This window comes from Numida meleagris, chromosome 5 (assembly GCF_002078875.1).
Source record: "Numida meleagris isolate 19003 breed g44 Domestic line chromosome 5, NumMel1.0, whole genome shotgun sequence".
Lineage (NCBI taxonomy): Eukaryota > Metazoa > Chordata > Aves > Galliformes > Numididae > Numida > Numida meleagris.
The window spans coordinates 8,289,403-8,433,581 of NC_034413.1; the positions used below are offsets into that span (position 1 = coordinate 8,289,403).

The 144,179-nt window shown below is 42.3% G+C and overlaps 1 protein-coding gene and 4 long non-coding RNA genes across 21 annotated transcripts in view; 1 reads left to right on the forward strand and 4 right to left on the reverse strand.

Moving 5' to 3' along the window:
* LOC110400338 lies at positions 18,978–30,297 on the reverse strand. Its single transcript, XR_002439760.1, has 5 exons — positions 29,693–30,297; positions 28,901–28,964; positions 26,372–26,515; positions 25,285–25,460; positions 18,978–19,649 (listed from the first exon to the last, which is right to left on the reverse strand). It is a non-coding gene; the product is annotated as an uncharacterized LOC110400338 (long non-coding RNA).
* Positions 33,029–86,893, reverse strand: LOC110399933. 15 transcript variants are annotated; one of them, XR_002439473.1, is made up of 11 exons: positions 86,727–86,893; positions 85,972–86,023; positions 83,851–84,001; positions 77,588–80,556; positions 71,876–76,346; positions 67,362–67,511; positions 58,166–58,737; positions 53,659–53,934; positions 50,849–50,991; positions 47,786–47,921; positions 33,563–44,654 (listed from the first exon to the last, which is right to left on the reverse strand). It is a non-coding gene; the product is annotated as an uncharacterized LOC110399933 (long non-coding RNA). The 15 variants fall into 15 exon arrangements; XR_002439469.1 differs by lacking the exon at positions 33,563–44,654 and having other exon boundaries at positions 44,669–47,921; XR_002439470.1 differs by lacking the exons at positions 33,563–44,654; positions 47,786–47,921; positions 50,849–50,991 and adding an exon at positions 33,029–33,555.
* LOC110400399 lies at positions 87,542–89,958 on the reverse strand. Of its 2 annotated transcripts, none has more exons than XR_002439795.1 (3): positions 89,738–89,958; positions 89,422–89,515; positions 87,542–88,441 (listed from the first exon to the last, which is right to left on the reverse strand). It is a non-coding gene; the product is annotated as an uncharacterized LOC110400399 (long non-coding RNA). The 2 variants fall into 2 exon arrangements; XR_002439796.1 differs by lacking the exon at positions 89,738–89,958 and adding an exon at positions 89,608–89,695.
* On the forward strand, positions 102,846–111,224 carry LOC110400458. The gene is made up of 3 exons (XR_002439861.1): positions 102,846–102,888; positions 103,841–103,956; positions 110,770–111,224. It is a non-coding gene; the product is annotated as an uncharacterized LOC110400458 (long non-coding RNA).
* TCF7L2 (transcription factor 7 like 2) overlaps positions 111,680–144,179 on the reverse strand; it is a 110,449-nt gene continuing 77,949 nt past the window's right edge. Inside the window, exons 2-11 of one of the 2 annotated variants that reach the window (XM_021398097.1) lie at positions 139,032–139,164; positions 136,778–136,880; positions 133,934–134,020; positions 127,975–128,100; positions 126,962–127,121; positions 126,071–126,178; positions 121,383–121,431; positions 120,787–120,837; positions 119,502–119,574; positions 111,680–114,020 (exon numbers count right to left, since the gene is read on the reverse strand). In XM_021398097.1, coding sequence (XP_021253772.1) covers positions 113,597–114,020; positions 119,502–119,574; positions 120,787–120,837; positions 121,383–121,431; positions 126,071–126,178; positions 126,962–127,121; positions 127,975–128,100; positions 133,934–134,020; positions 136,778–136,880; positions 139,032–139,164 — 1,314 coding nt within the window. In that variant the 3' untranslated portion in view covers positions 111,680–113,596. Of the gene's footprint in view, positions 114,021–119,501; positions 119,575–120,786; positions 120,838–121,382; positions 121,432–126,070; positions 126,179–126,961; positions 127,122–127,974; positions 128,116–133,933; positions 134,021–136,777; positions 136,881–139,031; positions 139,165–144,179 lie in introns of both variants that reach the window. The other variant, XM_021398098.1, reaches the window with a different exon arrangement.

Sequence of the window (144,179 nt, forward strand, 5' to 3'; positions counted from 1 at the left end):
TGATCTGGAGCTCGGATATGGACTTTTTGTGGTTCTTGTGGTCCTACAAAGCATCTGTGAAGGATCGAGTGTCTCAGGGAACTCACTGCCCTCATCTTCTATTGGAAGTAATTGCAAGTGGGATGCATGCCCTAAGATGTGATGTTAGTGAAAGCTGAGCAGAGTCCCAGATTGCAAAATCAGGCCAGAATGATGAAAACATTTGTATATGTGCTACTCTTATTTTCTTTGGCACGCTCTAAATAACCTCTGACCTTTTCTTTCCCCATGTAAAGCTGCTCTTTGTTTGAATGGAAACAGAATGCGAAAACGATGACAATGGGATTTTTGAAACAAACACAATAGCAAAAACCAAAAGCAAATGAACTTTCACAGAAACTTAGTACCCTATCAAACTCTTGTATGTGGATGAAAAGATCAAGTTCCAGGATTTTAAGAGGATTTTATACGAAGAAAGGTGATGGACTGAGAAGTGTTCCTGTGCTTGTATGGGGTGAAAAGGAGCCACAGTGATCCACGATGGCAACACAGACACATGGATGCTCAGGCAGCAGTGAAGCACCTTGAGGCTGAGCCACCTGGGAAGTGCTGTCACTGCCACCATGGAGCTATCATGAAGCCTGGTGCTACATGCTTTCGCACAAGGAAAAATGGATGTCAGAAATAGCTGACAAACCCCATCACATTCATGTGCTTCCTGCAATTCCATGTGTAATCCTTAATTTTCTTCAGAATCAGCTTCTGTCTCACCTATAGTGGAAGAAAACTATTGCAGAGCTCTTTTCAGTGACTCAGTTTCCCTTGGATTTGAAGGGTCTCTAGTATAAAAGCACTACAGAAACTCACAGAAAGTGCATCAAGTTGGTTCAAGGCAAGATGCAACAGCATAAGATATTGGCATTGCCAAAACTGCCCTTCCCTGCCCCTGCTTGCTTCTTTTGTGGGTTGGGATAGATGTGCTGCCCTATCTCCCCCTGCAGCTTATCTCCCCCACTGGGGAAAGCTGAATACCCTTTGGGAGGGGTCTTTTTTCCCCTGCTGTTGTTGGGTTTAGGGATGCCAGTGGCAAAGGGATGCAGGCCAGAGGAGCTGCAGCATGAAGACAACAAAGCAGCTTCCTGGGAGCACTCCAGAGCATCACCTGCCAAGCACACATCAAGGAAGACAGAAACAGCATTCATTCCAACTCAATCAGAACAGATGGCTCTAGGAGAAGTTATATGCTCACAACTGGCTTGAGTTGCAGGACACCATCCTGTTGGGAGCAAGAAGCTGATAGCATTTAAAGCACAGAACAGCACCCTCTCCAATGCTGGGCACTACCTTGTTTTTGTATGTGTAATAAATGTATATAAACCTTTACTTTCACATTCCTCTTAGAAATATTCCTTTTCCCCATGCAGTTTTTCTTTTTTTTTAAAGATAACCTGAATCAACTGGATCATTCCAGCTCCCATCTCTCACTTGAATGTAATGTATGTTCAGCCAGACTCATTAAAATATTAGCAGCTTCCTTGCTTTGTGCTGCAGCTTCTTGCAGGCAAGGCATGGGACACATTAGAGCCCTTGTCAGCTGATGGCTGGTGGGTTTCCACAGTTGGTGAATATAATCAGAGTGCATTGATGTGTCTGAATCATCATAAATTTGAACAGCTTTGGTGCTGTTTCAAATACCTTATGTCCTAGTAGAGTCTACCTATAGTTAATATCCCCACATCAAGGGGTCAGAATCACCTCATCTCAGTTATTCTGATGTTTTTCTTTTCCTTGGGCTGGGCTGCTGGCTGAGTCTCACTTCTCTTGTATTTGACTCATATAAAAGACTTTACTTTCTTGCTTCCAGGACCTGTTAGGAAAAAAAATATCAAGGCATGATTTTCCACAGATCAATGTGGACTACTGCCAAACCTCTATCCCCAAATACATTCATTGTTGCTCTCAAAAAAGATATTGTACAGAAAGGATACAGCGCCTTTTAAATCTATTTTTTGAAAACTGAACTACCGTGTGCAGCACATTTACTAAGAACTCTTAATTGTGTTAGTGGAGAGAGCTCACATACTCATATTCATGTCAACACCACCTCTCACTTCCTGATTTAAAAGCCATTGTGTTTCAGAATGAGGAGTCTAATTCTATATCTGCATATTCCAAAATCATCATGTAGTCAAAATCTACCCCAAGTTCTGGATGCTCTGAGAAATGTCGTAAGTACAGTCCATTTTATAAAGGTTCAGCAGGGTTCAGGACCAAAACAAAAAATAGTCAGTCGCTTGGACCCCAATTACTTCTCATGAACTACAGATAGTCAGGATCAAAAGCATTAGCTGCAGAGGAGGCCTTTTCAAATTAGAGGTGACTACCTTACTCAGAATGAGCAGTCTGCAGGTCAGCAACAAATGTTGCTCCAAAATTAACAATTATTAAGTTAAGGAATGTATACATCATCTTGGAGGAAGGAAAAAAGCAAAGCTTTACTGTAAATATTTTAGCTCCTGTCAGGAAAGGGAGGCAGTTATCTGATGCAGACTGAGTCCTTTCTGAGATTTAAAAAGGCAAAGTGGCTTGAGAAGAGCTGAAATTCGTTCTTCATCAGAAAGTTCCCTTCACTTCATGTGGGATGAAAGAATCTGTATTTAAATTAGCTGTGCTAAGGGCTCCCAGTGTTTTGGGAACCTGACTCTGTTTTTGGCATTCTGACCTTTAGGTACCAAGGCTACAGGTCTTTAATACAGATGCAGAAGCATGGGCTGAGTTTCCAGCAGAAAGGGCTGTTGGGAAGATGGATACCTGCAGGATACCATAGGCAATTCATCCTTACCATTCTCCTAATTGTGGTAAGACAGGAAGTTGTGGCAAGAAACTCAGAGCCACACAGAGTCCCATATCTCTGTTGTTGTAGTAATGAGTGTTTACTCTCTACCTGAACTGCCTCCTTTTTAGGATGAAAGTTAGGAGTGCCTTAATGGTGTACATCTTTCCAGGAAGTGAAGCTTTCACCACATTATTAAAAGCGTAGGATGAATCTATCTGAGCAAAATATAACATCCTAAGTGAGACTTTGGTCACTGCCTCTTCAATTTTGCAGAAAGTGGCACAAACATCTTAAATATTTCAGAACTGGATGTTGTGGTTTTTTTCCTAACATTTTCAAAGTCCTATGTATTAACCTACATCTGCTCCCATTAATGGGAAAGGTAACAAAAGAGAAGTCAACTGTAAGCAGTTCTGAAACTCCCAGGTGAAACAATAAGATTTTGGTTTTGTATGTCAATCAAAGGATGCCTCCAGCACAAATTCTTCCCCCTTTAAGCAAAGACAGTCACGCAGTGTTGAAGCAAGGGGAATACACCACCCCTGAATTAATGCACTCGCTTGCTGAAGCCCATTGGCAGTGTTTCACCTGACTCCTGGGCTCAGCTATGCTGCTGAGAACAGCAACTCAGTGTGATGAGATTTCAACCAAGATGCGTAAGTAGGACTGAGAACAGGCAACGACCATATATATTCACAACATACTATTATGCTTCAAATAGAAATAGCCTGGTTAGGCAAGTACAGCTCCTGAACAGTCCCTTCAATAACAAGCATTCTTTAAGATGAGACATCTCTTGGCCCAAACCATATTTCTACTGGGATCACCCTTATAAAATCCAGACTTCTCAAGAATCAGGCATGTTTATATATGAAGTTATGCGGACAGCATTTCCAGGTTGTTATTCCAGGTCACAAAGTTACCTGTTCTACTAATTCACCCCAACTTTCCCCTCTAAAATTCCACAGTTCTAGCAATGTGAGTGCACTTAAGTACACAGTGCATCCTATGCGCATTATTAGGGGATAGTTTTCTGGAGTTTTACACCGACGCCTTCTAGCAAAGAAAGAGACAGCAGAGGAACCATGTAAAACAATATAACCAAGACAATCCTGGTATTCTGGGGGCATGCCACACAACTGCTGTTCCAGCATGAGCTCAAAATGCCGCTTCTCTTGAAAAAGGCAGAGCTGACACTGCGAGGTTCAGAGATACCCTGCTCAAAACGCCAACATGATATAATGAACAGTTCTCCTTGGAAAAGGGAAGGTATAGAACATCAGCATTTAAGCATCTATCAATACAGAGAGAGGTAGGGATTATCCTAAATGGCACCGTACTGACCCATTTAAGATCTGTTCAGTAAGTTCCTCAGACTTGTATAGGAAAATACTTAAAGGAGAACTTTGAGGATGGCTGAATCCCCCTACTGATGGGGAGGGAGGAGGTCAGCAGCTGTTAGAGGTGTGCCACTAAACAGCAATTTGAAGATAGAGAATTCTCAGCTCCTCACCAGCCCAAGAGCTCCATTTTGTAATACAAAGCCCACCTCAGGGCAAAGTAATTGAGACCACTTCAGTATTTTCGTGAAAGTTCAACCTAACGCAGGACTTGTGCTGAGAGAAGTCTGTCACACCACAGGCAGAAAGAAACAAAAAAATCAGAGAAATATCTGGGCTCACAGGTTTTGCTGCTCCATGGAAGAAGAGTAAGCCACAAGTTTTCCTTTGATACAGTCCTGTTTCTGGCCAGGGAAGCAGCATAACTGCAGCTGGCAAAGGGCACTCTGACACATAGCACTCCAGGGCTTGTCTTTCAAGGCTCATTGCTGGCTGCTGTCTTATTTAAGAGGAGCTGAGAGATGACTCTTCCCAAAGAACTTCAAACCTCCCTGCAGAGGGCCTGTCTCTCTTTATATACAAGAGCCACACCCACCACCAGTAGCCCAGCTGTGCCTAATTATCTCAATTTTATCGTTAATGACATCTAGAGAGGAAAGAGTAGTGAGGACTTTGATGGAAGGTTCCTAATATCTGGACTTTGGTCTCTCCACTTGCACTACTGCTTCAAAGCTCATCATTGTACAGAGGGGGTAGAAGGAAGAGTGCTTCTATGGAAAATGTTGGACTATTTGGAGTGATGGAGGTTCCAGAAAGAAGTCACCAATGCAGAAATTTCTCCTAATCACATCTCCAACTCAGAGACTCTCATGGTCAGCTGAACCAGGCTCTGAGCACCTGATCTAGCTGTAGGTGCCCCTGTTCACTGCAGGGGAGTTGGACTGGATGGCTTCTTAAGGTCCCTTCCAATTCAAACAATTCTATGAATAATAAGGTCCTGCAGTTCTTCCCAGTTTCAGGTACTAGGGGGTCTTTTTCCACCCCTGCTATCGCTGCAGTGAAGGGACACCCAGCAGATGTTGTAAACCCACGTATAATTTTAGAACACCTCATACTATTTTATGCATCTGCAGCTACTCATGTGCTTAAGTGTCATGCTATAAATGCTTAGAAAAGTTCATGGAAGAAGTGATCAGTTGAATCCCATCTGAGTTACCTCTTGGTCTCTCTGTTTCCTTTGTTACGCTTCTTGCATTTGTATACAGACAACTCAGAAACTTTCCTAGGTGACCTTTGAATGTCTGCCTTTCTTTCTTTGTTCCATTTCCTGAGTTTTTCACTTAATGTTCTCTCTGCACTTTTTTCTTCTCTGTGGATCTTGCATTATCTGTATCATCACTTAAGATTTTTTCTCTGTTGTCCAAGTATTTACTTCAGCAACCTCTTCCTCTCTTGTGGTCTCTGCCCCTTCTAAACAGAAAACGTGGCCTTGTCCTTCTGCCCATTTCTTTAAACACTTTATTTTCTCTGTGGAGCTGCTTCTGGTGCTACATTGGTTTTCTTTCTGTTCAAATTAATTCCATCCTACCTCTCGCTGACATGTTCCAAAGTAAGCCCTCAATGTCCCATAAAAGCAAAAACCTCCTACGTTAGGTCCCAATCCAAAGCTGATGAAGTCAATGGAAAGACTCCATCAGCTTCCAAAGATTTGGTCTGATTTACGCAACTTTCTGATGCTTCCTTTTGTGCATGCGCACAGTTGCTATTTATAAAGCGTGGATCTCACATTGCAAAATATTTGAGACTCAGTTCTTACAACCTTCGAGAAATATGAAAAGGAAAAATGGAGGGGGGGGATTATTTTAGGATCAAAAATAAAACCTGAGCTAAAAATAGGATAGGATTATTAACAAATAATTTCACTTTTTTGGTAAGTGTCCGTGTCCCGGAGGATAATCTGGCTTCCTGATGGAAGCTTCTGCCCTTGGGTACTTTCTCTTCCCAGTGTAATGACATCACTCATTTATTTTTTCCTAACAAATTTAGAAGTGTCTCTGGTGACGTTCAAAAGAGTACGCTTTCTGCAGGTGCTCAGCACTTCTTCAAGCTCCTAATGTGTGCTGAGCATCTTAGTCCCAAACTAAAAGTGCTAAATCACTAATTGCCATTTTGTTCCCTAGTTCAAGATTAGTGGTGGTATTACAAAAGTGAAAAATAGAATAGAATGTTCCCAAAACAGCTCTAGAAACATTTCAGAAGTTCTGAAACACTTCAGCCTGGGGTGATGAAGTCACTTGACGCCTCATTGCAGCCCAGCAGTTCTGGTTCACCCTTGCAGTGACTTTGCTTCTGGGCCAGCATTTTGCCCTCTGCAGAAAGCAGAAGTCCCACAATGATGAAGCACAGCCGTCTGCGAGCCTGAAGCTCTTCTGAAATAGCAACAGGAGGCTTTTTCCTGCTAACTACCTGGTAGAGGCAGTGATTTTTATCATAATAATAGAGAAACATAGTTAATATCAAAAAAGAAAAAGAATGTGGCACCTGAGCTACTGTGGAAATTTTACTTGCAAAGCGTAAGTCTGGAGAGTCAAAAGAAATGCCATCTTCTTGCAGTGTGGCCTTTCTGTCACCATCTTCTCCATTGACTACTTTGTCAGTGACACCTCTATTATTATATGATAAGAACTGAATCCTCAAACTTTAATGAAGGCCCTGGCATAAATTCCAATTTGGAGAGAAAGGATGTTTCAGCATGCACTATCATAACCTCCTGAAGAACTCAGGTTGAGATTCTTCAAGAATGGGTGCAGTACACCTAACTGAACTTTCTTCGTTTTGTCCTCCGAAAGCGTAGAACTAAATAACAAAAATGCTTTTTGTGTTTCTTAACAAAGACCAAATTCCATCTTTTATAAGAGTCTGAGCCTTTCACAACACATTTCTGTGTCTGATTCCAGCTAGAGTGGAATCAAATATATGTGTTCATGTTGATTTTAAGGTTTGATTAGCAGGGTACTTCGGCCTGGGTTTAATTTTATGTCTTTGAACAGTCACTGAACTCAGCCAGGAAACTCATGGTCACAATCTCATGTGTATTCATGAGTGTTTTTAAAGGCAAAGGAAAGAGCAACCATCTCAAACAGTTTTGAAAGAGTGGCTCAAGTACAGCAGGCAGTATCACTGTTACAATAAATAACATAAGAACTTCTCCACTGGTAGAAGCACAGAAAGTCCCTCTGAAAACCATTGTATCAGATGTGCAGATCACCTGTCCTATCACGACATTGCTAGCAGAAGTTGGACAAAAAATCCAAAAATAACATAACTCCTCCAAAATCTGTTGAAGTTTCGTCTTTTAAAGTTTCATTAGGAAGAGAAATGTAAACTTTCAAAAAGACACGTTTTGTCATGTTTTTTTTTCCTTATCCAGACATTGCCATAACTTTTTAAAAGAGAATTCTTTTCTGGGTGCACAATTGAAACAAGTACAAATAGGAGATTAGGGGGAAACTGTAACCATTATCATGACAGTAGATAGATCCATACTGCCTGCTAGTCATCAAAAAAAGCAAAGTGGCAAAAATCAGAATCCCGGTTGTTTGAAATATTCTGACTAAAATTCAACATTATTTTTGTTGCATTAAATTTCAAATTTTCTGGGGAAAAAAAAGGAAATAATTTTAAAATATTTTAAAACTGATTAAAATTTATTTTTTCAGAAAGCGTCCTCTTTTTGTCAAGAAAATTGTAAATTATTCTCTGACATCTTATGCCAGTATTTGTGTTCTCTCTCATTTTTCTAGTTGGAATTAGGAACAAAACCAAACAAAATGGAACAAATGTTAAAATCTGTAATCTTTCTGACAGCATCTGACAGCTTGAAAGGGAAATGTGATAACCCTCCCGCAACTGAAGACCTCTTTTTGGTACAGGAGCACAAAATTGAACTTGATGACCGTGGTTCAACATCATCCCTGGTAGTACAGAATTCACACTCAGGGATCAACTGACAAAATATGCCAACAATCAAACTGATAACAGAGAGAGGAAGGAGCTTGGAAAAGGAATTGGAAGAAAGGGGAATATTTTGTTGTGTGTTGTCTCCTTCTCTCTGTCTGTCATCCCTTCAGGTTCAGCTACATGGGCCATATTGTGCGAACTCTTCTTTGATATCAGCAGGGACATCCACTTATAAACTGATGTAACGATATAGCTCCAGGTATTTAAATTAACTAGATTTTAAGTACTCTATAGTTTTATTCATAATTAGATGAAGTGAATGCAACTTGATCCCAGGAGTGATTTGTAATATTCCTTATTGTCCACTTAGAGCTTGGGGCCTGATCCACTGTCTGTTGATATCTGTGTGTATCTTTCCTCTGACGTTTTTCAAATCAGGGCCCTTGGCACACTCAAACATGACTCTCATTTATTTTTCTTTCTGTTTATTGATGTCTGTGCACAGATGTCTGATCTCTCCACTATCTCAAAATATTTGGGTTTTACATCAGTGAATGTCCTTATTTTGGGGGTAATTTCAATTAATTTTTAACTGCTTTTTTTCTCTGTAGTTATATTTTGCCTTTTCTTTCCTGGTTAATTGTCAGTTTTTGTTCAATATTTACAAGTTTTACATTGAGTGGGATTTCTTATGCTAATCTGCTTCATTTAATATGCTCACTAGAGATGGCTGAAAAAAGTTGGAAGTTTTTTAGAAAAAAAAATTCTGTAGCATTCCAACTCTTTTCAGGCAACTTTTTCATTCAAGGGATCCATTTTAACCCTTTCCCTGCCCAGCAGATCCCAGGTCCAGTCTTAGACTGTCTCCTAAATGTACACATGTCATTGCAGTATTAAACACATCATGGTTGCTGTTGACTGTGTCCGGCAGCATCCTTGGCAGAACGGTGAATGCTGTGGTTCCAGGTTTCCTATGGGTCAAAAAGTCAGCATGGGAGATGGGCATGGGGACCCATCTTCAAACTTTGTCATTCCTTGAGTTAAATCTTGCCTGGACAAGATGGGAAGGCAGAGTATGAGTTAGCACCAATCTCGTCACCCCATGTTGGATTTCTCCACAGTTTTCTCTGCTGCTATGATCCTCGCCTTAGCGTGGAGAACCGAACTGGTGGGGCTGGGAGACTAAGAGCTGTCTGGCTGGGGGTGAAGGCCCTTCAGAGCAGATGAAAGGTGTCAGGATTAGAGCATTTACAAGCTTCAAATTATGTGAACATTTTGAATAAGCAGCAATGAGTTGATAAGAAGGGAGAGAAAAACAAAAAGTAGGAGTGGAAATGGCACCCTGGGCATTGCCAGGACTGCTCCCAGCGGGAACACTGCGCTCAGCCCAGGCCCTTTTCAGCATCCCAAGCAAAGGACTGCAGCTTCTCTGGGGAGACCATTCCAGGTTCACTGTTGTCTTGTGGCCGAAACCAGAAGCTCCTGAGATCACACTTCTGCTCAGACACCTCCATCACGGATCCCTCAGGCTCGCGACCAAGGACTCCTCTCCTCAGGGTGCAGGGGGGGAGGCTGCCTCCTCACTTGCCCACTCCATCCATATTCCAGACGTTTAATCTTCCTCCCCAACCAGCCCCAGCAGACCCTTCATTGCGCTCCCAGCTGTCCCTGACTCCTCCAATTTGCCGACGGTAATGAGGTGCCCAGCGCCAAGCACAGTGCTCAGGTCCAGCCCAGCTCCACGCAGGGGATGCTGCCTCATTGACACATCCCCCTCTCTTCTTTTCCCTTTTTTTTTTTTTTTTTTTTTTTTTTACCTTCAGTGATCATCATTCAAAATTAAAATAACACGGAAAGGCAAAGCAACCAAAATCAAAATCTAATGCATAATTAGATACAGCATGAGACAACAAACACGTCTTTGCTATCTGCCTCTGTATTGTAAACAATGATTACTTTACATGTTCAATGTGCCATGAAAGAAGAAAGAGCCTCTTGTGATGTTTTGTGAGAGCTTTGACTACATTTGCCCACTTTTCAAACAACAAAAAAATAAACTCACACTAACAAGGTGTATGTTTTCAGTCCTAAAATATGGGGTCACTCTCTGTTAAGGGGTCCATTCAATGATGAAATGAGATCAAAATGGTTAAGGCCACTGAAAGAAAGCAAGAAGGATTTGTCTGAAGTTCTGGTATACTGGCTATTATTTCAACCAAATAAGGATGCCTGGCTTTATTCTTCATGCTCCCTTGCCCCTTTTGAAAAACTGAAAAGAGAAAGGAAATGGCTAAGTTGTATCATCTATTACGTTGATGAGTGCTTATGACTCTCGATTCAGAGTTAATCATTAATCCAGTTTTTTGTGGTGATTGTTTTATCTATGAAGTTTCAACATGAAATTTGTGCAGCACGTTGGCATGGAAAAGATAAAGTCAAATACAAAGCCAAATAAAGTGATTAGAGTGGGTGGGTGTGTATGTGGATCTATGTATCTTGCCAGTGTTATTTTAATATGCACATGAATATTTGTATATCTATGTCAAAGCAGCTGACCCTTAAATTGGAAGTGCTTTCTTGCTCACAACCAGATTGCTTTGATCTATTATTTTTAATGTATTTATTCATTTATTCTTGGCCAGACTCTGATATTCTTACTTATTCTGAGCAGTGCTCTCAAACTGGGCAAAATATCGTTCTCTTAATCTCTCGTGTATTTAAAAAAAAATTTTTTTTGCTCATTTTGACAAATAATGAAAAGCCTGAAAACTTCTATAAAGAAAAAAAAAATTATATCACTTCGGGGCTGTGAAAACCTGTTTATGTTTTGATCATTCCAAGACGTTTCATTTTAGTACTCAGATTGTTATTTTTGTATGCTAATTAACATACATTTCAAACAATCTTGTTTTGAACTGAAAAACTGGATTTTTTTTGTTTTGAAACTTATGTTCCAACAATTAAAAAACCCTATTTAATTAAAAATGCAAAAACAGAAACATTTTCCGTAGAAAGCCTTGATGGCAAGAAATCAGCACTTTTTGACAAAAGAGTTGTTTAATTTTTTTTAGAGCAAGCCATGACTATCTCTAGCAATAAAAATGTTGTGTGGAGGAGTGTGATCTTTAACTATTCCTGATGTAGCATAGCTGAATCCAGTACAATTTCATATACCGTGACTCACCCACTAAAACACAATCAGATTTTATGCGAGGCAAAAATACGATTAAATGTTGGAGCATTACAGCCTGACCCTTGGAGAGCAATAAAAGATACACTTGAAGAATCTGCTTTATAGAGATGTGTGTGTGCATGCACGTGTGCCTGTGTGCATCTATCTCTCCATCCATCCATCCATCCATCCATCCATCCATCCATCCATCCATCCATCCATCCGTCTGTCCATCCATCCACTCACACACTGTCATTGCTATGGCACAAAGAGCTCAGCTTCCATTTGGAGGGCTCTGCTCACCACATTCATTTAAGGGCAGGATGATCTGCTGTTGACTCGTTTGCACTCCATCTGTGCACACAGCTATTTATTTATTAATTAATCCTCCTAACGTCACACCTCTTATTTCTAGATTGGTTGTCCTCATTTTCCATTATTTAGCACCAGTTCCACTAAACCATCACTTCTTGTTTCACTGACTCAGATCCTGAATCAAACGTTTATTTCTTGAGGGTTTTCCAGCAAGTATACTTCATCTGTGCACTAAACTCTCGTGGTTAGATTTAGGTCTTGAATGATTATTATTCAGAAACAGCAAACTATTCAGCTTGAAACAAGAGCATGACTTTTTTTTTTTTTTTTTTTAGGTTTATTAAAATTGTATTAAGGGGTTTGTTTTTTTTCTAAACCCAGTACTTAGAATGGCTGGGATTGTAATGTGTTTATATAAACTGTATTTCTGCAACCATTGACCAGGGTAATAAATAATTTATTCAGTGTTTCTTTAAATACTGTTTTGTTTGGTTCAAACCCAAGGTTAGACATATATATTTTAAAGCATCACCCCTCTCAGCCTTTTAGATATATACAGAAAATATATTAAAAAGGTTATTATGGTAAAGTCAGATGAAAAAATCTTGACTTTTCATCTCCGCTAGCTCATACATTGGGGTCAATTCAGTGGCTGTGAAATTAATGTCCTGAGGTTATGCGGTAAGAAATTAATACTGGTCAGCATTACACTTATTTTGAGCCTCTCTTTCCCAAAAGCGGAAGAAACGAACTCAAATAAACATGGCAACAGGCTGGCAGAAGTACACCCACTGTGAATACAACAGCTGGGGAAGTGGCTGTGATGCTCCTGGTGTGCGGCTGTGCTGCACTGTGGTGTGTCTTGCACACTCACACTCTCCAGCCCTGCCCTGACTCCGCAGCACACCTCCCTCCAGGGCTGCACCCCTTCAGCTGCCTCTGCCCCATCTGAATAGTACAGCCCATTAAGGGGAGTTGATGGATCAAGGCAAAATGCCCAGCAGCTATAATTTTCCCATCCCACCCCAGGCAATTTTTTTTTTCTGTTTGAATGAAGCAGGGAAAAATAAGAAAATAAAATAATAAAGAAAAAGATTTTGACAACGAACCCCAAAGATGACTCAGGTGACACACAGAAGCTGCCTCATCCATTAGATCAAACCACGCAGGCACCACAGGCTCCACGACTTTCCTAGCTCTGAATTTCCCAGCACATCCCATCGCATTTCAGTCCCCCATTTCTCAACATCCCCTTGCACAAGGCCTGAGTGCAACAGCAGAGAGGAGGAAGAAATAAAATAACACATGCCTTGCTTTGATTTGCACCTGCCCTGTGTGCCCTTGTCTGGCTTGTCCCCAGCCACAGGGTGGTCCTGGCTGGGAGTACACTGCCTCCACCACCAGCCCTGCAGCACAGAGCAGTGCTGTCCCCGGCCTCACATGTCACAGATAATTGCTCTCATTGCTCGTCATATTGAAGCTGTCAGGGCTCTCTTACACTGATAATTTGTGTGAGGTGATCATCCTTTGGTAAATCACCAGGCCATGACCCCCGACCCTCAGCCCGGTGGCTCTGCAAATCTCATGGCAGGGACAGCAGAACAGCTGTGAGCTGCTCGAGTGCTTGTGTCCATCGGCTGCCACTGGAGAAGCCGGTCCCTCTGTCCTCCGCTTCTTGAAATGAGCTTTGCTGCGAGTGCAGCACCATCTGTCAGTCTGTCTTAATTTCTTCACATCTATTTGGGTTCATACGCATGTGTGCACATGAGCAGTATTTTTTTTTAATTTTAATTTGGACTGTAGTCACTCGGCACAAACCTTATCCTCTCCCATATGTTTTAAATAAAGGATCCTGGCATGGGAGATAAAAGGAACACTATTCAAAGTCCTCCTCCAGCACCACTGAGTTGCACTCACCCAGCTATCTGCAATGGTAAAACTTCCAAGGCAGCTTTATGAGCTTCTTTTATAAAACTTTATTGACTCACACATTCTCAAATGGTGTCTCTGACTCTTTATTTTCATTTAGGTACAATGTGTATGTTCAAGATGCCTTTGGTCTTTTGTTTCCCTATTTTTTTTTAGTGTATAGGATTCCTGGCCAATGCCTTCAAGTACTGCTTGTGCAAAGGGAAGGCAACACAGGCATCTTTTATTACCCATGGTCTTCAATAACTCAGCAGCTAAACAAGCCGGAGGAGAAGAAGAGAGACCTATGAACTTGAGCAAGAAGGGTACTGCACAAATCAGCTGGAGGGAAGTCAGGAACTAAGTGGGTTCAACTTGGAAGCTGCAAAGTTGTCAAAAGTCGTATGCCCTGCAGAAAAGACTCGTCCGGCACAGACAGAATTCTGTGGCAACAGGGAGTTCAGACACAGCTGGTCTAAAAACTACCACTTCTTACAGGAAAAAGCAAGGAGAGTTTCCTTTTTTAGCAGGCAGCACCAGCATTGTCTTTGACTGATTCTCCTCACGGATATACACCCAGAGCTAACTCCATCGCTTTCATGGTAGGAAGAGGATGGATAGTGTGAATTTGTAATTCTGATTGCAAAGGTAACAGCTGGCTCTCCTTGCTTTGACTGCCAGGTGTTCATTGGATGCCACATGTTCATTTCTGCACCTTTTGTAAATATGCTGAACAAATGGAAGTGCTCATATTCCTCTCTCCTGCATTTGAATTTAAATGCAGTGATGTGGAAACTAAATAATATAAGTTGAGCTGCGTGGGGAGCAAGTGGAAAGCACAGCTGATTACTCACTCAAATAAAGGAATTACGAGGTTTCCACTGCCCTTGACACTTTTCACAGAACTTTGCTTTTCTCACGCGAGTTTCCTCCTCTGCCTGAGGGCATGCAGAGTCCTGGCACAAGAGATGTCATCACCTTGGCTCAGCGACCCTCTACCAGAACCAGAGTTGGCAGTGTCTAGCTTCACGTCTTCTTCTGCCAGTTCTGGAGCTGCTGTAGGCATTGAAGCCACTTGGGCATTTTCAGGTGGGAAACCATCCCTCATTTTCCTTTGTTGTATCACCCACTCTTTCCTTGCACTCTGTCTCTGCAGATTTGGACACACACACACACAGAATCATAGAATCATTTAGGTTGGAAAAGACAACTAAGATCACCCAGTCCAACCATCAACCCATCACCACCATACCACTAAACCATGTCCCTAAGTGCCACATCTTGACATTTCTTGACACCTCCAGGGACAGTGACTCCACCATCTCCCTGGACAGCCTGTGCCAATGCCTCACCACTGTTTCTGAGAAGAAATTTTTCCTAATATGCAATCTGAACCTCCCCTGCTGCAACTTAAAGCTGTTTCTCCCATTGATGCTTCACAACTGTGTGGCACTATTAACTGTTACCAGTCTACTTGGCAGAGAGAAAACAGTAAGGGGCAGACACACACCAAACATGTTGCTGTGTTGCCCTCCACCCAAAATACCTAGATCTGCAACTGCCTTTCCACTGCTTGTGAGACTGGACAGAACTCATGTCTTCAGGGTGGGGATGGGGCCTGGGGTGGTCACTTGCAGCTGTTGCATCCCAACATGTGCTCATCTGCTGCCTGAACAGCAGCCAACGGCCATAGCATGTCTACCTGAATCCAACCCTTTATACAAAGGCTGTTTGTAAAGAGATTACAACCTAAACATGGGCCCCAGTGGCAGCAAAATTTGTCTCTTCCACCCTGGTTATGTGGAAAGTATTTCAGAGAGCAGAATGCACTGGGTTGATGAAATGCACACTGATTGTGTAACACTGAAATGATGGCAAAAGGAAACATCTGACCTGCAGTCAGCTGTGCAAAGATTATCCAATGTGCAAAACAGCAGCTGAATACCATTGTTGCTCAACTTGATAAAAAACAAACACAGGTAAGAGAAAGGCAGAGGAATCCTGCATGCTAACTGGCACAGCTGCTGGAGAAGCATACTGAGCACAGACCTCCTTGCTTGGGCAGAACTGGAGCGTAATTGGTCCTACTGCACTGGAACAGATGCTCAGAAAACTATTCCCAGAATAACTATGTGTGTGTATGTGTATAGCTATGCACTTGTGTACAAAGAAGTGCTTCTAATCTAAAGATCTTTCTTTTGTCTCCTGAAAACTTGAAGTTTTTGACCAAAAATACTAAGGCCAGAAACATTTATATTAAAAAAACTGCTTATTTAAAAAAAAAAAAAAACTGAAGTAATGAAACCATTGCATATTTGAGTTTTGTCTTTAGCACATCTTAATTAATGAGAAGTTTAGATCCAAACTTAAAAAATGTTTTTTTTTTTTTTTGAGAACTGATTGGCAAAGGGATTTTTTGCCACCATTATCCCAATTTATTACCAATACTTTCTCACTGTTAGTTGTTGCCAGTGCAAAGTGGTTGAGCAGTTGTACCAAATGAGAAAACATAACAATTATTTGATAGTAGAAAAGAACTGAGTTATCAATAAAACAAAACTGATTTCACCCTGCGAACTGAAGAAATGGTGTTCCTGTCAAGCCAAGTATTAAAACCACAATACAATTAGATTCAAGAAGAAGAAATGCAAGATCTGAAAGAAAAATATTCCAGTGCTAGTAATATTTAATAGAAAGAAGAAGCCAAGAGAGATAAAAGAAGTTTAGGAGTGATAATAGGCAGAAAACTAAGAGTAGTTGCCACAGAACATACTGCTGAATAAAAAATTGGCAAATAGATGTTAGGAACATAAATGCAAAGAAATCTTATCACTGGGAGAAAGTTCTTATCCATGACTAGAGTGACTGCAATCAAATTACACATTCATTTTGGGGTGTCAAGTCAGCAGGGAGAGACTGAAGACTGAGTGGAAATCAAATGAAAAGCAACAACAGCAGCAACTTCAGCTTTCCATAGCCATGGAAACTCATTTTATAAATGAAATGTAAGGGATTATCATTAGTGTTTCACTTGGCTAGAAAGGAGATGGAAGGATACCGAAGGAAAATCTCTTCTCTCACTACCTCCCCCGATGTTCGCATTAATTTGAGCAGAGCATGCGCGGGGTGGGCAGGAGGGACTGGAATTACAAGAACAGACTCTTGTGGAGTCATAGGAGATGAGAAAAGGGAAATTTTAAGCAGATATCAGTCTGACCTGTTTGGAACTTGACTGGATCGGATGCAGGGAATCTGCTCTAGGCCACATGCGGGACTCTCAGGAAGTCAGGAGAGACATTTGTAGCACACAGAATGAACTGGAATTGTTCAAATGAAACCTCTTGCTTGTTTTATTCAGAAAGAGAACTTTTTTCCTTTTTGATCCTTTTCCCCCCCTTCTTTAGCAGCTTCTACACTTTTCTATATTCTTGGCACATTCTCTTTTTTCCAGCTGGTAGTTGTATCTGGCTGTAGTTTGAGGACTTTGGGCTTCTGCCTGGCTTTGGGGAGCCCACAGGCCCAGCTGGAGCAGTGGCTTCTGGGGTAGGTGGAATGCTGAGTTTTTGCAACTGAAGCGTTCACTTCCTTGCTTCCCTGTAGAAATGCCCAGAACCAAGAAGGAGAAGGTCTAGTCTGCTATGAAACCAATCACAGAATCATTTAGGTTGGAAACGATGACTAAGATCATCTAGTCCAACCATCAACCCATCACCACCATACCACTAAACCATGTCCCTAAGTGCCATGTCTTGACGGTTCTTGAACACCTCCCAGGACAGTGACTCCACCACCTCCCTGGGCAGCCTGTGCCAATACCTCACCGCTCTTTCTGAGAAGAAACTTTTCCTAATACCCAATCTGAACGTCCCCTGCTGCAACTTAAAGCCATTCCCTCCAGTCCTATCGCTAGTTATCCAGGAGCAGAGGCCAACCCCCATCTCACTACAGTCTCCTTTCAAGGAGCTGGAGAGAGCAATAACGTCTCCCTTGAGCTTTCTCTTCTCCAGACTGAATAATCTTAGTTCCCTAGCCATTCATCATAAGGCTTGTTCTCCAGACCCTTCACCAGCTTAGCTGCCCTTCCCTGGATGTGTTACAGGGCCTCAGTGTCTTTCTTGTAGAGAGGGGTCCAAAACCGAACATGGTACTTCTTGTCTCCACTGTGGCTTCAAGAATGTTCTGATAATGCAACTGATAATAACCTTCCCTTTGCAGTAAAATATTTCTGTTGTTGCACCAGGTAACCTGAAGCAGTACGTTTGTCACTTGACAGGTCCTTGAAAGCACAAGAAAAAAAAAATGCATTACCCTGACTAAAATGTCATTATCCCTGTTTTAATAGCACTCTTTCTGCAGCAATGATGAATTTCTATCTCTGCTTGATGCTGCCCTTAATAGGCAGCTTGCACAGGTGACAATTCTTCTTTAGCCTTACAAGCTGTATCCTCTGTCCGAGCATTATGTCTTTCTAGTACTTCTCGTGGCTAAGTCAGTTTGCTGGTGGCTGGTCCCAAGGCAGGTGAAGCTGTTCACTGTGTATCCAGCATAGCAAGTGAAAAGTGATTCTCAAAGAAGTGGAGGGAGGTGGCCTTCAGGTGCTTCAGCCACAGTCTCCAGCACCTGCTCAATGAAGCAATACATAAAAATCAGTCACTTTTTTGAAATAATGACAAATATTTTCTGCCAGTCACTGTTTGCAACTCGGAAAGGTAGAACACAGTTATAGTTACACAGCCTGCTGGGTTTATGGAATAAAGCAGCTTTCCCTGTAGATTTTTCCATATTAAAAAAAAAAAAAAAGTAAGAACTTATCTACAATGATAGTGGGGACCACCATAGGTGCCAGCATCAATCCTATGTGTCCCATTGTGTAATTGCTGGTTGGGAGACACCAAGGCTCACCCTTGCATCTCCAGTCCCTCCTTCCTCAGTCTACAACAGCAGTGATTGTCACCACTCAGTCAATCCCTGCCTCCCAGTGCAGCCCACCATCACCCAACCTCACCTGGCCATGACCTCACCATGACCTTCCTATGCCAAATCTCTCTTCCGGTGAGAGTAACCCCAATTTTGCTGCCCTCAGGCCCAGGTCACATCATCAGTCAGAGGCAATGCTCAGTGGCTTTTGCAAAGATACAGTTAATCATCCAGCCTGTTTGCGTAATCAAATATATGTGATTTTGAAGCAATTTGGATAGAACGAGGGAAATATTCTTTTTATTAGCTCCTGCTAGCCTGGAGGAAAATAAACATACTTTTTTTAAGACAAATTATTTTGAAAAGTTGGAAATCCAATTACAAGTGGAATGGCGCCAAGTGGTACTCCAGTATGTGTGAACTACGAATCCTAGTGCTGATTTTGTACTACATGACAGGGAAAACTGAGAACTTTGAAGAAATGTAGTCTTTGTTCTTGAGTTATACAATTAATTAAGCACAAGACACGTTTTAAAATGTTTATCCTTTATTAGCGATTCCCCAGAGAGGCTTGCTATAACATTGCTTCATGGTTTCTATCGACTGGGTTGCAAATCCCCAATTAAGTGTCTACTTTCTGTCTTCTCCCTTCCTTGGCTCCCTTACCGCCATTAGAAAAATAAGTGTTTTCCACAGTTTTTGATCTTTTTTGTGGTTGAATTTTTTTTTTTTGGTTGTTTGTTTAAGTTGTTATACACTGTTCTTTGCACTTCACAGCGACTTCCTGGACATCAGCCTGGGTCGGGGCAAGCAAGCGGGGAGCTCCAGGACTGCGCAGTGAAGATCAGTGGAGGGTCACCTCAGTTTTCGTCCAAAAACAACATGGATTTCATCTCACTTACTTCCTTTCTTCACCCCTCTTTTTAACAAAAGCAGCAGCTCTGCCTGACAGCTGATGAAATGAAACCTGCTACATCCCAAATGAGCCATTTCCCACCCCACCCCCATGAAGTCTCTCCCTTTATTGAACAGCTGACCTGGGAGGGTTTCTGATGTTCACCAGGTGGTCAGGGTAAACCAATTAGCAGAGGTAGAAGGAAGGACAGGTTTTATGCGTCTACAGGTCAGGACTTGGATTTGAGACCGAGGTTCAGTTCTCAGCTCCATGGCAGACAGCTTCACTCACCTTGGTTAGGGTATTTATAGTCTCTTCACTTGACATCTGTAAAGGAAGAGAACTTTCACTCCTGCTTCCTCTCATTGGAGCAGAGATCATCTCTTGCTGCGCTCACAGTCCCTAGCACTATAAACTGGCCCAATTTGGTTTGAGAGCTGTAAATGCTATGCTTTCACAGATGCTTATTCACAATTAAGGGAGTCAGATGCCCAAACACTCTGATGTGTCAGTGATCAGATCCTAATGCCTGGAAAATCTCTTCTGCTCTGATTGTTGTATGTTCCCCTTCCAACACCTCAGCACAACAAGGTGGCTGCATGGCCTTGTGGGAAACAAAATTAGTTCTCACTGATATTCCTAATTCTGATAATTCTGACCTTGAGCAGGATGTTTAACTTCGTCATTTTCCTGAACTTATCCCTCTGTTGGAGGGAAATAAGAAGTCAATATCGATTTTTCTTATTGTAATGATAGTAGGAAAAGTGAACCAAGACCAAGAAGCACCAAGTCCCAAATCTTCAGAAAAAAAAAAAAAAAGCAAGCAACCAACAGAATATCTGATGCTGTATGTATGTGATAGTCTGAATATATTAGTCTCAGTATCATTGTCAGTCTGAAATAATTCAAGAAATACAACCTGACAATAGAATTAGAGGCTAAGAAAGGAGAAAAGCCTCCACTTCGAAAGAGTTGAGGAATGTTTGTCTTGGATCTGCAGCCCCTCTGATGTTTTGCTAGCAGATTTAATTTGATTAGCAAATACAACTCTAGACCCTAATATTATTAACCTCTAGCTATTTTCAAGGAAACACAGTCTTTTCTCAACACTTTCTGTGAGTTTTGCACAAATGATGTCACCTTTTTGAATCATTAGTTTCCTCACCTGTAAAACGGGATGAACCAAAGCATTAGAAAGAAAAATCTTAACGCACCAAATGGCACTTTGTGCCTAAGTCCAGTCAGAGATCCATCCTGCATTTGTAAGGAACCTCTCATGAAGTATTTATACTAATGATAAGGAAAGTCAAACAATGGGAAAGGTGGTCCTTCTTGCTATGGGGACTATTCCTGGGAAGCAATGTAACTCAAAAGCTTTACAGACTGAATTAGGTGTAATCCTTACGGGATCACTAGCAGCTCATAAATAACTTTTAATGAGATTTCCAGCAAGTAAAATCGCACATGGGAGGGGAAAACCAGAGAGAGAGAGAGGGAAAGAGAGGGGAAAAAAATGCAAGAGAGAATCTCAATAAAAAATTAAAATGTTCACGCTATCCCCCTGTTGTTTCATACGTGTACACAAAAAGAAAGCAGGGATTGCTTCAGTAGGGCATTATTAGTGCCCAAAATGTTTAATTAACTGATAACAAAAGGGAAAGATTTGCTAAAGGTCACTGCAAATACAGTGACACTGGCCACTAATCTATGGAAATGTATAGAGCTAAATCTAAAGCATGTTCCAGAGTTAAGCAGGGAAATAAATCAAGGTTTGCAAATGTCATTTAAGTTTTCACCTGTCCCAAGATTCAAAATTATTGGCTTCACAATGAAAAGCATATGTTGCGCCCTTTGCCTAGGGAATAGTAATGAAGTGAGGCAGACACTCTCCAGTTCTACACTACCATCTCTCCCCTCTTTATTTCCCATCGAGTAAAAATAATTACTGTATACTTGAGGGAGCATTTCTCTCAGTCTGCCGATAACTGCTGCCATGTTGGCTCTTCATGAGCTGCTCTTCTTCCTTGTGGGACTATGATTTGATTTATGAGAAAATAGTTGGCAAATTGCGATGTCCATCTTGATGGATGACATCATTTGGGCCATTTTGCTGATCATGTATGACTAACTTTTTTTTTTTAGTGCTGTTGCAATTGATCAAGTGCTACAGCACAGCTGAGTTAAGGAAAGGCACGGGGGCAGGGGGGAGAGGGGAGGAAGGAGGTGACAATTGCCTGTGCTGTGTAGGAACTGGAACGGCATTCACTGAGCAGAATCCCCTCTTTTTGGTCCAGCTGTAATCTAATTGAAGAGGAATATAAATTTTATAGACTGAAAATAATGCAATGCGTATACAACAACAGGATTAAATGTAAATGCCCCAGCCCTCCACATTAAAATTAAAAAAGAAAAAAGAAAAAAGAAAAAAAAGGATAAACCCTGAGTATCGTGTTTTATGCAGAACCCTCTATGTCTAATCCCTTTGGCACTTGAGTTATATTACCACTCATTACAGTTAACTGCTACTGTATATTATGTAGAAAGGGAGGTAGATGTATGTCCTCTAGGCCAAATTTGACGTCTATGGAGCTACGTGATTTACAGATGCCTGCTTCAAATTAAGAGAGATCTTGATCATGCTAGGCCCTTGCTTTTTAAACTGAGGCCTCTGCAACTCTTGGATTATTAATTGGTCTCTGAAAGATGACCAGGAAACCAAACCCACCCCCAAGAGCTGATCTGCCAGCAGCCCCAGCACCCCAGAAAGACCTGCAGGTGGGTCAGGAAGGGCTCTGGGCATCCAGGCATCTCTGCGGTGAACCTCACAGAACCAGGCTGGCACGTGGAGGCACACATCCAGGCTTGGCCACCCACAAACTGGGTGGGAAACAGAAAGAGAGGCTTGCAGCACATTCAGAAAGGACAGGATTTCTTTAATGCCTCTCCCAAGTTTCTCAGTGAACTTTGATTAGTTTTTCAGTTATTCCAACTGCATGCATGTGTGTGAAATCAATCTATCAATCTAGAGGAAGCTATCGAGATGGTGAAGCCAGGCTTACAGGGGTAAGAGCCTCTGCAGGATAGCAAAAGAAGCTGCAGTGTCCCCATCCTTGGGAGTTTTCAGGTCACTGCTGGAAAAACCACTTGATCTGCTCCAGCCTCACAGCTGACCCTGTTTTTCAGCAGGATGTTGGACAGGAGACCTGAAGCTGTTTCCAACTTGGGTTTCCCTATGACCTTATGTGGCTGCTTTATAGTGAAGGACTGCTTGAAGACTGCACATCTAGCAAAACAGGGTCCAGTCCTGCAGTTCCTTCAAACCAAACTCCATTTGATTCCACCTAACTGTACCTCAGAGAGGAATGTGCTTCAATATCTGGGACATCTTGGTAGCAAGGTGCTGACACCTGGTTTAGAATCACATGACAGAGCGGTTTGGTACCTCAAAGATCGTCTAGTTCCAACCCTCCTGCAGTGGGCAGGGCTGCTGACTGCTAGATCAAGCACTAAATCAGGTCAGGTTTGGCCATACATGTTTCAAACCTCATGCAGTCAAACATTTAAGCACACTGCAGCATCAGTACTTGAGCCAGCACCCAAAGTCTCTGCTGGGCTCATGGGTGTGCCATCCTCAAAGAGGTCCTTGCCTACACCAAGGAAGGATAAGACTTCATGGCTTGGTTTCTTAAGGACCAATTTACCAGCAGAGGCAATACATGGAGCAGCTCTGCTGTCATCTCCTCTCCATGCAGCTCTGAGCTGTCCACGTGTACCTGAAGGAAACATTGCACCTCCATTATAGCTACTTGAAGCCAAGTACAGTCCACAAAATGTTCATCATTCAGACAAGGAGGCTGTTCCTTCATAATCAGGGGGTAGCAATAGTGCTAATAATCACCATTAGGAAGGAAAGCATTTGGTAGACTTTCAAGAAGTTGATCTGCAAAATCACCTCTCAGAGCATGATGTTCATAAGCTGGATTGTATTAACATTGCCTCCACGCAGAACATGTATTTTTCTTTTAAATCAACCTTGCCAAATGCTGCCTTGCATTTAGAAGCACTCTCTTGTCTATCCTGAAGGTATATTTGTAGATTGGATTTGCCAGTATTGTACCTTCCAAGGGAATTTTCTTAAAATGATGAACAAGCTATGAAAATCTATAGTCCTAGATTTTCACTCTTCCAGAGGCTACTCTGGATTTTTGGTGACTCAAGGGCAAACATTTACCTGCAAACTTCAACAGACAGTTGATAAAACTGTCTTCATCATGTTTAGGTGTCCTTTTGAGGATGTACCTATACAACATATCCATTATTCAGTATTTCCAACAGATTGGGCTTGCCAAAACGAGCTGGAAAAAATTCTGTATTATAACTGGGGAATAAAAAAAAATATGTTCAAGAGAACTAAAAATGAGTATTTTTCTATGTCTCAATATTTTTGTTCTCAATATATCAATAGCTTTTTGGTTTTCTTGTAATGATTTTTTTGTTTGTTTCTCTTTTTGCTAGATTTCCTAATTCGTTTGTAGACATACTTGGTAGTGGTTGTTTCTTTTTTCCTGTCTTTTTTATTTTTTATTTTTTTTTAATGGGGGGTTACTTTCTTTTTTTAACCTGGTTTTCATATTTTGTTGCAAAGAGGTAATATGTAAAAATTTACAAGGTTTACATCTTCTTTACATTTCCTAAATGCATGCATCTGCTTTTCTCATTAGCTAACTGCTGCTCACTGATGGACTCCCTGCGTTTTTAATTCATGGTAAAACACTTTCCACACGTTTCAGTATTTCACTGTTTTGTTTAATGGTCACAGCCTTTTACCCAGGCAGATTTTTATCTGTTGCTGCACTTCTTCAGCCAACTTTATCATGTTGAAATTATAATTTTCAAAGGAATTTCCTTTCTCCCCCTTCGCTCTCCTAGCTGCAATCTGAAGTGCATAACTTTATTGCTGCCTGAATCCTGCCAAAAGCACACTTTTATGGTACCAGTTATCCAGCATGTCCTGTAGAAGTATGGGACACTGAAAGAACAGAGTGTTTCATATAAACTGCTTTCCCATTAACCATAACAATAATCATCTTGAACTATAGTATTTCATCTGAAGACCTCGGTCCCTCAAAAAGCCTCCAAGTTGGTAAATTAAAGCTGAGAGGCTCTTGGCTTGGTACAAATGAGCAGATTGGCTGAGACTAGTCCTATGTCACCCTGACACATTTATGAAAAAATGCAGGAAGAGGGATTGGAAGAGATGTGCCTTCATTCTCTCATTGCTCCAAAGCTGGAAGATTCTAAGCATTTCCCAGTATAACCTGCCAGCCCCACTGCACTGGCCTTGGGCACAGATTCCAGAGAGGGTTTATGGCCCAGACACTGAAATAACGTGGTTCAGAAAAAGGACAAGAGGAATCATTAGCAAGTGTTATAGCTGAATTGGCCCTGGAGCTTTGGTCCAGATGACGCCACCAACCTGTGACTACAAAGGGACCAGTTTGGGGATGGGAAACACTGAAACCACCACTCTTTCATGATACTGCATCTCCACCATTTCTTGTGAAAACGAAACACTGAGGACATCTTGACTAACTGCCACTGAGCACCTTGCTGCTCACAGCCCAAGAGAATGATGGAAGGCACTGGGTCAACATGATAGGATACAGACATCCTTCTCAGTGAGGAGGAAGCTCTCTTGACACAAAGAATTCATCTTGAAAAAATAAATGCCATTGAGGGAAACAGACCTTCTCCTCTCTATCCCATGGTTATTCTGGTGACCATCAGCCACCCCTGCTAGCAGGGCACAGCCTCCAAGAAGAGGCTCTGGCTGAAGTGCCTCCGTGGTGCAGGCACACATTGTCCTGTTCTCAGCCCTGAGAACATCCATCCAGCCCCACCACCCTGTGCCCCACAGAGAGCTGTGAGGAGCCCTCTGTCATGGAGGCTGACACCCTCTTACCTGCTCTTTCCCAGGGGTTGCTTTCTCCCCTGAAAGCCCGACCTGCAAGTCAGGCTGCCTGGACGGGAGCCAGACGTCTGGCGAGTCCAAGAGCAGAGTCTTTGCCCCAGGGTGAATTTAAACTTCTGTGGATTTTTCTTCCTTAAACATGAGGTAGGAATTCTCCATGTAAATACCTCAGGAAAAAAAAAATACGATTCAACAATGCCTACACAGAAAAGGGAATCCCTGGGGCCCTGCATTCCTGAGCCACCCGCCTTCTCCCAGCCTCTGACACATGAAGGACAGCAGGATTTTCCAAAACGCCTGAGCAAATAGCTTGGTTTTCAGAAGTACTTTGCCCCTAGGCTGTCCTCATTCAACCAGTGTAGGATTTTTGTTCATTTATATCATCAGTAATTTGTTTCCAGGCTCTGCATCCTTCTCTCAAATGTCATGTTAACTTCTCAGGCCCACTGATTGTGCTGCAGCACAGCAGCAAAAGGGCACAGGTAGCCAGTTTTAGAATCACAGAATCACTAAGGTTGGAAAAAGGCACTAAGATCATCCAGTCCAACCATCAACCAGTCACCACCGTGCCTACTAACTATCAAAAGCATTCCCACAAGCATAGAGGTGGTTCTAGCCATGCTAAGCACAGTCATGGTAGCACTTATGTTTCTCCTTGCTGGTGCAATTTGCTACCCTGTGTCTTTATCACAGCCTGTGAGCCTGTTTCCTGCACCATTAAAACACTTTCTGAGAGCCAGTGGTTTCAAAGAGCACTCAGGGCACAGGAGGTCCTTGGCCTGGGCAGGGTTTTGCCTCTGAGAGGGATCCTCTTATGCTTATGGCCCCTGGATACCAACCCGATGACTGCATTTCAGTCCTACTCTCACTTTTCTCCAACAGATCCCCAAGCCCTATTCAAAGCAAAGTATAAACACGAGCAGAGCAAACTCATCCCCACAGGACACGCAAGTGAACGAGGGCAGGAAATCAATACAGAGAAATCATTTCTCTGCCCATATGTGGAGCAGAGAGGAGGGCACTCAGCCCACCCTCCTGCCTCTGTGCACTTTTTGTTCCTTCCAGAGATAGACCTCACCACTGCCTGCCGGCACCAGGCTCCTGGGATGAGAGATCACAGCACTGCACTTCGGAGGCACTGGAGCTGGCATCTGATTTTCCATAGAGAAAATTCAAAGTGGAGGGAGAGAGATAAAATGATCCTGTGGTCCTCGTGTGCTCTCTAAACAAAATAAATAACCATTACAATACATCACAATGCACCTGGCTAAAAAAGAAGCTTCCTTAATTATGTATAGGATTTTGCCTCCCAAAAGATATGTTATGTAAAAAAAGAAGAGATAAAAAAAAAAATCTACCATTCGTTAGGATGCTCAATGCATCCAGATGTAAGAACAATCCTTCTCCAAGCCATCATTACCTGTGTCTATGCATTTTTATTGGATGCTCAGCTCATTGTGGAAGCCCTTTCCTTGGATTCTTAGCCTCTGTACCTTTCCCTCCCAGAGTACAGTTTTTAGGGGGGGGAAGAAATCCAAGCGCTATACAGGAACTGCCTGTTTTCCCTGGAATTTTTTATGTGGGATCAATCTGTGATTCCAAGAAGAGTAGAACAACTCAAGTCAAATAACTCTCGCACTGAGTATATCGTTGAGGGCATGGACCAAGAAGGACAGGCATCCAGTGAAGTAAATGATAGCCCGGAGAGCAGAGCTTTGTTAGAACAACTTGGGACGGCCCCCAGGGACAGATCTTAAGTCAGAGTAACCCAGGATTTCCTCTTTGAATAAAGGTACATCAGCATAAATGAGAGCAGATCCAAGTACTACAAAACCAGTGTGTTTTCCATACCAGTAGGAGAAGCGACAGCAAAAGCAATGAGGAACCTTCAAGTTTCTCCTGGTTTTGCTGAATTTTTCATGAACGTCAGCAAGGCCCTCAGCAGGCGTCCTGGTTGAAGTGGCAGCACTGAGGGCACACATGGATCCATCACAGCAGCAAGGGGCAGCCACACGCTGTCACCCAGCCCCTGGGACCCCAAACAGCAGCACCAGGAGCCCCTGCCAGCCCCACAGGTGGGACAACCCAAAACGCTCCACAAAGGCAGCGCTTCACGTCAAACTGTAACTTTTTAGGAATATGGATCAGATCACGTGTAAAGAACTGGATCCAACTTTATTGGCCGGCGGCTTTATAATCCATTAGGATAAATCCTCTTGGTGCAAAGGCAAATTGCATTTTTCCTGGCTGGATTTGCTAGAGGATCCAGAAAAATTATTCCTTCTCCTGCCAGAGATACTTAGGAAAAACATAACAAAAGGAGAACCCACCTGAAAAATCACAATCCATTGTACTTTGTTTCAAAAATGTTAGTTATTTTCCACAGCGTTTGCCTCTCATTTGATCAAGCACTCGAATGACTCTGTGCTTGAAGCAAAGATGATCTTTGCAGAACCAGGGAACAGTTTCTCATCCCTTAAAATGAAGGGGGAGCGAATCAAAATAAAAATGGTTTTGATTATAAAACGAAGGCTTACAGTGAGCAAGCTGAATGTGGTTTTTGGCATTGCTGTTTGAGTGAGTAAGAATTGGAACCAATCCTGCAAGATGAGTAGGTCTGAAGATAATGCAGACTATAAAAAAGAAAAATTCTGTCTCTACTCCAAATTCCATATAATATTTGACTTATTTGCACCTCTGAATAGCCCTGAGTTTAAAGTTCTCCTTAATTGTCTCTGTACTTTTTTTTTTTCTTAAATAGAGTAATTTGCAGTGTCAATGTCCGCAAGACATTCTTATTCAGAGCATAGAAAGGCATCTAAACAAAGGGATTTTTAGCCTGAAACAATGCACGGGGTGGGTATGTGTGCAGTGATAGTGCAGTACCTAATACACAGAGTGCAGAATATTTTATGTTATTGTGTAGGGAAAACACATCTTATCTACAGCAATTTTTAAGTTTTAAAACAGTTGAAAACCTCAGAAAGATTAAACTGTGTTTTATTTGAAAAAGTGGGAACAGAATAGAAAAACACTGTAGTCCATTAGATGGCATAAGTGTAACAATGGAAATCCAGAGAAATAAATTTGAAAAGAATCTTTTGTCTGGTGGATTTACTATTGCCCATAGCTTGTGGTTTCGGAAGAGAAACGGGAAGGAAGAGGAGGAGGAGAGAATGAAAGAAACAATGATAATTTTCCAACATTTTTGAATGAAAACCTGAAGGAAAACTAAAGAGCCCAGCTACAAACAACATTCATCACTGTGAATATTTGGTTATTACTCATACATACATATTTTCAGAAAGCCACGCACTGATTTGAGCCAAAGCCCCCAGTCCAACTACAGAGGTGTTTAAAGGTCAGGCCTGGACTCATATTGCAGCAAATGAACCTTATCTTTGCTCCGTGTCAAACAAAAGCCACTTGAGGCTGAACAACCCTGAACTTTAAGCTGCTTGAAACCTTTTGCCAAGCATGAACATGGTAAAGTTTAGCCATTTTTAACAATATCATCATTTGAAGAGCATACTGCATTAACCCTTCTACTCGCTTGGTCTTTAAACGGGCAAAGAAAGAAAAATACACTTACTTAACTGTTTTATACCTGAAAGAATGGGATATCACAGACTGTTGGCCATAGGTCTTGCTGTCTTGTGAATAAAAATAATCTGAATTAAACAAAAAGTCACCCATTAGGATTATGTAAAAAAGCACTACATTTCCTTACGAGTCAAGTTACCAAGATACGTTTTTGCAAAAGAAAAAAAAAGGTCAGTTACCACTATTAAACTTGTATATTGTTTTATACTAAGCCCTTCCAATGGCCTCTCTGAGGGACTGTTTAGTTTGTATTACACTCTAATAAACTCCAGGTGTGGAGGACAAACTGAATAATAAGAACCCGATGGACCAGACTAGTTAAAAATAATGTGGTACATTCCTAGTTCTCTGCATTTAATTTATTGTTAATCATTGTTATTACTTACATTTATTGGGTAGTTTTTCTAGATTTATTAGGCACTACATTTAACAGTGTTATCGCTTGTAACTGACTATCAGTGGAATAGAAAACATATTTTCTTAAAGAGTCTTACCCTAATTAGTAAGTTGTTTCCCTATTGAAATAAAACAGACCCTAGGAGTCAAGTTAAGACTGGCTTTTTTTTTTTTTCCTTTAAGTCAGAATAAAAGTTCAGCTAGAAGACCTGTTTTTTTCAAGACCACCTGTCAGAGCAAACAAGCAGAAGTATCTCTGTTCCCCACCCAGGGCTGTTACTTGGCTGAAAACCTTCTAGTCAAAAGCAAAGCTGAGCTAAGCAATGGGGTCTTTCCCTGACCAGTGTTGGTGAGAGCCTTTAAAGAGATGAACAATAGCCAATGTGAGCTGCTTACTCACCAAGTAGTGTACTACACAGCCAAACCAGTGGAGCGCATCCCACAACCGGGGGGGAATCAAAGGAAGATGGTGCTTCAGGGAGTAGACAGCCTCAAATGAAGAAAAGCGTGCTCCTAGAAAGCCCTGTTAGGGCTTCACATCACCTCCAAGCCCTCATCACCCAACAAGCATCACCTGAGTTCCTCAGCTCTGCATTCAGCCACTGAGGCTGGAGGCAAAGAGTTTGGTATAGGCACTGGGTTGTGGCAGCCGTGCGTGGTCAATCACCCATGCTACAATCAGGAACAGGCTGGGGCAGAGGGATGTACTGATGGGTGGCATTCAGGGTTACCTTCATGTCCATCAGGACAATCAGCAGACGCACAACACCAAAGTTCTTGAGATCCGGGCTGGGAGTGAGAGTGAGGAGGTTGTCTGGGTTTTTTGGGGGCATCCACACAGCTGCTCCTGCAAGGCATGAGCTCAGCTGCCGGCCTCTGGTGGGTGCAGTGTCAGAGGCTGAATCCTCCCCTGGCAGTTTCTTTTCCTGCGGAACCAAATATAAATCACTGGTGGAGGAAATGCTGCTCACAGGGAGAGAGAGGAAGCGAGAGCCAACGGATGATTTGCTGCTCTGCTCATCCTAAATCCCTGGTATTTAACTCACAGGAAAGCAGCAGGAAATCTTGGTATTTTGAAGCAGAAGGGGGAGAACAATAGTAAGTTAGCTGAATCCTGATGACAGCTCCTCTGTACTGCCAAATTGGGGAAAGCAAGGATTGTCAGAGCAGCTCCTCCACCAAAAGCACTTCAGTTATTGCTTGCTGGGGACGTGAGATCTAAGGCTGCTCCCAGGCTGGCGGGAGCTGATGGCTTTGGGCACTTACAGAGCCATGAGGGGAAGGGGGCTGCTGGTCGGGCCTGGGTCTGCTCTGCCAGAGAGCTCCTAAATGCTACTTTCTAGATCTGAAATGTCTGCTGCTGGCTGGAAATCCCCTCTGAGTATCTCAGAGATTGTTCCAGTCCTCCAGCTTCTCATAGTTCAGCAGCAGGTACAAACCACTCAGAGGATTATTTTAAAGGCGTATCTGTTATTGGGTGTGTTACATGTACAAAAATATATGTTGCTTTTCCCAGTGGTGGTGTCTTCTACTCCAACATCATCATGTGTGTATGTTCTGGTGTGTACCTTGCACGCCAAGCTTTCTCTGGTTATAAATCAGGCCAAGAATCCTTTGCTATGACCATTGCTTTGTGTTGACCCTGCTCAGCACAGGCCACCAGCTTTCTTTTTATGTTTTGGTCAGTTAGATCCACATGTTGGCATCAGGTCCACAAACACATTCATGCTGTGGGTACACTTACAGCAGGGAAGGAAGCCAAAGAATTGCACTGCTCTGTGTGAGCCAGTAAAATGATATCTCAGGCAGTGTCAGACAGAGTGCAGGGTAGTTCATAAATAATAATAATAACATTTCACACTCGTATAGTTTTACGCCTCCATTAAGGCCCACCAGCCAGACGTTTCTCTGGAAAAGCCCTCTCTTCCTCCTTCCCATTGCTTCCTCCTGTTTTGCAACACATGGTTAATTTGGGGAAGAATATCTGTATTTCAATCCAGCAGAGGCAGCAGCTCTTTGCTCCCCTCGCAGAGGGGAGGTGATGCCCTGGGGAGGGCAAGGAGGCAGCAATGGGACACCCGCAGTGGTAAAGCTACAATCTCCTACAAGTCAGGGTGAGTGGGAAGGGAGCACAAAAGTTTGTGTTCCTGTAGGGCAGGAGCTGCTCGAGTGGCAGAGGGTGTGGGGAAGTTAGATTGCTTCACATGGGCTTCTCATTGGCTTGTGGTACCAACACGAGGGGCTGCACAGAGGGGGGCCTATTGGGAGCTTGCCCCCGATCGGGCAGTTAGTGGGGTTGCACATGTGGACGTGCTGTTTCCAGCAGTGGTGTAATTGAGGGTTGTCTTTCCATCATTTCATGTGAAAATGATTCCCAGATGTCGGAGGATAACTTCCTGAGTGTACCAAAATGTACTCACCAAAACAGAAGAAGAAAAAAGAATGCATGTGATTCCAACCAGTCAACAAGCAATCCTCCACCCCTTCAGTGATCCTCTAAATTGCCCCTTCAGGTTCTGATGATGCTCCTGAGCTAAATACCTGGGAGGATGCAGCTAGACAAATCCTAAATGCTCTTTATTTCTTACTCAGTCTCAGAGAGGAACAAAGACATGAGAATTCAGCCTAGCATGAATAACTTTATCCATTCCTGATATTTCCCATCATCTACAAAAGCCGTCTCTTCTGCTGGTTGTTATTTTGTATAATTTTCTGAACAATACCCTTTAGCAATGAGACCTCCCTTTTTTAAATGCATTTCCAGAGGGACTTGAGTCCAGATCACACACACATAAGGCAAGCTTCCAGCATTCTTATTACTCCACTGGAAGAAATAACCAGAGCCAGCATCTCTGAACCATTTCCCAAACTGTTCTGTTCTTCTGACTTCAGTGTCAGCGACGCACTGTTTCTAATCCATTACAGGAATTTATCACAGTACGTGTCAATTTGTTTCTCTTCTTTCCTCTTCTCACTTCAAAATGATATCAGGAAAGAAACTTTACAGCAGGGCTGCACCAATCCAAGTTTTAGCGACAGTGCACTTCGCTTAACTGGATCCTAACTGTGCACATTAAGTTTTAGGGGCATATATTAAACAGATCAGGCTTTACTGTAGTCTCAAATTTCCTTTGTTTCCTTTTTGGTGGTGATCTTTATTGCAAACAGTTTGCAATACTAGCAAACAAGCATTCAGGTTCTTTTCTTTGGGTTGTTGGTTTTGAAGCAGCTTATCCTAAATAATGCACTGTAATGAGGAACTTCCTGTTGTAAAAGGGGTGCACAATGCCATGGTCCCATTTGACAGTGGTCCTAATGTGATACGAAACAGAGAATTCTATTGGTGAAGAAATCTAAAAGTTATAACTGTGTGGTTGTCACATCAAATCCGTCTCTTCCTCCTCTCTCTACTTGCTAGAGTATGGGCTGAGAAAGGAACTCTGAATGCTCAAGGTATTTTCTCTGCCCATATAGGCAGTAGTTAAAAATCACAATAATGAAAGAAAGCACTGGGGAAAACGACGTCATTTCAAGTTTCTAAAGGGCCCGATCCTACATCACTTATTTTTATGAGTCATTGTGTGAACTGAAGCTGAAAGGATAAATCAAATGTGTGAGGATTAGTGCATGAGTAAAGATTTCAGGATCGGGACCCTAACTCTCAGCCTCATAAATTTTCTACTGGAGAGGATTCAATGTTATTCATTCAGCTTTTAAAGAGGGAATGGGGAGGCAGTTTTGTCCTTTTTCTTTTTAATTAGATTTCATTTATTTAGATTGTTATGGAGATGGTCAACCACAATAGGGAAAAGAGAAACACAGAGTACGACAATTCCTAGAAGCCTGTGACAATCAGCATGGGATCATGTTAAGTGCTGGACACATCATTGTCATGACATGATCTTTGATTTCCTCAGAGACTAAATAAAAACGGACATGACTGAAGTTTATGAAGGGAGACATCTCAGCTCAAATGGGAACATTAAGACATCCACAAATCAACAGGCAAAAAAGGACCAAAGAATGAAGGGGATTCAGATTCAAATGCATTCCCCAGAGTAATTACTGGTGAAACTGGGGGGTCGCGAGTGGAACTGGGGGGAGCTATTGAATGGGATGAAAACCATGAGCATTAGAAAAAGAAAAGGGAAAGGGGGGAGGCTATGGGTAAACAGGATGGAGGGAGAGAGCGTGAGTGGCAGATGTCACTGGTTTCATTCCATCGCCTTAACTTGCTGTTTGAAAAAACTCCTCATGTGTGACCTGAAAAGAGAGAGAAACAAAATGAAAACAGGCATCAACAAAGCACTCGCTGTATGATTTCAAAAAAATGTAAATTAATGACTGGCAGTAAGAATCTCCAAAGGAAACAACATCCCAGTTTAAGCATCGCCATCAACAAAAGCTCAACAGCATATGGTAATGTTAACTTTAATATGAAAAGATAATAACAATCTTTAAAAAGTGACTTGAGAAAAAACCTTGCTAGGTGCTCATCCTTTTCAACTCACCTAAAAAGAAAAGATGTTGGAAGGTTTTGTGTTGTTCTTTTTTTTCCTGTTTTTTTTTTTTTTCTCTTCACCTAAACTGTTCTCATTGTGTAGTTAAATGAGGTTGAGATTGGAACAAATTTTAAATGAAAGTGCCTAGGATCTCCGGCTAACAAGGCAGAAAACCAGATTTGTAACGGATAATTACATCTAAACTTATTTAAACGTAGGCCTATTGATTCACGTAAATTCTTTAGAGTAGATTCAAGGCAACATTTCCTCCCCTTCCCCTCTTCTAAAACTGTTGCGGTATGGTTGAAAAATTAGCATCCTCTCATGGCCTGTGAGAGCCTCACTTTGGGCACTGCTGCCTACCCTCTTGCGTAGCACCCTTCCTCAAAGCCTGGACCCCAGTTCAGAGCCAGCTATCTGACACATTTTGGACTGCATCTGTGATAAGTGCGCAAAGACCTTGCGTGCTGAGATGCTCTTTGCTCATGCCATTGCTCTGTAGATTCATGCAAATTTCTGCCTTTCCCGACACAATTATTACCTTTTGTCTGTGAAAATCTCTCCCCTGCCCTGTACTGTAATCAAACAGAAGGAAATGGCTTTATTCAGGTCACCCTTCTAAGGCCTGGGGATGTTGTTTACTCACATGAAAGTCTTAACTTTAGTTTGAACTTCTTGTATAAAAAATAGCTATTGATACAATTGTAGCATAAAGCTTTGACTACTACTTCTGACCCTAAATAAATATCAACTTCTTAATGCGCCTACGATGGGCCAAAGTGACTGGTTCTAGAAAGCTGGATATTTAAGCGACCAGCACCTCCACGCAAATGGGCATTATGCCGCTGTTTTGACCCATGATCCCACAGTAAGGGCTTCGAGATATCATTTTGCAATAAAGAGGTATTTCATGGTCAATTGGCTTTATCCAAAAATAATAGGAAAAAAAGCTTGCAGGGAGAAAACCAACCTAGTTTGGCACAAAATACTAGCACTACTGGATCTGAGTAGAGAAGAGTTTAAAAGACTCTTGTGCGCTTAGCCGTACGCTGAAAGAATGACACACAAACAACAGCCACCACATGAATGCATCCATTATATCCTTTATTGAAGATCACAACAATAGTAGCACTTCATTGAAGAAAAGATGATTCCTCTATTATAGACAGGCCCCTTAGATCGCCTAGCTCAGCATACAACTGCAAGATGTACAGTTCTCTCTGCATTTTCATGTCATTGCCAAAACACACAAAGTAGATTCTCAAATGCCTGGGGCTAAATTACAGTCCCTACGAACCGCGCTGGAAGTTTGAGAGCCCAGAAAAAGTTCTGAAGGTTTTCTCTCTCTTCAAGAGAGAAGGCAAAGCTCGTGGGTACAGTATTTGTCATGTGAAACAAGGAGCTGGAAAGCAAGGCTATTTTATATCATTTGGGGTTGTTTTATTAATGGTGCTGAAAAATTGTTCACTTCATTTCACTTTTTGTCTCCTTTTGAACATAGTGGGATGAAGGTAGAGTGTTTTTAACACATCCAAGATAAGAAAAGAATAGGCCCTTTTGTCTCTAGAGCTGTATGCCATCACTATTAAAAATCTTTCATCTCATCTCAGACAACAAGCAGAGAGCACGACAAAAAATAGGAGAGTCAGCAGTAAAAAATGCCTGGCAGGGGTGGAGGCTGACAGGTAGATACAGCCACCTCTATGTCACAAGTTTCATACTAGAAGAGATGGTCATAGCAAAATTTGCACCCCTTGAATGGTTCTCATGTTTTATATGTGACAAATGTCAGAAGCCTGCTTGCACAAAAGCTGCCCTTGAGCACATGAAGAGAGTGGTGCTGCAGGATGAGTATGTCCCTGGAGGCATGCAAGGCTAGGTTGGGTGGGATCCTAGGCAGCCTGATCTGGTGGTTGGCAACCCTGCCCCTGGCAGTGGGTTGGAACTAGATGATCTTTAAGGTCCGCTCCAACCTTAGCCAGTCTATGTTTCTGTGAGTCATGTCAGCAGACAGAGGTGTCTTGTATTACCGTAGTTTCCTTGGTGTGCTATAGAAATGGAGCTCCTGGGACTCAGCACGAACTCATTGGCACCATCAGGGTAAAGAAGAGCCAAGGAGTGACATGAGCCAAGGAAGGCATCACAACAGGTGCTGTGGCCAGTGACTGCACAGGAATGCCCTGGGGCCACCACACCAGCAAAACACCTTGACCATGCGGTCACTGAATACCCACTTAGGCCATGTTGTGTGCCCTGACACCTGACATGTGCCGTCCATCACCATTTGCCAGTGGGCGTGAGATGGCACCGAGAGCATCGGGCTGAGCACAACCTGACATTTCAGCATCTCTGAAGGGAGGGCTCTGTGCAACGTGCTGGGAAGAGCTCCTTTCCAAGCCAAGGAAAGGTGCTGATGAATCAATGTTAGGTTCAGCAAATCAAATTAGGTCAAATTTGAAATGAATGTTTAATGCATTTCCCTTTGCCTTTCCTGAAATAAATGCTTGGATTTTTCATTTGGAAGGAACTTCTAATTCAGAAACTGAATTCAAGTTCCCTTTTAAGAGGGTTAAAAACAACAACAGGAGCAGAAAAATAACTGAAATGTATATATATTTCAACCTGAAATGAAATCCTCTTCTAGTTTGACGTATCTGATTCATTCTGAGGCAACAAGAAGGAGAGAACTCAGGTTAGCCTGAAATGTTGTTCAACTCAGCCAACGATTCAAAAAAGAGGAGAGAGTGCCCCCAGCCCTGTGTGCACAGCTCCTCTTAAAGCCCTTCTCAGTGTGCCACCTGGTGTCACCAGCTCCATTTCTCTTCAAAGATTTGTCACATGTTCAGTGATCAGAAGCCCAGGGGCACAACCTTTAGGTTCAGGGAGGTCCATTTGCCAAGGTGGACTGTGCTGGTATTGTATAAACTTAGAAAAACCTGCAGGATATAATATGGACGTTCTACTGGGATTTATAAAGATCAGTTTATAGACATTCTGCCCACAACAGTAAAAATATAGACCAGCAAAGTATCATTTTTTGCAAAAGAAGGTAGAACGGAGGAGGTAAATGGTAAGGAGAAAGGCTTGTAAAGCTTTGGAGGTCCCTTCAGCAACTGCAGTTCATCTGTCAACCTCTTCTGTTTGTTGCTTTTTTAAAAATAACCTTGTTCCTCTCAAATTTTCCTGAGATGACAACGCTAAATTCTGCACAGTTATTGGAAAATACACCATGGCCTTAAAAATATATCTGATCAAGAGCAGCAAGGTTTCTGCTTCTTTCCTACACACACTTCAGTCAAAGATTGCTATCAGCTGCATGTTTGCATGCTTCTTAAATTGGGAGTGATGTACAAAAAATCTGCTTGGAAGATGACTGGCCCCTTAAGAACACAGTGGTCCATTCAGTTCAATTGGGTGAGATTCCTTTGGGGTCCTCCCACTGACAGCCCTGGTTTTAAAGCTCGATGAACAGAGCTGGTACAAAATAGATTTTTTCAGGTCACTGAACATTTTGAACATTCATTCTATTTCTTCCTGTTGGGCATATAGAAAAATGATGCTTTTAATTGACCGATTAGTCAAAAAGTATCATCTTGCACCGAATAAAGCTGCTTGAATTTGGGAAAATGGAAAATAAAAACTGATCAGGTGATTTAAGTTCTGAATTACAAATTAAAATTATTTTCAGATTAAGGAAATTAAAACCAGAAAGTTTAGCAGGACTTTTTAAGATCTCAGCATCATCCAAAAAAGCATTTATTTATTTATTTTCCTCATGAAAAATGTAGGCCAAAAGCTGAACAGAATTTTGGGGAACAATGTGAACAATAAGAAGACCAAAGTCCTAAAAACTACTTTTTTGTCTGAAGGATTGGTTGCTATTCCAGACTGTGTGTAGTCATGAAATCAGTTTGAAGAAAGTATTCACGATGTTGCCAAATAACCAGTGGAGACTCAATGTGTGTGTCTTCTGTGGCAAGTTAATCGGCATGTTCATTGTTCAGTTTTTAAACCAACTGTTAAGGCCTTGCATCATTAAAAGCTAGCATTTATATACAAGCTGCTCTAAAATCATGTGAAATCAAAGTCAGATCAGCAAAACCCGAATGACTTAACTGTTTCAATTCCAACAATCAAACTAGTTTCTAAGAAACATGGCAAAATACTAGGAAGGTTCTTTCTGAATGCAAATGATTTTAATATCTTGCAGCTGAAATCATTGAACAGTGGCTCCTGGATTGCCAGCTCCAAGCCCAAACCTCATCCTAATTCAAGCTCGGAAATGAATCTTGAGATGAGCTCATTTCTAACCACAAGCCAAATGTGGAGTGGGGTCTCTTCGTGTTAGTCCTACTTATGCAGTGCTCAGCCATAAATTTTGGTTGACAGCCGTCCCTACAAAATGCCAGGCTGGGTTGAGAGCCCAACATCTGGCAGTGCCAGCTGGGTCCTGTCTGCAAGTGTGGACCTTGAAAAACCTCAGGTTTGATGCATTTCTAAAATCCGCATCAAGGACCATGAGATGTTCTCCACTTGCTCTGTGCTGGCAGCCAGTGTGATGTGTGGGAGATTCTCAATTACTTTTGGCATCTTCTGCATAAGAAATGTCCCTGAAGGTGTTCAAGAAAAGGGTAGATATCACTGAGCGACATGGTCTGGAGCAGTCACAGGCCCCAGGGTTAATGGTTGGGCTAGATTATCTTTGTGGTCTTCCCAACTTTAAGGATTCTATAAGAGACAATAGAGCTGCCTGAGGACATGGTGTCCCACCGATGAGGGCGTGTCTTCTGGGCTCTGTGACATCATAGAATCATAGAATGCCTTGGGTTGGAAGGGACACCGAGGATCATCAAGTTCCAACCCCCTACCACAGTCAGGGCCACAAACCTCCTGATCTGGTACTAGACCAGGATGCCCAAGGCCCCATCCAATCTGGCCTTGAACACCTCCAAGGACAGAGCACTCAGAGCCTCTCCGGGCAGCCTGTTCCAGCACATGACCACTCTCTCTGTAAAGAACTTCCCCCGACATCCAAAATTCCCCAATATCCATTTGGAGATGACTCTCCAAAATGTAAAATCTCAAAAGCTTCTGGAAAAAGAACATACCACATCATTTTTACTTAACAGAACAGCCCGAAGGGGAAAAAAAAAAAAGAAAGAAAAGGGTAAGGCTTTATGACTCAGTGCTGCATCTAGGAAAAAAGTATTAACCCCCCTTGCCGCCCCAGCTCCCCTGCAGCGCATGGTTTCTGAGTCACTGTGACCCTCCCAATTATTGCAGGACTATCCCCTTCAGGAAGCATCAGTCAGAGCTCTGGCACTGTTCAGTCCCTCTCTTATATTACCTGATACTTTGTTGGATGAAACCGTATTATTTCTCTCTGCCTCTTCCCACAAGTTGGCTACTGTTGGTGCAACTTCTGCAGCTCTGCCATCTGGAACAGACTTCCCACCCTGCTGATTTTGGCCTCTGTGTTGTTTCAAATCTGAGATGAAACAAGATTCTCCTCCCTTTTCTATGACTCTTCATTTCTCTCTGTCCTTGCTATTATGCACTATTTATCCTAGTAACTGCTCAACAGTGGTCACTTGTTAGGATGAGCTGAAGTAAGAACTGCAAAATGTTTCCAGCCACAAGACAAACAGCCTCCCTTATTTTTTGGCTAAAAATATTATTGCATGATCGCTCCTGAAATATGATTAACATTAGTTTGAATTCTTGAGGAAGCTTAATCAAAGTCGCTTTCAACCATTTTTAATTATGTATGCATGAAGAAATATACACATTTCTGCTGTAGAAAAAATATTGTCGCACGTCCTCATCTTGCTGCGTGCTCACACACACACACACACATCAGATGGCTCAGATGTTGCTAAAGCTGGAAAATGGTATATCAAAGTAGCTGAGAGGAACTCTTTATGGACTAATTGGACATATGGATCAGTGAGGGAAATAACTGGGCCTTTCCTAAAGGAGCGAGGATTATTTTGTTTCTTAGCATTTTCTCATATTTTATCCTGAGAAATGAAACATGCCCAACGTGCAAGCAAAGCTAAGTTTGCATGAATGAGAAAGCAAAACCCAAGTATCTGGGGAAAGGTTTAAACCCTCATTCTTCCAGGCACAATGGAGGTTTCAGCAGTGGAGCCAGCGAGGCGTTTCCCGAAAGGTCTACTGCAGGCAGAGCCGTTAATAACATCCTCAGAAGTATGGGGCAACAGCCTCTGTTTGAGACACCTTCTATCCTACTGTTTTCTTCTGCTCTTGCCATTCTCCTCTGGCCACTGAACAAAGACAGGTCTTTGTTCCATCACAGCAACGTCTCTCGGACTTGAAGGAATGGTCAATTAGTCTTTGTGATGCCCATCAACAACATTCTCCCTTAGCCACATTGACCTGGCAATGTTCTTCTTGCTCTCCCCATTTAATTAGAATGTCAGGAAAACACATTTAAAATTGAGTCATCAGTGGCACTCATTGCCACATGGTATCATCAAGGCCAAATATTTAATAGGATTATAAATCCAGATTTGTACTTGTTTGTAGGGACACCAGCCAGCGACACTGGGTGGGATTGAGAAAAGGCAGGAGACACAAAAGCCCCAGTGGCTGTGGAGCATCAGTGGCTGTTGTGTTAGGGCTTAGGAGCCTTAATTGTGGATGAAAACTCCTTTGTAAAAGGAGCTGTGTGAACACAGAACAAGACAGCAGCAGTGACATGAGATGGCGAGATGACGAGTGCTAATGCACTCCTGGGAGCAGCAGGGCTGTGAGGTGGCACGGAGCAGCATAAAGAGGTGGGCATGGGGAGGCTGAGCTGGAAAGAGCCTTGTGTTTGAAAATGAGAAGCCTGAAGGCAAGATTTGGTACTTCAGGGCTCCTCTTGGCCTGGAAAGCAGGAGACCTGATTGAGTAATTGAGCTGGGAACCACAGGGTACCACAGGAATGAACCACTGCACCCTGATGGCTTTGCTGATTTTTTTGCCTTCCATTTGCTGCTCCTCTGCGTTCCCCACTCGTTTGACTGTGGTCGATTTGTGGGGTTTGTTTTTCTTTACTTCATTCCACCTTTTCTCTTTCCTTTTATGTCCTAAATTGTAATTCAGCTGTTTTGATTTAAATTATGTTTATGTACAGTTACTCACAGCTCTGACTGTTGCCTCCTCCCTCCTGTGACTGTCTCTGATGCTCGCACATTCGCTTTGGCTCCTTTACAGCAGATGCCTGGAGCAGTAAATGAAAGCAGCTCTTTTATCAGTGAGCCCTTTCACCTCCAATTTTTTTATTTCTTACTAAGGCTCCAACCAGTCCTAGCTTTCTCTTCAAACGTAGTACACACAACTCAAAACAACAACAACAACCGCCACCAGAAACTGAGCTAAACTGCAAAATTATCGACTCTTCCAAACCTTCCCTCTTCCCCCTCCCTTGTTTTCCAGCAGAGTGGTGTTACATGTAGAGGGTGTTACATGGACCCCACTGTGGCACTCTGAGCACCACATGTGGCCAATCTAATTTAGCCCATGGCGAAACAAATCCCCAGTCGTGGAATAAACCTGCTCGTGCTATTAATGAACGCTGCGAGAAAATGTTTAACGTGACTTTGTGAAGCTGAAGTTAGGAAAAGGCTCATAATTTCTTGCAGGGCATATTGTGGTCAGCCATCCACCAAAATGTGAACATTCAAATATGTATATAATAATTCACCATTTGAGAAGATGAGGGGAAGGGGTATTTTCTTTTACAGGAGATTGCAAACATCAACATTCAAGATCTGGAGACTCCTTGACGATTTTCCAAGAAAAGTGGACAGAAGCAGTTCAGTTCTGAAATGAAAGCCTCTCTGCTTCTCAAGGAGTTTGTGGTTTTTTCACAAAATGAGATGTTTTTTGTAATATTGAAAAGAGAAGCATCCCCCCCCCCATAAAGCCAATCCACAAGACTGCCCTTCTACAAACAAACTCCATATACCAGTGTCTGAAAGGCAGATGAAGAATGCCTTCAGTATTAAACATATCGCTAATTCACAGAATAATATTTTTTATCTGAATATTGTGCCGTATTGCCAAGGCACAAACAAACAAACAAGAATAAACTAGAACACTCACACGAGCAGTAAAATTTCCAGCAGAAACATGTTTAAAAGAAAAAAATATATCAATTTTTGCATCAAATGATACTAAAAATCAATGGGGTATTTGATTCAGGAACTGAACTAACAAATGCTTACTCGTATGAGTTTCTTTTCTTGTTCTTTCTAATCACTGAAGGGAAAAATCCCTTCTAAGCCTGTAAGCAGCCTCACTATAGTTCTTCTTTGTCCTCTGAAGACATTTGTTTCACCTTGCATAGAGATAGTTATATCCCATTTTTGGACTGGTGGAGGTACAAGACTAGATCGAGAGGCTTAAACTTGCAACAGCAAGAAAAAAAAGCACTGCAGCATGGCATGCTTGGAATGCTATCAAGACATAAGTAATAAAGGAAAGATATTTTCAAGGGAGCATAATAATAAATACAGCCAGTTAGCATGGATGAATTTCAAAGAAGGAAGAAAGGAAGCATCATGTAAAGAACTGCAAAACAATGGATCTGAAAGATAGGCAAGCAAGAAGAAAACAGCAGTCCCGTCCCAAACATTAGAAGGCTTCTGCCTGTCATTATGGAAGATTATGTTGGTATTCAATTACATAATGGGTATATATATATAATTCATCCAATTGTAAACAGATTCTTTAAAAATCCATTTTATCCCACAAATATGAACATAATATTAAGCAAAGAACTACTTAAGCGGTTCTTCCTCATGTCTCTGCCTGTGCAGCTTATGATTTTAATTCACCTCACTAGATGGTTTCCTGCATCCCTCCCCATCTGCAGGTAAGACCTGCACCAGAGAAGGGACATGACTTGTCCTTCTTCTATGAAGGCTTTGCTTATGAGAAGAGCCTGCCTTCTGGGGCTAAACATCAATTTTTTGTGGATGATTCCTCCAGTATCTGAATTGCACCTCACAAACCAAGGAACACATGACTTACAGCCCTTCCCAGCTGATCCTTCCAACTGTGAAGCTGAGTCAAGATAAATTCAACTGATGAAGCCTGAGGGTAGTTAAGACACAAGGCTGGGATTGGTGAATGTGTGTATTCTGCTTCCTGCAGACTTCCTAAGAGACTTAGGTAGCTTCTAGAACATCTAATTCAGCCATCTGCGCCATAGCCCATGTTTTATCCTGTCTTGTTAGGTCAGTGCTGCTGGAAGCCTTTGGAAAATGACTCCTTTTCCTCTGCGTGGTTCTGTTCAGTCTGGGATTCAGGCTTGCAGGGAAGCTGGTTTCTGGTACTCTGGTCTGTGAGCCAGGGAGGGCATGGAGTGATGGGGTGGGCACTGATAGACTACAGAATTACAGATAAATTAAATGACCCTTGTCTACTCACAGTAAGGGGAGCTGGTTCCTTGCCAAGCCTGCATGCCTAAAGCACACCCCCTATTGACATGGGCCCATGTCTTTGTGCGTCAGGAAGAAAAGCAAATGAGGTTGATTGCTGTGGTAGTAGTTAAGAATTAAAATGGCCTGAAAACAGGTGGGGTTCAGGGGTTAGGTTCGCTGGGGAGGCATGGTGGCTTTGAAGTACAGAGGGACTGCAGGTCCTGGTAGAAAATACGCTAAAGAGGAGGAGACCTGAGGGAGTCTATCATAAAAGCAGAGGAAAAGTAAGGGAATAATGTAGATACCAAGGGTAAAAAAAGAGGCTGCAGTGAGCATATTCATTTCCAGGCACGTAATAATCTATTGGGAGTTTAAGAGTTAAAATATAAGTGCAGATGATGGCTTGGAACCTCATCCTGCCATAGCAAAATTCACACCAGGTGGTGGGTTGCCAAATGCCACAACCTGTGTGCAGAGAACTGAAGGGTTAACGTGAAAATGAGAATGGGTAATTTTAAAGGCCTGGAGATTGCTGCCTTGAATGCTTTTCCTCAGGCCCAACTGCAGCGAGTGGTACAGGTTGGGAGCAATTAAAGGAAATGAAATCTGTCTTGAGTGCTCACTCATAGGACTGGAAAAAGAAAAAAAAAAAAAAAGAAGAAAGGAACAGTTGCCAGGTGGAAATTTGTTTTAACTACATGTCAAGCAAAGTACCGAGAAGCAGGGGGATGCTTTAAAGTGGTTGCTCATAACAAGAGGGTCCTCCTGGTAAGCTTTGCAAATACCCAAGCATGCACACAAAAAATAATAGGAGGAACCACCAGAGAAACCAGATGGAAAGTCCTCTGAAAACTGGAAGGGACCAAGAGAAAAGGCATTGACCCAGTCAAGCTGGTTCAGCTCTTCAAATAAGGGATAGCTGATGGCTGAATGAGGGGGGGAACTCTGCACTATCAAGATACAAATTTGTCAAAAAGGCTTCATTATTAATTTCATTTACTTTAAAATATTGCTGATATCAAACATGTACATAGCTGGCAACAGCCCATCCACTCATTAATTACACATTAACTACAGTATTTCAGTTAATCGTATTGCAGAAGCCATAGAACAAGATAAATTGTATTTATTGTATCTTTGTTATTTTATGTCACACATCATTCATTCAGAGTCTTAAATAACCACTTGACCTTCCACTTAGCAAAGTAGAAAAAGACCAAAATTTTTCCTCCACTCTGAGAAACAGGTGATTTGCCAAGGAAATCTATGCCATAGAGAAGAATTGATTTCACCCCCCCTGGATCACAAGACAGTGCTGCCATTTCCAAGCCACTCTTCTCTGTGATCATATAAGCTGTGGAAAGGTGGGGCAAAATGCAATAGCTATCTCCTCCACAGATGGATGTTTCCATTTGGTTTCAATGCTCTGAAATAAAGAAAGCATACAGGATTGTGAGGAAAGATCAATTAACAACAGAAGAAAAGATGAGATGCATTCTTTGTCCTGTTTTTTAAGTCACGACTGGCAGACAGTATAGGACAAAGAGGATCCTTTTGAAAAGGATTGATCTCGCTCCTGTGTTTCTAAATGGTAATGGTCTCTAACTATATGTCAACTCTTTCCAACTTCATTCATCAAACAGAACCTCTAGAGAGACCGTGTTGATCCCCATGGCTATAAAATTCCCTCAGTGCTGTAATGATCTGAAGGTACAAAAATTCCATGGAAATAAATCCCAATTAAATACCCATTAACAACGATGGAAAGATCACTGGGGCTATTAGAGGCAGCCCTAAGACACAGTAACCACACACAAAAATTGTCCGGCTTCTTATTTATCTGCTTTAATCACTGCAGTGCAAAGAAAAACCTTCCAATAACTAGAGCTAATTTATTGCAATTGAACACAGTAACATTTTTTACAAGGTTTTAGGACTTACTACTTGTATCATTGCAGCAACTATTAGTCTTAGCCCAGATCATTCCTTTTTCCTAGCTGTAATAAGAGAAGCTTCTGTTCCCCCTTTTCTGTAGAGCAAGAAACATGGGAAATAAGGATATAACCCCAATTTTACCAAAGCAACATGAAGTTGTGAAGAAACTTGCCTCATTTTTGCTTGGAAAGATGTGGTAAATCTAGAACTGAGCACGCTTCTCTTGAACTGCAAGAGAACCCCCTTCAACAGTAGGACATCTTAACTCATCGCTGTTAATAGGCTTGATTCCCGAGTGTGGTACACTGGCTGATTTCTGTCATGTTCCAGAGGTTTAATACAGAACTGGGTAAACAGATTAAAGTGCCTACTCACATGTTGCCAGTCAAACTCAACTTTGTTCTTTGAGCATTCAGAGAATTCTGATTCCAAATCCAGCTATATGTCATGACCACATTGAATATATGACAAGGAGATAGTCCTCAGACTTAGTGGCATTCAAGCAGCACTGAAGATGCTGACCACAGGATCATGCTCACATGGGTTTGTCCTATTTATTTGATGGTTTTTTTTCATTCCAACACAACTTCCTCCTAGAGATCTTGTACCTTAAGCCCTTCTGCCATACTTAAGTAGAATGAGTCTTCACCCCTCTGTGACAATTTACACCAAGCAAAAATCTAGTCCTGCAACTTGTTCAAAACCTCACTGCAATTACAGCCGCAAACTCATAAAACTCCTCAGCCTGAATATTCCTGATATTGAAATAGACTGTGCCATCCTAACAGCACCATCACCTAACAAACTATGTGATCTGTTTGATACACTCTAGTCCAGGTTTTGATCTCAACACAGCATACAGAGAACACTGTTGAAAGTGACATGTGATATCTTACTGAATTCAGGCTCAGGGAAATTGCCAGTACTTATCTTGCTTGACCAGAGTGCAACCTACAAAGCAGTAATCATGAAATCTTATTACTGTACAAAGATTAGAATTATACACTGGTATCTGTGGTTCACACTACTTGATTGGTTTAGGCCTTGCTTGACTGGGAGATACCCATTTCTTGCAGGAGGAAACTATTCCTCAGCTCTGTCTTCCTTCTGCCAAGCATCTACTTGCTTCAGTAGGGCATGCACTACACAGAGCTTCAATAAATGTTGTCTTGGCAAGCAAAAGCACAATTTATTCGGTTTTCTTCAAATCTGAGAAGCTGCCTAAACTCTCTTCTTATCCAAGTAAAAAAAAAAAACAAAAAACAAACAAACAAAAAAAACACAACAAGAACACAGCTTTTAGAAGAAATCACTGTTAAAAATGAGAGAAACCACTGAATTTCCATCCATTTCCTTAAACCATTTACTTCCACTGCTAATAACTGACTAATAAATTAAAGCTCCCTGTATACACTGTATCCCTGCAAATACACTGGCCCATGTACTTTTCAGTTCACACTAGTACACCAGTATTTTTCTGCCACCCATTTCCTTTCCTCTTGTGGGTTACTGGTGCTCTTATTGTCCAATTGCTGTTACCTTTGCTAGCTGGATTCTAGATTTTCCTTTCTTTTTTTCTGGCACCTGTTTTTAAGCTTGCACACAGCTCCAGAACACGCTGTCCATCAACTGACTTCAACAGACTTCTTTACACAATGCATGATGTTGTACTCCCTGGTGGAGAATTCTGCCCTAACCTTCACATCTGGTGGGCTTCATGGGTCAGTTTTGAATGCAATAAATCATTATGTTTCCCACTCAGCCACTACCAGCATATTTCTGCTGACCATCGTATGTCCTACTTTTGGCTAAATAGGAAAACCTTATACTTCATTCATAATTGTAATAGGCCTGTAGAAACTACAGCAGTCAGCTCCAAGAAACAAGGTCTTAAGTGTGCCACATATTTTTAGTGTCTTTTAATACATTTTGTCAGTAAGGACAAGCTAATATTACCTGACCAATTTATTTCTTCACAGATACCTCAGCATCATCATGGGGCAAAGGTTCTTTCTCAAGAACCAGTTTAGAAAATCAGCTTTGGTCAAACTCTGATTATCAAGCAAGATCAAACTCTGGAGCTGATCACAAACCCATGACCTCTAATTTCTACTGAGAATATTCAACGTCTTGCACAGACCTGACTTTTTGTCTGGATTTAAGAATCTAGAGAGAAAACTTCTAGATGGAATCTATGAGAACTGAGATACAACAGTGCTAGTACAGCTAGTATAGCCAATAGCTAAGTTTTGCTGAACTTTTCGTACACTTCCTGATCTTGGTAGTTTTTAATTTCCAAGCTATAGCTGCTTGGGGTGGATTATATTCAACAAGTGTTCACCTCTTGCTGATAGTTCTTGTGCAAAGGTTGGACCTAAACAGTCAACAGGCTTAGGAGGATGTACATCGTTTTTGCCACTGTAGTAGATACACTGCTGGATACTTTTCCTCCAGAAAGCTATATTGGGTCCTCCTTGGGACTATATACATTCAAGTGTCGTTATGGACTCATAACCCCATAACACCCTTTGCCAGTGTTGGGCAGGCTTAGGGTATCTTGCTGCAGATGGAAACCCATCCAAATTTGACTGCCTTGTGGGTCTTTGAAAAGTTACAGCTTACACACATTTGTGTGGAGACTCATTAGATGCTGGAGTTTGACTCTCAACGGTCCTGTATGATGAGGTTATACAGATAAAGTCCTAAAGAAGAAAGTACCATCTCTTCTCCTGGGCTCTGTGGCCACATTTTCACTGCCCTAGGAAAAAGTGAGAGTTGCCGTTAATGTGGAATACTGGAAAATGAAAGAGTTAGAGGGCTCAGCTGGAGCAGGGGAAGAGGTTGGTAGGATTGCTCTCATAAGGCTGGATGGGAAGGGCAGGTACAGCAAAGCAGGTAGAAATTCAAAGCAGCACAGAAAAACATGAAAAGAGTATGACTGGGTGTTTGCGAGGATTTAAGTAATGGGAGTCCTTAGACTACAGTCTGCACTGCCAGAAAGTAGCAATAAAAACACACAGGCAAAGCAGCTTAGTTAATTTCATATTAAATACAGGAGAGGTCCTTGGGTCAAATCCTCTGTTGTGCACTTATTCACCCTGTCCAGTGTCTGAAGAGACATGGGACTGTGGGAATGTACTCCAGCACATTGAGCCAAGAAGCACTTTAACCAGCTCCAGTCTATGCTGATTTAATAGGGAAAGCAAAGGGAACACGCCACATGTGACATCCCTACTGCACCTGCTCCATTCAAGCACCTAATCCTACAGATTTTTTCTCCGGAGGCACTCTCAGAGCACTGAGCCCACCTCATTGCCAGTTCCCACCATAATCTGCACCCACAATAAGCAATGAGAGACCCTGGCCCTAGACTGGACACATACTTATGTTCCACTTCACTCTGCAGCACGTATTTTTTCCATGCAGGTGAGTGGTTCAGCCCCATGCATGTAGCTGAGATTCACTGTTCATGGAGCAAAAGGAAAACAGTAAAGAGAACAGGACTTCAGCCTACAGTTTTGGGCATTCAATGAGCCATGGGAGCCCTTGCTTTGATCCCAGGACTGTTTATGGTCTTTGCACAAAACAGTCACTGAACAAATTTCCTCAGTACTTTGGTATCATTCAATGAATAGCAAGTTATACAGTATGTCATTGCAACACATAAATCCATTATTGCTAAGAGGCATGAGGTGAAATTATAGATATTCCTTGACTCCCATCCTATTACTAGTATGAGACAAAATGATACATGTGCTGATAAAAGGATTTAAAATGATGGTCTGTGTGTCAGAAGTGCAGTACAGTCAGAATTATTTTTAAAAGATTATATTAAAGTATAAATTAAAAGGCTATCGGAAAAGAAAAGTAGATGACTTCCAATAGGGTATAACATCTATCAAGGTTTAACATATACTGTGTAGTTATCCTTAATGGGCTCAAACTTTCTCATAGATTATTCACATATTCTGTGGGAAGTCTGGCTGGATCCTCTTTCTAACCCCTGTAAACCACGGCTGATAATATCTTTCCATTATATTCCTAAGGTGCAGCTATTTCATTTTTACCCAAGGGATCCCAGAGCTATTGTGTAGTCCCTAGAAAGCTTTAAAACAATTTGTCAGTGTAGCGATTCTTTTTTCCTCCCCATTGCAAAGAATCTTACATTTTCTTAATTTGATCACATGAAATGTTTGGGCTTGACTACTGAAAGAAATCATAATCTTTTAAAGGAAAAAAAAGGAAATGTCTTGAGAGGTTACATGTTGTCTCTGCAATGGTTGGACAAACAGTGCACGAACAATCCTTTGCTTGATTAGATACTAATTCCCTGTGGTTTATCTTAAAGGTACATAGTTCTGTCTTTCAGCAAGTTCAGTCTTAAAAGTAATGCTTATGCCTGGAAAAGCCAATAGAAGAAAAGTAACAATGATAATAGAAAGAAAATATTCAGTCTTCCTAGAGAGGATTTTGCCTCATAAGTGCTTTTAATTTTACTTTTTTTTTTTTTTTTTTGCCTACTGGGATTTCCACAAATCACAGAAATAGAAAGAGCATCTGCTGGGAGGACAGAATTCCAAATGATTGCTAACCACCTAAAAATTGCCTGCAAATACATATTTGGCTTTGTTATGCCTAATAATGACTCATTGCTGAATTATGTCTCTACTGGATATGAGGACAAATTAACAAAGTAAATGGAAGAGCTCTAGACTGAAATGCCTGTTATCTTAGGACTGATCATTTGGTTCATTTAAATCATTTCCTCCTCACCCTGACTTCCCAGAAAAACTCCTTGCTTCATCACAGGAAACTTATTTCTTCATTCACATGCTATTATTGCTGAAGCTGATGGAGATATTTTTAAAATGGTGTTATCTGGACCACGCTTGGCCCTTCAAGCCCAGCCTGGGATGACAGAAAGGAGGTGTATCAGCACGATGGGAGCAGATCAAAGAGCTCATAAGCCCACAATTCCCCACATGGCTGCCTCTAACTTGGACAGTGCTGCTTTGGGGGGAATGCAGCCAAAGCTATGAAGTGCTCCTTCTGATGCTTTTTTAACCCTGAATCTTATCTGCTTTCTAGAACTTACCTCAACTGGCAAAAATCTCCCACCACTGTTAATGCCATCACAGCTTCCCCAGTGATGGAAGCCATGGGCCTGAGCCACAAATTCTCTCCCTCCATCTAGCTCTACAGTTATCTGTGGCACAGGTAGTTCAAGGTCCCAGTCACAGCCAAGGCTTTCCCTTGCTGGGCGCAGCTTTTGCAACCTGTGGTGTGAAGCCAGCAAAGATGGTGCTGACAGTCAGGTCCACGGTCTGGGAAGTTTCTGTCCCGCATGGCAGATTTGTAGGGCTGACGTGTTTTACCCTCGCCACATCTGGATCCCAGAGGGCCTGGCTGGGAGCACTTCAGTTATAAGGTTTGCAGCACCAACAGGCTCCAGTGCAGCCAGTGGCTTAGAAAGTGCCTGACTGCGACGGCTTTGACTCAAAAAGCTGAGTCCTGGCATGCTGATGGAGCTTGGCATTGCATCCTCTAATTAGCTGATCTAATTCCCTTTAAATTCTACTGGAGAAGAGATTATACTTGCACTTTAATTTTACAGTTTCTCAGTAAATCTAAAGACACAGAAAAGCTTTACAATCATCTTCAACTTTAGAATCTAATATAGCTTACTATTCATCACTGAGAATCCAGCTGGAAGAAGTCTTACTAAGTAGGTTGAGCTAGAAATCTTCAATGCAACAGGTACTAGTTGTAAACAAGGCTATTTTTACTTTTAACCATGTTCTGGTAACAATTTCTCCAAGCTTTTGTCTCTGTAAAAAAATAAATAAATAAGAATAGGGGAAAATGAAATAGACAAAATTTAAACCCTAGATTTCTTACTTAAAGAGTGGTAAACTGGGCAATGAACTTCTTTAAATAATCCTTCAATGCAAAGAAAAAAAACTCTATTATCCTTCTCTCGTATCTGCAAAGAATTTATTTCAACTGAAAGACAATTAAAAATGTGGTTGAAAGCAAGAACACCTTCAGTGAAGAGCAGAGACTAAAACAGCTTTTAATACAATGCAGTCAAAAGCTTAACTCATGACCCTTTTTGGTTTTTACCCAAGTTTAAGAAAATTCAAAATCTGAGTCTTATCTTTGTAACACGAGACAACAGAAACATCCCCATCTAACATTTCTGGCTTTCAAAAATGAGACCCCATCAAAGAGGTCTTAGTGTTGCATTGGATGTATTAGTGGGATAGTGCTGGCTCAGAACAAGGAGACATCTTTGGTTAATAAAATGCACAATTGTGCTGTGGGCCGTCATTGGACTTGTCCACCACTTAACTCTCATCTAAGCCCTCAGGCTTAAGAGAAACCTGTTTGCCTTGTGCTGACTTTCTGCTCAGGGGTGAATTTCATTCTATGTGAGATCTGTCTGTGCAATATAACCCAAGAAGTAAAGAAGAATGAGAAATTTCTTCCTTCATTCCCAGAACGCGTCCCCGATTTCCTCTTAAAATGTCTCTGATAATTGCTTTCAAATGCTGGCGTGTATGTGCTCTTTGGAGGAGGCACTGATTCAAAGAAAATGTACAGATCTCCAGGGCTGATTCTGGTTTTCAGAGGATGGAGTTCCCTAAAACAAAGCTTTAAAAAAAATATTAAGTTGTTATTTCTCTAATGAACACATCTGAAGAACGGGACCAATCTTTTTTTCTCAGTCTGACAGAATGATGCTTCCATCCTGAGGAACATTTGCATGTAATTACATATCCCATGCAACTTTTCCTGATCAAGTGATACAGCATGCAAGTCAAGTGCCAACATACAGTAGAACAGACTGCATCCCTATTGCCAAGATTAGCTTTAACTGCTCTTCGAGTTTCTTGGAGAAAATGCACTCTCAAGTCAGCTGACGGCTCCATATTATTGCTCCACTAAGAAGTGTTGCAAGGGCTAAGCACTCTAAGCTCCAGCTATTGCGATAATTTATTCCTTTTGTTGATGGAAGGATGCAGAAGTCCTCATCTTCTCATCATAACTGACTTAACAAAGATCTCTGGCAACAAATTGATTTTTTTCAACCTGCCAAGTTCCTGCAGCACATTTTAAATGAAGCAATCTTTAATTTATTCCTAACAGATAATCCCAATAAAACACTCAAACAGCAGCTTCTGCTGGCATTCTGAATGCAGCTGTTTCATAAAATAGCAGCAGCAGTTCCATTTTGTGGAGAGCTACATTTCCCTTTGTCTCATTACACAATAGACTATAACCATGGCTAACTGAACCGCAGAACTTTGTATTTCGTTTGGATTGTGGTACTCAAGCCCCCAATGAAGTCACAGCAGACCAAAGCTTAAGAGATACTAAAGAAAGAGATCCAGTCTGGCGTTGTCACCGGTTACTTCATCAGCCTTAAATCTGCTTGTAAGGGAAACTGCTGTACACAGAGGCAAAGCCAATCCCAGAGAAATTCAGTGCTTTCATCTCTCATTTCCATAGGACATCCTTCAGCAGATCTCATCTGAAAATACACTATAAGCTAAGATGTGTGGATCTGTTCCTTTAGCACAGTGTTTCTGGAAAGAAATCTGCTTTTAGCTGCAGAAATGACATTTGAAACGTCATCAAACCACACACACAACATCAGTGAATATTCTCAGTGTCTGCACTGGTTTATGACCTCGCTCACTCACATAACAAGGAAGATCAGATTTTCCTGCTGTTCAAGTGTCCTTATGCTGCCAGCAATTTTGCCAGCTTCACCCCTTTTGCTCTCCATAGAGACTTTCACAATTTTAAAGTACATTTTTGTTTTCTTCTGTCATAAGGTTTTTTGTTCACTGTTGGCCAACGTTCATAGTAATTCTTTCTAGAGAAAGAGGTTTACAAGCATAAAAATTACTTTTGAATTTTGTAAGGCAACACAATCTCTAGCTCCCCACCATCATTTATCATTGGAGTATGAAAGTGTTTAATGGTATCTACTAACTCTACATCATCTGTCTACTTTAAGAGCTGCTAATGCTTTGTCATGGGTTTTATACGAGCCAGCCATGCACGCCACATCTATATAAAACACATATCTTTAGTTCAAACTTTCAATTTAAAAGAAACATACATTGTTCTGCCATCTTTCAGAAAACTACTACTAATTGCTCTAAGTATGCAATGCTTCTTTTCCGACTTAATCTCTCCTATCCCATAGAAAAGCCATGTGAGGGGACATTTACACACAGTGATTGGTATCTCTTACCAGCAGCCTCTGAGCTCACAGGATGAAGGCAAATGTGAATCAAATTCCTATCTAGAGCCGTTGTACAACCAAGACATAAGATGCACAGTCCTTTTAAGATGGTCAAATATGAGTTTCTCTGGTCATGGCAAGACATGAAAGTGTTAAAGACAACATAAGGAAGACAGGTCTGCAAGATCTGAGTGTGAGCTGAAGAGGAAACCACTGAGATGGTTGTCATCAGGCTGACCTGTTGTGTCTCCAGGTTTCTTTGTGGTTCTCCATCTGTCTCCGTCCATCTGTTGCCCCCTGCCTTTTACTTTGATTGTGAGCTCTTGGGGCTTTGGGAGCTTCTGGTGGTTTGGGACTTTTGGAGCCTGTTCTGCACTTGGAACAAGTCCACATTTCCTAGTCATGAACAAGAGCCCCTCATGGGATGAAATGGATGGACCAGAATTTCTGTCCTTTGGGAAATCCCGATGTTGTGATCATTTTCTCTTCTGGAACCAAAAGCATGTATTTCTCACTGAAAATAAATTATATAAAAATTATAATAATGAGCACCATTAAAATCTTGTATCTGAAAAATACCAAGCATAGGGCTGTTAAATAGCATACGGTTAAGAAATGTTTGTATGACCTAAGAGTCTAAATAAAATGAATTGAATTGCCAATGACATAGCAAACCTTTTTATCTTTGAAGGTAAGAAAGACTGTGTCTTACTGTAACAAAACATTTCAACATTACTAAAATAAAATTATAGTGTCACAATTATTTGTTTCAACTTCTTATCTTTGAAAATATCATCAGAGTTGACACATTCCTGTAAAATATTTCATACTGATGAAACCACACTTGTTGGATAGGAAACTGTTCTTTCATAAAAGCTCCACCTCAGAGAGTTTAGCTTTGGCATGGTGCTAGGATTCTGCATGATGAAATCTTGAGAGGAGTCTTGCAGTTGTGGTGGTCCTGAGTAGAAGCACATCTTCATATCAGTGAAAAACAAAATTCTCCCTGCATTAACAGCAGGGAAATTCGTATCAAAAGATCGAGTAATATCAACTCCATTGTGCTCAGACACTTATTCACTCTTTTTTTTTTCCTTTAAGTGCATGAGGATGTTTGAATAAAAGCATTATTATCAAGACAATATCTTATAAGTTATGTGGCTGTGACCATTACACTGACAGCTCATGCAACCCACCACTGAGAGAGCTTAAGCATTCCTTCTCCTACAGGATAATTTTTCATGAGGGAGAGATGTTTACAGTCTTATCCATGCCTGCTTCCCTAACTCAGGCTCAATATTCATAGTGATCAGAGAGGAATGCATTGTGAAAACACCAAATCCACTATTTTTGTAAATGCATAGAAAACCAACAACATCCAAGAGAGAACAAAATGATAGGTCTGGGCTCTGTGAAGTGCTTGACATTCATCATCCTCAGAGAGGCTTCACAAAAAGACTCTGTCATTCTCCTGTCTCTCCAGCAACTCAATCTTTGCTTAATGAGTAAGTAATAAATCAGTAAGTTTTCTTATCTTTCCATATTAGAAGAGAAAGAGAGAAGCAGCAAAACCAAACTGATTCTGATCCAAGGATTTTTTCCATCTCCAATAAAAGCCTCACATTCTTTGGAGTTACTTAGAAATAAGTTTAAGTTTAGAGTCTAACATCATAAATAACAGCCCAGTTTGAAGCTGGCAAGAAGATGAACAGCATCTATTAAATGTGGCTCACCTCCATGAGGCTGAACTAGGCCATGAAAATATAACTGACCTGATTCCACAAGAAGACCATGAAAGACAATGTGGTGAGAACACACGCTTTGCCTCTCAGAACAAAGCTCTCTGGCCATTGCTGCTGGAGCACAGTGTTGGACCAGGCGTGCCTCCTTTAGGAAGCCTGCTTAGATTTTGAAATGCCAAAAGAAAAGGAGACTCCAGCTGGGTGACTCAGCACAGCTCCCTTCAGGGCTCTGGCTCCAGGTATGGATGGCTATAGAGGAATGTAGACACATTCAGGAAAACATTCCTTTCCCACCTTACTCCTCTGTGAGGTCTTGAGAAAATTACAACAATGCTAGGCCAGGCTGCAGTCTGAGTTAAAGACAACACTGTTAAATCTCTCGCATTTATGTGTAAAATGTGCCTGTAATACTTTGTGAGGCCCTCTGATATCTTACTATAAAGGTGCTAGGGAAATAACTACAGCTATTCACTGAGATCTAGATACCAGAGCCAATATCTGACTTTTGTCCGTCTTCAGCTCTCAAGCAGGTAAAATTTGCCACTTTTGGCAGAGTATCACTGTCAGCTTTGGTTCAGCTGATCTTAATCTCCTGGAAAGTAGAAACCCACAGAAAAGAAAATGATACATGTATGTATAAGTGTGTGTGTGCATGTGTGAATGTGAGTGCCCCCCAAGCTGCTTCCCTACTGAATTTCAATACCTCCACTTTAGCCCACATGCCTTCTCCATGGCTTTAGCCACACGAGCAGCTCACCATGAGAAATGCTAAGGTGCAAATTTGCAGCGCGTCAGCTGCTCTGCAGGAACCGTCTGAGCTCACGAGCCACAATAAATGCATGGCAGCTCAGCTCCTGCTCTTTGACAGTTAAGCTACTTCATATTTAATGCAAGGGCTTACCACAGCTACCTCATGGGGCCAAGCGTGAGCACGAGTTACTGCAGCCTAGCTGATGTGCTGTAAATTTGCACCATATATCACGACCGGCTTTAGAAATAGGCGGCTGCTGGGCAGGAGAATGAGGAGGGCAGCAAGTATGGCACTAGGCTTCCTGCTCACATCCTTGGGCCTGAAAGATCTGATGGCAAAGCTGCTGCTCTGCTGAGAACATGGCAGGGTCCTGAGCAGCCAGACCTCGGGCTGTGCTGGATGCCTGCAGGGTGTGTGATTAAGCCTGGTGTACCGCATAGACTGTCTCCTTTGCCAAACCCTAAGGTGCAGCAGCATTGGCTGCATGTCCTAACAGGGATTCAGCCAGCCCAGGGCCCATATGTGCCTGCCCAAGAGGTCTCCATGCCCTGTAGGTGCACTGCTGAGCTCTGTATTGGGGGCACTGGTGTCTCTGCACTTTTTGGTGCGTATTCTCTGCGATGTGAAGGCTAGGCATTGGGTTTCATAGAATCATAGAATTAGCTAGGTTGGAAAAGACCTACAAGATCATCCAGTCCAACCATCCACCTACCACCAATAACCCCACTAAACCATGTCTCTCAACGCTATATCTAAATGTTTCTTGAACACCTCCAGGGACGGTGATTCAACCACCTTCCTGGGCAGCCCATTCCAGCGCCTGACCATTTTTTCAGAAAAGTAGTATTTCCTAATGTCCAGCCTAAATCTCCCCTGGCGCAACTTGAGGCCATTCCCCCTCATCCTGTCACAAGTTACAAGAGAGAAGAGGCTGACCTCCAGCTCACTACAACCTCCCTTCAGGTAGTTATAGAGAGCGATAAGGTCTCCCCTGAGCCTCTTCTTCTCCAGACTGAACAATCCCAGCTTCCTCAGCCGCTCCTCATAAGGCCTGTGCTCCACACCCCTCATCAGCTTCGTCGCCCTCCTCTGAACACGCTCCAGGGCCTCAATGTCTTTCTTGCAGTGAGGGGCCCAAAACTGGACACAGTACTCGAAGTGGGGCCTCGCCAGGGCTGAGTACAGAGGAATAATGACTTCCCTACTCCTACTGGCAACACTGTTCCTGATCCAAGCCAGGATGCCATTGGCCTTCTTGGCCATCTGCGCACACTTGCTGGCTCATGCTCAGCCGAGCATTGACCAATACCCCCAGGTCCGTTTCCTCCACACAACCTTCCAGCCACTCTGCCCCAAGCCTGTAGCATTGCCTGGGGTTGTTGCGGCCAAAGTGCAGAACCCGGCACTTGGTCTCGTTGAACCTCATCCCATTGGCTTCAGCCCAGAGATCCAGCCTGTCCAGATCTCTCTGTAGGGCCTCTCTACCCCCAGGCAGATCGACACTTCCTGCCAGCTTGGTGTCGTCTGCAAACTTACTGAGGGTGCTCTCAATGCCCTCATCCAGGTCATCAGTAAAGATATTGAAGAGGACAGGCCCGAGCACTGACCCCTGGGGAACACCACTCGTGACCGGTTGCCAGGTGGATTTAACTCCATTCACCACCACTCTCTGGGCCCGGCCCTCCAGCTAGCTCCTTACCCAGCAAAGAGTGTACCTGTCCAAGCCACGGGCTGCCAGTTTCTCCAGGAGAATACTGTGGGAGACAGTGTCAAAGGCTTTGCTGAAGTCTAGGTAGACCACATCAACAGCCTTTCTCTCATCCACCAGGCGGGTCACTCGATCATAGAAGGAGATCAGGTTGGTCAAGCAGGACCTGCCCTTCACAAACCTATGCTGGCTGGGCTTGCAGATCAGAAGCCACTAGAAGCCACTAAGGCCAAACTGAGTTCAGATTCTATAGAATCACAGAATCATTAAGGTTGGAAAAGACCAGTAAGGTCATCTAGTCCAACTGTCAACTCATTCCCACCATGCCCACTAACCATGTCCCACAGTACCACATCCAACCTTTTCTTGAAAGCCTTCAGGAATAGTGACTCCACCACCTCCCTGGGCAGGCTGTTTCAATGCCATACCACTCTTTCTGTGAAGAAATTTTTTCTAATATCCAACCTGAAACTCCCCTGGTGCAACTTAAAGCCATTACCTCTTGTCCTGTCTCTGTTACCTGGGAAGAGAGACCACCACCCACCTCACTACCATCTCCTTTCAGGGAGTTGTAGAGAGTCATAAGGTCTCCTTTGAGCCTCCTCTTCTCCAGACCAAACAATCCCAGTCCCCCTCAGCAGCTCCCCGGAAGACTTGTGCTCTAGACACCAGCTCCATTGCCCTTCTTGGACATGCTCCAGGGACTCAATGTCTAAACTTGGCAGTGGTGGGATTTGAAGGGGTTGTGGGGCCTAAAATATAGAAAGAAAGAAAGAAAATATCCCTCCCAGTGCTATCCTTCTGCTCTCTCTGCAGTACTGTGAATTCTTCCCCTCCTCATGTGTCCCAACAATCCTCACCTGTGCCCAACTCTATCCCCCCAGGTCCTTGTTACCTCCTCTCATTGTCTGGGAGCTCTGTGGGGACAGCAGTGCCTGAGGATGCTGGCTGCATGGTATGTTCTTGTTTGCAGAGTTAAAAAGCCTCAGATCACCTCTACTTGTGGTGCTTCACAGTGACTTGTTTCTGGGGGCACATGCCAGCCTGGAGACCCACCTCAGTAGGGGAACGCTCATGGTACATGAGGATGCCCATCCTCAGAGGTACTCCCAGTATCTGCAAGATATAAGATAAATGTAAAGAATTTGGACAGCCCTGAGGACTAGGAATCCCAAATCCTGAGTCTGTTATTCTTGGCCTTTCACAATGACATAAAAAAGGCAGATTTTTAGGAGAGTGATTGCTAAACTGAGATTGACTTGTTGGAGGTGCTGATTTAGGTTCCAACTCAGATGGATTTCAAGCACAAAAATTCCCTGACAGTGAAAAAGCCTTTTCAGGTGTCTCAAGCCAGGCATCCCAAATCAGTGACCACCTTTGAAAATAAAAAGGTAGGTTTGGGAGCCCGTTCCCACTAAGTCTTGTTTATGCGAGTGCACAGCTACAATGGACTGCTTGTCCATGTAATGGCCAGATTCTGAGCAAGGATTTGTGGCTGCAGCCTCCTAATCACTGCCAGTGGAATCCTGGCCCTACTGAAATCAAGGGAATTTTCCCTTTGACTTCAGCTGGGACCTGGATTTCACCTCCTGTGTCCCCACCTACTAAATGTGACTCTTTTTCACAGAAGTGTTTCTCTGCCTTATGCCTTTTTCACAGGAGTCCTGGGAGGCTGCAGTCGTTAGCAGCTACAAAGCATAATTTCATTTCTGAAGGTGGAAGCCTCTGTTGAAATGCAAAAAGTTGTTAATAAAGCTTTTTTAATCACATTGTTTCTTGAGCATTTTGCAAACAAGCAAACAAAATGCCTGAAGCTCCCCGCAATAAAATAACTTCACCTTTAGCACTTGAACTTGGAAGTACCAGATGTCGACCTGGGAGTGCAAAGTCTGCATTTCATGAGCTGCAAAAACTCCCCAGGGGAGATCTAGGGACCGCCAAAACTTCTTTTGGGGATTCTCTTTTGTGCTGAAACTGGGGAACTCTCAGCGGGCTGACCCAGCTGCTGGAAATTCTTCCACAGACACTGATGTGCAGAGCTGTTCCAAAACAAATATCTCCGAGTCCCACACTTCATCCATCTGTTTCGCATTTCAAGGAGTTAGTGTTCCACACACAAGTGTGTTAAGAGACCAAGAGAGCAAGCTGGACCAACAAAGGCTCATTAAAGAAGGGGAAAAAAAAAAAAAAAAAGAAAAGGAAGACAGAAAGAAAGTTATTTTCCAAATATTGCATACAGAGTCAGTGGGTAGGGTTAGCATGGAGCTACAAAGGCCAGTGAGAAACCAAAGGATCTCCCCCTTAAAACTCTTCTGAAATATAAAACGTTCCATTCCAGTTCAGAACAATACAGAGAACTCAAGCAGAAGCACATTAACTTCATGGGACAGAGCAAGTCAGATTTGTCCCTGATGTAAAATCACGGACTTGGGAGCACTTGCACCAGGAATGAAGGAGGATGCAGATTCCTATCACTGGAGCTGACTTCTGGTACATTTGAAGTCATAAAAGATACCTGGTGCTGACTAATTAAACTTAAAAGAAAAGCCAGGGTCATTTCTGCAGTTCCCTAGGCCTGATCCAAGCCCTTCAGACTGCTGGAAACATAAGGGAACTGCTCTGCAGCTTTTGTTTTCAGTAATTGTCCTTCACACAGAGCACTGTGGGGACTGCTGAATGCATTTCATACATTTTTTGGCAGCGGTGTTCCATGTTGTGTTAAGGGTTCATTAATCTGCTTGCCACTAGGCCCCTGTGAAAAGAGGAAATTGTTTCACACTTGCTGAAAGACAGAGAAAAGAGTTTAGAGAGGAAGGAGAAACATATTAAATGGGAAACACCAGAGATGGAGAGGCAGGTTTGGCGTAGTGCTTTGTCGCTTCTCAAATTGTACGAAGGCTAACGTGAACCTGGGGAATGTGACAGACTTTTCTTCAGGGAAACTGTGCTACTGTGTCATTAATTAGCCCAAGACCCGAGATATGGCTGCAGCTCATCTCTGTTTAGATTGTGTAACTGAAACAATCAAGGCCCATTTCCAGGGCAAGATGACAAAGGAAAGGAAAAGGGCGGAAGAAAGATAATTGTAAAAGGAGCGAGGAAAGAATAATCTGACATCATGAATTACAGAAATGATCATTTCAGGTGAGAAAGCCTGGTGGACTGGGGAGCAGTGATTTTCCCAAGGAAGACGGGGTGGCACTGGCACGTGCTGTGCTGCAAAGCCACGTCCAGCCACCCAATTAACTCAGTCCGGACTCTCTGCGTAGTACCCAAGGCATTCCTGCAGCTGAGATTCAGAATTAAAACGCCCTCAAGGCCTGGAGATACATTTCAGCTCCCTTCTAAGCCTTTATCTAAGCTCCTTGGCACACAAAGTGTGGCTGAAGAGAGTACAGGTCTCTTGTGCTTCACACTGCTGTGTGAATGACTGGAAGAAAACACCAGGGGACACATTCTCCAGCCGGACCCAGACGTCGTGGCTGCATGTTGCTAGCAGTTAGTCCTCAGCAAAAGCCAGGGCAAGAGCTGTTCTCACCATGTTCCACAGCAAACAGCTCTCTTTGTGAACAATCCTGTGGGACGTTCTGCTCCAATCCCACCGATATGGATGCCTTTTGTGTAGCTGTTCATATCCATAAGGGCTGCAGAATCCAGGGCCAATACTGTGCTGAAGGAGTGAAGACTAGACATGCAGTAAGGATGACATCCTGTATTCTCACGAAAAGTGAACAAACTGCTGTGGTTTCCGTTTACAGGCCTATCAAGCATCCCTCTAAAGCAGAGTGGAAATTGTGATAAATGGTTTTAGCATTCCCTCACATTAAAGTGTGCTAACCAGCCTGGGCTTTTTTTTTTTTTTTTCCCAGTAATTATGAACTGAAAATCATAATTGGAGAATCACAGAATTGCTGGGAACCTCAAGAGATCATCAAGTCCAACCCCAATAATTTAGGTTGGGTATAATCTGTTTTACCTGAACAATAACAATCCAAAACTATAGCTGCTGGATAAATTCTCATTGTGAACAAATTGTAATCAAATACTTCTTCCATTTCTCTTCATGAACTTTAACAGAAGTAAACTGTTTGCACTGGCCAGATGCAGCAAGATATGCAGCCTGATGTTTTACCAGTTCTAATATTTTTGGCTGCTTCTGAATGTAGTCACCTCCTACAGAGGTCCTGACAGCAAAAGAGCCACTTCGACTCTACCCATAGTTCAGCTGCTCAGAAACAAGGTCACACATTGTTGGCTAAGAAATACTGGCACTTAACGTTTCACCTTGTACTTCTGTTACATGGCAGTTTGGTACGCTCACAGGAAGGACATTTTCCTTGAAATTGTGATAAATGTTTCTGCTTAATTCCCTTTTTTCTTTTTTTCCCTTTTTTTTTTCTGCAGCGCCCTGCCTCCTTGCCAGTGTTCAATTTCTGCACAAAGGTAGAGGAACATAAGGTGGGCAGATGTACTTGCATACTGACATTACACGTAGCATTTGGCAAGGCACAGCTCACCCTTGCTCATCCCAGGAGTGGGCCCTTTTTTCCTCCATTGGTGTTTCATGGAAATTTGCAATAGGCCAAATGAACAGGAATAACCCATGACATTATGCCTCCCACCACTGAGTCACTGCTGGTAGGACCGGGACAGAGTCGTGTGCTCCCATACCACAGAGGGGCCTGTAGTTTCTCAGATACTTGATTGACTGTTAAATGAATGGCAAGCACTTCGTTCTCTTAGCATGTCATGATTAATTCATCTCCTCCTAATACCCTGCTGTACATGTTGTAGTGGGCTTCATTCATGAACTGAAAAAGACCTGAGTAATGTTCCTCTACTCACAATTTTGTTTCGCCATAGAAGGTCACAAAATATACCATGGCTGCAGGTGGTCTTCTGTAAACAAAGCAAGCTGGACAGAGTTCAAGGCTCAGCAATATAATATTGTCAAGTGATCATTTTGTTGAAATAGTTGGATGCCTATAAAACATCTGCAAATGCTAAATTTAAAATACAAATAAAGCCCAAAGTTGGAAACTCCTCAGACTTCTGGTGAAAACATTGTTTTGTAAAACACAGCTCCTCTTGTCCCCCTGTAAATCTAATGCTGAATGTGGACAAACAGCTTAGCCCTTGAGACTGCCAAGAAAATGGGCTTTGCATGGGTGCAGAGCTCTTTTATTCCTGCAGGATCATCACCCAACTTCACGGAGCAAAAGTGATGGGAGAGCAATAAAAAGCAGCTTGGGAAGTGGGGAGAGAAGGCTCAGGGTGATATTCTTGCAGATTGTGAAACCTAAATTAAACAGAAGAATGAAATCATCATTCTGTTACTTATTTAGCACTTGGCTGAGATGGTAGACCATGTCCTGAGAAAAGTCCATAAATGGTATCACCCCAGGAGCAGAACGGTGAAGGCATAAGGCATGGGGATGCTCATTTGGGATGGAGTTCCCTGCTGACTGTTGGCTGGCCCACAAAGGGACCGCCACTGACTGCTGGAGCAGGGTGAGATGAAAATACCACCTTGGTCTGCCCCAACTGCCATTCCTGCTTCTTTAGCCGTGCATTGCAGAGTAAGGCATGGAGCCAGAGCTCTGCTCACCATCTACCTGCTCCAGACAAGCTGAGGGATTGCAGAGGTACAGCTTCTCCTGAAGGAGCACATGGATGCACAGCAGGAACGAAGGGAAGGAAAAGTCGGGAGTTGGAGATATTAGGGGGATACAAGAGCTTCCTTTGGAAAAAGGCTTAAAAACTGGGGTTGCCACCTCAATTTACTCCAGAGGTAAGGAGTAATGTTAGTAAAGCCTCCCTGTAGGGAGCTAGCAGGAGCCCCAGGGTTCTGCTTAGCACTTAACAAATCTGAACGAGGATAGAGAAAAAGAAGGGAATGGAGAAAAGAAAGAAGCAATCATTTAATACATTTCTTTTCTGAGTTTGTTTTCCAGACCTACCAGTTTTTCACTTAACACTCTTATTCGCATTTGCTAAGGAAGTTCTACTTGGGGGTAGCGGACAAAGTCACTTTGCCTCTCTCAGCGTATCTGTAGCACCGAGCAGAGAGAGAGGAATCTGCTGTCGAGAGACCGTGCATTGAAACAGCAGGTGGTGTTGCAGGTTAGGAGTGAGATACAAAGCAGAGTTTTGCTCAGCTCTTGACTGCACAATGTCTGGCTCTAACCAGAGCTATTAGTCTCTGAGGCCCCGTCCAAGCTACAGCTTGAGCTGCACTCACAGCTGTGCTGTGCTCAGAACCATCAGCAGAGGTTTCCTGGCACAGTTTTGCTATCCAGCTTTGCAGCCTGGGATTTTGCTAACAATTGTGTGAGTTGAAACCATGCTCTTGAATGTCCCTCTGGGTAGTATGTCACATAATTGGTTAATATGTTTATAATATCGCTTAAAGTCATAGCAGGCGTGGACACAAATGGCTTTGAAAAGCAGCTTCAAATGCAATTATAAGGCTTATTGGCTTTTAAAAGAAAGAGAAAAAAAAACATTCTCTGCCACCAGCACTGGTGGGAGCAATCCTGTAGATGGGGCAAGAAAAGCCTGTGGCATTCTTGCTGCAGCACCAGGTTGTTGTTTCAGGCAATGTGTATCTAACATTCTCTCTACTGGGCAGCCCTGAGCAAGGTTTAGGTGATGCTGTGTTTCAAGTCCCTCAGCTGCTGGAAGCAGGCTCTGCCCGGCAGCTCTCACAAGGGTCAGCCGTGGGCTGCAGGAAAGGGAAAAGTCCAAAGGCTGCACCGAAACAGCCACAGTTCTGCTGCCTGCATTGGCAGTGGCTAAACCTGAAAATGCGTCCAGCTGTCCCTGCCCCATAGGGACAGTGGGGCCATTGCTCATGAGTGCCACTGCTCCAAGGGGCTGCACCTCCCACAGCCATATGCCTGGGGAAATGAAGCATTTCAGATGCTGTTTCTGTGCTAGCATGGGCATCTCCTTAAGTTTCATTTGGGTATCCCCAGTGCTCCCCACAGGCAGAGGCATGGCTGAGGCAGCACTACTACAGCGAGCACATCACCATGAGAGTATTGGGGCATCCTTATCACATTCGGTATAACAATCCTATGACAGTATCATTAATGGATAAATAATGCACCAAATTCTCCATCCTCACTTATCATATAAATGACCGACGCTTACTTGAATTTTCTAGAAGTGTAAATGTCCCTCAAGTATTAAGTAAATATTGCTCTGCAGCAGCTTACAGACACTGCTGCCCTGCAGATGCATACAATTCACTTCTTGTGTGAGAAAAACATACACATTAATGATATATTCAAACTGTAACAAAGCAGTTAATTCATTTGCTAATACATCTTTTCTGCTTTAGAGCCTATCAAGTAATGAACATTTAATGACCCATTCATTTTCCTAAGAACTGCTGCATGGCACGGTAGAATCAATACAAAAGATGACCATTTTCACGCATCAGATAATCTTATCTACAAGGTTAAGATAATATTATGTTAATGTTTCCTGCATTATCTTACATGCTTTAGGCTCCTTTGAGAGGGATTCATTTGGTTTTAGCAGCTTTTGCAAGCCTTTTTGCCTCCTGGATGATTTCCGTTTCATTTCAGCTTTACAATTATTCTCTGCACTTGGTCAGATCCAGTCAGTACTGGAAAAACACACAACTGGAAAAGCAACAACAACAACGAAAATACAGCACAGGCAAATGTTATATTTGACCTGCTTTAACCTCTAATCTGCTCTGCACAACAGAACCAGAAAAGACAGGAAAGGCCAAGCTGCAGCTCAAGTATGGCTCTTGAACTGGCTTCTGAGTGCTTACTATGAGTAATAATTGAAAACAAATTAAAAACAAACAAAAATAAATAAAAACCCTTCAGACTAATACCCCTCTTTGCCTTCAGTTCATTCAAAGTCTAGTCCAGCAGTCGTGGAGGGAATGCTGCTCATGTGTGGCTGCTCTCACATGAAGGACCAGGTTGCCCTGGCACTGTCCTTCCTCAGAACATTCAAATTCTTGTTCAGGTGAGAGGTATGGGCTGCACCAGTGCCAACAAGGTGCACCTTGGGGCATCTCTCAGTGTGCTCTTCTGCATGACCACGTTCAAAGACAGCCACAGATGCCCCATCCATGGAGGTGCTGAAGGCCAGGCTGGATGGGGCCTTGGGCAGCTTGATCTGCTAGGGGGCAACCAGGCCAAGGCAGAGGGTTGAAGCTTGATGATCTTTAAGGTCCCTTCCAACCTGAGCCATTCTATAATTCTAGGACTGTCCAGCCTATATGCTGGGTCAGGCAGGCATTGGCAACACACCAACACATCCATCTGCAATATTTTCCATGCCAGCAGTGACGCACATGTCTGGGTTCCTACACATTTTGCCCCACATTGCAGTTTTGAGGTGTATGCAGAGCCCTCATGTGCATTCCTGGTAGCTACATCGTATACACATTTAGGAGTCTCTGAATAATCGTTTGCCTCTGTAAATACAGCCAAAAGTCTCATTGTGGTCTGTTGGGTCAACAAGCAACTTTCTTTAAAAGTCCCTAAGCACAGATTTTATCGGTGCACCTCAACAGATCCAACAAAACATCCTGCTAACACACCAGATACATAACAGGCATTAACATGTCTCTGAGCAACCTTAAGGCCTCGTTTACACCAGCACTTTTCTCCAGCTTTCCTCTTATCCCTTGAAAGCTAGTGTCTGCATGGATAGAAGACAGGGGCCTCCAGAGGACAACCTCAGACCCTACTGTCGCCCCTTCTTGTTCAGGCCACTCAGCCTGAGCCCCACTGCTGGCTGCAGAAACTATTTTCATCTTCACTACGGTCACTTTAGCTTTCCCTGGAGTCCAAACAAAACTGAGCCCAAGCAAAACTCCCACCCTTCTGCTTCGGAGGCACAATTCTGGATTAAAACCCATCACTTCCATCTCACTAGCTGTTTTGTTTTAATTATTTCTTTCTACAAGTAGCACTCAAGGTGATACGACCTGGCAGCAAGTTTGAAAATGTGGTCATACACAAGAGCACAGGGAGAGGGGACATGGTGTGCCCACGCGGTGCTCACGGCCACTCACTGTGCCCCTCCCCCTGCTGGGCCACTGCCCCTCTCTGTGTGCACCTCTTTCACACAGCGAAATGGGAGAAAGTAGTATTTGTAAAAAGTGGAAAATGAGCAGGCAAAGCCAAATAAACCTGGCAAGTGAGCTCAGTTTGGTGCCCTGCCACAGCCTGCTTCTCAATTCTGACTTTTGTTTGTGCATGCGTGGCCTACCTTCTCTGCCCAGGCCCTTAGCTGCTGCCCCTTTAAACTAATAAACAATGTTGCTTTTTCAAGCTAGACTCCACATCAAGGCAACAGGGCCCACTAAGGCTCCCTTTGCTGGCTTTTGAAGGCATAAACATGCTCCCGCTTCCATCCAGGGCTGCTGGCTGTGGGGTTCCTTGCCAGGCTTTGCAGCCGTGGGCACACTGCCTTCAGCCCCAAAAGCCTGAAATCCACTGAGTCCAACCTTCCCCGACTGCAGTTACAGGTACCGAAAACCCTGAAAATAAGGACTGATTCAAGCCTGCAGCTCCAAAAGCAATGAGAAAAATTAAAGAACTGGTGGGGACAAGCTTGACCCCCTTCTTTTTGAGAAACTGGAGTATGCAGCTCTGGAAGTGGAGCTGTTTGTTCAATGTAGGAAGATGTTTAAGTGGGAGGACAAAATGTAGAAAAGGCAAAAGCTAGTGTTCAGTTCTTACCTTTCTGTTTGGGTACCTAGAGTACCCAAAATTTGCAGTGCTGATGGGCAGCCAATAGCATCCAAAGGGTTGAGCTTTAAGCCTGATTGCTCCTCTTCAGTTCTTAGAGAGTCATCCAACAGTGAAGCATAAACAGCAACACAGCTCTTCCTTAGAAAACAAAACCAAACAAGAAACATGATTTAGCAAAAATATATAGAGTAATTGCTCTATTCATCTATATTTTGGATTTTTCCCTCTGTCTAAAAATAGAATGTGATGGTATGTTTCCCAGCATATTATCTGTCAGGCACAAATATTAGAGAAACAGTGGAAGTAAAAATTAAGTTGCCATTTTGTTGTGGAAGTTATTTTTCTTTCTTCAATGATAAAAACACTGGAATTGCTTTATTTGAAGACTGCAATTATATTTCAGCATCTTACTGTAGTGCATAAAAGCAGGAGATTGGAACAGCCTACAGGTTTGTACAAAAAAGTTACAAAAAAATGAAACTATAAAATATTTGTTGTTTGTTTTATATTTGCACAACACCAACTATTTTAACTATGATGAGAATCAAGTAATTCTGTAAGTATGACAACTATCTGCAGGCAGTCCTTGCAGAATATGAGATGTAATCAGATGTACATCTCTGGAGACTCTATGACACAAAGAATGGAAAGGAGAGGGAGAGGATTTTTCCCATGCAGATTTTTTTTGTTCATTGTTCCTGTGGATTAGGTGACACTATGCAACAGCTTTTGCAATGCTCTGTAATGACAGGATTACAGAAAGTGGAGTGGAAGAAGGAGTTACTAATTGCAGACATAACTGGCTGACTTTGGGGGGATTATTTTTCCCATAAACATGTAAGGTGCTTCCATTGACTTACTGCGGATTTGTCAGTGGCTAACACTGTCTGATTTACTTGAGCTTACAGATTAGTAGAAGAAAAAATTCTGCTTCCCATGGAAGAGTAAACCTCTAGTTGCAGCAGAAAGTCCTGAGAGCAGCCTGCACCACTGAAATGAGCCACAATGATTCTATTAAGACAAATATACCCCCCTCCTCTAGGGAGAAATCCATGATAGAGCCTAAAAAGCCTTCCAGCAATAACTACACTTCTGTAGTGTTATTGCACAACCTCTGCTATAAAGTGTGGGGGGGAACCAAAGAGAATACTATAAAGAAGCCGCCTTGAAATGAGAGGAGTAACCCCTTGACAATTGGATGATTGGTTAAAATTAGTCCCACTATACAAAAGCAACTGTTCCGATGAAGCCCATGAGAATTAAGCTCTAATGCTGAAGAATAAAATCAGATAGAGAGACAGGTTGAGAACACAGTTTTTACATAGCTCCACAGATCAAAACCATCTACTATTGCTTAGAATAACAGTGACAATTACTAGGAAAGGATTTTAAAGGAATAGACACTGGAGAGGCCCATAGGAAGAAAAAGGGAAGACTGAAGATCTCTACAGCAGGACCAAGGACAAGAAAAAAATGACAAAATGAACTTTTCCAGAAACCTGCCAGAAAAACTCTGTGAGATAGGGTCTTTGCAGCTAAAAGGCCTGACAGGAAATGGAAGTTCGGATGACTAATTAAAATTTATGAAAATAGAGCAAAGACGGATGAGTTCTGTTTCTACTCTTTCAGTAACTGACAAGGTGAATGCCTCAGTTTTCCCGTCAAAAAACATGTGGGATAATCGGTTCTCTGTCAGCTGTGAGACAGTCTGCTATTAGAAATAGTTCTGAATTGCTGGGAGAGCCTTGGATGCTAGGTGTTGTAAAGATTATACTGGATTTATTTCTGGAGCTGCTCTGCTTCATGAGCTGAATTTATGAATAAATGGGACAGCCCAGCAAAAGGGCCTTCTGGCTGTTTCAGCTCCATGCTCTTAACCTCATCTTTGCACGCAGTGCCTCCTAAATGCAAATGAATGTTTCCCTTTGCTCTTACCAACCTTTCTTGAATTGCCTTCTTCACTTCACTGTTCAGTAACAAAGCACCACTCCCCTATTTGTTCTGCCCTCCATACATTCTCTCTGCTCCTTCCTTTTCCACAGTCTGATCAGAAATTGGCCCATTGTCTTTCAAGCTTATGTGAATTGTTGTGCTTCCCCCTTACACAGTGGATTCTCATTGTTAATATGTGAGTTATATGATTACCCACAGCTGGAAATTCACTTCTGTAACCATATAGCTATTTCCTGTATTTTTAGAACTGACTTTTTCCAGCCCTTCTTACATCTAGTCCCAGTAGTACTGGTTTTAAATAGAAACTTATATTTATCTGGAAAGTACTGAGTCCTGGCATCCCTCAAGGGACATAAGAATCATTCCCCATCTAACAATTGACAGCTCTGTGGAGACTGGTTTGGGATAGAAAGAGGGACCAGAAGTTGGCCAATGCTCTTCCATGAATGGGCACCACAAGCACCTTTACTCTCCTGGGGCCCTTAATCAACCTGCAGGCTACAGCCTGTGCTTAGGTGTTCCCATCAGTGCACTCTCTAGTGTGCACTGCAATGAGATTGCTTGCCAGAAGCACCTTAGCTGTGTTGAGTGCTGCACAAGATAGGAACTCATTTGCTGTTTGTACACTTATCAGCAGCTTTTACTTCTTTTACTCAGAAGGGATCTTCCAGGGGAATCCCCTTCCAAGGGATCTATAGACACAAGTCTGTAGGACACAAACAGATGGTCATTTGTGGAAGGTGATGCATTTGGTCTTAAAGACTAGAAGGAGCAGGAGCGACAAAGAGATCTCAGTTAGAGGAAAGACTTAATGCTACAATGGCCAAGAGATAAGATCTCATCCTGCATCAGATGTTCTGTCCTTATTAGAAGGACTCTGTGCACAATACAAAGGAAAACCTAGTACCAGCACACAACTTGCAATCACTGTAGAAACCACCCCATCTCTACAGGGTAAACATGGCATCTGTAGGAGAAACAAAACATCACCGTGCTATTCTTTTACAAAAATGGCTTTGGGTAATAACTGAAAGGTTCTCTTACTTTGCACATCAGCAATTCAAGAAAAGCAACATGTGGCAAGGGACATGTAAGAGCCCACAGAAACACGGGGAAAGCCTGTCAGTGCTCTGTGCGTCAGTCCTTCACCTAGTGTCTGGTCTCTGCAGTTCTCATGTTCTGAGAGAGCCTGGGATAAAGCTTCTTCCTGGGTGCACTAATGTGTGTGATTATCACTACCTCAAAAAGCCAGTAACTTTTGTCCCTCTTTAGTTTCTTCAATATAGAAATATATACACAGGATAGAAAAGTTCAGTTGAGAGGGATCTTCGAAGATCACTTAGTCCAACTGCTTGATCAATTTAGAGAAAAGTTAAAGCACATTATTGAGCCTCCTCTGGCACAGCTTTGTGCTGTTGCCTTGTGTTCTGTCTATTCTGAGGTCACACATCTGAGTTGTCTCAATTCTGTAACTGCAAAGACAATAACTGCAAAAGAAAATGAAAGATGTGAAGCAAAACAAAAATATCTCTTCACCTGACTGCAGGAGGCATGCTCCTTGCTACCATCTGCCATTCAGAGGACTAAACCAAAGCTCAGAATCTAACCCCTCCAGAAGCAAATCTTAATATTCTGAGGTTACATCTTAATAACACAAAGTGCAGGGCATACCTACGCTTACAGAAATGTCTGAGATAATGTCACCCCAACTGGTAGCTCTCCACAGAACAACGCTGCCTGAATGCATTAGCTTGGGATCAGGCACATTAAAGTCACTCTTGCGTGGAAACACAGCTCTGCTGTTGCTGGATCAAAACTTCGTTCATACTGTGGGAGACATCTGTGTCTCTGTCTCACACCCTGCTCTCCTCTCATGCCAGGGGGATGCTGCACAGGACACCCTTTATAGATACAGTAAATTGTCATAAAACTCAGAGAGCACACCCTGATCATCTGACTTCTGCTGTGGGATCATTTTGTTTTAGGCCCCTCTTACAAAGCCATATAACATGAAAAGGCTCAATTTTCCACAAAGAAATATTTTGCTGTACAAATGTTCCTGTGAAGACATCATTTCATAACTGCCCTGGTTCAGTTAAGAGAATGCGTGCAGGGAGGAGGGGTTAAAAATACTTAAGAAGAAAGTTTCTCCAGAACTACTCCCTGATGAGTACACAGGGGGGATAAGCTTTGACAGTTTAGTTTTAAACAAGAGATAACATCAAATAGGCCCATGGGACTGGTTCCAATTATCAAGCCAAACAAAAAGAACAGCTGCACCCAAAAAGGCCTGCACTTACAGTTGTATTTCATTGTAACCACATTACAAAGGAAAAGTCTCACGATATACAGGGCTTTTGGTGTTGGTTTTTTTTTTAATTCCACAACATATTTAGAAAGTTACCACATCATATGGTATAGAGATGCACAGTCAATTAAGCAGGCATTTCATTAACATTGCTTTTATACACACATCAAAATGTCTTAGGTTAATGAAACCATTACGTTAGAAGGGAATACTACAAAAAGGAAATAATTGACAACTTTACCTACAAAACCCATGGCTTGATGTCAATATTGTTCCTCGTTGCTTGTCAAGGTAAAGTATCTTGGGATTGTATTTCCTTGGAGTTTTCACAATGATAATGAGAACAATTATACTTCTCCATCTGGAATCCATTAAATATGATTATGATTGCTGACTTTCCTATCCTTATTACTATCTAGATTAGCTAACCCCATTATAAAGACCATGCTCCCAAAGCTCAGTTGCAAATATGGTTATATGATTTCCTGTCATCCAACCAGAGTGTCTTTCTCTCTCCCCCTCTCATCTTTCTGTTCATGTACCATTTTACAAACTATTTTACCCTTGTCTCAATTATGAGAACCTTAATAGGTTCAAAGTCCCAGGTGACTTGCATTTGCAGGTGTTTAAGAAGGGAAAAATCAGCTGACCTATGTGGTAATGACTCTTACTTGCCTCAATCAAGCAAATGGATCTGGCCTGTAATTTGCAGGTGGTACAGGGTGGAAACTTAAACATCCTGATCATTTATTTCATGCAGTTCATTTCATGCAGATTTAGTAAGAACTGTTAAAAAAGATGTTATTATAAAGAGGGAAGAAGACAGAAATTTTGTACTATAAACTTAATAAGCAACCTTCTCAATTGAGAAAGCTGAATTGATGGCTTAAGTCTTCTTAAAGTCTCTCATTTTCATTTTGTTCTTATTTATGCTATTAGTAAATCCAGAGCAATTCCACTAGTTTCAACAAAGTTGCTCCAAATTCATACCAGTACAATAAAGATCAGAATGTATCCTTATTTATCTGGAGAGGATCTTATGAATTTTCATTAAGGAGTCTGTTAAAAGCTGAAATGTTATTGGGCAAGGATCAATTCACAGTGTTTCTGAACCAGATTAATCTCAAAGTTTGTACGTCTTCAGCTGCAAAGTTTAATGTGACTCCTTGCAAATGGCAATGTCTATAATAGACATGTGACACAACAGAAATGCACTCAACTTTTCTTCTTAACCCCAAACACCTCTGGGTGAAAGCTGTAAAGGCCATGGTTTCCTGTAGGGCTCTACATGAAATGATTTCGGAAGAAGCTCTTAGTTTGACTATGCCTGTGAATCCATCTTTTTCCTCCATTTCTTTTTCTGCCGTACATCTATCATCATCTACTGTTTTGAGCACTAATTCAGAGGTTCGTTGATGCATTATAGCTTTGCACAGCCAGCTCAGAACTTTCAAACTGCTTGCTTTGTGCTTTGATTATGCATTCATTTTGACTTGAAAAAGGATTATATAATAATAAGCAGTGTTTCAACAGAAGCCAGTTGTAGCTGTTTCTATCTATAATGATTGTTTAATAACTCTTTAAGATGCAGTGCCTGGGGTTGTCTAATCAGCCAGTTTTTATTACCTTTCAGTGAATTCAGAGTGATACCTAATCAGTAGCAAAGCTTCAGCATTGAGAAAGGTAAAGTTTCATGTAGTTAAATCATAAAGGTCAAAAATTATTAATTTCCATTACAAATTATTCTTGTGGGCATTTATAAGGCACCTCTTACCATCTAGGAAAAATGATAAGTCTGAGGAAAATGTTTTCCTGGCCTACATTTTCTTCATTAAACCATGAGAAGCTGGGTATGATTCCAAATGTCTTGAAGTCAACAGAGAAAACTACCCTAGTGAGTCCATTGCCTTTGGATCAGGCTCATGGGGAGAGCATGCGTTCACACTTTGTTATCCTTGAAACCATTTCAGCTACTCTCTGCTCTCAGCCTCTTTTAATTCTCTTACTTTCTGTGTCACTGTAGAAGTAATGCCTTCATAGCAGATTTGGGGAAGAACTGTGAAGGGAATTTGGGAACCACATGACTTCGGGAAAAAATACTAGGTGATCTAAAACATCACACACATTTCTCCCATTTTTAGTTTAAGGAGTCAGACATTTTTGAGTTACTGCAGTGTAATGATTCCTTTCTATTCATCAGGTGATCACCAACAACTAACTGTACATATCCTTCACCCACTGCAAGTATGAGCTGAAAGATGCTTGCTTAAATGTTACTGAAAGATATTTACACTGACTCACAGACTCGTGCTTGTGGCCAGCTAAGGGCACACACATGTCAATTCCCACAGCTCAGCTGACACGCAGTAGTTCCTTAAGCCACAGTGACATGATCATGTTTAAGAATCTGTATTTCCATAACTGTGGCTTCCACTAATTTGCTGTGGTCACACTGAAATCTGTCGAGTACCACCAGTATGAAATCCACATAGAAAAGTAAAAGCTTTTTAATTAAATATCCTCTACTTCCCAAATTAAATATCCAAGTTGTTTTGTGACTCACTTCCTAGTGTCTGCAACTTTGCAGTTCAAAACGTCCTTTTTGGTTTTCTTCTCATTTCTGCCCAGATCTGTTCTTTCCTTCCTTTGTGCTCTGCCTTGCTAATGGTAGATTTTCAAGGCCATAATGGGTTACCCAACACACACACTGCCCACAGCAGTGGTAGCATTGTTGTTGATGGGCCAGCAGAATCAGAGTTGCCAAGTAGATATCTGGTCTAACTGAAATTACCATTAAATTGTTGTTTGTCCTTTATAGTGTTTCCCTGCTCAAGGGAAAATAACTTACGACAGCATGGGTACCTGAAATCTAGCACCCATAACAAATCCATAGTGTGAAGGACAGCCCTATTTTCTTCTGTGATGTGATCTTAGATCAACAAAGCATTTGGGCTGGTGTTTTTCTTGATCTGCTGAAGTGCCTGGAGGAAGTGTATCACCTTCATGAGTGTAACACCTAATATAACAGGACATGAGCACACTTGTGCACCTTGCAAGATTGACCTATCATCAGTCATCATTCGCTACAAGAGAAAAGGAAAGTTCCTTCATGTCCTTATATGCAGATCAACTTACAGACTCCTCCTTCTGCAGTCATGTAGCGGAAGCCAAACCCATCCAGCAAAATCCTATCATAAGTTACATGTAAAGTTTTTATGAGATGAACTATGAACTTTAAAAAGTCTGGAATCTTTAGCAATTGCTTATTGCCTGCAGGATAGATACAGTTAGTATAGTGCCTTGTGGGCATGCCCTTAGCTGCAATCCTTATTGAAGTTCTTTTGCTACTGCTTTCAAAACTGTTAAAATTCCTTCGCTCAAGTGTTCTTAGCACTTATGTTGATAGGGAATACTTCAAAGGATACATCTTTACTTTATCAAATCTGCTCTAATTTTGTAGACAGAATCAAAGAGGTTCATTTTAAGTCTAGTCAAGTTTGCCAACTGTCCTAAGCTCAAGAAATCAATTCTGTGTTGCCATGTAATCAACCTAAATGAGAAGCCTGGAACACAACAGAGCAAACTTCTCCTCAGTGAAACCACAGTTTGCTTCAGCACATCTACACTGGAAATAATTTTGGCCCATTATTCTTACTCCCACGCTTTTTCTCTTTCTCCCTTTCCTCTGAAATCTTCCCCAAAGTATTTGACACTAAGGTTGCATTGATGAGCAGCTGACACATCAGTCCTCAAATAGAGCTCTCAATAGTGTCTGTTGAAAGTATTACAGCATCATGTATTTGCTTCTCTTTCTCACAGAAGCTTCCTTTGGAGCAAAGCACTTGCAGGGTGTTCTCACACAGTTATTATGACACCAAGGTGCATAATGAGGGTCATGCACTTGGCAAGCTTTTACAAACAAATAGCAAAAGACAAAACAGGAGTTTTGTATCTGAAGTTTTGGGCATGAACCTCCACTTAGTGTGGCAAGCAAAAAAACTTTTCCTCTTAACAACCTAAATACAACTGTAAACTTTATGTCAGTACAAGTGGCATGTCCATAATGTCATGCTTGGGGTCGCACAAAGCTCTGCTTCTAGTCGTAGCTTTAGTTTGAGTCATGAATTCTACAAAGGAGATTTTTTGTTTGTTCTTTTTCAGCTTCTAAAATAATTGTAGAGATAGTTTAAACTAAAGGAAGATATCTAAACACATTAAACAATTTCTGCAGGAAAACTTTATGCAAAACCTGGAAAGCTATGCTTTTCTAGAAAGTTACTTATCCTCATTTGGAGACTCATAGACTTCAGAACCTTTATTAAGGTTCTAGCGCCATATGCAACAATCAGAAGATTATTACACTCTTGGGAAAGTTGTTTCTCAGAAGCTATCTTTCTTCATGAATTTAATTTCAGACAGTTTTCCCTGACACTCAGCTTCAGTTTTTACTTTTAACAGTATTTTGATTAGATCACATAACTTAAAGAAAACATCCTGTGTTAATCCTATATTCACATTAAAAAACAGTTGCAAAAAGCCATCCACTAGTGTCCTTTTCAGCAGTATTGAAGTGAAAACCTGACCCTGATGCAAGCAGTGGTCAAAGTCACATTTCCATATAGAAGAGATACACTCCATGAAGATTTTTGTTCCTGCTTTGTCCTCTGTTTCCATCTTTTGACAAGGAACTGACTTTGAATATGTCTTGGCACCTAAAATAGATGATAAAGCAAAGTCGAGAAATCTACAGCCACTTATATTGGCTCTAACACATTGATTTTTGCATGAAGACAGTTTGTATGTTGACAAGAGCCCAAAGTTGTGATCATATCTCTACAAAAGGGCAAATCAAAAGAATGTGTAAAATACATGCATGAATACACAAATGTAAAAAGAAAAAGGTTATATCATTGCCTAAATACCACCTCGTTTGTCTCGTGTTTCCTGTTGCGTGGCTCAAGGCTTCTGTAAATAAGAAATTTGTTTACATGTTGTTCAGGCTGCATGAGGCTGGGCTGCAGAGCAGGAACTCTGTATGTGTTCGTAAATACATATATACACTTACACGTATTCATTGTATTTAAATACAGTGGTGCTCTACCTTCTGCCTGGGCATCAAAGGATCACTGCTGATAAAATAACTGTAGATTAATTTTGCCAAATTCAGAGTGGACAGAGGTGAAGTGTGTGTGTGTGTCCAGGTATGCAGCTGTATATGAATGATACACAAAAGATATGGATATTTGTGGATAGCAATCCATAAACTGCATGTGGAGAACTTTTGACATGAAAGGACACACTCATGTTTACCTGTATAGTGTGCACAGATGCATAAGCAGACACTGACATGTAGAGGTGCATAAAAAGTATGTGTATGCGTGGCAATTAGGATGACAATCCCGTGCTGACATGACACAGTTCTCAATCCTGAGATTCCAGAGAGGCAGCTGGGAGAAGCAGAGAGGCTGGATCCACTGCTCTGTGGGAGACAGGCAGCCGGCAAAGAGGGAATGTGGACATGACTGACACAGAAGCATTGTGCTACTCTGTGAGCCCTTGTGGTGTGTGCCTACATGGGCACGCTTGTCTTTTTTTCTTTTTTTTTGGCACTCTCCACAACCCATTTAATGGCTGCAGTACTTATACAGAGTGTGGCCTTTGGCTGGGAGGGGGAACCATTCAAAACAACAGCAACATCTAAAAAGAAAAGTTGTCTCAATATTTTAGTTGCCCAAAAGAAAGTGAAGGGATTTTCACCTCTGTCTGTGCGGTGATGAAAGCAGGCAAAGTGTGACTTTGCTGTTAAATGGGCCCATTTCCAGAGTTTGGAGGAACTCTCATTTGATATTCTCAATGTGAGATGTTCCTCTTTATTAACCTTTACATTAAGTTCACGCAATTCCTGCACGCTTTCTTCCAGATATTCCCTCATGACTGCTTTTTTCTTTCTTACCTTTTGCAGTGGGAGTGCATCGAGCATGCAGAATGACCTCGGTGCCAACGCCAACGCAACGTCCCCCACATCTGCTGCAAAACTCCCTCCTGGGGCACAGAGAGGAAGGGTTGTCCTTCCAAAGGGTTAAGGCATTTTCAAATACAGATTCGTATCTTGGGCACAGAAAACAGCACGTCGGATGAACAAGAAAAAAAAGATCCTGTTTAGTTTCAGTGTGTGACATTTGCCTGGGGGAAGAAAGTGCAGAGCTCATTGGAAATCCTATTGTTGAAACTCTGACCAGTCAGTTATAAAGTGTCACAATTTAATATGCCAGAGTTGTTTCCATTTTCAGGGTCAATCACTCCGTGTGTGTGTGTGTGTGTGTGTGTGTGTGTGTGTGTGTGTGTGCAGTGAGCCTCTGCATTTAAATAAATATTTTCAGGTTTTTTGTTGCTTAATTTCTTTTAGAGGAATTCATTTTGTTTTCAGCAGAACAGACCACCAGGAAGATTACTTCCTTCACAGCACTTGGAGGCACATTTTCCTACATCAAATCCCCCAGTCAAAGCAATGGAAGTTATAGATCGAAGCAATAATTATGACCTTGATCAGAGTTTACTCCGTTACGTGATTAATCACAGGTGATATTTTAAAATGTCGGCTACTGCCTGCTGCTGGTGTAAGATACAACTAGAAACACCACCTATAAAATAGCTAGAAGAAAGGTCAACAAATCTGAGCTTGTTACAGCAACCCGTAGGTCCCACACATTTCAATGTTTAGACATCAGTTTGCGATAACTGTTTTCTTTTATGACTCTGGGCTTTGTTACCAACTTACCATTAATAGGGTTCAGCCAATGCAGATCTTTTGACTCTTTTTCTCTCTCTGTCCTCACCTGTCACCCTTCTCTTCATCAACTATATTTATTACAATCAAGCCCTGTCAACTGTCACAGCTTACATACAGTCTGCCAGTAAATATGTCTTTCCAGTCATTAGACATTCCTTCCAGTCACCTTGGGATTTCTACCTTGTCTATCTCACTCCAAAAAAACTTTTGTTCAGAAGTATTAGACTCCCACAGAGCGGTGTCAGCTTGGGGCCATTACTGTAGGAAGTGACAGAAAACACCAAACTGTCACTCATTAGGATCTAGTTTTTCCAGAGTTGATGTAAGTCAGATTTAGCCCCCAAACGAATCATGATTTATTTAATATATTTGCTTCTACAAGTGTCAGCTCATCAACTTAAAATGTTTCTCCTTTAACTCTATTGAGGCCTGTACAGAAAGTTTTCTTTGAAACGTACTTTTTGCTCTAAGGCTCAATAATTAGAACAGAATCGCGAACAGTCAAGTTTCTGCTCTACAGGTGCACTTTAGTGGCCCTCAGTTTTATAATTTTATGTACAAATTGTTCGTGTTAGAATTAGCGCTGGACATGTGACAAAATGCCACCTGGTGGGAGAGCTCTTTTGATGCTGGTTCCCAAGTCCAGGGTGAGATAATAGAAGTCTGCGGATAAGTTTGAAGAGAGAAAAGCGATTAGCTAAGGAAGCAAAGATGAAGAAAGAAAAGAAAACCTACGATTTCCTGATTATGCTGTGAACTGACTCTCTAACTGATCTATAGTCCATCCCTCTGGAGCAAAACTTACATACCAGAGGTGGTTCTGTAATTGCACTTACAGTAAAAGCCTTTACTGGGAGGCATGGACACCAAAGAGTGCCCTGATTCCCCAAACATATGGATGTCAAACTAGGATGTGTACTAGTAGCATATCCCACATAAAGCTGGAGAGAGAAAGCAGCAGAGTGCCATGGTGTTCTGTGGATCGCAGAGAAATGTCAAAGTAATAGGTGGCATGTCTGAAAAAATGAGAGGAAAGAAGAGAGGAATAAAGGTCCAGGATCATTAACCCAAAAGATACGAATTGCTCACACAGCAGCCACCAGAGAGCGAGTCAGGTCCTCCACTGGTGCACATCAGCACAGCCCAAATGACTCCAGTGAATTCATAGAGCACAGGCTTACAGAGCTAGGTAACCCAGAGGAAATGTCAGTAGGGAGACTTTGCATTCAAATAGGGATATCATCATTAGTGATTCACTTACGTTGCAGCTGTTATAGACTGTAGGGGACTATGCGGTTAGAAATTGTGCATGAGTACCAATGACTTGGTTTCACTATCAAATTTCAAATACCTCTGAGACAGAACATCCTATAAAATCACAGGAATATACACATGTGATGGAGAAGAGCAAAATGGTCCCATAGATCAGAAGGTACTTAGGATTTTTAGTGGGCACAGTTGCCAAGTTCTCTTCTTTGCTTTCTAACTGTGAAAATGATTCCTGCCATAGGTTACCAGCTGAGATTAAATATGGAGCACAGATTCTAATAATCATGAGAGTTAACAAGGTGGATGAATCATCTACAGGATTCTCAATAGTTGTGGCTGCTCAGGCTTGACCCTAATTACTGTTAGAGTGGGAACAGATTTCACCATCAAGGATACAGAAAATCACAGGTTGTTTGAGGTTTCCATCCTAAACACTGGGATCCATCCAGTGCTACTGCAGATCACTAAGGGGACCGAGCAGTACCAGGATGCCAGCACAGCAGCAGCACTGAACACTAGGAAATGTCAGCGTGAGTGCTTGGAACAACATCCTGGGCAATCTGCATCAAAATGTTAGGTATTGTATCAAAAAGCTGATCCTCCAGTATCGCCTTTTTAGCAAATAAGATGAGCCACAAATGCTTATGACAAGGCTAATCTCATTTCCTATCTTTTCAGACGGCAGCTCTAAAGATGTTTTTTGTTTAAAGAAAAGATTACTTTTAACGTTTTGGAGACACTAAAAAAAGAAGTTGGTACTTACAATTATTAGCAATGAAACTCCATGTTGCAGCTGATGAATGTTGGGTAACCTTTCTTCTTTTTGACCTGGTGAGTGATCAAGAGCCACTACCTGCTGCTAGCTAAACATAATTCATCACAAGTTATAACTTCTTGCTGAAAAGAAGCAGTGTTAATTACAAAACCGGGAATTGAAGGTAAAAGGTGGGGAGGTACCATTTAACACAAGGTGGGAAGGCCCATTATCTGCCAGCACCACAGCCCTTGTTCTGTAGTAATTTTCCAACATTTGAAGCTACCACATGTTTCTAAACAACACAGAGATCTGAATTCCTAACATGCTTTTAAAACCCTCAGCACCCTTGCTAGCCTAATTTCTGCTGTAAAAGTGTTTTGCCCCAGCTGGATTGCTCACCATCCCTATTGTGTGACTGACTGCAAGGACACACCATCTTTCAGGATGTGCATTCACAGAAGAGGCTGGCCTGTCCAACACCCTGCATAGGGAGGTCTTGCCAGGCTCATGCCAGTTAACACTTTTCTCATCTCCCAGGGCATCTGGAGTGAACCCATTCCAAAGATCAGACTTATCAAAGCCTGCCCAAATCTCAAGAGGAAAACAGCCAGCGCCTCCTTCTATCACAACCAAGGAATGATTACTTTGCATAATTAAGAATGGTGATTTCGTGCCAAAGTGGTGCCTGTACCCAGGTATGAAAGAAGAGATTGACTCAATTCTATTGTGCCCTTCTTTTGAGAAAAGGATGAAGAAACAGGCTGTGGGACAGCACTCATGCGGTACAAGAACACTAGCCCAAGAGCTGCTGAATGAGTGCCTGAAATACTGTTGACATAGCATAATGATAAATGAAGTAGAGTTTGCTTAGTGTTGAGCAGGTCTATCTCAAACAAATGTGCCACTATTAGGAAAGTTTTGCAACCCTTTTGGAAGCAGTTGCGCATTTGTGTGGCTGGGAAGCAGAGATCAGAGATTTATATGACCTTTCTGTACAGTCAGAAACACCACTGGAGTTACTCTGTTTCCTAGGTCACCTCTCAAGTCACTTATCAGCCTACAAAAACCTACTCCATCACAGTGGACAGACTCCTATCAAAGTCAACAGGCTTTCAACCAGGCCTGGGATTTTAGATTTATACACAAGGTGGCAAGTAAATTGTTACAGGGCAGTCTGAGAAAGCAAAAAGTGAGCACAGATGTGGCAGCCACGCTGGGAAATACATGAAAGAACCAGCACAGCCCAAAACAGAGATGAGATAGATTGGATGGCGAGTGTGAATTCAGTGTGTTCCTTGGTAAAACCCAGAGCGAGATCAGTAGAAATAGCATCCTGAGGAGGGAATGTCAATAACACAGCATGATTTCCACCTGCCCTGTGGGAGCTACCTGTGCATAGGAAGGTAATCTCCTCTCCCTGGGCTTCCTATGCGGAGTCTGTCCAGCACCCTCTCAGTGGAAAACGTGACTCAACTGCAATCAGCTACAGATCTGCTGGAGCTCCAGTGCTGTACTGTTATTCCCATCATGCTTTTGATTTTTAAGGATTTTTTTTCCCTCCAGTATGTCCTTTCATTCATTACATAAAAAATCATAAATCCACACGGAACTTTTCATCGCTGGCCCCAAAGAGGATGCCCAAAAATGATTCTTTTAGATTCTGTTTGGCAAAGCACCTAAAATAGTTATACAGATCCGACTGTGGCATTCAGTCTCTTTGGTATGAAATCAGTCTAAATAAACGTTTGTGTGTTGACTGCTGCAACATATTTATACGAACTGCAACCAACAAAGGCTGTAATAAGTGCTGGAGGTGCAGAAATGGGAAGAGGGCAGGGAGGGGAGTAGTGGAAGGAGGAATGAAGGGAACCTCAAGGTCAAATAAGCAATGGGTCGGGGCACACAAAAAAATGTAAACAAGAGAAGTCTTTCAGGATAATTTTGAAAGTAATGGATGACTGAGTCGTATTATGCAGGTGTACAGAAAGCACTTTGCTGCATTATGCCATCTCAAGTTCTTGCTCCTGTTTCCTTTTGTCAAGAGGTCTCTGATTGAAGACACGATTGTCTTCCAAAGAAAGGGTAAAATGTCATGTGAATAACTCAAGTGATAGGCTGCAGTATCTTGGATGCAGCAAGAAAAAGCAATGCTAATGGATTTGTATAGTAAATAATATGGGGCAAGAGGGAGAAACAATCAGGCCTGGCACAAGGATAGAGGAGGCAGCTTGAACTTCCATAACCTTCCGCATTCCTCCCCCCCCCCCCCCCCCCCCCATATCAGAGGGACATGCTAACTTCCATGTACCTTAACCAGTTTGGTTTTGTTTGTTTTTTTTCCTGATCTGCTAGTTCCTCAAAACCACCTGTTAAAAAGCATCTGTCCTCATTCCTAATGTACAACTCACTCCAAACTGTTCATAGCAAGCTGGGGCAGAAGTCCAGTGCTCTGACTAGTGCACAAAGTATTTCTCCTGGTCCATATCTGAATGACCCAGTCTTCATATGACTCTTCTGTAGTCACATGAAGTAAGATTCGTTCTTCAAGAGAACTGTCTCACCTGAAGTATTGTCAATTCAGTGGAGACGAGAAAAGGAGATAAAGACAAGGACCTGCTAAGCAGACATAAATAGGTCCTAAATCAATCCCAGAGAAGGAGAGAAAAAATCCCTAGTCACAGACATCCTCCTGGATTAAATTTAGGTGCCAAAAATTTGCATTGAGAGGAAACAGGAAGGAAGTGAAAAGAACCATGATTTTCATGGCTGGGTTGTTATGCTGTTTCCACAGTTGAATGTGTATGTCCTGCTCTATTAGAATAGTACAATAGCCAGTGACTTCTGCACAGCTGGCAGGTTGGAGGTGCCGGAGCTGGAGCAGCCAGTGCAGCCCCAGATACATCCAGTCCCAGCCCAGACAACTGAGCTGGGCCTGACATGGCCTTGTGGAGAGCTCTGACCACATGGGCTGCACAGACCTGACTACACCTCTGCAGAGACCCTACTTGCCTTCACTCCCTTATTCTGGGAGAAAGGAGGACTGCTTTGAGACATTGTCTCCCCTTTGGGATCAAGCCCAGGCTAGCCAACAGTCAGAGCAGGATGATGACCAGAATCAAGGTTTGGACTCAGGCTTCCATCATAAGTGCACAACAGAAGGCCTTTCTGAACAGTAGTGAATATTAGATTTCAGATACAAAAAAAAAAAAATACATCCAACTCCCTTTGGCTTTTTGTCTGAGATCAGTTGTAGTATCTATTTGAGATCTGACACGTGCTGTATCAGGACCAACAGCACTCACTGGTGGGGGCATGTGCTCTGTGATCTGACAGATCTTGCCTGTCTTTAGTTCCTCTGATCCTATGATTTGGCTGCCCTGTGGGTACACTGCATGCTTACCTGTAGATGCACAGAGAGCTGTGGGATGCCATCACACTGTCAAGATGCATCACGAGATACCAACAGCAGAAGACTTTCTGGGAATGACACCACATCATCATCCACTTCACACTGCTAACTTTGTGGTGTTGTTTCCTGGAGCCACCTCATCCTGTTCAGGAACAACAGACGGTGTAAAAGAGGTGAGGTATGGCACTGAACATTAAAAACACCATTATCTAGTTTTCTAGTTATTGAGGGCTTAGAGCAAGCCCCAGGACTTTGAGTGCCTCTTCGATCACTGAACTGACTCAGAGAGCTCAGGAGGTGGTAGTGGCAGGAGGCTTTGTAGACCACTAAATCAAACCAGTAAACAGGATTTGTTTCTCCTTAAGACCTGTCTGTAACACATCAATGGGAAAACCTGCTCTGTTAGGGGATCCTCAGTTAGGGAGGCAAAGGTTGGAGGTCCCATGCAGCTGGTAAACAAAGCATTACTTGGATCTCTTGACAAAGTAAGACAGAGAAAGAAAAGAAAAAAAAAAAAACGTAGAGGCTAATTCCTTTAATGAGAAAGGTACAGATCCAGTACATCATTTCTGACTTCTAGGAGTTAATTAGTAACAGGCACGAAAGATGGTGGTCACTAGAAACCTACAGTTGTACCAATGGTGCAAAAAGGATAGTCCAAGCAAATAACAGATGTAGTTGGCTCAAAAGAGCCAATTAATCGCAAATAAATTGAAAGGAAGAAGAAAAAAGACAGAAAAAATGCAAATGAAGATTAGAGGTATTTTATAATTAATTTCTTAAGCAAGATAATTATGGAATTGCTGTTAAGTTTAATTCACATACGATTTCAATTGAAAAAATGGTACTTGCAATACTGATAAGGCACAGGATGAATGGGTGAAGAACTGGCTACTTGGCAGATCTCCAAAAGACAATTGTCAACAGAGAGTCATCACTGCACAGATTTTTCCTTAACAAAATTTAGCAGCCAGAAGGACTGGTCTGCAACTAGCTGATGTTTTCTTTGGTGGATTCAGTTAGTAAACATCATTAGACTCATGTCTATGAATTAGTTTCAGTAAGAATTATGCCCACATCAGATCATCTCCACAGATTGTTTTTGGAAAATATTATTTCACTGAAAATGTTTCTGACCTGCTCTCATAGTCTTTGCTGATAACACATTTGGGAAAACAGTGAGGCAGACAGAGGGACGAAAGAGAGTGCTGCTGATGCGAGGATGGCATCTGAAAACCTTGGAAAAGTGGAGTGAAGTAAAAAAGAAGACACCCTGATACAGCCCAAAGCAAAATTATATAAACAGGAAAGCGTGTCCCTCAGAAGTGTCCATCTATTTCTGCTGACTACTGAGGGAGCCTAGGAGATGCCTAACTCTATTAGATGCCTAACGTTTAGATGCTGAAGAGTTTGGTCAGACTTTGGTAAGATGCTCTCCACTCTCGCAGCAAAGAAGAGAATCCAGGCTAGAGACTAAACCCTAGGTGGGCATAAGCTAGACTATGAAATCCAGTTGTCATGTTAAAGAGAGACATAACAAAATTGGAGGAGGCTCAAAAAGAGCCACAAAAATGATTTACTGACTGCAGATAATGTTTGACAGTGATAAACCTAAAGATCTCACACTGTTTAATTTATCAAAAAGAAGATTAAAAGGTTACTTCATTGCAAGCATTATCTCATAGGAATGCCACGTACTGAAATGCTCTTTAATCTAGCAAGAATGGCACAAATATTTAGCATTGAAGGTGATTAGCCACTAGAATGAAGCACCAAGGGAAGAGGTGGAATTTCTCTCTCCTGATGTCTTCAAATCAGGTCTGAATGCTTTTCTGGCAGCCGTGCTTTAATCAAACAAAAGCTGTGCTTCAGTCAGATGCAAGTTACTGGGCTGAACACAGGGAAAGTTGGACGAAAAAAGGATGCACTCCTGGCCTCAAAAATCTACAAATCTGTGAATGCCAGCTGTAATTTGAATGTACTTGCAGCAATCAAAATGTTCAAAGTGTTCTCTGCTTTAAGGGATAAGAATCCCAGGAGAGTAGGTGGGAACATGCTCCTAGTGCTCATGAACCAGTGCTCTAAAAACTCGGCTTCTTGTCCAAAACTTACCTTCCTCCACTGCCTTCCTCCATGGCCTGGGCATGACCACTGCTTCAAGCTTCTGTGTGAAAAGAGACATATCAGAACTGTGATAGGCAGTGAGCAGGTATGCATTGCCCTGGGTTCAGAGGGATTTGTGAGCACTTACTGTCCATGGATGTGAATTTAGACACCTAATGAAAGGGGAACACTTTGGGAGTGATTTCCATAGCATCTGAAAGACGCTTGGGAAAGCCAGCCTCATTTCTTGCTCCTAGATCAGAGCCAAGTTTTCACCATTCCTGCTTTTTGGCATCACCTTTCTTTGTCTCTGTTCTCTCAGCTGTAAAATAATCACATTTCCTGGACCGGACAACTGAAAGGATTAACATTAGAGTACTAGTTTTCAACCTGGGGGTCTGCAGACCTCTGGGAGCTCTGTGGTCTACTTCTAAGGTGTCTGCGAGAGGTGGCGAAGGAAAACAAGTCCATTTATGCTGTGCAGAGCTTCAAGAATGTGCATTTCAAAAGGGACCCACTCCTCTGCAAAACACACCACGGCTCGCAAATCAAAAAAGGTGAAAAAAGCAGAAAGTGAGAGGCAGCCTGGAAGGGACCGCTGCTTTGCAGCTGCTTCCCCTGGCAGCCGGGGCTCGCTGAGCCTTGCTGGATTCACCTTGTGCCTTGGCCCCACAGCCTGCCCATGGTCGGTGGGCTAATGCCCCTGTGCCTCCTCTCCCATCAGCACCAGAGCAGCACCAAAGGGCTGCAGGATGCAGTCTCACCTGGAGCACTCCCATCGCCCAGCTGCTCGCTGCCTCCCGCCCAGCACCGCGCTCCGTGCTGACAGCTTTTTGATTTTCCTCTCTGCGGGGTGGGCAGACGCTCGCGCGTTAAGGATTGCTTCTCATCTTTGTCTCCAGCCTCTGTCGCTTTCACCTATTCCCACGAGTTTGGAGCTTTTTTTTTTTTTTTTTCTTTCCCTCCTCCTCCTTTTTTTTTTTTTTTTTAAAACAAAAAGGCTTTGCTTGTCAAACAAGTTTTTCTCCCTGAACTCTCCGGCTCCCAGCCGTGACACAGGCACAGAAATACTATTCCCAAGGTGAAAGTTTACCATCTCAAATAACAATGCCAGCTGCTCTCTTGGCAACAAGTTCCACCTCGGATGCAGAAGGGGTGAGAGGGGAAGCTGGCCTCCCAATGGGGCATGCCGCGAGCCAGGCTGGTACCCAAACACTGCGCTCTGAAGGTGCCCGTGTGTGGGTGGCCCCAAGCTGCAGCTCTGTGGGATAGCAGGGAGAAGGAGCTGGGCATGGAGCCTCTGCCCTACACAGCTGGCTCAGACTGCAGTCAGATGGGAAAGGGATGTGTAATAAGGGGAAGGCGTCCAAACAGCATCATGTGGGGCTCTGCTAACAATTACCTTTGCGGTGGACGTCAGAATGTGCCATTCATTTACAGCTGTAGAAAAGCTTTTCTGCTATCCATGCATTCTAAAGCATTTAGGGCCGTTTCTTTTACAATGCTGATTTTTTTTTTTTTTTTTTTGAACCATCACTAAACGTCCTTTTAAAATCAGACTAATGATACATATTTACAGGAAACATTCATCTCACTTTTTAATCTTGGAATCCTAGTTCTTCTTTAATCTTAACACTCCAGCTTTGTATTTGAGCTCTGCATTTGCATACGGAGTTTAAGCAAACAGCCAAGGTATCAAATAACAAAGCACAGAAGCTCTAAGAACTGTAATAGTAAATAAGAAACATATATCATAATATTGAGGCTTGACACTGGGCATTTTGAAATGCCATACTGCTGAAGGAGAATTCAAAACACTGTTTCATCGACACCTGACTCCAGATTCTTTCATCAGATTGACATTATCAACATAAGAATAAAAGTATTTCGCTTTTTATTTATTTAGATACATTATTTATTATTTTATCAGTAAAGGGTTATTTTTTTTTTTTAATAAGCTACAGTCACAGAAAGCTTTGTGCTGGCTTTTTTAAAGCACTGGTGACTATGAGATGCGTGTATATCCAGTGCAATCGTGGACCCAACTTTCATATTAACTGTGTATGTATATAGCTACACATATCCAAAATCTGTTGCTGGCATTATTTAAAAAAAAAAAAAATTGAACCAAACATTTCTGGGGATAGTTACTTGATGGCACGCTGTAAGAGAAACAAATCTATCGACACAGCATGAATTATGTATCTGAACCAAACTGAAAGTGTCTCTTTTTTAAGGGAGTTCAAAATTGCAGAACGAACAACAAAAGAGCCGAGTGCCAGCAATGACTGAAATTGCACATATTGCTGAGTGCTCACAGGGGTAGAGAGGTGGATTTGAGGCTTTTTGTCTCTGCAGTCCCCTGCTGGTGGAGGAGCCCTGCCCTGCAGTGGGACAGGGGGTGGCACAGTGGGGCAGCACAGCCCACGGCCCAGTTGGGGCCATGCCCCATGTTGCCTCCCTCAGCTTGCTCTGACACCTGTTAAGGGAAGGAAGAGTTAAACCACAGTAATTTTCTTTTCCTCTCCACTTCCTATCACTGCTGAAATTACTGGAGCTTTGTACATCTGGTTCAGCTCACTGCAAATGATTCAGGTTCTCGTTTTCCCCCTCCCTTGGGGACACCTTTCCTGAGCCTTGCTGTGGAGGCTGACCCTGGTGCCAGCAGGATGGAGCCCCAGGAAGTCCCAACAGCCTCATCCCGACTGCGAATCCCCAGCTGGGTTTTGAATGCATTGCATCAGAGAGCAGTAGGTCACCACATTAATCAGGAACTCCGAAATCCTGTGAGACACCTTGTTGGGAGCGGTTCTGGCTGGTCTTAAACATAATTTAAAAGACTTTGGGGTTATTTTAAGGCTTTTCCTTTCCTTCATCCCTATCTCTATGTAGATGTTCCCTTCCCCTTCTCACTGCCGACTGCTTCTAACAGACATATTATTTTGCTTCTCTGGCCTACTTTGTTTCAGACAAAGTTTTGACTATCCAAGTTTTTTTTTATTCCATTTTACATATTTAATGCTATGTTGTAAAACGTCCTTCCTCTTGAGCAGTAATAAAAACCTTTTTTTTCCCCCTCCCCTCTTCAGATTTCTTTTATAACACATTCAGCATTTTCTGGGACATAATTAAAACATCAAACAGTTTTCCTGCTGGTTATGCTAAAATCTGAATGCTCAAGTCTGCTGGCATTCTTGAAAATTAAAATGTACTATTCTAGAGTGTATTTAGGATGCCCTTAAATAACTATCAAAAATGGTTTTGTTCTTCTTTATATAAAGACCGACACCATCATGCTAAAATACCTGCATTAAATAACGTCTCTAATTGGTAGCATGAGGATACTTTTTAAAAAGTATAAAATATGTATTTTTGTTCACTATTTTTCGTAGGCTAATGTGTCTAATTTTCCCATACAACATTATCCCCAAGGAAAAATATAGACGGGAAGACCATTACCAATACATGAAGTTCAGCGGTTCTCTCTCTTTAGATGTAATTGCTATCAAGCAGGCTGGCAGCCGGGTAATTTTAGTTCAAATGAGTACATAGCCTGAAAAAAGGACAAATCAAACTTTGTAGGTCTGAAATTAGATCCCAGTGTGGGATTGTTCTAACTAAGCGTACATCAGGTTCATAAAATACATTTGCCAAAATAAAAAGTCCCAAAAATCCAAGGGCAGCAGTGAGTGTGAGGCTGGAGGGGGGGAGGGGTTTCACACCCTGCTGCAAAACCTCCTTCCTCCTCCCTTAAACAGTAATGGCTTCAAATTACCTTTTTAATCTGTCACAGAGGTTCAATCCTGCTCTCATTCAAGGCAGAGGAAAGCCACCCACAGCACTCCAAATCCTTGTTTCAGGATAATTAGTTTCTCCAGTCCACAATTAGAGGAGCTGAGAAAGGAAGAGCCAATTTTCTTGGGAAGCCAGGTGGGACAGCTTTACCAGAATTAAGCACCTGAGGATCTGAGTACAGAGTCCCAACAGCACTCACAGGTCAGATAGCTGGGATAACAGAGCCTGCATCTGTCAATTTAAGTCATCCTGTAAATAGCCCTGTAGTGGAATTAACACCCAATAATGGTTTGAGTTATTGTAGAGATTTCTGCATCCCAGATAATCCTACAGATTAAGATCATACTCATGCTTAAATCTGACCTACCTGTTTTCTTGATCCATTTTGGTCAACAAAGAGAGTCCAGCTTTATAACTGCAAATTTTCAGCAAGACAGGGTTTGTTTTTTCCTCTTTATCAAAAGATAGCACCAACTGGGACATGTCAGAGAGGATCCATTTAAAAAAAATAAAAATCTTTGCCATTCTGCAACTCCTAGAAGCATTCCAGTCATCCCTGGAATTCACAGAAACAAGATGGAAACATAAATGGACATCCCAGGTTGATGATGCAGTTTCTCAAACAACCTGTGATGGCTATTTTAAGTTTCAAGTGCCCTTCTCCTCAAGTTAATTTAATCTAAAAATTAGGGTACTGTATGTCAGTATGTGGGCTATATATAAATTACTTACATTCAAGTATAATATTTTGATTTATTTAGATGCTTATGCAAATGCTAACCTATTCCCAGAAAGGTCAGCTAAGAAAAATATGACACGAGCATTCTCAGAATAATAGGCAGAAATGTGACCGAAAATCAGAGGTTATACATAGGTCCTTTCCCGAAAAACAGCCCAAAGGTTATAGCCAGTTCTAACTCTGAGGAAGGGGAGTTGGACCAGATTTTCTCACGCCTGCTCTCTGCTTCCCACTAAGCATGGACAAACCATTTTCTTAAAGGTTAAAGAGACTGCATAACCTCATCTGTGCAGTGTGTCTGCTCCCTGACCTCAGCTTTCATCGTTGTCCAAAGTGTTACTACAGTGATAGTAATAATAATAAAACGCCCCAAATGCAGAAGATTGCTGAACACATTTCTTAAGCCAAAGACTTCTGTCTCACTATAATATGCTGAAGTAAAAACATATCCAGGAGTCGTCCCTGGAGTCTCAAATCATTCTCTCATCACACTGGGTTCAAAGACAATGCGAGTTGTGTAGCGTAGCTGAAAGTATCTGCATAAAGCAGTTCTGCTATGATGTTGTTTTGTTTCTGGCTTGCTTTTACCTGGGCTATCTGAAGACATTGTTTGAGGCTAAGGAAAAGAATATGAATAATGTTTGGGCCCAGAGATCAAAAAATCAGGCTTATTTCCATAGTCGTTAGTAGCCAGTATCCCATGTGGATCTGTTCGTTTCTAAAGCTGCACTGAAATGCTGGATATGTTAGGAAAGATTTCTTTTTATTTTTATTTTATTTTTCTAAGAGTTTGTTCTTCTTGATTTTTGAAGATGCTGAAAGCTTTTTGATGTCGCAAAACCAATCATAAGAGGGAAAACACAAATTTAAATGTGAGATAAAAGCGGCTTTGCATGCATGCATAACAAGAAACCTATTGAACAAAACAAATTACTTACCACCTCCACAATGACTCTCTGCCTCCAAGGGATGGGCTGGTTCACAATGAGGAGGTGACAGTGATAAAGTCACTGTGATACTGTGATCAGAAAAGCTGCGATAAGAAAAAGAATGCATATAGGGAAAAGTAAACTACAAAGAGGGGAGAGAGGAAAAAATGGCTCACCATCCCCCTGGGACTGTGAGTGACTTTCAGTATTCCCCCAAAAGTTTCACTTCAAACATTACGAGGCCAAAGAGGTCTCTTTCTGTGTGCCAGTTCTGGCAGCTGACGGAGGAGGCAGAGGAAGAAGGATGGCTGAATTTTTCATTCAAGTAACTTTGTTCCCATTTGGATGTGCCTTGCCTGGAATTCCCATTGATGGCAACAAGGTGTGAATTTTCCTGATTTGGAGGGCAAAAGTCATCTCTTGGACCTGAGTTTGTTTATAAGTTTATTTTTGTGTAATTTTGTTTTCCACTTAAATCTCTCTCTTTCTTTTACCATTTTGAAGCCAAGAAAGATGAGCACTAAGGGCTGGGAACAAGCCAAGAGAGAAATGTAGTTATAAATTTCCTTTAGTGTTCTATCCCTCAGTGTTTGGGAACCACTTCAAACTGGTTAGTAAGAAATACTCCTCCCTCAGTCCCCTGCTCCCATCCCAGACAGTGTTAGGTCACACTACATACTATCATTTCATATGTTATTTTTTCATATTTTTATCTCCCAGGGCAAAACATACATTTTTAGGAGCTGAAAGTCTGAGGGATGCCTCAAAAGATACAGGATATCATGTCTGCTATGACATAAGTATATTACAGATACTTGACTTGTAGGACAGTTATATCTTAAACTGATCTTATTAAAATAAAAAAATAAAAAATAAAAATAAAATGAGGAGGAGAAGAATTTCTGAGTAAAATTCCTTACCTATGCAGGTCTTACTTGTGCACTACATCCAAGACTATTTAACCAAGGCCCGTCGTGCTTCTCAGTAAGCCCCACACCAGCTGACCTCGGCCATCTTGTTAACAGGACTCATGTAGTGGTTCTCCGTGCCTCGTTTCTACTGGGGGTCAAAATCAGAGGGCACAAAGCCCACTGAATTCATTTCCATTCCAAAGGACGTAGAATGTGGTCGGAACTCCTGGAAAGATTTCGCTTTTTTTTTCATTTTTCTTGTCTTCTTTTTGTTCATTTCCTCTTTTTTTTTCTTCTCTCATTCCCAATATTTTCTTGGTCACTGAAGAAGTAGAAGGTAGAAGGAGAGGAGAAAGAAAAGAAGAGATGATCAAACAGAAAAATAAATGAAAGGTTGACTTGATTTTTTGAGTAGCGAACAAAAAATGAAATACTTCCCTGAAGAGTTGTTTTGTAGTTTTGTTTGCTTGCTTGCTTGCTTGTTTGTTTAGTTTTGAAAAAGATCATTGTGTGTTGTTTCTTTTGTTTTTAGCTTGGGGTTTGGGGTTGTTCTTGTTTCTTTGTTTGTTTCGTCACAATATTTTGAAGCATGAGTTTCATTTATTTCTTAGCAGGCATTCTTTCTCTTTCACACTCCAGTATCCTTTCTACATGGGCAGGAAAATTTCCTGTCTGCTGTCAAGCCATTGGCCATACCAAGCTCCTTCTTTGCTGTCCCATCACAGCAAATCCTTTGGTCACACTTGGTGGTCAACAGCCTTCATCCTTCAAATGCAGCAAATGTTATGCTACCTGTGAAAATGGCTATTGCCAAAAGGTTCGCTCAGGAATCTTGTTCTCTCAGGAAAAACTTATCTACGGTCTTCAGTGGTGTTTTTGGAACACATCTGACCTAATTCATTCTACCACTGATCAATTCTTCTTCCAGAATGCCCACTTATTATTTTCACTGATGTATGCTATAGGAGTTGTCCTTGGTTCTTGATATCAAAACTATTGTATTGAGTTGCATCAGTCATCTTAGAACATGGAAAATTATTGTCTTGAACAAAATATTACCTCAGAGATTCCCACCATGTTTTTACAGCTCTATTTTTAATGCCAATTAAAATGAGGCAAAAATGTGTCTTTGGTACACAGAGAATCTGAAGAATGGGTAATAGTGCTGGAAGAAGCCTGAAGGAGATTTAAGAAACATTCTAGGACTTCAAGTAAGCACCTCTCTGAAGAGCTGTTGCTTTTGCCAGTAGTACTATGTCCTGAGGCTCTGAAGAGCATTTCCATCACTGAGAGGAGCTGCAGAGAGTTATACAATAATCACCTGCAAATTTGACAAACCAAAGTCAGGATCTTAATACTGCAATTCATTTCCTTTGATATATTATCTGTCATCTCCCCCTTCCCACATAACCTCTTGATAATGAGAGGGAGATGGTGCATCACCTATTCCCTTGACTGTCGAGTGTGCAAGTTATTTCCCTTCCCTTTCTCCCTCTCCCTCACAGTCTCCCTCTCTCTGTTACTTGTTTTCTTTTTTCTTCCTTGGTTTCTGGGACTAAAGATGTTGGTTGTGTCTTCCATCTCTCCCTGCCTCTTTTATGACTCCTTCAAAGGAGAGGAAAAAAATCTCATTTGATTCAGCTTGACACAAAATACTGCAGCACAGGAGAGCCCATGGTGAGGGCTCTGGCCACGTGGCCCACAGCCAAGTGAGGGTGCCCCAGTATGCTCCTTCAGATATGGCCAGGCTGTATTTTAAGCAAAGGTCCGAACTCTGCTCATTTCACTTTCAAAGAGCCTGGATGGGTCTTTGGGGAGCTCTGAAGTCCAGGGGAAGAGAAAGCTTGCATTCATGCAGCCCAATGCCTGGTGAGACAGGGCTGGCTGTGGACGTGTCTGCCCGCCTGTGGTTCCCCCTCAGCTGCCCTTGGGAGCACAGTGCATGAGATCTACACGAAAAGTGCAAAAGAGCCTGGAGCTGAGTGATAATATCTATACAAACAAGCTTTTCATTACCATGGACCTCTTTGACACTAGCTGTCCTTGGCTGGAGGATGCTGAAGAAAGCTTGGTTACTACTCAATTAATATTTAAATATCTTCTGAGATTTTGCTACATAAAGACTATGGTTTCAAGTGTGATTCACACGGCCCTTAACTTTAAATCACTTTAAAACTCTGATAGAAACTCTGAAAGCTACAAAGTTTATTTATATCTCTTGTAATCCCTCTGAAATCCTAGGAGTGGAGTCACCCAAATGAGAAGTCACAGTGTTTGGGTTCTTGTCTAACCAAGGCTCATTGATTTTTAAGCACATAAATTCAGGAACTCTAAAGACCCAGCCAAAGACAATAAGGCAGCAGCACAGTTTGGAGATTCCCTCGGGGAGGAGATGTGGTTGTAAACACTTGAAAATGTTTAAATCCAGTGAATGCTCTAGTTATATTTGGTAGGTCTGACAGGACAAGCAGTCCTAACAATTTGAAACACTGGACAGAATGGAGAAAAACGTTTGCCAAAGACAACGAAAGACTTACAGCCTTCTTCTCATCTCCTTCATTGGGACATAGAGTTATCATGGCCTCGCCCCTCCTAGAGATGCTCTTGCCCTTCTGCATCTCCCTTCCAAGGGATGAAGCAGCTGTCCTTGACATGGTGCTTCACCTGCTGGGGAACTCACACAGCTTGGAGGGGGCTTTTGGTTGGAAAATGGGGGAAGAACAAAGGGGTAGTCAGCTAGGTACCTGAGTCTCCAATTAAAGCCAGTAAATGTCCACAGAAAAAAAACTCCAAGAGGCCTTGGACCCAGCTTCTGACTGGATGTGGTTGATAGTCTTGTTCCTCTAGTAAAGATTTCTAGAGCAGAGGGACATGGTGCCGATGTAAGCAGCCAGCTGAGACTGGTACAGCAGGGCAGCCTCAGCACAAGTGTTCTTGCCACAGCAAAATGTACAAGGGCTGCTCCGAAAGTAATGCCTCCTATGTTATTCTTTTGGCCCACAATGTCAGATGTTGGTGAAACAGCAGTAGAGGTTAAACCTTCCCACATATACCCTGTTACATTTTGTTGCTGAGCGAGAGATGGTAGCAGAAGGTCAGTCTGACAAAATGGCATCCAGTGTGGAAGTGCATACGAAGCAAAGATGTGACATTAAATTCCTCCATGCAAAAAAAATGGCACCCGCTGACATTCATAGACACTTGCTGAACATGTAAGGAGACCAAACAGTGGATGTGAGCACAGTGAGGCGGTGGGTGTTGCATTTCAGCAGTGGTGACAGTGGGTCACTTCCACTGGTGCAAATTTTTTCAGGTGCAGCATGCAGGCTCTTGTTCATCGCTGGTGAAAATACACAGCTAGAAGTGATGACTGTGTTGAAAAATATTATTTTGTAGCTGAGAATTTGCTCTATCAAACAGTGTGATTGTGCTCTTTGTATCTGTTGCAGTTTCCAGGGAAATAAATAGGAGGCATTACTTTCAGAGCATCCTACCTATCTTATATAATCACAGCTTCTCTTGGTGGTCACTGGACGCTATTTTCCAGCCTCTTGGTTCCCAGCAGCAGCATTACATGAGGTAAGTATGGAGCCCTCCCAGGCAAGAAAATGTCTGTGCAGAAACATGTTGGAAATTTCTAAAAATGCCTCAGTTTGAGAAGCATCAGAATTGTTCTGCACAAGAAAAAAAAAGAAGGAGTGGAACAAGCAGCAGATAATGTCCAAAGATTCACAGAATACAAGGGGGCTATGATTCAAAAACAGGACGCTGGGGTTTGTGAGCAAGAGACATGAGCAGAAAGAGACCAAAGAGGTTAGAACTCGATGGATGGGTAAAGAAAACAAGAGCATTCACAAAAATACCAGGGGAGATGAAGTACTAGCGAGAAGTTACATCTTGCAGCACACCAAGAGACTGAACTCTTTTGAAATCTGCCTTTAAATAAATACACAAACATGAAGTTTGAACAACTAGAAAACATTGGAGGAAAATAAACCTGTAAAAATAAAGATGAAGAATGGGTAAGGGAATTTAAAGAAGATACGAATATAAACAAATCAGCTTTCCAGGTTGCATGCATCCTGGAACACTTAGGGAATTGAATAACAAAGTAATTGTACCACCAACAATTATTTTTTGACAAATCATGGGAGATTCCCAGGGCCTGGAGCAAAACAAATATTGTACAGATTTCTCAGAGAAGAACTGAAGCGTGATCCTGATAATTACCATCTCATACATCAGTTTTCTCTCCCTGGTAGTGTAATAGTGCAGCTAATTTCCTGAGAGCTGTTACCCCCAGTACAGACCAACACACAGTCAGTGCGAGGCTGACTGACAGCTCCAGTCCCAACCAGGTGATGGGAGAATTACTTGCTTGGCTGTGGTGCATCCAGCAGCATGCCTTGATCCCGCAGTGCAGCCCTGGGCGGGAACCATACGAGGTGAGTGAACAAACTCATTTCCAAACTATAAACGATGCTAGTGCTCCACCTAAGCTAATTAGACCTGTTACTAATTGATTGGGTCTGAAACTCAGTTAAAGCTGTGGATATGTATTTACAACTGCAAAGAGCCCGTGAGGAAATACTCTCAGACAATCTGTCCATTTTACTTGATCCCACATTCCTAGAAATGCTTTGGGAAGGAATTCAGAGAAAACGAAAAGATTTACAGATTACTTTAAAAAAAAAACCACGCATTGTTATTATAACAAAATAAATGAAAAAAAAAAAAAAAGAAGAGACAATGAATAAACACCCAGTGCTGCCGTCGGGTTAATGCTCGTAGCTGTTTGTCCAGCTTCTGGGAAGGGGCTAAAGCAAAATTCCTTTCCTTAATTTCTTGTTCCCACCCAAAGCCTGCTGTTTTTGACTTTGTGCAGGGCATGTATGTTTCATCCATAATCATTATTTGCAGATATTTTCTGGGGCCAGAAGGGACCATTAGATCATCTGCTCTGGCCTCCTGCATAACACATGCCATAGAATCTCATCCAAGAAGGTAATGAACTATCCAACTCATTAATGACAGTGGATGAGATCTGAACCTGTGGCTTTTGGGGAGATCATAGATGATTTCTGACATGTCTCAGTAGAGATTCTGCAAAGCATCATCACATGGAAATTCCTATATGATAAACAATTTTCTTTGAAAAACAAAGAAAAACAAAAAACCCCAAGAAACACTACTTGAAGAAAGAGAAAAGGGGAGGTGAAGGCTTGCAGTATAAATGGAAAAAATTTGGAGATTATCATCTTTTTCCAAATTTCATATCAAGCATTTTATTCTTGCCTTCTTCCCAGTTAACTTCTATCAAAATAAGCAGACACAAGCATCAGGGAAACTAAATGATAGTTTAGTCTCCAAAAAGAGGAAAAAAAAACTTACTGAAAAATGTTTCTATAGTAGACTTTATATATCCATTCAGTGCGGTGTAATGTAAGTCAGCTTTAACAAATATTTTTTTCTCAACTTGGTTCCAGGATAAAATTGTAGAAGTTACTGAAAGGTGAAAAAACCCTCAATCTATTCAACTTTAAAAAAAAAAAGACACTTAAGGGGGGTCTAACTGAAGTATACAAAATTCTTAGCTGAATGGATAATATCAATGCATGTTACTACTTTTGATACTGCATAGATGACAGGATCAGGGGCATAAATGGAAGTTCAAAAAACAAATTCAGAGGAGACATAAGGAAGTGCTTTGTCACTCAAAGAATAATAAATGTTTGGAATGGCCTACTGGGCAAGGTTGTTGAGGCAAAGACAGTGGTCTCGTTCAAGAAGCAATTAGATGCTATCCTGGGGGAAACGCTGTATTACAAGAGACAAGCATCAATGTGTTGAATGGCCTTTTCTCATTCCTAACATTTTCTATGTTCTTTTCTCCAGCTTGTACTCTTAAGGGTCTGCAGCCTCGGTGTATGATATCAAAACTGAAATCAGGCCCAGCAGTGTTCTCCGCTAAACTGGGCCAAGAAGCATAATAAAGATTTGGCCTTGCTATAAAAATGTGCCGCGCTGTACTGCTACCCTGCTTATTCCATGCTGGCTTCCGGGCTTCTAATAAAGGAACAGGCATCGGGCAAAGCACCCAGGGTTCAAAGATTTGTTTCACGCCTTGTGTTGAGTCCGGAGCGCACTGTCAAGAAACTGGGGCACCCTGCCCTTCAGGTGGGAGCACTTCAGAGGTGGCCGAGGACAATTCCAGCACCCGCGGGGCTCTTTGAATCCTTCACAACAAAACTCGTCATTCAAATATGTCTTTATTAGTAGTTATTAATATTTTTAGAGAATTGCTCCATCCTTTTCACCGTCTGTCCTAATTCTGCTCCTTCTCCCTCCATGCACAGCACCAATCCGCTCCCCCCTCTATTCCCCTCTGTGTAGATCAGAAGGAAAGGAAACTTTGTGTTTGTTCATCGGTGGGTGTGAGGGCACCCATGGGAGCGAGAGCCTTTGGAAAGTCAGGTAACAAACTCCATGTTGTGCTGACATGATGGCATCTCACCACTCCCAGCAATGCTGTATGCCTCATGCTGAAGCCGTGCTCCTGGGGCAGTGAGGAGGGCCCCAGTCCGCTGCAGATGTCCCTTTGGGGAGACACTGTGCTGAGGAGCGTGGAGCTCCTCATACCCTGCCGAGCAAGCTGGCAGAAAGAGCAAGAAATGCTCTGCCAATGATACCAGCCAGGAAAGATCAGAGAAGTGGGATGGCACCCCTCTACAGGCAGGGTGAAGAAGGAAAAAAAGACCACTGAAGTGCCATCTCCAGCTCAGGAGCTACGACAGCCCCTAATTCAGGGTTGTGCAAGCTAAATTAATATGAACTGCTGAAAGGCTCACACAGTCTGCCCTTTCTTCCCCTCACTCTCCTGCAAGGTTTTTTTATTTTGTTTTGCATTATTTTATTTTATTATTATTTCTTTCTGGTGAGTAAATCTTGTTATTATAGTTCTAACCTTCATTACAGTGGCTTTGTGCCCCAGCACTCCAGGGGAAATGCAAATTCAGAATAGCTTTGCGAGTGCTGCTGAAGCCATTTGATGTCTGCACACTAGCTAAATTATTTGCTAACAAACTTTGAGACTTTTTGCCCTTCCAAAAGAACCGTTCCACATGTGGTTTTTGGCTTCCTCTGCAGTGGCCCAACAATATTATTTTATCCCAGCAAAGAGCATATTATTGTTTAATATCTCTGCTATATTCCAGTATGTTTCCCAGGATGATAAATGTTGGCACAGAAAAGAAGTAACTTTTTCAAACAATAAGTAATAAATTGTGGAAGGCTGAGGTAAATATTTTTCCATGTCCCCAAACAACTCTGAGTACATTCTTGAGGAGTGTATTGACAGTAAAATGTTTGAGAACAAGAAAATTTGTTGGATCAGGTTGTGGTTGTTGTCCAACCCGTAAATTATCAAGAAAATTCCTTGCTCTTTCAACCATCTGTTCCACTGTGTGCTTGTAGGTGAAGCTTTAAGGAATGCATTTTGAAAGTCTGCTACAGAAAATATGAATATGGATGAGTTCATGTGAGAAGATAAACTACAATACTCCGATGCATTAGAAAAAGACAAAAAAGAAACACAAATGTTTTCAGATATGTCCAAATGCAGGAGGAGATATCTTGGCAATGGGTTGCTGCAGTACCTCGATTCCCTGTACCAGTGAGATGCACAGTGCTCTGGGCACCCATTCCCACCCAGTGGCACGCAACCAGACCAAGCAAAGTTCGGAGAAGCAACACACAAATTGCTTAGCACTGGGCATGTGCAATGAGATCACAAGAGATCACAAATGTCAGACATTAACTACTTAAATGTCACCTCAAGATTACATTTGAAAACCACTCCCCACTGGAGGTCAAACTGCAAAGAGTGAAGGATGTCCTGAAACTCAAATACTATTATCCAGCATAACATTTACCTACAGGTAATGCCACTGCAACCATCCTTGGGAGTTTTGCCTCCAACACGTATAACTGTCCATCTCTACCCCTTTACACCACGTTGGGCCCCATCCTCACAGATTCTGCCCCCAGGCTGGCACGCTCACCCAGGAGGAGAGCTCCCTTAACCCACAGGGAGCTTTATCAAAGCCAGAGCAAAAGGACTACTGCTTGCAAGCAAGGCTGCAAGTAATTGCAAGCATGGCCCCAGCTGCCTGAATCTCTGTATGTTTAGAGAAGGCTACATGATTGCAAGTCTTGCCCTGGTTTCAAAGGATTTTTACAGTGTTTAAATGTTGAATACGGACATTTTCAACATACTTCAAGGGCAATATTTGCCTGTTTAAGCAGAAACTACTAATCTTCTAGCGCTATAATGGATAGACTTACTCAGTGGATACGGTCTGTACTTGAGACATAAATAATAAATGCAATTTAAACTGAATTTTGAGCTGACTTTCCATTAAGTAACAGATCACTGTTGGACGGGCATATTTTTTTATATCTAGCAGAGGGCTGTATCTCAGATATGTAGACATCATGTAGAGATGGGATATTTTGTAAGAACATTAATAATGATGTTCCTACATTGCTCATGCTGTGGAAATGCTTCCTATTCATCTCATTATCTTCTGGTCCCACAATGGCAGCATGATGAGTGTAGAGAAACTAGTGAGAAGCCTTCTATGTCTTTGTGTGGTGGGTATAAAATGGTTGCAAACCAGAGGAATACTTAAATACATTATCTCTTTGACATTTCACACTACCCTTCTGGAAAGACCCCATATATTTAATATCAAAAGGGCAGAGACCACTTACCATGGGAGAAAAAAAGAATGACTGCTTTGTCCTGCTATCTGTATCCCAGGGAGCAGATCACAGAGGACCCAGATGGTTTCCCTTACACCTTGAAAGGGGCTGATGAGAACCACAGAAGCACCTAGATAGAAGTCAGATTCGTTCACACATATCAGTCCCACAGATCTGCTCTCTATCTCTCTTCCCAGTCTCCTCCTCCAGGGTTAAAAAGATGGCACAGCAGAGTGTGCCAGAGAGAAGTTGTTCTGGGTTATTGTCGTGTGTGTTCAGTGGTCAATGCTGTCTTCATAACCCTCATTTCAACATAAATCACTCCTGGGCCAGTTCTGTGTCCCAAGGACGATTCCCATGAGTAGCTGTTGAATTTGGGCCCCCGGCTTCTCTCTAATGACCTTTCACAACATTGGTAAAGGCTTCAGCACTTACTGAAAGTATCAAAAGGCCAGTTCTCATCTTTCATGGAATCTAATAAGAATGGTGGGGCTGTGTATTCACAAAGCTGGCATTGCTTCTCTGTATGTCCTTGGGCAAGTCTTTTAACTGCAGGAGTCTCTATGTGGGAGAACGGGAGTAACAACACTGGCCTGCCAACCACAAATTTTATGACAAAGAATCACTTAAAGTACTTGCTGAACCCCAAAACAGTCGATACAGGCAAAATACCTTGTGTGTAAGCAAGAGGTAGGCACATTGGTGGAGAGGAGAGCAACAAGCCTAGAGATAGTATAGCTGTCACCCCAGCTTGTAGCCCCCAAATACAAATGATGACAAGACTGTAAGCATAAAGATCTCAAGCTTCAGTGATCTAATTTACATCAGCTGACAACTTCTTGTACAGACTAACCTCTGGAATAGTCCCTTCCTTCCACGCTACTAAACAGAACTATAAATATTTAATTTGAAATATAAGATACTAAAAAGCATCTTAAATAAAAGAAGACTGTGATAGATTGGCAGACTGCCATGCTTATCTCCACTTTATACAGTGCTTCCTTCTTGTCTAGGTCTAGATTACATCCTTCCGATGGAATTAATTGGCCTCTTTCTTGCTCCGTACTATTTCTAGTTTAATTATTCTACAGTTTGGCCAGAAGTGGATGATGGTCTTCCTTTTATCACTCTTGTACTCTCAGTGTTCTCTGTTGGTGAGGGGAGTTTTCTAAATTCAGTTCCATTTTCCTCTTATAAGTTCCTGACCAATATTTCACAGAAAGAACCATCTACAGCCCAATGCAAAGGGAGTACTGATCAGAATCCATTGGCTTCAACAGCTGGTAGATCAGGTTTTCACACCTGTCACACGCCCCAGCAGTTGTAGGACAAAAATGTGTGTTTGAAAATTAAGTTGCATGTGTGAGGAAGAAGAGATGACAAAACTGATTGGAAGAAATGAAACTGAGTTTTTGTTTTCCCGGGAAACTGCAGCCTGACCTCTGGTTACTGAAATATTTCCTCTGACTTCATATCTTTTCCTTTATAGATATATCAAATGTTAGATACCTCCAGTAAAGTACATTCCCTTGTAATTACTGAATTACCAAAATGCAAAAGGTTATGAAGGATGTGAGGTGCATTTCAGAATTAGTCAGCTGTCTTCTTGGTTAACTTTTATAATTTTTTTCCCATATATTGACTGACTTCCTCCATGACAGTATTTTAAACTGTTAAAAAAGAAGAGGAAGAGGAAGAGGAAGAGGAAGAGGAAGAGGAAGAGGAAGAGGAAGAGGAAGAGGAAGAGGAAGAGGAAGAGGAAGAGGAAGAGGAAGAGGAATCATTTCAGGTAGATAGGGAGAAGGAAAACTGAAGTCCAGTAGTCTCACTTTAACAATGTAAGGATGACAAGTCATACAGTCAGCTTAAAGCAAATCCAGACACACACCAAAACCTCAAGTTCCAGCTTTTCTGTTACTGGGAATCTTTAAAAGTTTGCTCTGTTAACTTGTGATACTTGTTATTTGATTTTTCCCATTCTGTGACACATTACCTAGTTTACCTGTTCAGCCAGTGTCTTTTTATATGGTCTGTCAGAATTGGATAAGCCTGAGCCAGGGTGTCAAGTATTAGTAAAGCTAGGGAACATTCTTCTAGATCAAGAGAATATTCCTGTGCTAAGAGCCAGACACTGCAGCCACACTTGAGCCCAGGTATGGGCACAAACCACACTTGGCAGTAGTTTTTATAGAATTGTTAACAGTTGAAGAGATGTGAGACACAGCCCTGTAACATTATTTCCTTTACTTCTCTGATGTGCCCGAAGACATCCTGTCCTGTGGGTTATTCCCAGTTAAGATAAACCAAGTGAAAATGTGCAACTACTGTCAAAAGAGAAATAATGCTAGTGCTTACAAAAGCTCCCCTTCAGATGCAAGAACCATCACACATAACCTCTGTGTTTGATTTCTCCATTATATTTTTTCACACTGGAGATGGTCCCAGAGCAAACCTCTGAACATAAGCAGAGAACATAATTAAGAATCAAAGTCCAGGACAATGGAACATGTGTTTGGCTGCTTCTTGCATCTTTACAAAGATCCAGCCAAAATTCTGAGTGCAAACACCCTGGAATATTTGTATGTTTTGCACAATAAGCCAAAATATTCATTCTTTATACTATTAACCTTTTGCTGACTACACCTTTGATGCAAATTTAGTAGTTTCCATTGATTCTGCAGGGGACAAAAGGTAGTTTGACTCAAATCCAAGGCTACGTTAACCTTGTGTTCTCTCCCCAGATACCCCGATTGCTCCTTTAAGCCAAGAGAACACTTATGTGCACAACTGAATCCCTCAGATGCTCTCCCACAATGGACGGCCCTTAGACAAAACACTGGGGATGCAGCACAACTGGGTACGTGCCTACCATGCTTACATCCAGAGGACCAGATGTGATGGTTTCTGCTGGAAGCCAGTAGCCCACAGATAAGACTACAGTAAAATTTTCTCCTGATAAGCAGTTTTACTTCTAACAATTGAGAACAGCGTATGAGAAAATTGCCTTAGCAAGGAGAAGTGGTCTTCGGCATGATCAAAGACTTAATGCACGCATCTCTCAAATCAGGAACATACCCATACTACTTCTGGGACAAAAATCAAACTTACCTGCAAGTTCCACAGCTGGAGGTCTGATGTGATTCAGATACCGCTGCAAACCTGGACCTTGTCCTTCTTATGTCCTCGTGGGGCTCTTCAAGTTTAGCTGAGGGTTTCTGCTCTCCCAGTCTTCCAGCTTCTTTTGACACCTCCCACCAGTCTGTTGACATCTCCTACAAGCCAAGACAAAGGGTCAAACAAGTGATTTTTGAAATAAATAAATCAAGCTTTTGCACGGGATGAAATATTCAGTCTTCCCCTCCTTGAGGACATTTCTCATAATCTTAGTAAGTGAATTAACTAATATCACACCTATAATCCATGCAAGATTAGGAACTATGCAAACTAAATGTCTGCAATCTGTCCAGGCTACTACTTCATGGATCTTCGCATATTTTCCTTGCACATCCAAAGTCCCACTGAATAGATTAAAAAAAAAAAATCTCATTTCAAAGTTACTCCAGAAAATTTCAGCAAGAAACATCTTAATCATGATCTTAATTATGATCATTAATCAGATCACAAATAAGACAAGCTGCTTTTAAAGTGAGAACAGAAGAAAAATTAGGACAACATACACCTGTGAAAAAAGTTAGACTTTTTTATTCCAAGAGAACTCAGCTAAAAGCTCCCCTGATTCAGGCACCTGGGTTTCATAATAGCTTCTCTCCATTGTTCCTTATTATCAGAGCTGACTATGTTCAAGCTAAGGCAGATCTTGTTCCTAAATTTATGTCTCTGTGTGTGACCGCTACAATATGTGTTTTGTATGCTTTTTCCTGAAAGCCTAATGTAGTGATACCTGTGACATGGCTTGGACTCCCCCTTTCATGTATATTACCAACTCGAACTGCAACCTGCTGGTAGATTTTTCTTAAACTCTCAAATGAGGGTCTAACCTTCTCTTCTTTTTCTTTTTCTTCTCTGTTACCTATAATCTTGATTTGACTCACACAAAAGTGACACAGTGGGAAATCCACTCAAGAAGACTTTGACAACTAACAATGGAAACCTACCTACACGAAAGTTGACTGGTGGCGTTTATAGTGAAAAAATGTATTCAAGTTTAAAGATGTCATCTGTGTTAACTGATCCATGTCGGTTTTGTGTGTTTTTGTCAAAAGAAATGTGCTGCGGAGTCACCTCTGCTAGAGTAAAGAAAACTAGCCAGAACAACATCACCACTAAAAAAAGAAAGGTATAGTCAGAAAAAAAAAATCCCCCCCAAATATTTAAGTTTTGGATAAATATGATATTTAGGTTGGACAAAATCCAAAAGGCTTGCATGAACCAGGGAAACCTGAGTGCATTTAAATCCAACTGACATACATAATTATTTATAGTCATGATCGTTTTGACATATCTGACATGAGAAATATTGTACGCAGTACCAAAGACATGCTAAGTGTATCGCATAGATTAAATTAAAACAAGATTACTATAGAGTTTTCAGTAGTAGCTACTGGTCGTTTTGGCTTCAAGAGCTGAAGGTAAGGCAGTTTTACACAGACTCCTTTTCCCCCGGAATGAAAGGAATCCCGAGCTTGCTGCACAGCCACCGTCCTCCCTAGATGGGGCACCCAAGGGAGGGACCCTGCTGCTGCCTGTCCAAATACTGGGTATCAGCTGGCAATGTGCAGCCCAGAAAGGCAATCGTATCCTAGACACGAGTGGTATCTGTTCATTGGTGTTGACTTAAATATTTAAAGAGGGTGGGAAAAAGAAAAGATCATCTCTGAAAACAATTTGATGTGAAGACACTTTCTTCATTGTTTTTTCACTAATCCAAATTCTTTGTCACTTCTCATGATGCAAAGTTGTTTATAAAAGCAAGCCACTTGTCTGCTTCAGCAAAAATAGTGCAGTGAGCAGGGAAATAGGATACATCGTTGGTACAACGAGGAGTACCCCAGAGAATCCAGTGGGAAACAAATACATTGGAATGAATCACTGAAGAGGGAATTACATTTTCTGCTGCTGTGGCAACACTGTACTTGCCGTGCAGGATCTGAGCATGCTTATTGCAGAGTAAGAGCTGGAATTTGGGCATCTTGCTTTGTTTTAGCTTGTTTCAGCCATTGCCTGGGCAGCCTGATCTGGTGGTTGGCAACCCTGCCACAGCAGGCGGTTGGACCTCGATGACCTTTAAGGTCCCTTCCAACCAAACCCATTCTATGATCCTATGATTTTCTGGACTGCTGCTTTGCACACGTGTGTCCTGCCCACATGGACCCTCCATGTCAGGCAGGGCCATGGGTCCCGGTCACCTGCCTGATCTGTCCCGCTAGCGAAACCTCAAGATCCAGGGGATGAAAGCCACCTAAATCCTGCAACTGGGAACTCCCAAAGTTCTGCATTTAAACAAAATGAAACAAAAAGCACTTTAAATTCTGCTTTAGAGAGGATGCGTTCAAGTGCAGTGGGGGTTCTTGTGCCTGGGCCTGTCATCAGGCAGTAAAGATAACTGACCCTGCAATACCTGCCCAGAGGAAGAGACAACATTTGAAATCCCTGTTTGAAACAATTATGTACTTGACCTCAAAGTATGAGTTTTCCTGCTTTAATCTTTTTAGGAAAGCATGAAGTATAAAATACAACAGAAAGGCCCCCAGCTCTTTGAAGGCCTGGTTCTGCAGCAGAGGAAGAGGAGGAGGTGGCCCAGCGGCTGCCAAGGGAAGCCTGAAGCTGCTGACTCTGAATGCTTGCTTGGCTCTGGCTGGAGTGCTGCTCTTCAGCAAGACTTCATGGGCAAGAGAAAGGGCACTGGCTCGTCCCACAGCTCCACTGGAAGGGGAAGCTCCCTATGAGCCTGGTGCTGGTGCACAGCACCATCCGGTTGTGCTGCTGCTCCTGCTCCATCCTGGCAGCCGTGGGTAAGGCAGCTGTGTGGTACAGACACACACAGGATCACGGCACGGCCCTGCACAGGGCTGAGATTCAGCCCTGCTGCTCCCCAGGAGCTCAAGCCATTAGAAAAAGAATTAAGCCTCACCAATGTCTGTGCTTTAAAATCAAAACAACAATAACAAAAAGACCAGTCAGGTTAATTACACTAGAGCAGGGAGGAATCTCTAAGATGTAAATACATTGCCATGAACATTAAAAGCAAACTCCTCTCTAAAGTGTTTTTCTTTCACGAGCAAGCAAGAAAACGCACTGGATAAAACAAACTTTGCTTATTTTAGTTTCGACTCAATTACCTGTTAATGGAAAAAATCTGGCACCACTAATAATGAGGCAGGAATGAGATCACTGTTCTGGAGGCCTGGCTTGTCAGGGAAGCTTGCAACAAGAAGTGCATTTATCTGCCTTTCTATAACCCTTTTCAAGCACTCTGTCAGGGAGCCCAAACTGAACAGCCAGTTTAGGAGGAACTTGGAACCCGCTCCAGGCCCCCTAGGCCCTCTGGGAAAAGGAAAATTATTGTTGGCAAGTCTGCCTGGCTCCAGAAGTTGATCCAGTGCCCCCCACTTGCCCATGCAGCAGCAGACAGAGCTAAGAATTTTGTTATAATTAAATAACAGAGTGCTGATTGGTTGCTGGAGGTGGTCTTGAAACTGGTGTTTAAGGCAGTGGAGAACAACGGTTACTATTCATAGAAAAAGCAGAGTCTTAAAATCCATCTGTTTCGTTCCAAATTTAGGCCAAAAAAATGCTCACTCACTGTCTTTAAAAATACCACCTGCTTCGCTATTTTGTATAATGTGCCATTATATAAGTTTGAAGGAGGAGCAGGCAGGGAGGCAGAGGGGGCTGGGAGCGGGGAGCAGATTTAAAAGATATAGTTAGGTCCAAAAATACCCCAGCAGCATATTCAAAAGGGAACACAAAACATAGTAGCAAAGGAGATGTTTTCTGGAGGATTAAAACTGAGGTGCTTGCTAATGCCTGGGAACCAGCTACTACAAGTGGGCTTGTTTGCAAATAAGATGACAACCTTTTATTTTCTCCTTTATTTGAGGGGGAAAAAAAAAGAAGTGCCTTCTTGCTACACAAACCCAACTGGGTTACAGGGAATGCGTGCAAGTATCCAGCTTGAAGCGAGGGCATGAGGAGCTGTGACACCACTGCTTCTATTTCCCAGAGCAGCACCACTCTGTGAGCAGTAATGTGAGGCCTGGTGTCCTGCAGATGTGTCTTCTATCTCCCCATCGTCTTTCCCCTCCCCTTGCTTCCCCACTGCAATCTTACATAATGTTGCATATTCCAGCTGCAATATTTTCAGTTTTCCCTATAGCCTTGACTCTCTCCCATGTCCCTTGTTCCCTCCAACACCCCAATGATCTCCATGTCTCCTACCTAATCTTCTTGGCCTGCCAGCTGGGCAGGAGAGCGCAGATGCTGGTCCAGAAGTAGATGTGTGATAATTGGCCATCTGGATGCTGCCAGAGGGGATGGATAGCAGCTGAGCTCTCCCAGCCTGTTCTGCTGCAGCAGATCTGGAAGGCCTCTTCTCAGCACCAGCAGAGATTTCCCTGGAACTCACAGGGACTTTATCATCTCTGGGAGTTTCACTGCCGCTATCAAATCTGGTTCAAAATGCAAGAAGTTTCACGAGTTATCAGGAGATGGTCCAACAGCTGGATGGACAGCATGGCTTCATGATCTCCACTGCCTTAGAGGTCTGGACCAGCACCCTCCAAATTCAATGCAAGTACGACCTCAGAAAAAAAAAATCCTCAAACGTGGGTGTAAGCCATTGGAGAATACTTTGGATTGATCCCTGGAGAAATGCAGTCCAGAGGCTGGCAGGCTAAGTCCTAATACATGTGATGGCATTGCTGACAATGAATGACAGGCTTGTGGGATGCGTTCAGTTGTCACTGGTCTGCCTTGAAAATCTCAATATGTCTTTGAAGAACATCTCAAAATGAATGCCAGAATACCTGCCCATCCCTATCATAATCCAGCAATTGCTACAGTCAGTGTGCACATTTGGATATTCATAGTTTCAAGGCTCCAGGAACTTTCGCCTTCTATCTAACACAGACCACTGAAGCTCTCAGCATTTGTGCTGGGCTGAATTTGGTCTTCAGCTGCAGGATGTCTCCCATCACAGCATCCAAATTCTTTATGCAGTCTCAGGTGGCAAAGCATTCTGACATGTATGCAAGACATAGCTGGGTAGTGTTGTCACACACATTCATTTTTGTTGTTATTACTGCTTGCTTTCGTGCTTGTTGCAGTGGCCCGTGCAGCCATTATACCGTGAGTTCTCTTTACATCTTTTTAGGGCTTAATGAAATGAATTGGACTCTACAGACTGCTCTCTTTTTTTTCCTGCCTTCCCTTTCCTTTACTTATTGGTTCTTTTTTTTTCTAAGCAAAGCTTAAAACCATGTGGCACTAGTTTATTGAGTCAGCAATTGCTTAAACTTTTTAAAATTCCATACACTAAGTGAAAAATGAGATTTACAAAGCTAATGGAAAATAAATGCCTCCTGAACATGAAATACACTGACTTGCTTCCTTGACTTATCCCATAAAAACAGATGGAAGCAATACCTGCAGTGAATTGCCTACTGTATGCCGGGCCCCACACTATCCCATGGCAGCTCATGTGAGGACAGAGCATGCCAGCGTGTCCCACACTGCTCTGGGGGCAATGAGGGGACCAGGGTACATCCCTGCAGCCGGCCTTGGCCCCGCTCTGCCCTGGAGCTTTGCCTCAGCCTGGGAGTTCTGAGTATGGGAATCTGGAGGCCAGTCTGGGGGCATCAGCCCCTCAAGGGACACAGCCAACGCACAACCTGCAGGAAACCCAACCAGTTGCTTTCCAAGGAATATACAATTTTTTGCCGTGGCATACAAGGGTTCCCAGCTTGAGCTTTCCACCACTTATGAGCTCTGTTCAGTGTATCTTTTAACCAACATGCAGAAGGAAAAACAATTTGTCCAGGAACAGTGTTTTTGGATTCTGCTCGCTAATAATGCAGCAAGCAAAGAACACACCATTTTGCTGAGCACATGAATCATACCTTGATGGTGTCTCCTTTGAATCGTGGTATTCAAAGTTCTCCCCGGAGCACTATGTTTTACATTAGAAGAGAGCAGTTATCCCCAGCAGAGATGCAGCACATGTGTCTGGCTGATGGATGGCCATGTTCTAGTGAGAGTCAAAACGTTTAGGAGAAGAAAAAATATATTCTCCAGAAACGGTAAGTAGTGGGAGAGTAATTTGAGCATCGTGTTCAATTTCCTGGCTACCAACAACAGCAAGATTTAGCATCTTCCACATTTCTGAATGTATGAGGGTGATACCTCTGCGTGTGAGCCCGGAGGGGCTGAAGGGAGGGGGCCTGGGACCACCGCCATGTTTACATACCTGATCCTGGTTTTGGAGACCAGTCCTTAAAAAAAGCAGTAGAATAGAAAGTGCTATATACCCTCTTTGAACATGAAGTTCTTCACCTGGTACCTCCCTGCCTCTCTGCAAAGCAAATTCCTTCTGCAGCCAACACACCACTGTGGTTTCATCAATGGAAGTAGGGCACAGGCATTTAAGGTGCTTCCTTTTCCTCTGCGACTGAACCCCGCAAATAATCACCTCTCTCTGCCTGTTTCCCCATAGGAGGAAAAACACTCACCCTTCCCGCAGAGCTCATCAAGACCGAGGAAAAGTGCAACACTTGGGTGCGGCGGCAGAGCATGCCCATTGGCAGACTTCTCCATGCAGTTGCCCTCGAGTGCTGTTGTAGAAATTGCTACAGCTGAGCTTTTCCATGCCTGGGGCCACGGTGACATCCACTTGTGAGAGATTCCTGGAAACGAAGCTTAAGTCCCTACTTGCTTAAATAAACAAGCAAACCAACCATTTCATAAACGTTTTTGAATGCACAGAGGTATGTGCGTTCACTGTCATCGTGTAGCACCTACAGGAATTGCAGTTAAGGGGCTTGCTGGGCGCTCAGCGCTGAGAGCTGAGCAGTAAGGGCTCATTGCATAAGAATAAATAATTGCAGAAATGGTACAAATTCTATAGAGGAGATAAACCCTAAGAGCAGCACCTGGAATCTGACAGTCAGGGCTGCCTGAGCTCTCCTGACTGACCTTTAGAGTGCTTCACTCCTGTGCTAGGGGATCACTCGGACATTAGCTTTCAAATAAGGTCTCATCAGCCCTGGTCTCCCATCCCCTAGTCAGGGTGTTGGAAGGACAACATGACTTCACTCACGTGCTATTTGCCTTTTGCCAAATCGCACACAAATAAAATAAAAATTTGAAACCATATTGGAAATAAAATGCATTTTCAACTACTGCTGCTCATGCAAAGGCGTGCTGGGCAGGGAGAGGGCTGGTGCAAAATGCACGGATAGGCCGCAGGCGGGGGCAGCAGCAGCACCTGGTGCAAGCAGAGCTGCCTGGCTGTCACCATGTACGTCTTTTGCAGCACTATTTCAAGGTTGGTTTCCACTCGGGCTGTCAATCTTTCTGGCCTGAGTGAAATGCAGTCAACGCATAAATGAGTTGACAAGTCGTTCTCTGCACATACTAAGTTGCTTTTATTAATCCAGAACTGCATGCTACAGATACTGTACAGCATGAACATTTATTCATTACAAAAAATGGCTTCCAAACCATTAAAAATGAAAATTGGAATAAGAGCATAAAACGGAACAGTAACATCACAACTGTTAGGAAACATTCAAAGTATTCACAAAAAATGTTATAGTTAGCATCTTAATAAACCAGAGAAAAATCTGAGACAGTTTTACAATCGCTTCATGTCAACTACAATGGCACTGAATGAACAGATGAACAATTTTTCAGCTTTATACAGCGTTTTTTGCAACATCAACATGCCTAGGTTTTTTTTTTTGTTTTAAGTTTGCTACCTACCTGTATGTAGTAAGTGTACATAAAAGTGGCAGTCTGATTTTCCTTTTATGAATAATCTAATATACAGAATTTGGCCCTTAAGGGTTTATACCTCTTCATTTTAAATGCTTTCCGGACAATCTGCTACCAAACACGTCTGTTATAGGTGACATTAAAACTACATACATATCTACCTATGTAACATCACAGCAAAACATGATGAACAAAAAAATTACAGCATTAAAAAATAAAATAAAATAAGAAAGTTGTCGGGAGAAAGTTAAAAGTCACTGAGAATTTTGGCACATGGAGATTTTGCACACAGCCTACAGTCCTAATGTCGCAGGGGATCCAGCTGCAGTTCTGAACGGGACACACTTGGACCTTGCTATTTTTCAAACAGCGTTGCGAAAAATTCCCTTGCTCAATGTTCAAGTCTCTTTGTGTGTGTGTGTGTGTGTGTGTGTGTGTCTAATGGCTTTTAAAGCGATTTCTTTTATTTTTTACACTATTGTTCCTTGACAAATGCGTCAGCGAATGTCCGTCTGGTGGCAACTGTGTTTCATACAGAAAAAAATAAATCACGAAAGGAAGTCAAAAAACAAAAAATCCTGGAAAAAATATATATATACACATTTATATATAAACTTAAAAACCTTGTACAAATGAGTTGTTATATATAAGATGCTTACACTAAGGGCAAAAAAAAAAAAACTTTATACAATGTTTCAAGAAAAAAAAAAAGAGGAAAAAAACCATTTAAAAAGGGACAACATACAGATACAACAAGCAATTTCTAAAGCAATAAATACTACTGGTCCAATAGCGTTGTGATACTTTTAATTGTTGAGTAGCGTTCCCTCCCCCAAAAAGAACAACACCATGGAACAAGGTATATTAACACATTTTTTTTTTTAACCCTTTGTTTCTGTACATTTAAACAATAACAAGTAACATCACAATAAAGGTTGTTTCACACGAGGAAGGAAAAAAAAAAAAGAAGTAGTAGCGGCACTGCATTCACCGTGCCCTTAAAGGTCTAAAAACCAGATGTAAAATGATTGGTTCGCAAGCTCGTATTTAATACAAATAATAAAGAACCAATGCCTCCGGCAAGGGCTGCTTCAAAATTGCTTCTTTTTTTTTTTTTTTTTTTTTAAATTTTTAAAATCAGTCTTTAAAACTAAGCTATTGGAACTACATAACAATTATGTATATATATATATTTTTTAAACGCTACAAAGACTTTAAACAGCTGTTGATAAAAATTTTGGCAGAATCATGAGGCTTTTCTCATCTACATATTTAAAAAGGAGAAATTGAAATAAGAATGGGTCAAATATTGACCAATGAACTCGATAAAACATCAACTAATGTAGCCACGTGGCACGAACTGGAAACGAAACCGAGAAACGACGACGAACGGTGGACGACGACGAGGAGGAGAGGGAAAAGAAAAAAAAGGAGAAGAAAAAAAAAAAAACAAACAAAAAGGAAAAAAAAACCCAACAAAACAAAACCCAAATCCCAACAGAATCCAACCCCCCCGAAGGAAACCGAAAGGGCGACAGAGGCTAAAGCTATTCTAAGGGCTTGGTTACGAGGGACAGCGGCTGGGGCTGCGGCCCCGCCAGCGAGCTGTGGGAATGTAGGGAGGAGGTGGAGGGCTGTGCGAGGGATGCGGCCGGCGGGAGGGCGGCCGGCGCGTGGTCCAGGGCCCCGTTGGGGCAGCTGGCGGCAGGCAGGGCGCCGGGCTTGCTCGCAGCGCTCTCGGCGAGGACGAGCGAGGATGGCGGCGGCATCATGACCAGGTGCGCCAGCGGGTCGGGCTTCAGGGAGAGCGAGAGGGGTTGCGTTTGTTCAGTCTGTGGTTTCGAGTCTCTGGAGGGGGAGGCGAGCATGGCGGGGGAGGACGGAGGAGAGTCTAGTAAGCTTCCATCTGAAGAGGGTGGGCTGACGCAGCTGCCTTCACCTTGTATGTAGCGAACGCACTTTTTTTTTCTCCTAGAAACAGGGAGAGAGTTATCTGTGAATGAAGGCAGAGATGCCGACGCAGACAGTTAGCTACAGCAAGGGGCCTCGGGCCCGGCCCTACGCGCCATCCTGAAGCTGGCAGGAGGCCACGGTGCCCCATCCACTCGGCCCTCCCTGGGCTAACAGATTTGGAAAGGCTGCACCCATTGCCTCTTCATCCCCCTCCTCTTCGGGCCGCCTCCTCGCCCTATTTATTGACTTCCAGATTAACGAAACTGGATATATCAAGTTTTTCGAGCCCACTGTGCTAATCTATAGACTCAACTTTCCTCCAGAAAAACAAAAAAGCGTCCTCAGGAAATAGAAGCTCTGGATATGTTGAGCTTATCTCAAGCCACCTCCAAGGGGCTCTCTACCCTGCATCACCTGGCGGCTCTTACGATGCTCTGCCCTGGGAGGCCAGACTGCTGCAACCTAAACTCATCGCTTTCTCCTCTGTTAAGAACCACACCAAATCCAGAAAGGTCAGAGTCAGACAGGAGGAATATAATAGAGAGAACGAGAGAGGGGAAATAAAAACAAAACAAACCAACAAAACAAACAGAAGGAAAACCAGAAAAAGAACAGGATAAACAGAGTATGATCCAAAATAACAAGAATAACTGGTTGTATGGCCTGCAGGTTGTGGCTGTTTAAATTGACTCAGTTTTACTTTTTGGTTTAAGGCAGAGTGGTAGATTTGGGAAGCTGCTTGTCTGCATTGGGAGAATTTTCCTCTGAGAGGCCATCCTTGTCACTTCAGTGGGATCCAATTTCAGTGGGTGAGGAGCACGACGACAGGCACAAAGGTGAGGAGCAAACATAGAACTTATTTCACACCGGGGAATATGAGAGTCTCACAAGTTCACCTTCACGTAAGTGACCCGACAAATCTTTTCTCCTCCCTCTGTCCCCTTAATAATGTAAAGGAGCAATGAAAACAGATGACAGTCTCACACCACCTCTCTTGCCAAGTGTCTGCAAGACCGTTCTAGCAGCAGGACAGAAATAATGAGGCGAACAACTGCAGCATCTGGCAGAACAACATTGAGTGGCCACCCTGACCCTCCTAATGACAGCTCTCCAGCCCTCCTGCTCCAGCACTTTTCCAGGGAAGTGCTGACCACAGTCTCACAGCCTGATGCATTTGACCACATCTGTCTAATGCAGCTCTGCCACAGAAACTTTGGACACTCAGCTCAAAGGCACCAGTGTGAAGGAGCATGGACACCTCTCTCACCAGGTCAGTAACTTCATCAGGAAAAGCTCCCAAGTGTGGCACCAATGGCTGAACATCACTGGGTGAAACTCCCCACTCATGTGTTTTGCCATACCACCAACTCTGGTAGTCAGAATGCTCCCCAGTGTATAGCATTGGGTCAATCCTAGCCTCTGGGACTGGACATTTCTCAGCTGCATGGGAGATCTAACCAGCTTGAGCCTGGCATTAGATGACGTTATCTCCCATAGCCAGGAAGGAAACCGCAGACCCAGAACCCCATCTTTCCACCTGCTTTAGTGGGGATCAGGGCTGTGGCTTCCTTCCTCCAGAGAATCAGGGGCTCTGCTCCATGTAACTCTGGCAAAGTAAGGAGTTAGGGCTAATAGAGTTATAACCACGTTAGCCTGCAGATAAATACATGCTAAAAACTAAAGACATCCATGCAACTTAAATGTTAAAAAAGAAAGAAAGGAAGAAAGATAGAGGACAGCAAGTGAAGGCTGTAAACCATGCTTTATTAGAGCAACGTTAAAAGACAGAAAGAAATTAACTTGGTGGGCTCGAAACAGAATCTGTTAATTCTCCTACCAACAACAAATAGTGAGGAAAGCCTCTAGCACGTGGCTACGGGCTTTCCTGCTCATCCTGGCCTCTGCCTCCCCACTACCTAGCTCCAGCTGGGCAGACCCAGACCCAGAATTCACGTTACAACTTTCTGTGCAGTTGCCAGTGGCAAAGCAGAACAGCGATGTGCACAAAGCTCTCTGATGACAGCTGCATTGAAAGGTGGGTTTTCTCAACTTGGAGACTGCAAGGTTTCCTCTCACTCCAAGCAGAGACCCAAGCTCTGCCCGCCTCACTGACACTGATCCAGAAGCTATTCATCTGGATTGCGCTGAACCCACAAGGCAGCTAATTATCTCACTACTTCACAGTTTGAACCTAGTATGTCGAGAATTAAAAATGATTTTGTTAGTACTGTTTTAAGTTCTGTGGCCTGAAATGAGAAATTTCTCATGGCAGAGCCAACTTACATCAGGCTACCACAGAACCATCTGACTTTCTGAGTTTGCAGAGTTAACAACTCTCAAAACTGAAAACGCTGGTCTGCTACCTTCAGAATTCATTTGATTAGGACTGAGGAAGCAGAGTGTTTTCTCTCTTTCTGTTTTATGTTCAACTCTTAAACAGTGTGGCCACTTTTAATCTGAAAAGCCATTTAAACAAATCTTGGTTCAAGGGAGGGGCCATGTCTCCATCTTCACTACGTGCTATTTGTGGTCATGTAGGGGACAGGGTTAGGTGGGCCAGAATAAATAGATGGGCACAACTCCAAAACCCTGCAAGCCAAATTCTACCAGAAGTGAACAACTTCAGGCAACCCTGGTGAAGGGGAATAAGTCAACATCTGAGGAACATTTTGTGCCTCAGTTTTGCTGCTCTTAAAGAGGGAATAAAAATGCTACATATCCCCCCTTAGAAGCACACTGTGAGGATTATCCACTTGTGTGACACTCTGAAAGTGTCAGCTGCTACATCAGTACCCCAGGCACCAACAGAACTGACCCTGCTCATGCTGCCATTGAAATTAGCCCCAGGACAGCATCAGAAAAACCCAGAACGCTGCAATTGCCATGAGTGAAAGCCACAGATGATGACAAGGGTTTATTCAGCTGCTGTGAGCAAAGATGTCTCAGTTTCTTTTGTATTTGCAAACTGTACATCTTTAGCACATATTTAAGATGCGCTACAAAAAGCTACCGTGCTATCAAATGCAATGTTTTAATGCTTAGGACAACAACTAAGAGAGAAATGCTCCACACTACCTAGTGATAAAATGTCTCCATGTTTTAAAAGAAAAAAGAAAAAAAAAGAAGCTGACTTTGTATCAGTAACCCTAAAGCTATCTTACCACTGAAAAGGGCCATGCTGCTCAAAACTGATTCTGAAACTGATCTAAAAAAGTCATCTCTAATGTGCAGCAAAGCTCTCTGCCCAAAACCGGGCACAAGTTAAGGGAGAGTTTAAGCTTTATGTGTAACATAAGCACTGCACAGACTGAAGGAAAAGTCCCTTTGCTGACAAAACCTAGTTTTAAAAGTATGATGCTTACTTAAGCAGGTAGGGAAAGACAGAGCCACACAAACATGATGCGCCCCCCATTCTGGTGCATGGCATACAGACTAACATGCTTCCAATACCGTATCTCTAGACTACACGAATACCTGCTGATAGCGTCTAGTAAATTAACCACAGAATAAAGCCTAATTAAACACAGCATCTGAGCCTTCACTTAGCACGAGACTCTAGTCCTGACATGTGGAAGGTGCCTACCCAGCTCTTTGGATTGAACTCTTCTTCCTTTCCTTAAGCTTTAAGAAACAGCAGCATTCAAAAATTGTTTCTTAACATACATACTGGTATCTAACATCTCAACCCCCAAAACACCCGGTACTAGCATGCCTCAAATAGGACAATCATCTGAAAACAATTTTGGTGCCTTATCTAGTATTTTGACATACAACACCACCCTTGATTCATGTTTTCCTCGACACTAAGCACAAACAAGACTGCGTGCATACACAAAATATGATGAACATCTGATCTACATTCTAAATGAGATGAAGCACATGGGACTGGCATGAGTAAGAGGGGAGAATGTGGGAGAGGGAATCACTACACACAGAGTGTGGTTTGGGTTGAAATACCTACCATCATAATATTCCAAATTCAAAGACTGCTTGTATCAGAACAAAGAAACAACAAATTTAACCAAATGCGATCATATAAGGAAAAAGGAATGAGAAAAGAACTACTCGGTATCCCTCCACCAAGAAAGAAGTACATACTGAGTCATACATGGAATTAAACTCCAGTAGAACATGGGCTGTCGAAATTTGGGCTCTCTGATGTCTTTCGCCTCTTTTGAATGCTGGAAACTGTCTTACTAAAGTTGGAATTCGTTTTGTCTAGAGCTCAGGAGTTTACAGCTCACATGTTGGGATAAAATTTAGAAAAAAATGTATTCTGAGAATCAGAAAAAGAGACGTCAGATCATTTAAAAAAGGTTTCCACATAAAACTCACGGAGGCATAGAAGCCCACAGGCAGCAATTTAATTTTGCATATAACACCAAAAAAAGTGAGTACAATATAAGCTGTAAACACTGGCTTTTATATCTATCATCGTTTGAAAAGCACTAGTGCTGCAGATCCCAAAATGTTTTAAGCCTTTGGAGGCGCTGGACACAGACCCAAACGAAAGACAAAATATACATGTCCAGCTAAACATTCTTTTTTTGCTGACAGTCTGGAAAGAAACAAAAAACAACTGCCAGCTTCAAGCACTTCAAGTGTTCTTGTTCCCAGTTCTACCACCAGGGAGAGGTTATTGGTAAAGAGAGAGAGAAAAATGGCATTAAATTAGCAAGAAATTCCAAAGATCGAAGATTATTAGCAATTGATGCTGTGGGAGAGAGAAAGGGGGGGAGTGGGGAAAAAAGATTAAAAAAATAAAATCACACGAATGCACTAAGAGGACAGATTGCTTTTATTTCCCCAGAGGCCTAATGGGTAGTATTATACCTGCATGGTTTGCACCATAAACTCTGTCGGTCAAGCCCGAACAATGCCCGACACTTCTTTGGAGTATTTGCATCTGTTAGCATAAGGTAAACACAAAAAATACAACACAATGGTGGATAGAGCTCATTTGGACTGCGTAATCTTAGCTATAGCTACGTTTCGCTTTTAATCACCTCCGCTTTATTTGGTAATCTCCCCTCGCACCAAGGGCATGAAAGAAACAGGACTTGTTTACAATGAGCCAAAACAAAACCAAAAATCTCCGACACCGCCGTGCGTCCGTCCGGCATTGGCACCGCGCTCAGTGCCGTGTTACCGCGGGCTGCGGGAGCCCACGAAAACGTGACTGTCCTGGAGCGGAGGCCGGGAGGAAAGGGCTGTGTTTGAGCCAGGGATCAGAGAGGCTTAAGGCTGATGCTGTTTTACAGTGGGTTTTTGACTAGCAGCAGCAAAGAGGAAGGAAAAAAAAAAAAAAAAAACGGAAAAAAAAAAAAAAAAAGGCAAAACCCTTTCAGAGAGACGATAACTCATGGCAGTGTCCCACTCCCTTGTGTCTTCTAGATCACAACACAGAGCTACAAAGCAACAAGGCAGGAAAAAAAGGGGAAAGTACCAAATAAACCAGCTGCAAATCAGCCATAGCGAGTCTGGGAAAACTATACACACCTGCAGGGGCCGCACCAGTTATTCTGTTGATCAAGGCCAAAGCGCGCTCGGCATTTCTTAGGAGCGCTCAGGTCTGAATGAGTTCAAGAAAAGCGAGCAGAAAAGGGGGAGAGGAAAAAGAAAGGGGAGAGGGGGGGAGAGAGAGAGAGAGAGAGAGAGAGAGAGGGAGAGAGGAGTAGAGAAAAGGGGAGAAAAAAGAGAAAGATAAAAATAAGGAAAAAATAAAAATAAAAAAGGGAATAAAAATCAATGTCCTCATTATTAATTGCAAAATAATGACTTTCAATTTAAAAGTTAAAAAAGTGATAATCACATTTTTATTCAACTCTTGAAATTAGCTGTTGCAATTAAAGCTGCAGTATCCCTTTATAAAGGACTGTTTCTTTCCCTTTTAAAAGAGCAGGTAGAGGAAAGTCATCGTGGCTGGTCTAGCAGGATGTTTTAGGCAAGATTTATGTGGGTTGGGTTTTTTTATTCTCTTTTTTTTTTTTTTTTTTTTTTTTTTGGAGACGGGAAAAAAAGGAAGAAAAGAAGCTGAGTATGGAAGTTAGATCCTGAACATGCTTTTTTCTTCAACTCAGATACAAAATAAAAAATAAGAGAAAAAAAAAGAAAAAAAAAGGAAATTAAGGAAATTATATCTCCTGGGATAATGCAGCTTTTGGAATAACATTCAATTTATTTGTTTTGATTAATTTGTACTTAAAAGAATGGATGAGAATAAGCAGATTGCGGAATGAGCGTGTTAGTATCAGCCAGAAAATAAAACGTAAAGCATGGCAAGGTGCTGAGTTAGTACAGCTAGTGAATTGCAATGAGTAGGCTTGAGGAGAAAGGCAAAAAATAAAATAAAAAAAAATCCAAAACTAAAATAATAATAAAAAAAAATGCGTTTGCATGCTAATGTGAGAAGACTTAGTGGGAGCCATGAAAAATGCCATTAGATTAAGGAGGTTCATTGCTGACTTGCTTCCATTCTTTATCAGTCTCTTTAAAGAAATACTGCATATTCAATTTGCACAGTTAGTACAACTCTTGCGTTATTTTTACTGTATTACGGTTTAATAGCAAATGTTACAAAAAAAAACAAAAGCAAAATGAAAAAAATACTATCAAACATATAATAGATATAAAGATATATAGATAATAAATACTATAAAAACGTGTGGATGGTATTTTTTTCTTAATGTCATAAGTGTTTAATGTTAAAGTCTATAATGGCAGGAAAAAAAAATTAAAAAGCAGTTTATAAACTATTTTAAATGACTCAAAATGACGTTAGCACCTGTAATCGGAGGAAGTGAAAGGCAAGGATTTAGGAAACATTCGCTGTGTTCTGAAAAAAAAGAACAAATTATACAAAGGCTTCAAAAAAATTAAGTCAGGGCTTCTTCAAAATTGACTATGAGATTGCCTATGCAGTATTTCTAATTTCCTATATAGAATGGCAAACCTCCTTAATTTAAAATGGGTGCGATTTACCACTGTAAGGCATGCATCAGAACACACAGGTACAGCCCAAATTAATACCAAACACATACGTACGTACACGCACACATATGCGCAAAATAAGCAGACAACCTCATGAACAATGGCATAGGCATTACAACTATGGAACTGCAGTTAAAGGCTTTGCAATTACTAGGAATAAATTCAGCTAACGTCACAAGAGGCTCTTACATGCAATGGCTTGGTTACTAGTTTTAGAAGGGCAATAACGCGTAAATAATTAGAATGCATTAAAAAAACAGGCTGTCTGCTATCGGGACTGGCTCCCCGTCAGGCTGGGAGACTCGAGCCCACCTCCCCCCTACCTACGAGCATGACACCGGGACTGCCACACTTCTACTAAGTGAGATATTTAGACTTATTTTTACTTACCATTGGTCTCTCCTGGCTGCTTATCCCTTTTCCTCTTCTTCTTCTTTCCCTGTGTGACACACACACAAATGAGAAGGGTTAAAACCAAATCAAAACGCAGCTCCTTGTAAGAGGGCATGGCAACGGGGCCTGTGCTGGGGGACAGCAGAGCTGTGCCCACCCACCGTGTCACAGGGAAGCTGAGAGGTTCTGGGGCTCTCCCAGGGCTGCCACCCACCCCTATGCCTGGAGAGGGGCCTGCAAGATGCTGCTTTTGAGATGGGATCACAGTGATGACAAACGTTTGCGACACACACACACCTACACCTGGAAGTGTCAGAAGTCACTTGTGGCCTTGTTTTTGTGGGATGGGGAAAAGGAAGAAAGGGGAACAGCTAAGAATGAAGGAAAGGGAATGCATGAGCATGCAACGCTAGACCACACAAGAAAGCCATGATGATGAGCAAATCCTAACCTGCAGGTTTCTAAGTGCCCTCACAACGTAGGAAACAAAGCCAAGAAAAGCAAAAATCCAGATACAACCAAGACTCATTTTGCTCAGTCACACAGAAAATCAGCAATATTTTGCCAAACTGTGTCTTTTTCCCAAATACTGCCCAATGAGATGATGTGATTTGTCACTGTTTCTGTCTGAAAGGAGAAAGGGAACGGAAGAGGCCCAGGAAGCAGGAACTGTCTGTTTCTGTTTGCCACCAGCAGAGTGGGAGAGGACACAGTCAAGAGAACCAGCCCAAGTTCTGAGGAAAGCCAACAATCAACTTCTGAGTTATAAAGTGATAAGGATGGCTCAAAAGAGAAAAGCTATTTTCCAAGTAAACTCTTCTAACACTGAGCTACAGTCTGCAGAGCAGCCACTGCAAAATGACAAGTTTTTTGTTGTTGTTTTTTTCATAGCTCTGCAGATACAAAAAGCAACAACCTCTGGGCTTGGAAGTTGATCTGGGCTGATCAACTGTGACCACTACAGAGATCTCTGCTTTTGAAGGCTGTGGTAGTAAGAGAAGTTGGTGAAAAGAGACCAGACCAGCAGTCCCTTGTGGTCAAGAGGGAACAAACATGGTTTGGAAGAAGGAATCTCACAGTACTTTTGAAGGACTGGACATATCTGTGGGGAGGCCAAGAGCTTCTCCCACATGGCAGACTGCTCCTTCTCAGTAGGTTGGTCTGGCTCCCAGCTACATGGTTAGGATTGGCTTCAGCTTGGCACATCCACTGTAACATTTGGCATGCTCACTATCATGCATTCCCTGGAATGTATCAGCAAGAAATTCCCGCAGTGTGAATGTTGGGTTTTGATCTGTTGGTGTGGTGTTCCTCCTCCCCAGAAGCCAGCTGTCTGGCATGGGGTTCTGTACTCGTTCCCCCTTGCTTGTAAACTGCCACCCTGCTGTCCAGGCTGTCACAAGCACAGTCTTGTTTGAGGAAACCTTCCTGTGATGGAAAAAGCAGTGTGCAGACAATTTTAAAGGGCTTTTAAGTGATGTGCACGTAATCTTACAGTCTGAATGCTGCCGAGTAAACATCTCAGACACCTCCGAGGTCATTTGGGGGGATATGGAAAATCGTCACCCTGAGTCAGTTGCTACAGTACCCATTTGTCTAACATGATGAGAAGACAAAACAGACAAGCACTGCTCCTAAAACTCCCTGAGAATAAAACAGGGAAAACACGGTATCCTGAAGTCCACATACAACACAGAAATACAAAAGGCTCAGACTGCTCCATCTGCACTGATCTCATTTGACAGTAACTCTGTGAAAGCCAGTGAATTTTTCCCAGCTTTACAATGTAACTGAAACCAGCCAATTGCCTAAGGACCATAAGCCTGATTTTTATTTAATCTGTCCAACTTGATTAATTTTTCAGTGCATTTGAGAACTGAAAGGCTATTCCAACTTGAGACCTCATCGCTTTTTCGCTTGATGGCCAGCCGGAAGAAAGGTGAGGAGTCATCAGCCCTTTACAAACTCTTCAAGCCAGGTATTAAAGTACTATAACCTCTCTGGGGAGCAATCTATTAAAAATGACCGATATCCAGAAACATCCACCATGGACCAGGAATTTCTGATTCCTTTTCAACACAAGCCTTGAAAACTTTTCTAACAAAGAACTGAAAAAGGTCCTACTCACTTCTTTTATGTCCTTTGCAAAGGTTATGGGGGAAAATCTACCTTGATTGCTCATTCAATTTCTGCAGAAGATAATGTGTAGCTACGTTTACTATACGGTCTTAAGGAAATAATTATGACAAAAGTTCTTCAAGTACTCAGCAGAAGACAGTTTCGTCTTTGCCTAATACCATCCTCCTAAGACAGGAACAGACAGTCTGCAACATTTTTCTTCATCATCCTATACAAATCCCAAGGCTTCAATGAAATGTGGATGTACATACTTGCTAAATGTTTTGGCAGCTCTCTCTACAGAGCCAAACCAACATAGGTTTTGACAGGACTGCCGAGTTCTTTGGTACTAATTTTCTAGACAACCAGCAGGCAAGGTGACTAGACCCTTACATATTTCTGAGTCCAGCACTCAGCACCGCTTAACATCTTCTATTAGATCGCAGGAAGAGCAAATGTGTCTCGTGACACCAGCAAGCCACAGGGGATTCGCTGAATCCTCTTTTCTTATTTAAGAGCAGCTGAAAGCTGTGTTTCTTGCATGTACTGCTCCTGTTTCTGAAGACCTGGGCTACAGCCGGCCCCATCCTCATGCCTGATGTGAAAAGGCCTAACGATTTAACTGTTTCAAGCACCCCAAACATGCTCCTGCTCTACGTGAGCAAAGGGCTTGAGACCCTAAGAAAGGAAAAATAAATAAATCCTGCCGATGATGCAATTGTGTGATGCAAAGCTCCCGTGCCCTCCTCAGGCAGGAAGGTTCCCCCTGAAGGTCACTTGGGGGTACAGCATCAAGCTGCCGGGAAACCGCCGGCTTTCTCATCCTGTCCTTTTTAGCTCAAGAAGAAAGGGTTTCTTAGTGCTCACACGGTGAGGACAAAAGTAAAGGTCCTAAATGCTGAAGGCTTTGTATGTGCCCGTCTGTTGGTGGCACAGTCACTGTGCAGAGCGAGCATTCCCAAAGCTTCAGTTGAGCCTACGCTTGCTTTTGAACACCCAAGATGACAATACCGCGCAGTGCCGAGGAACTACCTCAAGCCTACAGTCTGACAGACTTAGGCCAGACTATGCTGAAAAGAAAGGGAGAATGTTCTTAACAGGAGCAGTGCCCTGTGGGGCTTAAAGAGATTTCCTCTGCCTCTGAGGAGCGCACACGGCTACACCTTCAGCAACAAACAAAGGAAGGAGCGAGGGAGCACCCAACAGAAAGAAAAGATGATCAAGAAAGAACAGAAGGATTTCAAAAACTGTCCTTAAGTAAATATAGCTAAATAAGTGAGCATGTGTATTCTCTACTGCAGAAACAGTGGAAGAGTGTAGAGAGCTGTTGCTGCCATAGGCTGTGCTGCAGACTGTGACCTTGTTTTCCCATCCATACATGTGGAAGCACAAATGCTCAAAGAGGTAAACATTGCCATACACAAAGCACACAGGTTACACGACTTAGGCAAAACAGAGTATTAACGATAAAATAGGCAGTGATGATGGCAATGATGGAAGAGACAGACTTCAACAAAAACACTACACATAACTAACATCAGTTTTACATGTACTAATCCCCAAACCTGCATGGAAGTCTACCTGGAAGGTAGGGAGCAAGGTTTATTCTAGAATCAGATACCTTGAAAGGTTTAGGTGGTTTATATTTTGATTTCAATAATCAAGATGCTGTTATAATCCTATTAATGAGGGTTTAGAGCTCCCACCAATCTACAAATCTGCCAAGAATTTATGGGTTTAGGCTTGTAAGCACTTACTACCAGATGCATCACTTATTCTTCATGGAAGAAGGGGCTATATACTACAAGTAGTTACAACACTGGCCTTACATTATTAACAGAAAATTCTATCACTTTTAGCCACAAAACAGGCTTTTTGAAAGGCAGAGAGGGGAATCAATCTTAAAAACACTCCATGAATTGATAACAAAGTCCAAAATAGTTTTCAAAAAATGATGAGGGGAAAAAATAATAACATGGCCATGAAAAAGCAGAACATAATCAAAATATACAACAGTAGAGCGTGGAATAATTCATTTAACCCCACTTGAGAGTAAGACTTTCAAACAAGTCACGCTTCTGGTTTTGCCAGTCCTTCTCTGAAGCTAGGATAAGTCATTCTTCCACTTTCCACTATACTCTCACACAGATAAGCACAAGACACTAATTATTCATATTTTTGGTGGAAAGGAGAGGAGCCATACTAGGGGAATTTAATTTTTTTGATATATAGATAAAATAAAATTTAAAATGAAAGGCAAGCCAATAGCATCTCCGGATGCTGGTAAAAGTGAGGGCAAGAGTTTCTTCACAGAGCTCTACTGCCATGCCCCAATTCTAACCTTTTACTAGTCCCAGCCAGGAAGCCTCTTCCAAGTGGAGGGCTGTGAATTATCCCCAATAGTTTTAGTATCGCAGAGGGAAGCGTCCGTTGTTACCAGATTGGGATCCTGAGGCACGCTTTCCAAGTAGTGCTTGTGTGCAATGTGTGGTCGTAGTTCAGCAGGTCACATATATATTTCTACAAGCTCTACTACTAAAAAAATTTCCACCTACATAGGAACCTACATAGTTATCCCGTGCGGACCAGCCCGGGTACAGCTGCATATGAAGCTGTCGTTCCTTTCTTGCTAGTTCATAGTATTTCGCTTGTTCTTCTCTGGATAACGCATGCCACTGAGGTGAAGAAGAGAGAAAAAAGAAAAAACACAGGTTTTTTTAAAGTGTGTTAACAGCAGACTAGATTATTTATATACAAGTATAGCTAAAGATGTTTTTCATAAAAAAAACTTGATAAAAACAGATGATCTGGCACACAGACATTCATATTTTATTTATATCGCCAGATTATAACTCCAGTTAACTGAACTGAGTCAAAGCTAATCGTTTATGTTCATTCAGCCCCTTCATTTTCCTGATGGGAGAGAATTAAGAAAACTAAACAAAACCAACCAGAGAAGAGGATCCAGAAGCTGAAGCATATCTTGTGTGTTAGATCTCAGTCACAGATTTACTGAAGTTCTCCCCTCCCTCCCACACTGGCATCCCCTCTTCTCTTCCAGCTCACACACCTCCCAATACTTGGACCATACTTCCCAAAGGCCTCCTCCTTCCCCACCTACTTTCCTGACCATTTCTAAGACAAAATAAGAAATCTGAGATTTTTCCATATGCCGGTCAAGGAAATAACACTGAAATAATACTGTTGTTAATTAACTCTCCCCACATAAGTGACCCCACCAGCAGAAATGTCTGTAAAAAACAAAAAGATTATAAAAAAAACAACAACAAAAACCACAAGGCCTTTGGTTTAGTTGAATTATATGAACACAGAATACTTCCCTATCCGTTATGAAAACCAGAGGAAAACACCAATTTAGGATGCAACTCCCCTTCTCTGCAAGCAGTCTGAATCCTACCAAGGTCAGTCCCTGCATGTGGTTCTCTCCTGTTACCTACCCTTCGACCAAGGATTTGGTTGATGGCTGCGCTCTCTTTCAATGTGCATTCTGCTACAACTTTTGCTCTCATTTCCTTCATATACAACATAAATGCATTAAGAGGTTTCTTTATGTGTGGCTTCTTTTTCTCTTCTTCTTTTTTGGAGTCCTGATGTTTTCTGAAGGGTAAAGATACAACAGACAAAAACCTCACAGTGAGAACTCTTGTGAATTTATTAAATTAATCCCCTCAATCCCTTAACATTAATCCTCAGAAATTAGTCTCTAGAAAGAGGAACAGAAGGTTCTCTAGAGCCCTTACCCTGGCTGCTGCATGAGGACAGTTTTAACAGCATTATAAAAAAAACCTGACTCATGTTTATGTAATATCACCAAGTGTATCCTCAGCCCCTAGAATAACCTCAGAAAGACATGAGCACCCGAGCCCAGAAAATGGGTTCTCAGTTCATGAGAAGGGCTTGTGAGCATGATGGTAGAGGAAATAATTACATCCCAGCGTCACTGGGAACTGAAATGCTGTCTCCCTGGTACGCTAATGAAATGAAAGGTAAGAAGCTCCAGACATGCAAGGGGCAGAGACAGAGGACTGCTCTCTAGGTAAACCTAAACCTGATATCAGCTCTCTCTGCACCTCAAAGCGAGATGTTCATGCTCAAATTTATCTTCTCCTGTTGTGTATCTGGTATCTCATTGCTTCAAAGTAGGCACTGAGTGACAGGAAAACAGCCAAAAAGCTTAATTTTTAACTTAGAAAAAAATTGTTAAAATGGGGAGAAATTAATACCTAATTGTCTATGTCACAGAAGCAGTCTGAAAGACTGCTAGCATTATTTTCATGTACTTTGATAGTTAAACTACATTCAATTCAAACAGACAAAACAAAAGAAAAAAAGCCATTTACAAATATTTTACAGCAAAAACATTCCCACAAACCCAAGGGTTTTTAAAGCTACACATGCAAAGGTGATACTTCGTGGGTGATGAAAACAACACAAGGGAAGCAAAACTTACGAGCTGTGGAGTGAGCCGACGTCACTCTGGGAAGATTCTTGTTTGACTGTTGGTGTGACTATGGCCGGATGAGGGATTCCAGTTGTATGTAAACTATGGTGTGGCGGGACCATGTGTGGAGGAAACCTAGAGGAGAGAAAGCTGTGTAAATCGTCAGAATAAAAATGAATGAATGGGGAGGGATGTGTACACACATTAAAAAAAAGGCATATAACAAGCACATGACAGCTAGACAAAGCATATGAAAGCTGGCAGCATTAATTAGCAATAAATTAAACATAATGACTCTTCTAATGTCATTAAAGCCGAGCTTCCCCTTCATTATCATTACTGACATGAGACATCATGATTTTTAACATATTTAACAAAAGGCAAATTCAACTGGATGAACTTGGATGAAAGTGGAATTTCAGCTACCTGCAAAAAATCCACCAGTCCATTTCTTTACTAAGAAATTATCTGTGGCAACTAAGGAATCAATTTTTGTAGTTCTGAATCATGTTGTGAATTTCAGATGACATCTTTTGTTGCATATTGACAGCAAAATAAAATATTAATGCCAACACAATCTAGATGCATTTTTGATAATCCTTATAGAAGCCTCATTAGGTACATTTTGTTGATGGAGCAAAAGAAAATATTTATTTGTGTCTAATAAATCTCTGAGACACAATGCTATAACAGAAGGCTGGAAGACTGTAGAATTAAGTCAATTTTGATATGTTAAGGTAACCTAGTAAGGCTTAAATTCAAGTAAAATAACAGTCTCATCTTTCTAAAGAGAAAAATTTTTGTCAGCTTTATGGTCACATACATGGATAGGTCCCAGTCCTGCAACTGGATGCAGAGGGATGTACAACCCTACTGCACAAATCTAATTGCTAGAACGGGGGCACAGCACAAACATACCACTATCATTCAGATTTTCTAATTTTTAACTGAAATTACAAACTTCTCAAAAGCATTACTAACTGATTATTCCTCAGTTATCTCAAAAAGGTTTTGCACTGAATAAGGAAAGCACAATATGACTGAGCTACTGCCATAGAAAACACCCACAGAAGTCAATAGGCCTCTAGGGAATGAGATCTAGCCTGAAATTTTGACTTAAAAATATCTTCCCACAAAAATTTAACGGCTAAACAGATCTGGCACACTTGCTCTTCTTCATTGTAAATTTGTACACTTATCTCAGATTTTGACCTGTCTCAGTCCAAATAAAGTATTCTGAGAATATGGAATGTCCAAGGGCATAAATAATTATTTTGTCCATCATTAACATGATTTTTTCCTAACTAACAGGGTTTAAAATGGTGTTGATATACTATAATTAAATTGATTGTGTACAATTATCAGAAATATAATGGGTTTTCTTTATATTTTCTTCTCTCTTAGAAATTCCATTACTGAGTTTAAAATCCAAAAAACTGCCTAGACATTCTCTATATTCAGAAGATGACACAGAAGTACTTTCATAAACAAGAGGTATTGTCTGCTGTGAGCTCTGTGCATCTTTGTCTACCAGCTGGTAGTACTCAAGATCGTTAGACAGAAGAATTTTATCTTTGAAGGCAGTGGTGGGAAGAGCGGGGACTGACAGGGAGAATGTGAAATTGTTCAGACTACAGAGAATTGCAGCTCCTACAAACAAAGACGTGGAGAAAAGGAAAGGAGGAGGGTGTGATGGCAATGGAAGAGGAGAATGGTAGCAAAACGCTCATTCCTCTATGTGTTTCTACTTTTACGAAAGACACATGGACACAAATCTCTAAGCGGATTGTCAAAACGCTTTCACTGCTCCCTGAAAGAAGTAGCTGGGAGAGAAGTGAAAGTCTGGGGAAACGCATTGGTACATGGCAGGTCAGAACAGAAGGGAAAGGCGAGCCTGCAAAGAGACCAATGGCCAGGTCCCACTTCTGCCATGGCACTGCCCCACCATCACCAAGACAAAAAGTGGGCCTTTTATACTGCTTTCTTCTGCTCTCAGTGATAGCACAAGAACAGAAAGGTACGAGAGTGGGCCTGATTAGGCCCAGATTCATCGCTGTGGATGAGCTACCAAGTGCCACAAAAGGGTGATTACAAGTGGAGACAAAAGGTGGTGGTTGTTAAGTTCTGAATGGGACCCCGGGAAGTAGCTGTGATAACTGGGTCATGGGCTTGCTTCCTGAATGTGGATCTGATCAAAAATTGAAACACGGTGAAAAATGAACACTGCCTAAACGTTGAGTTGTTGTATCATCAGGATCTTCAAAGGATGCAAATTCAACAAAATAGAGGAGGTTAATCTATCTGTTTGTTTTTAATGAAGACTTATGTACCTCCAGCTAAAAATTGAGGAGGGTGAAAAAAATCTGCTTAAATTGTAACTTTTCCCCAAATTATGGGAGAAATGTATTCCCAGTGGCCACTTAGAAAAAAGAGTGCCTGTTGGAAGAGTGACTAGCTGGGGAGGAAGAGCAGCAGAAGGGGGGAGTCTCCTAAGCACACAAGTTGTGTGGAACAAAATGGAGAAATCTCCACTGACTTCTGCCAGTGAACTCTACGCTTCAGAGACACGGCCACCTTCCTCAGCAGGCAGATAGAGCTCAGCAGTCATTCTGGGGTAGCAGTTTTTCTAAAGGAAGCTTTGTGTTCGTTACCAGTGACCACTGATTATTGCACACTGAAAATGCTTCTGTCCTGACACAACACTTTCTGCTGGACCTAGGCACTCCTTTCAATGCATGGGGCTGTACAAATGTGCTCCAAAACCCAAAGTCAACCACACCATCCCATGGACTCCAGTAAGCAGGGGATTAGACTCAAAGTCCAAGTGCCTATTGATTTCCATGCAGACATCCAGTCACACAGCAATAAGAAAGGGGCAAAGCGTTAATTTTTAAGTTCCTGGCTGCACTCCAACTTCAGTAATTGCATTCAGCAGAAGTGAATTTCCTCTGAAATTTCGATTACAACAGGTATTTTCCACCGCCACCACTTAACTGCTGTGCAGCGTTTGTCTGGCGTAATTCTGTTAAATTATTTCCTGATTTCCCCCCACATCAGTTGTTTTTTCACAGTAGGTCCACTGTTTGCCCATCAGTCAGTTAACCCCGTCTCAATTTGTATTACGGGCATATTGTAGAGGGGTAATGAAGGATCAGAAGATGTTATAAGTATGTTGCATGCATAAGAAGTGAGTGGGATGTTGTTACAAGAGGAGAAAGGAGTTGTAAGCGGTTAAAACAACCTGAAGACACTACCTTAATAGTTTAAATCATTTATTAAAATCACTGTTAGTCACCCATTAACCTTTTATAAACTATTCATAAGCACACTAACTAATGAACTGTAATTACTAAGCTTAGGGAATATTCCGGGCTAGGAAGCATTATATGCTCCAAAGGTCTACATCATAACATCGGCAAATAAGGGAATCCCTTTGAAAGAAGGGCTCTGGAAAGCCATGGATGAGGTCTCTGAGAATAGGGCGGCAAGGCTGGGGTCTGCCCCCTCATCACACGCTGAGGCTGTGCCCAGAGGGCAGGTCTGTGGGTAGGCACGAGCAGCCCAGGCACGCCAGCCCCGTCGCTCAGCCAAGCCAGTGACTCAGGGCAAGGGCTGTCCCACCGCCCAGCACAGGTGCTCTGGCTGATAAAGCAGGCGTGAGGAAACGTGTATGAGAGCATGGTCTGCCCAGAGGGTGTTCCCATCTAGGGGAAACCAGGAGAGAAGTTTCTGGGCTGAAACAAAGGATAAACATCTTAAATCTATTCATCAGCCTGTGTGTCTGCCTGAGCATCTGTGTGCGTATGGGCACATGTCAAGAGACAAAAAGAAAGGCTGTGTGCATACACACACCCCTCACCTTTGCCTAAGACATCCCCCCATATTTTTTTCACTAGACAAGGATTCCATGAATTGCAATAAACACCCTAAAAATTCTAAGCAGCTCATTATACACCACCGTCTCCTTTTATGGCTCCAAGCCAGAATATAATGATGAGTCTTAACTTGTTAAGGACAACTAATTTTTTGTTCCTGGCTGTCTCAGGGGCTTCTCTCTTACTCACTCTCACTTTACTTCACTGTTGACATGTTTCTGTTAACTGGATGTCATCTGCCTGCCTTGATTTTATGCACAAGCAGTGGGATGCATTTTTCTGTGCAACAATTCTGCTTTGAGTTGCATTAGATTTGTCATTATTCTCTCATTTTCCCCTTGCACTTGTAACATTTCATCTATTCCTGCCTTATTTTTTGAGCCACGGTGCACCCACATTATGGTTTATACATGATCTTGCTCCCTTTGAAGCCGGCAGATTTCAGAGCCAGCCCTCGTCAGGAGAAGTGCCTGCTACCAATTTAGCAGGCTGAGGGCCCCGAGCTCCAACAACTCAATCTAAAGGGGGTCACAGGGTGGCACAAGCGAGTGTCAGCAAGTGCTGTTTAATTGCCAATCTAGGCTTCTCCATGGTGTTTAAAGTATAATGACCCATCACTTAATTCTGAGAAGTCCTGGCCCTGCTGCTGAATGGAATGAATATCAAAGGATGTGCTAGAACAGGGCAAGGAGCCTACATTTCCTATAACTGCCATAAGTATAATAGACCTCTACTTCTGTCGTCCCATTACCACAATAATGTATTTAATTTGCTGTGTACTCTTTTTAACTAGATACCTTTCATAAAGCCTATCTTGGGAATATAGCCTGCCCCCTCCCACAGCTCCCCCCTCCCCCAAATGACTAGCCTCTCTAATAATAATTAAACTAAATCAAGCTCTACTTTGCCTCACACCATGCCTGCAAGTCTTTTATAGATATTAAAAAAGATTAAACAGAGGGAAGGAATTATTGTTTAAATTTGCAGCTCTCTTTGCAACACAGGATTTTTCCCCCTTTGCTGGATATATATATATATATATTTTTTTTTTTTAAGTTGGTTTTTCTAGTTGTCTATCTCTACTTGCTGGAGCCATGTGAGCAAATTTGAATTTCTGCTTTTACTCTGCTTATCTAAAGCACACAGCATGGCATTTCCCACTTCGTTCACTCAGAGCTCCACTTACAGGTTTCCACTTCTTAAGGAAGTGTGCTTTTCTACCCCATTCCCTAATCTTTTCCTCCTTAAGTCCTCTATACGCCAACCTTCACATATTAGGCTGCAGAGATGGAGAGGAAGGGACAGAGAAGGGAAGGGACGTGGAACCTTGCTATGTAATGCATGCTAATTTAATTATGTGCCATCATCAAAATGGATTAGCTGTTTCAGCCCATCAGGAAAGTCTAAACCTCCACCGATTTAATTAACCAGACTGAAAATCAGATGAACAGAAAATAAAACTATCATTAGGAGCAATTAGTGATTACTTAAACATAGTGCTGCCAACCAGTTTGTAAATAAAACTAGCAGCCCCTGGAAAATTAGATGGAATTAATTGGAGGTAGGGAGGGGGAGAAACATATACTTCTAAAGCTTTAGAGGGTCAGGCAGGCCCTTTTATGTTGACTGTTAGTGTTTGGAGATTTGGTAGGGAAAACATAGCGCAATAACCTCCCTCCTAACCCTGCTTGCAGAGCAGCCCCCCACTCCCCAGTATTCCCTCTTGCACACAGGATGCTGCTCTGGGTGATAGCCACTGAGAAAGCAAAAGGTGTCACGACTTCTCCTCCTTGCTTTTTAAACATCACTTTTTCTCAGCTTTTTCATTTAGTTGGCTTTTAAAGATGACTTTCCCCTCTTCCATCTCTCCCTCAAAAACAAATTCTTAAAGCCCAGTGAGAGCACTAAGGCATCCTATTCTCATGAAATTTGAAGTTGCTGCTCATGCTCTCTTCCTCCCTCCTTCCAAAAAACAGATGTTTAACTGATGCGCTTTCAGGAATATGTTTCCTAGATGAAATGCCCTCCTCTAGAGAAGGGGGCAGGAGGAGTTACGCTTGCTCTCAACTCAGGACCTAAGTATTTGAACTCACCTTGACATGGAAGCATTGACAGTCAGAGCTGTTGGGTAAGGGTGGCGGAAACCCCCTGTCGTGATTGGGTACACTGGCTGACCTTGCCTGGTGAAAAGAAGGGAAAGAGAGAATGAGAGAAAGAAAAAAGGGTTTAAAAAAAAAAAACCAACAAAAAACTTCTCTCTGCGCAGTAAGCTTTATTCTCATTTGATCAGAACAAAAATCTTGGGGATTGTACAGCAAGGATCAAAGGAAAGAAACACAGAACAATTTGAATGCCATAAATCTGATAGGAATGGCTAATTAAATTTTATAACCTCTGCTTATGTCAATAGAGACCCTCTCCCCAAGCTGAAACTAGGTGTTTTGTTGTAATAATTAAAGGCGAAGTCTCGCTTGCTTTAATGGAGCCATCACACTAATTGAGGGCTACACATCCAAAGGAAAACAATAATGAATGTAAATTTATACCAAAATAAAGTACAGTGAATCAAAGGACTTCAGTTGCGCTTTGGGCCTCTTTCGGTATTTAGATCTCGGTGAGAAAACATTAAATTAACAGAGCTTAATTTGTAGCCTTTTGTCAGATTAACAAGTGTTGACAAGAGTTACCGGGGGAGAGTCCCCAAGAAGTATTGTGGGTAACCAATAGACAATCACACCTCATTACAATAATTAAAAAATACAGCAACATGCAAAACAGCATCCTCATGAAAGACACACAACTTTTTCTGACTGAGATTTGTCTGTGTTGGCTAGCTCTTTTCATCTGTCCTTCAACTATGTCATCTGAATGGGCAGGCTGCGTTCTGGGGGGCTACTATGCTGGAGACATCCATGCCAGCTGAGGATAGATGAGTTGAGAAGTTGATGGTGAACCATGAGTGGCAATGAGAGAGGAAATAAAAACCTTGGGTTACTACTCCAAAACTGTCCATACTACTCTCCTAGAGCAAGAGTGAACGTGATGATATCATCCCTCAACAAAAGCCATTTGGCTAAGAGCTGTGGGTAGACAAATACACCATGGGTGTTGGCTTGTTATAAACCAGTGGTGATGACCTAGTCTTCCTGCGACAAAGATGACCATTATCACCTGCCTGATGAAATCGGACACGTGTGGCAACATTTATGTGGGTTTGGCATCACAACGTGAGGAGGACAAACCTGTGTCTGCACACGTAAAACTCTCTGAGACAAGGATGTGCAATAAGGCACAGGTCAACAACAATGAGGAATGTCTTCCTACTCTCTGTCATCTCTAAAATTACCGACTTGGCATTTATTGACTATATTGAATGCTGAGGCTTCTGCTCTGCAAACTTGAGCTAAGCAGTTGCAACAGAGCTCTGAGCCTGAGCTAGCTCTACTTCAGCCAGGCCCTGCAAGCAAGAAAAAAAGAAAAAAAAAGAAACTGACATGGGTTCAAGGTGACCTACATAAAAGGTAAATCACCACAAACAAGGTGGAATTTATGATTTCAAAGAGCAACACTCTGGGTTTTTGTTCTGCTCATGCTGTGCTCTTCTGGAGAAACTCAGCCTTCTGCAGAGAGCTGGTGGACGTGCTTCCCCTTCAGTGAGGGAAGGCCTCTAGCCCACACAAGTGGCATTACTGCCACATGACAAAGGAAGACTTGCAGAGAGGCCAGAAGTAGACTGCTGAGGCCTGAGCTCCAGCATGACGGGTATCAAGTGCCCCCAGAGGCCCAGGTGCATGTGCAGCCTCCACTCATCCCAACTCTCCCTTTGGTGTGAGTTCTGTTGCCTTAGGGAACGCAAACTCACAGAGAGGTATTTTAGCACAGAAGGCCAAACAACCTCAAGCAGGAACAAACAATTTCTAGCTTTGAGCAAGTAATTTCTAAAGGAATATGATTTCCCTGATACTGATGAGGCTAGCTATGTGAGAAGAATATGGTAATAATCTTGATCTGTAATACAGAGAACCATTGTATGCACCAGCACGAGTGTATTTTTTGAGAATTAAAATCAAATATACTGTACACAAGGCCTAGGAAGCATTTAAATGTGTCACAAACCCATTGCAGAGATGGTAAAATAAAAATTAAAAAAAAAAGAAAAGAAAAACTCAGTTATTGGAGGGAGCCTTATACTCAACAAGGCTGTGCAAGTGGAATGTAAAGAGCTGGGAAAACAAAACAAACAAACAAGCAAACAAACAAAAAACCCAACACACCAAAACAAGCAAAGAACCCAAGAACTACTTTCCATGGCTTTTTTTTTCTTAGCCAGTTTTAAAGTAAACTAATTCCTCTTTCTCGTTTGCAAGAAAATTCCATTCCTTAGATGCCAACTGTCCAACCCTGTCTCGGCCAGGAATGCTGTTCACCAGTCGATGTAAAGCTCTACTGTTTCACAAGAAAAACGAAAGGGGCTTTAAGAGGGAAGGCCAAAGAAATTTAAACTTTCACATTTATAATGAGGATGGCCCCGTTAAAAAAAAAAATTGAAGAAGTCCATTAGATCCACTGTGAGCTCCCAGAAAACCAAACACGAGGGTGTATTAAACAAACAAATGTGGTGCAGTGTAAGGGTACTAACAAGAAAAGAACATTTCTGCAGAACAGCTTAAAAATGCATGCTTCACGAGCCATCAGTCAGTTGAGACAACATGCAAAGCTGTGCTCAGCTGTCTGTGTTTGTTTAAGACCACATGACTTGGTGTAAGTTTTAATTAATTTTTATGAGATGGGTAAATTGATAATCACTCAATAAAGTGGCAGTTGGCAAACAGACTTATCTCAATGCACACACACAGGCGCACACACGCACACAATTTTCAACATAAGTTTTACACATCAAAAAAGAAAATGGAAATTAAAAAAATGGAACTCCTTACTGTGGTACTAACCATCCTAGCGGATGGGGGATTTGTCCTACAGTGCCTGGTGATAGGGGATAATAAGGAGATATGTCTGGAGGATGTGGAGGTCTTGGAATTCCTGTGGAAAAGGAACATAAAGTGGGGTTAGCATTGAGACACTGGAATAAGTAAATATAAGGTAAAATTATTTGTTTCTACATCACTATCCATTCTTTCTCACTACAGTACTTGTGACTTGACTTTGAGTTTTTAAAGGTTGTTTCACAGTCTTATAAATGGCCCCTTGATATCTTGTTAAATGAGTTTCAACCAGGAAAATTGATGCAATTCTCTCTGTCATCTCCTCAAAGATAATTATTTTGTTATTACAGTTAAAAATGTAGGAGACTCAGCTACTGTTCTGGTGAGATGTTGTGCTAGGTGCTGTCTTCAATGATCAACAGAAAAATCAAGTTTGTGGTTTTTTCACTCTCAAGCTCTCCGAAAGAGCACAGGCTCTACCCATACTTCACCTGCATACTCAAAACCATGGCAACATTCCAAAGCAACCTCCAAAAAGAGCTACAAAGTTGTTATAATTGCAAATAGTGTTTGCTTTTGAGGGGCATGGAAGACACTTGGTTTTGCATTCCTTCCTTTCCCCAAAACCTAAGGGAAGAGCAGAAAAATAAAGAGATAAGAGAGCTGGGAAGTGCTTGGTAAAATGGGGGGCAGAGGCTGAAGGCATGGCGGGTAGGACAGGGAGCCCATCAGTCCTCTCTGAAACTGCTGCAGCTCCCACTCAGGGAGCAGAAACTAGCTCCAGGTGGAAGCTCAAATCTTAGGATCCTTGCCTTGGAAGCAAGTAGGAATTACTCAGGGGGGGAGTAAAGGCTACAGGACTGGGTCTTTCAAGTAACAAGCCAGAGCACAATTATGTAGCCAAAGCAAAATTAAAACAGAGAACGTTAAAAGGAAGGGGTACCACAATAATGGCTAAAAACTATTTTTTTAAGTCACTTGGGAAGCTTTTAATCTCTAAATTAAATCTCCTTGTGTGACATTCTCATGCAGACACTGCTTTTTCTCCATTACAAAAACCAAACAGATTAACTGGGCTTTAACCATCCGGTGAGCTATTTGCACACTTGAAAGAATGTTCACTGAAGAAAAGCAAACAGTCTACAGACGTTAATCATATGTTTTACGATAACCATTTAAAAGCTATTCCCTGTACTACCATTATTTGAATGAGAGGTTGACTATGCTATTCACTTGCAATACCCAGTGATGGTGAGATGGATTCCTTTTAAGCCACATGAAGTTAGTATTAAGGACAATTAAAAGGGGCCCCCACTGAAGTGTATGGAGTGAAAAACAGCTAATGCACTGCCTCCTTCAAGGGCTGGAGCTTAAATAAATTATCTGCATATGTTAGGGCAACACAGAGCAATTCTTTTGACAAACGCTGAACATGGATTCAGTTTCAGATGTTCTTTCCAATTACTAGCTGGCACTTGGATTAACAAAAACAAAACCACTGTCACTAGGAACTCAGTGCAGCCTGAAGAAAGAAGACTGGCACTGTTTGACTTCTCTGGGCCCTTGGGTTAAACAGGGACTCTTTAAAAGTTAGAATAACATGTAAATTCTATTCTGTAACACCAAAAAATCTAGTCAGGGTTTTACACATTGCTCTATATTCACGAAGACTGCCCTTCAGGCTGAACTGAGAGTTGGGTAGACTTACATTGGGGAAAAGAGTTGCAAGAAGATAGCTTGAGTTAAGTAGTTAGAGTGGATGAAAATTCAACATTATAGGAGAAAAATGGCTGAACTCCTGACACAGAAACGATGGGATTTGGGGAATTAAAAGAGATTCATTTTGAAACTGGTCATGACCCACCACCTTTAAAATTCCAGCTGCAATTTTGTAAGTGCAGATCACAGAATGTACATGTTTAACTCTCTGGGTCATGCATGCAAACCAAGCAGTTAGCAAATCCGACTACTAGATGGGGTATCATGCTTGCACAGAAACACACCTGCAAACGACCCCACACATGCAAGTCTGGTGTCACTTTGCAGAAGCTTTATGAAAATTCACCAAGTAGGTTTCCTTCTGAAGCCTAATTAGCTTAAAAAGAAACTATTTTGTCCAGATTCTTGCATGCATTTGACATTCTACATGCCTCCTTTGGTGCTCCAGCATGGGAAATCCTTCCCCATAATATGAAGAATGGAGAGATCCACCATCCGCTCTCAAAACCCGAAACTATTTCCCACCTACCTGTTTTTGGATCTACGTCGGCTGGTAAGTGTGGAGGAGGGTTTCCTGGTGTGAAGTGCTCATTGCTGTATGTGATAAGCGGCGTAAGAGGGTGTACATGGTGCGGGTGCTGCACAACTGGCACTTTGTTAGACTGTCAAGAGAAAAAGGTTGATGGCGTTAGAGGAAGGCTCCCCACTGCAGCACAAGGCACAACATGCAGCAAACAGAGCACCCAGGATTCTCGTGAGTTTCATGCTCTTCCAGATCCCTTCTTGGTGCCAACCTCACAGTTTTCCCACCCTCTTGCTTAAAATCTGCTCACACACTTTCCCTGCTCTTGAGTTTCTTTCATCTTTTTGACCTGTCGTGCTCCTGTACGGAGCAACAGCAATTCTTTAAAATTTGTCCTTTCTATTTTATAATCTTGTGCTTCACCTCGAAGATGCAGGCAGACTCCTCAGCGAGGGGCTGACAGAGTTCCCCATTTAATTAGCAAGAGACCCAAATGCTCACTGACCTGTAGGTCTTTTCCTTTCCCCTTCCTGTCCTCACTTTCAGTTCTGCATTTTACTGCTCATTGCAAATACTCCAGATAAAAAGCCTTTGTAGTGCTAGAGTATTCCCTTCATCAGCAAGCATTAATCTGACAAGCAATCACCTGCATATTTTATATATATATATTTTAGAGGAGCTGATTAATTATCAATTCATCAGAGAGAGCTAATAAATGGAAACTGGATACTGATGAATTAGGCTACTAAAATATTCATCTATATAAATAATGGCAAAAAGACAGATAAAGCCATTGAAATTAAAACTCTTGTGGGGGGAAGAATCACATAGACATCAGGAGGTTTTTCTTGCCACATTCGTAGCTCTGAAGGGGAAAAAATACATATTTTTCTTCACAACAATAAAAAAAAAACAAGCAAGTGAATGAATGAAAGGAAAAGACAGGCTGAACTGTAACCTACCCTTACAAGATCACAAAGAAAAAATTAAGCTGAAACAAGCGAACTGCTGGACCATTTACTGCGAGTAATCCAATTGCAAAAAACCCTATTCCCCATAGAGGATTTTCACTAAAATCCTACAACAGGGACATTTAACCAGATTAGGTACCAGCAAAGATAAAGAGGCTGGTATTAGATGATGAATGGATTAGAGTCAGGTTTCATTTTAGAATGTGTCTTCATTTCCTTTTATTACTTTAAGTAAGGAACAACTTGCATTAACATCAAGTAAAAGGAATTGCATTAAAACAGAGCAGCGAGAGCAGGGCAGCCCCGACAGCGCTGCTGCCATCCGGGGCTCAGCGCTGCCAGCCCAGCACCCCAGTGCCGGGGCCCATGCAACGAGAGCTGGCTCGGCTCCGATCCTCCCAGCTTCTCATAGAAGCCTTTCAGAAACAACTCAGTTATTTGAGAAACGACAGCAGGGTTTACATTTTTGCAGCCATTACAGGGAATGGTTCAGCTCTGTGGCACAGAAGAGCCCACGTGAGTCACGGCATGCTGGGCCCAGCAGGCCCTGCATTGGGTCTGTGGGCAGCTGTAAGGCCGCGGGCAGCTCATGGCTGCACAGACCCATCGTCATCATCAGAGAAGCCATGGCGACTTAGTCCCTTCTTTCCAGAGGTGCCCTGACCAAAAATCTGTAAACCAACCCACAACGCTCTGAAAGTACCAAAGAGTTTAGCAAGGCTTCACATTAACAGCATAGTGTTGATCATGGCCAAATGGCTAGCTGAAATGTGGTTCGCAGAAAGCAACATTCCCAATGAGAGGGATTTCTGCTGGCCACGGATTGTTCTTTGGTGGCCAAAGTGTGGCTGTTAGCTGCTGGAGCTCTCTGCTCTCCCAGATGCATCTGCACATCATGGCTAAAAACTTCAGCCAGCTCCTGACGGGCATTAAAACAGCACAGTGCTCCATCTTCCAGAGAGATCTTGTTCTCATAGAAACTGGAACCAGTCAGTTAAAAACATGAGTAAGGGAGAGAAGAACCCCCTAAGGAGGTTTAGACTTAAGCCAACAAACAAGAAACAACATTTGAGGAGAACAATGGACTTGTACACCTTCATATATACCATAGGGGGTTACACGTATACTATGGGAAGCCACCTCCCACTGCTCCGATATACCAAGACCCCCTGCAATTTCTTGCCAAAATGGCAAGGGTTTTACATCATTATGTGCTTTACTTAATCCTTTTCACAGAAAAATAAAAAAGAAAGGGAAAAAACAATAAGAAAAAAATCAACAGCCTAGAGTTGTCCGCAAACTTTTCCCCAGGTAAGTCACTTTTTTTTGGATGACTGTCCTGAAGTCAGACGATTCATTTAAAGGTATTAGGTATAAGAGGAGGATACTTTTTTGCAACACTGATGATGTCCGGGCAGAGGTGTGGGGAGAATATACTGGGGAAAAATGGGAAATTGCCGTCTCTATGCTCAAAAATCAGTCAGCAGCTGTATTGTTGCCCTCAGCTTGGATTGCACTCTGTTTTGCAGAGTTTATTACACACTGGGAAAAGGGACCTTCACGCTGCTCAGAATAGCTCATGCAACTTGCAAGCTAAGCTAATCATGCATAGTATGTTAATGAGCTGCTCTTAAAAAGCAAAACTCCTGAAATTAACTAAGCTTCCTTGGAAAAGAGAAAAAGAAAGGACTAGCTGGGAAAGAGCAGGATTAATCCTGCATATGCATCTTCCTTTGAAGTCAATGGGAGCTCAGCCAGAGTAACAAGTGTGGTCCTAACCCCATCCACTGGCAATGAAAGGTAAACCAGGGAAAAGTCAATAGGAGACACCTATTAGGTGACCTCAGCCACCCACCCCCCTGCAAAAGGCCCGTCTCCAAGACACGTTTGTGTGTACTTCAGGAAGGGCAGTTTTAAGCTAAAAGCCATTGTGAGATGCCGGAATTTCTCTGGCAACTTGAAGAATTCCATTTATGGCTATGTCAGAAAGGGAAAGCAGAGCTGCATGGGCACACGCAGATTAGCATCAGCGCATGCGATAATAGGACGAGAGTAAGTGGAGATTTCTGGAGAGAAATCTCAGCTTCTACAAAGCACCAAGTCATCTGCTGGTAAATCACTTGTCTGCACTGAAAGCTGGGGTCTCATGCACTGGGTTAGAGGGCATGGTAAAGAATTGCAAAAAAACAACAGAAGTTTGCTTTTCTTGATAACCCCTGCCTGAAGCAAACCAGAGGAAATTGTCCCCATAGGGACCCAACTACTAAATCTCTATATATGAATTTGAAATGCTTCTGGGAGCGCTTAAACACAGATGATTTTAAACAATAATTGAGCTCTGGAATGAAAAAAAAAAAAAAAGGTAACAAATTCAACAAATTTTGGACTGATATATGTTAGAGAGGGATTCTGAGATCCATTTAGCCTAGGTTCTGATAGAAGCCTTTAGGGGAAAAAAAAATCTGAACTTCAGCTTTAAACTGCGGGGGATTGTGTGTGTAAATTGCTATGTATTAGTCTTTGTTGCATGGTAAGGACATTTCATTAACAGGATGAAAGATGCTTCTATGTGTATACAGCCCAATTTAATACACCCCACTGATGAATACTCCCCATTTATTGAAGAAGTTAATACATGCTGTATAAATCAATAGTTCCTAAGTCTCTGAAAGCAACATAAGACTTGAACAAGATGAAACATTGCATTGTTGGGTGCACAAAGAGAAAACCACCTTTAAATAGGAAGAGTTTATAACTGCAGTTTTTGTTTGCAAATTCGTAGCTTGTTTGGCTTCAGTAATAAAACATGGTATTAACTCAAGAGAAGAACATGCCAAGGTTGCCAGAAGCTCTGTCCTTATGGGGGGGTAAGGTCGCATTACTAAAATCTGCAAAAAGCATCCTGTCTCCAAGCAAAGCACCACACCACACCAGCAGCAAGGCGGCCAGACCCTACAGCGTGCTGCTTCTCTGCTCCGTCCCCACAGCTCGGGGCAAGAGGAGGCTCCTGTCCTGCAGGACAGTAGGGTTGTGGGCCACCTCCAAAGCGTGCCCTAAGCCCCCGCACCCCACTCGCCAGGCAGGGGTGGGCAGCCTCCCATGAGCATCCCCTGCAAGTGGGACCATGCCAGGGGAGATAGATGAACACTAGTGCCCCAGGCCCCCTCCCCTTCACCGCCGTGCAGGACCCCGAGCTTGCCATTCACCTTCAAACCTATTAATCATCATCCACTGAAAACAAATGGAGCTAGAGCTCCGCCTGTCTTTTTTTTTGCTACATCCTCCTCTTCCCCGTTCCCCCCCGGCTTTCCCTTTCCGCTGGAGAAAGATGGGCCCTGAGAGTGCCTTTATGAGCCTAATACAATAAAACAAAAGCAGCACAGAAGAGGGTTTGTCAGCCTTTCCCCCTCCTCCGGGGTGGATGCAGAAGGTCGGAGGTGGTCGTGAATTAGCGGCCCTCCCGGAGCTGTTCCCTGGGCTAGGCAAAGGGTCCCATTCAGTACAGGCTCACATTAAAAATAGGTTTATAACTTGTCTCCCTGTATTTTCCAGATGGTGCTATTGCAGTTATGCTATGGGCAGGGAAATGTTAACAGATGTTCCTGAGCTGCTCTTGCACTGCAGTTCCAAAGATGCTCGCAAAAGATTGCCTTTTTTTTCCCTCCAGGTTGGTCTCTTGCTGGATCTGCCTTGGAGTGAACTTTCCTCCCCCCAAAATCTATAAGTATCAGAAACCTAAGCAGCAAGAAGGAGTAAACCCTAAGACATTGCTGCAAATAAAATATTCTTCCATTTCTTGCCGGGGTGACCGGCACTCAAGGCGGAGCACCCACACCAGCAGCAGCACCCTGAACTCCAGCAGGCAGCTACAACCCAGCGGACCTCAGTGTGACCACTTGGGGTCACAGAAAGGCCAAAACCCACCAAATCCACCAGTAGATGGGAAGGGATGGGCACTGAGTCACAAGCACAAAAATCTGATGCCAGTAAGGAAGCATTCCCTGAAAAAAAATAAAAGATTTGATTTTACCCTGCTCTGTTTATTTTGTAAGGATGTTTTCACACCTGACTAAGCATTTTCTCCTGAAAACTACTTCCCCTTGCCCCATTATGGCTGATACAGTGGCCTGAGCCCTTTCACAGTTTAATGTAGCTGATTTCTGCCTAAGGTCCTGCCCTAAGC